Source organism: Coregonus lavaretus (genome assembly GCF_964263955.1).
Source record: "Coregonus lavaretus genome assembly, chromosome: 10".
Taxonomy (NCBI): Eukaryota; Metazoa; Chordata; class Actinopteri; order Salmoniformes; family Salmonidae; genus Coregonus; species Coregonus lavaretus.
Window position 1 is genome coordinate 40096049 of NC_139997.1, and position 144179 is coordinate 40240227.

The 144179-nt window shown below is 41.5% G+C and overlaps 1 protein-coding gene across 1 annotated transcript; it reads right to left on the reverse strand.

Moving 5' to 3' along the window:
- Window positions 1-37290: 37290 nt before the first annotated feature.
- On the reverse strand, window positions 37291-110922 carry LOC311136006 (ephrin-B1-like). The gene is made up of 5 exons (XM_084170065.1): window positions 109810-110922; window positions 75556-75833; window positions 51934-52026; window positions 42546-42680; window positions 37291-38758 (listed from the first exon to the last, which is right to left on the reverse strand). The coding sequence occupies exons 1-5, from the start codon at window positions 109926-109928 to the stop codon at window positions 38367-38369; spliced, it is 1017 nt and encodes a 338-aa protein (XP_084026191.1). The 5' UTR covers window positions 109929-110922; the 3' UTR covers window positions 37291-38366.
- Window positions 110923-144179: the final 33257 nt, after the last annotated feature.

A 144179-nucleotide genomic window follows, 5' to 3' on the forward strand; every position in this document is an offset into this window, starting at 1 on the left:
TCCTATTTCGCAAGAAAGCCTCCTTCACTCATGCTGCCAAACATGCCCTCGTAAAACGGACTATCCTACCGATCCTTGACTTCGGCGATGTCATTTACAAAATAGCCTCCAACACTCTACTCAGCAAATTGGATGTAGTCTATCACAGTGCCATCCGTTTTGTCTCCAAAGCCCCATACACTACCCACCACTGTGACCTGTACGCTCTTGTTGGCTGGTCCTCACTACATGTTCGTCGTCAAACCCACTGCCTCCAGGCCATCTATAAATCACTGCTAGGCAAATCCCTGCCTTATCTTAGCTCATTGGTCACCATAGCAGCACCCACCCGTAGTCTGCGCTCCAGCAGGTATATCTCACTGGTCATCCCCAAAGCCAACACCTCCTTTGGCCGCCATTCCTTCCAGTTCTCTGCTGCCAATGACTGGAACGAATTTCAAAAATCTCTGAAGCTGGAGACTCTTATCTCCCTCACTAACTTTAAGCATCAGTTGTCAGAGCACCTTACCGATCACTGCACCTGTACACAGCCCATCTGAATTTAGCCCACCCAACTACCTCATCCCTATATTGTTATTTATTTCGCTCTTTTGCACCCCAGTATCTTTATTTGCACATAATCTCTTGCACATCTAGCATTCCAGTGTTAATACTTATTTATTGCCTTACCTCCATAACTTGCTACATTTGCACACACTGTATATATATTTTCTGTTGTATTTTTTTTTTGACTTTATGTTTTTTTACCCCATATGTAACTCTGTGTTGTTGTTTTTATCGCACTGCTTTGCTTTATCTTGGCCAGGTCGCAGTTGTAAATGAGAACTTGTTCTCAACTGGCTTACCTGGTTAAATAAAGGTTAAATAATTATTATTTTTAAAGACTGTTGGAAAAGCATTGGTGAAGCTGGTTGAGAGAATGCCAAGAGTGTGCAAAGCTGTCATCAAGGCAAAGGGTGGCTATTTGAAGAATCTCAAATCTCAAATATATTTTGATTTGTTTAACACTTTTTTGGTTACTACATGATTCCATATGTGTTATTTCATAGTTTTGATGTCTGTAATTCCAGAATGTAGAACATAGTAAAAAAAGAAAGAAAAACAAACCCTTGAATGAGTAGGTGTTCTAAAACTTTTGACCGGTGTTGTATATAATTTATTTGTTTACCATATTAAATGATCATTGTAATTTTCACATAAAAACCCACAAAACCTACCACGGTAGTTATTTTTTGGCTAGTTATGATGCCTACATAAGAGTGTCAAAACACACAAAACCTACCACACAAGGCAAAACATTCCATTACACCATAGCCTACGTGTCAACAGTATGTTTATGTTTGTTTTTTAGTGATCATATTAAATCATTGTAATTGCGCTCACATTGATGTAAGACATGCAGCTTCCCAAATACTCTGTTGCTGATGACTGGGATGAATGCAGGAGCAGATTTCAGGAGCAGGACAAGACACCCTCTTTGTGACTGATGACTGATATAAGTGCATGTGCGTGATAGGCCTATCTGGCTTATATGATTATGATGGTCATAATGCTTCTTGACAGTTTCATAAAGTGTATTTTCTTAGTCCAAGTAAAGTGACACAGGATGGTCATAATGCTTCATGACAATGTCATAAAATGTATTTTCTACAAGTGATTTCAAATATGAGGGAAAAAACATGACTGTAAAGAATTCATTACAACAACAACGAAGGATTTAAGAAACAAACTTTCAAATGAAAGGACACTTATTGGCAAGGATATTTTTTAAATGTTGAATAAATGTGGGTTTTGACAGTCTTATGTAGGTGTCAGAACCAGCCATATAATAACGCAATATATGTCACAACAGGTGTAAATATATTGATCATGACAATGTTATGACCATGTTATGACAGGTTATGACACTGGGTGTCAAGTAAAGTGTTACCCACTTTTCTTATAATATTTATAGATGTCTCATACAATTAATATATTTTGTCTCATATATGTTAACCATTTCTATGTAGGAAAATCACCACAATCATGTATTAAATTGTGTTTGTCACGTAAGGCATATAAGTTAACACATATACAAATACACCACTGACAAGTTTTAATGTCACGTGCACAAGCTCCAAAACCAACTATACAGTAATCAATATCAATGTAGCACTAAAAATGACATAAGGTAGAACAAAAACACACAAGAAATAAAAATAAGAAGAACACGAGAAAATAAGAAGCTATATACAGGGTCAGTTCCAATACCATATTTACAATGTGCAGGGATACTGGAGTGATAGAGGTAGATATGTATAGTGGTAAGGTGACTAGGCATCAAGATATATGATAAACAGAGTAGCAGCAGCGTAAATTATGATTGTATGTGAGCATGCATGTGTAGAGTCAGTATAAATGTGTGTGTTGATGTGTCAGTGTGCGTGCAAAAATAATTATGAAATATAAAGGTCAACTCAGATAGTCCGTGTAGCCATTCTCTTTTCTATTTATCAATCTTCTGGCTTGTGGATAGAAGCTGTTCAGGAGCCTGTTTGTACCGGTACCGCTTGCTGTGCGGAAGCAGAGAGAACAGTCTATGGCTTGGGTGGCTGGAGTCTTTAACGATTTTCCGGGCCTTCCTTTCACACAGCCTGATATAGAGGTGCTGGATGGAAGGGAGCTCGGCTCCAGCAATGTACTGGGCTGTCTGCACCACCCTCTGTAGCACCATGCCAAGCAGTGATGCAGCCAGTCAAGATGCTTTCAATGGTGCAGCTATATAACCTTTGGAGGATTTGAGGGCCCATGACAAACTTTTTCAACCTCCTGAGGGGGAAGAGGCACTGTTGCGCCTTTTCACGACTATGTGCGTGTGAGTGGACCATTTTAAGTTCTTAGTGAGTTGGACACCGAGGAACTTGAAGCTCTCAACCAACTCCACTGCAGCCCAGTCGATGTGGATATTGGTGTGCTCGCTACCCCCCCTCCGTTTCCTGTAGTCCACGATCAGCTCCTTGGTCTTACTGACGTTGAGGGAGAGGTTGTTGTCCCTATAGGCTGTCTCAACGTCGCTGGTGATCAGGCCTACCACCATCGTGTTGTCAGCAAACTTGATGATGGTGTTGGAGTCTTTGAACAGGGAGTACAGGAGGGGACTAAGCACACACCCCTGTGGGGCCCCCGTCATATATAAGGCAAAACATACAACATTTTACCAGATATTTATTAGATTACTTATTATACTTTTGTACAAATAATCTTCTTCTGCCATACAAGATTCTTATTCGATTTGAATTATTATTTTCCATATGGGCACTCTTGCTTTGACCACCAGACATCAGAAAGAGAAAGAAAACAGTTATGAGCTGAACTGTATGCCGGAGGACAGTAGCAGGTGATCCAACTGAGGTTTGTGACTACTATGATTTCCCATTGTAGCCAATTCAATTGCAGAAATTCCATTACCAATTTTTCAGAAATTCTGTTACCGATTTGGCAACAGTATCTCGAGTTTTCATCACTTAATAATTCATAAACAAAATTGATATAGATAAAAACACAATAACTAATTGATAGGTGTACCTCTATTTGTTACTTCAGTGAACTTTCATTATCCTCCCTCCTCAAGAGGGAGAGAAATGTGAAAATATCTTAAAGTTATGTGGGTTTTTGGTAACGGAATTTCACATTGACATGTTGCTGCTCATGAGTCCTTTTACATGGAAATGACCTCATAAACAATACGTAAATTGCACATGGATGTCAATTTGATGATAACATACAGGAAATGTATCTTGATATTCTTTGATGGTCTTGATTACTCCTTCATATGACTTCCGTAACCATTCTTTCATAACATTATATCGAAAGCGTTAAAAGCCAAGTCACATTGGGCTTAGCTCTGGGGGAAGAAGAATGCCATCTCAGCTTGGCTGCACTCCTCTGCCAACTGGGCTAAACTATCACTGGCCTGCTGTTTCTGAGGAGGTCCTCTCCCCTCCACAGCCTAACAAACTCTGACGTGTCTTTGGCTCTTTGATTTATGAACTTATATTAGGCATGTCAAAGCACCCACAACACACATCAAACACTTATCCCCAGATTCCTCTGAACTCCTCCGCAAGCGCGGAGACAGGGGTGTTTGTAACCTCTCGCAAAGTTTTCAGCTCTGCATGGGGTGGGCAAGGTGAAGAGGGATCGGTGTGCGTGAGTGTGTGTGTGTGTGTGTGTGTGTGTGTGTGTGTGTGTGTGTGTGTGTGTGTGTGTGTGTGTGTGTGTGTGTGTGTGTGTGTGTGTGTGTGTGTGTGTGTGTGTGTGTGTGTGTGTGTGTGTGTGCATGCGCACCAGGCCATGTGTGTGTGTGTGTGTGTAAAGAATGACAGTAAGATTCCAGATAAAGATCAGTAAAATGAAGACACACATTTGACATTACTGTCAAAGCTACTCCTAATCTTTATAATATCTCTGTCTGAGGAGAACCCCCGAACACTTTGTTGTTTGACATAGAAAAGTGCACATGATCAGTCTTCCCTGTCTCTGTCTCTCCACCACACATCAATGCAGCTAGGATGAAGGACACACAGAGGAGAACAGCAAGAGTGTTTTTCTTTTCTTCACTGAAACAGAGGAACCTCATTGATAAGCATCACTCAATCATACCTGTCATCCACTTAAAAGCTTTGCAGGGGGCCATCACCAAACTTCAAAGCTTAGTGAAAACCAGTCTTCCCTTTGAAAAGACAAAAGCAGGACATCAGCCTGCTAATGATCACTCTATTTCTCCTGCCTTATCTTCAGCAGGGTAATGACATTTCTGTTCACTTGATGGATACCACTTTTCATATGTGCCTATGGCTCCAATTATGAAGGGGGAGTCCAGCTGTTTGCCAGTGCATTTAATGAAACATTTTTGTCCCTTTATTTGGAGCAGTGACACTGAATCTGGAAGCTGGCAATCAACAGTCGACTGGTCTTTTGAAGCGCTATGCCAGCTCTAAAACCCTTACATATGCCCTGGGCTTCTATTACTGTATAGCAAGTGATGGTAAATAATATAAATATGCCACAGTTGTGCATTCTGCAGCCATCATATGAATTCATAAGAATATCTCTCTGAATTCAGAAAAACGCCTGCTTACTATTATCCTCAAGAGGAAAAAGCATTTTAAGGACATTAAGATGCTTGGGATTGTCTTGATATTCCTTTGGGTATTAAAGAGGAAAAGCCAGCTTATAGAAATGTTTCTTGTTCTATTCAAAGTAGTGGCGGTGAGTGCTGTTTAAGATGAGAGAGGATGATACATTTTTTTATGAACATGGTCTTATTTCTACTACAGCATATTGGATGACTGTCATTCATATTCCATTCACCCAGCTCAATGAAACTTTGATAGGTTTAGCCTACGAAATTTCCCTATACCCATCATGAGGTTGTTACAACCTAGCCTATCAATGAAAGTTTACAACGTAGGTACACAGGTTGAGAGAATTTTGAGTAATCAAGGTGACAGACAGTGACACATTCAATACTGTGTTGCACACTCTTGCCTGCATCTGCCTGATCTAGGTTGTAATCATTAGTCCAACAGTTGCAAACGAGAGTTTCAATTGGAAAAATTCAGTATGTTTTCCCCATTCCATTCCGTTTGCTTCCGTTTAAGAAATGTTTTTCAACAGAATCGGCGCAATAAATACACCCCTGATCATACTCAAACACAGTTCACTTTCATAGCAGCCACATACAAACAGCTTGTTGTATATATAATTCCTTTTTGTATCTATCTACACGCTCTCTTCCTATCACTTTTCCTTTTGCTTGTGCACTTCAGTGCACAACACATCAGCTGTCTGTGACCGGGCGAAAAAACATTTCCAAGCCACACTTTCATATCATGACCGCTAACTGCTACACACAGCCTACATTATTGTCTACATAATCGTCCTCCCTCATCTTAAACCGACCGCCACCGGAACTAACACATTAGTAAACCCTCTACAATCATTCATTACAGTGTACAGTCAGCAGCAAGCAGTTTAGGAGTTACACCGGTGGGCCCCCGGTGGCAATAAATTAATAAAACCAAAAGCTTACCTTGACTTGGAAAAGTTCCAGTGTTGGGTAGCCATAGTCAGCTACCTCCCCTTCCCCTTCCTCTCTGTTTGAGCCGGGTGTTTGAGTAGGCTAAACTAGCTAGCTGCATTCAATACTAGCTAAGTAAGTGAAAGTGAAAAAAATATACTCCGAAAAATAGCTAGCTCTGTCTCTCTCTCTCTCTCTCGCTCTCTCTCTCTCTCTCTCTCTCTCTCTCTCTCTCTCTCTCTCTCTCTCTCTCTCTCTCTCTCTCACTCTCTCTCTCTCTTGCTTCTCCTTCTTTTTGATGAATGTGTTTAAAACTGTTCAACTACTGTTTTCTCTCTCTTTGAGTCAACAGCTCATCACATTTTATGCACTGCAGTGCTAGCTAGGTGTAGCTTATGCTTTCAGTACTAGATTCATTCTCTGATCCTTTGATTGGGTGGACAACATGTCAGTTCATGCTGCGAGAGCTCTGATAGGTTGGAGGATGTGAGGGGGTGAGAACCATGAGCCTCCTAGGTTTGTATTGAAGTCAATGTACCCAGAGGAGGACAGAAGCTAGCTGTCCTCCGGCTACACCATGGTGCTACTCGACAGAGTGCTGCTGAGGCTACTGTAGACCTTCATTGCAAAACAGTGTGTTTTAATCAATTATTTGGTGACATGTGAATATATTTAGCATAGTTTTATCTAAAAAGGATAACTTTTTTAACGTTTCACTATTTATATTTTTCTGAAATTCACTGAGGAGGATGGTCCTCCCATTCCTCCTCTGAGGAGCCGCCACTGATTCAAAGGTGCCCATGTATGTTAATGTTGTGTGCACAACTGCTGCAGATGCAGTGAAAACATACATTTTAATGGATGACTTGGCAGTTTGTACAGCACCTCTCACATTGGATTCTACCCAAAGTGTTTTGTTATGCGTTATAATTTATATACGGTAGGTCTCTAAATATGAATCTCTTGTAATAAATTATAACTGCAATGTTCAAGTTTTAGAGGTGAACATTTGACCCCGGCAATGTTTGACCATAACGTGAAAGTATCTAACACCATGTTACTATACATTTACCGTAATACAAATGCGTGAGACCAGCAAACATGGCTAGAGTCAAAAGTTGACAGCTTTCACCTTGGATTAGTGGTGTAACTGCAATCAAGTGTGATATCCAGTTGGAGTATCCTCCACTGTGTTTTTGCTTCACAGCTGGGGAAGCCATCGCTCAGTTTCCCTGTGCCTTTTTCTCCATGCAGAACAGATGCTGCAATAAACATCACTTGGGCCACCTATATTCTTTCACAAAGTCACAGATATATAGGGCAGACCCAGGGCAACGTATGGGCATGCAACCCCTGCAGCTCTCGTTATTTTTAGTCTCATAAATGCTTGAGTCAATTTAATTGTCAATTTCATTGCACTTGGTTTAGGGGGAAGGCACATAAAAAGGATAGTATGTATGCAAAGCCTCACCACAGATCTGGTGGTTCATTCATTTTGATCTTGTGCTTTTATGGATCTAAACTCTTGATCTGTGTCAGTGATACAGTGGGGGAAAAAAGTATTTAGTCAGCCACCAATTGTGCAAGTTCTCCCACTTAAAAAGATGAGAGAGGCCTGTAATTTTCATCATAGGTACACGTCAACTATGACAGACAAATTGAGGAAAAGAAATCCAGAAAATCACATTGTAGGATTTTTTATGAATTCATTTGCAAATTATGGTGGAAAATAAGTATTTGGTCACCTACAAACAAGCAAGATTTCTGGCTCTCACAGACCTGTAACTTCTTCTTTAAGAGGCTCCTCTGTCCTCCACTCGTTACCTGTATTAATGGCACCTGTTTGAACTTGTTATCAGTATAAAAGACACCTGTCCACAACCTCAAACAGTCACACTCCAAACTCCACTATGGCCAAGACCAAAGAGCTGTCAAAGGACACCAGAAACAAAATTGTAGACCTGCACCAGGCTGGGAAGACTGAATCTGCAATAGGTAAGCAGCTTGGTTTGAAGAAATCAACTGTGGGAGCAATTATTAGGAAATGGAAGACATACAAGACCACTGATAATCTCCCTCGATCTGGGGCTCCACGCAAGATCTCACCCCGTGGGGTCAAAATTATCACAAGAACGGTGAGCAAAAATCCCAGAACCACACGGGGGGACCTAGTGAATGACCTGCAGAGAGCTGGGACCAAAGTAACAAAGCCTACCATCAGTAACACACTACGCCGCCAGGGACTCAAATCCTGCAGTGCAAGACGTGTCCCCCTGCTTAAGCCAGTACATGTCCAGGCCCGTCTGAAGTTTGCTAGAGTGGATTTGGATGATCCAGAAGAGGATTGGGAGAATGTCATATGGTCAGATGAAACCAAAATATAACTTTTTGGTAAAAACTCAACTCGTCGTGTTTGGAGGACAAAGAATGCTGAGTTGCATCCAAAGAACACCATACCTACTGTGAAGCATGGGGGTGGAAACATCATGCTTTGGGGCTGTTTTTCTGCAAAGGGACCAGGACGACTGATCCGTGTAAAGGAAAGAATGAATGGGGCCATGTATCGTGAGATTTTGAGTGAAAATCTCCTTCCATCAGCAAGGGCATTGAAGATGAAACGTGGCTGGGTCTTTCAGCATGACAATGATCCCAAACACACCGCCCGGGCAACGAAGGAGTGGCTTCGTAAGAAGCATTTCAAGGTCCTGGAGTGGCCTAGCCAGTCTCCAGATCTCAACCCCATAGAAAATCTTTGGAGGGAGTTGAAAGTCCGTGTTGCCCAGCAACAGCCCCAAAACATCACTGCTCTAGAGGAGATCTGCATGGAGGAATGGGCCAAAATACCAGCAACAGTGTGTGAAAACCTTGTGAAGACTTACAGAAAACGTTTGACCTGTGTCATTGCCAACAAAGGGTATATAACAAAGTATTGAGAAACTTTTATTATTGACCAAATACTTATTTTCCACCATAATTTGCAAATAAATTCATAAAAAATCCTACAATGTGATTTTCTGGATTTTTTTTCCTCATTTTGTCTGTCATAGTTGACGTGTACCTATGATGAAAATTACAAGCCTCTCTCATCTTTTTAAGTGGGAGAACTTGCACAATTGGTGGCTGATTAAATACTTTTTTTCCCCACTGTATGTCTTTGCTTTAGTCTAGCAGAACTTCAAGCTTTTTCAAACCTCAATTCGACTTGCTCAACGTATTAGCATGTAAATAAAATGAAATGATGTGTGCAGACTGGCAAACCCAAGAGTGAGACCGATGTGTGTTTGAGGATTTTTTCCCCATTACACCGTAAAAATAACCTTTCTCATCTCCATAAAGCAGAGCAGATGTGAATAGGTCACTGCTTGGATGGCGTACAGTATGTCTGTGTGTCAAAGCAAACACATTAGCAATGCCTTTGGCCACAAACAGTGTGTTCTGACCAGACAAAAACTGTCAGTGTCTGATGCCCAGGACAACCCATACGTAAAATGTATGCATTTTTGACTGGAAGTCACTTTGGATAAAAAAGTCTGCTAAATATATTATATTATATTATTATGCCCAAGTCTGTGAATATAATGGTCTATCCCACTTTCAATCAGAAATTCATGAATCATGCCCAGATTGTGAAGTTGAATGAGAAAACAGGACTTTGTTTGTTGTCTTTCTTATAGCATATCGGATGACATTAATGGTAAAGGCATTGAAAGTAAATCATGTTTTGTTGGTCCTCCGTGTGAACTGAACAAGCAAATCTTCCCCAAATGGCCAGGTATATCAGGGTGCTGTCATCTCTGAAGTAAAACACACTGAGTCACGCTGAGCAATGACAGCTGTCCACTCATCTCCTCATTCACTGACATAAGAAGAGATTAGCAACATATAGTATATTTCAGATGACAATTACCATTTTATGGGGGGAAAACTTGTTTTTGTGGAATTGAGTCAGCGAATAGAGAATTTGAAGTTACCCGGAGCATGAGCACTGGAGCTTTAATTGTTGAATTTTTGTACTGAGAAGACACTAAAAAAAATTATGAGTTTGAGTGGTGCGAGGATCCTCCCAGTGAGGCATTTCCATTGTAAAACACATTAGGCTCGAAAGAAAGACAATGGACATCTAAACATTGCCCTTAGTGTATTAGAAATTAACAGAATAATTAATGACTTTAATGTAACAACATATGCGTGGAGTATGATAAATGATCAATTCACCTTAATTTTTGGGTCTGGCTAAGACCCATACTGTAGAGTATTTTGCACAGTATTATTCTGATCCAATACAACATCTTTCCTGCCAGTGTAGCATCAACATAAACCACCTGAAACAACAGGCTGACAATTATCAGACCAGGAGTCTGAGCAGAAACTCCTCCCACATTGTAATGTATGTGTGTTAGCTAATATCTCATTCTGTGAGCATTTTGTACTTAATCTAATTGGTACTTAATGGTACTTTCAAATATGCATATCAACGACTTGCATAACTGCTTCTTCAACCTCCAGTCACTTGAGCATCCACCATGAATACTATAATGATCATCTAGGCGGTGTTGGCCATTTGCAAACCTATATATCATATACATATATATCACTGTTTATGAGCCTATGATCATCACTTTACTGTGTATTGTTGTGCTACTTTATGCCCCAGGGAGGCACAGGATATTATAAAGGAATGTGCTTATGATGAAATTCTATTCCATAATATCCTCAGTGAGCAAAGGTCTTTTATCTTCTATATCCACAGATATGTCACCCATAAATGCAGGTGTTCTGGTATCCAAAGGCCTCACAGAGATGTAGAAAGCTTTGTAATATTGTCTCATTAAACCCTCAGAGAAATATTTTGCTGTTTATGCAAAGAGCATATTGCAATATCTTCTCCACTTGTGCATACAATTTCAGCAATGCATCATTGTTTTCTCTGTTGTATTTCAGTTTGGACATCCAGAAAATAATCAAGAAATGAGGCGAATATAATACGCACCCTCATTCCCTGAATGGCAATTCTAATTTCATCGCAAATTGTACCAGTTTCCACATAAAAAATGCATAAATGCGGTATTGCACATGCAGGCTGAGGCATTCACATTACATTTTATTGAACCAACACTTTAATCTCTGTATGCTAGATTGAGTCCACCTACGCATATATGCGGTTTTGTGAGCCAACGCAGTCTAGGAAAGCTGCCACCAAGCCATCAGTTATTTAAATGGATTAGACTCATTCCATAAAACAGTCTCTCTCTCTCTCTCTCTCTCTCTCTCTCTCTCTCTCTCTCTCTCTCTCTCTCTCTCTCTCTCACCCTTTCCCTCTCTCTCCCTGGCTCTCTCTCTCTCTCTCTCTCTCTCTCTCTCTCACCCTTTCCCTCTCTCTACCTGGCTCTCTCTCTCACCCTTTCCCTCTCTCTCTCACCCTTTCCCTCTCCCTCTCTCTCTCTCTCTCTCTCTCTCTCTCTCTCTCTCTCTCTCTCTCTCTCTCTCTCTCTCTCTCTCTTTCTCTCTCTCTCTCTCTCTCTCTCTCTCTCTCTCTCTCTCTCTCTCACCCTTTCCCTCTCTCTACCTGGCTCTCTCAAAGAAAACGAGCAGAGTGCCAAAAAAGCTGGGACCAGTCAAGCCGACAGATGCCCTGTAACAGAGTACATAAGCTGTGCCAAACAACTTGGATCTGAACTAACCCCACAATTAGAGGAGGAGGCCCTTATCAGAGAAAAGGAATTGGCATGTTGCACCCTGAAATTAACAACAATAGTGGCAGTAATTTAAAACACTTGTGCACTTTGGGAATAATTTAGTTGTTTATATGCAAAATAAAATTGACCAAGATAATCTTTGATTCAAAGTGGTATTGTTAAAGTGGAGATTAAAATAAGGCCTCCAGGAACTACGAAAAAATGATGTCTTTGACCTTTCTTACAAAGTGAAATGCGTTGAGATGATAGATAGCTTACAGCCTGAAGTGTAATGTATCTTCCATCTGGCGGAATTGCTATGAGCATCAATCAACTGGTATAATTCAATAAAACAGCATCAATTGTATATTTTTGTATTTATAAGGACTTTGGTTGCCTTAAACAGTTCTTTTCCGGCTCAGTTCGTACTCTACCATACTCTTTCTATGTAGGGAGGCCATTTTCCCAACAGAGAAAAGTGTTTGACTGTGATACAGTTTCAAATCCTTCATTAATATACAAGACCTGTTACTGGAGACTCCCAAGTGTAACCAATCATGATCCAGTTGTATGGAATGGGTGCAATTAAATACTGGAGCCTTTCGTCAAAGGTGCCTGCAGGAGTAACCTGATGAAATAATTATTTTGCCAGAGCAACACTGACAACACTGCATATTCCCCTAAGTGTGGACACCCAAAGAGCCAAGAGAACCCCGGCTCTGCTTATTGTTTCCTCCAGTCCTCACCCATGAATGATGATTGGGGGGGATCCGGGGGCATGCATGAGAACATGGAGCCTCTCAAGGTTCCTTTCTAGTATTATCGTGGTCAGATTAGATTTTCCAATAAGGCTGAATGGATGCATTTTGATTGCTCCGCTTTATCCCTGTTGTAAATGCATGAGGTTGAATCCCTTGCATTGTATGCTCTCTTGTCATGACCTTTCCCTACCAACACGGAGAGGGGGAGCTGACACAATTGCCTCTGGGCTCGTTCCATCAGGAATTGTTATTTAATGCACATGCTCTGTTATATCTCTTAGCAGGCTGTTAGGAAAGAATTTAGTCACTGCAGGTTCTATAAAATCCCTACATATGGGATAGTCATTTGTGTCCCATGCATGAGAGTGGGTAGAGCGTTCAGCTAAACGCACGCTGTCCTGGTCCTTCTCTTCCTCACCATAAAAACCCACACTTCCCTCAATATACGTGCTCCTCTACCAGTCACATCTCTCTCCATGAATCTGATGACTTCCATGTGTTGTCCTCCTGAGACACACCATCTCTAAGTCATTGTCTCCGACCGTGTCTACGTGCACTTCATCTTATGGATTCCTGAAAATTCCGTGCCAAGGTTGATTCACCCCGTCTTTCCGCTTGTCCGTGTGGCCATAGCTCATTTTAGATCCACATCTTGATCCGGAGACATGGATCGTTATCCTCTCCTCCACTGGAGGGTTTGGTGTGAAGATGTCAATTTCATATGGCTGTAACGCTATACAGTAAATGTTGTTAATGTATGAGTGTTATGTCATCCTATATCCTAGTTACCCCAGTTTGAGTGTCTACTCTTACCATTTAAGTTAAAACATGAGGCATTTTTGCAGATTTTCTCCCCCTCTTTGCAGCCCGAGTTTTTGGAGACTTTGCAACCTGAGCTTTTGGAGACTTTGCAGACTTGCCTCTGGCCTCCTCCAGACTAGAAAATGTATTTATCACAGTGGCGGTGCCTGCAGGAGCTGCAGAGCTACATTATTTTTAATTAGTAAATCTCCTCCGTAATGTGGGAGATAGGGAGTGTCCATTTCTGTGGGGCAAATTAACACAAAGTGATTTCTTATGAATTTGTGCTGTTGTAACTTGTAAGACCATGAAGACTGTCTGTAGCGTTTAGGATTTAATGAAATGTTGAAGTTACACAGTGCTGTATGTGCAAAGTGTGCAGAGTGCATTATGCATAGGGTCATGGGCCTTTAGGTGTTGTGTTTTGGTAGTGGCGGCAGGTAGCCTAGTGGTTAAGCGCATTGGGGCAGGTTGGGAAAAGTTGCTGGTTCGAATCCCTGAGCCGACTAGGTGAGAAGTCTGATGATGTGCCTTTGAGCAAGACACTTAACCCTAATTGCTCTTGATAAAAGTGTCTGCGAAATGACTCTAATGGTATGGGGAGTTTAAAATATCTACAGTTGATGCAATTTATACTGCAAGCATGTCTGCTCACATGTGTAATTGTGTACACAGCATGTGTGTATTGTAAATATAGCTACTCATTGTATTCACTGATTAACAAATATGAACACAGCATATCAAGCTGATGCAGGATTGTGTGTAATCAAATGATTCATTCTCACGAAGGTGAGGTCATGTCAATTAACATGCTGAAGTAATTGTGGAAAACAAGTCCACACAGACCTTTGGTGTTGCCTCAAAAATGATTCTAATTAAAATAATGACGTCTTTGGTCATAATATGTGTGTACCACAAGCTTGTGGATAGACTCATAATAAATGTTCTTGGCACTTTCATCCACACATTTATTAACTGCCTACTTTATGAAAAAAATATCCCATCTGTTGTTTCAAAGGTGGCAGCATTAAAATGCCTTCCAGTGGTGAGAATAAAATTCCTTCATATTTATCAATTTTAGATGAGGTAAAGCTCACTCTTTAATTTATACCAAGTCAAATGACTGTCCTGTACAAGGAAATCACTCATACAGATACAAGGCTTGTTGATTCATTCATTCAGAGTTGAGGTGCTCATGTTTTCAGTCACATCATGCTTGTTGCATGAAAACGATGAACTCATATTATCTTGAATTAACTTATATTCACTCATATTAAGATGAGTTAAGGCTCCCTTTTTCTTTGAATGGTGAAAAGCAGAGCTCTGCCCCAGTTCAGATGTTATCTCCTGGGTTGTGCTCTGCACCCCTTCTAATGGGAGGGCTGCTAAAGTCATCATGTGTGATAGATGATATCACTTAATCTCATCCACATGTTTTTTAAATTCCACCCCCTACTCTGCACCCCAAGCCTGAGTGCTCTGGGCTTGATGTGTGAGTACTGGGAGTGGCAGAGAACTCTGATATGAAAACTTACACTGTTGGATATGAGAGCAATGCTCCTTATGCCACAGCCATTCTGGTAACATACTGTAATTAATTTATCTTACAGTAATTCATTTATCTTACAGACAGCATTATGAGCAGAGTTTGGGAGGTGAAATGAAACGTCATATCTTCAGATTTGCCTACTGCAGTGATCTAAGAAAAACAGAAAAGTTCCGTAATTTCCACTTCAAGGCTTATTTTCAATGACACGTTCTTGAATTTAGCATCTACATAGAGAACATTATTGAGAGGATAATACTGTACATGGTACAAAAAATATTTATCAGGGTTTATCTAGTGACTAATGACTGAGGAAATACCACATTTTAGGGGGATTGCATGCTTGAGAGACAGTCATAGTCATCCTGATGGAACAGTCGCCAGGAAGCCTCATGGCCAACTATTCAAACTATTCAGTTTTGATTTTGCTGGGCAGCAGAAGGTATAAAAAGAGCTTTGAGAAAAGATGGTGCACCCTGCTGGAACGGATCATGGATCATACCAGGGCTTGATCCAGCAGAGAGAAACACCTGCTTGAGTTTAACCAGGCGCTATAACTCATATTTATTGTAGTGGTTGCATCTTGCTTTTCACAATTTGGAATAAAAAAAAAGAAGGTCATAGATTACTTATGAATGGACTAGTTTGCTTTGATGAGTCATTTCGTGTCCATGTTAAACTGCCTGTGAACTTTAAAACCGAAGTGTCACTTTATACAGTCTCTATGTACTATCTGCTTGAAATTACAAACTGATGGAGTTTCTAAATGATTAGCATATTGTCTCTAACACAAATAAAAATATTGAAGGTTACTACATATGGTAATGCCATCTGTGAGAAGATTTGTATCTGTTACCTCTCGATTGTGATATGTTATATCAACATTACCAAATTGTTAATACATTTCACATGTTTAAAGCCTATCACCCCCAATAATCTGTAATACTCATGCTCCATTTTATCTCTCCAAAGTAAAATAAAGATCTGGTGTGTGTTCTTGGAAGGTTATGCTATATTCTGGTCTCCCATGCTGGTGTATAAAGAGTGGGAAGCTATTTCTGGCTGCTGTATATAGATAGCTAATTTAGAACACATGGTGACAGAAGGGGAGCAATCGTGACAGACCCTACACAAAAGCATCCATCTTGGAGGATGTGTGAATTATGTTCTGCATTATGGGATTTGGTTTACTAAAACACTACCACTGTTTTCAGCCGAGAAACAAGGACAGAAACATGACTCTTCATTGCTCTTCCCTGTAATTACTGAAGACACAAAAAGACACGATAGCCCTATCCAATTACTTGGAGTTATAAGATGCTGAACAACTCCAGGACCATCTCAGAACAACCTATTTGAGAAGTTCTAGTCAGGTTTCCATCTGACCCACAGCACTGAAACAGCCCTACTCAGGATCACCAACGACCTGGAGTAGCAGCTGATGCAGGCTCCCCCTGTCTCCTGGTCCTCCTGGACTTGAGAGCAGTTTTTGACACTCTCGACCACCTTATCCTCCTGGAATGCCTCCGGGACACCATCGGACTGTCTGGACCAGCCCTGAGCTGGTTCCACTCATACCTCTCAGATAGGACTGAGTATGTGTCACTAGGTGGGTCCAGGTCCCAGACCCATCATGTCACCTGCGGTGTCCCACATGGATATTTTCTTGGACCTATCCTGTTTGTCCTGTACATGCTCTCCCTCGGTTATGTCATCAGCCGGCATGGAATCTCATTCCACTGCTATGCTGATGACACCCAGCTGTATGTAAAAACTGCCCCGAGTCCCTCTGATGCATGTGCCCGTCTGAAAACCTGCCTTGAGGAGATAATGGCATGGATGAAGCAAAACTTCCTTCAACTGAACAGCAGCAAAACCGAGGCCTTACTTGTTGGCACCCCCTACCAGGTCCAGTACCAATAACACACCTCGCCATTGTAGGACAGAACATCCCCCCCAGTTTCCAATCTGGGTGTAAAGCTTGATTCCTCCCTGACCTTTGACAGCCACATCAAACAACTGTGTAAAGTGTCCTTCTATCACCTCAAGAACATTGTCAAACTCCGTCCCACCCTCACTCAGCCTGATGTAGAGAAGTTTGTCCATGCCTTTATCTCCTCAAGGCTGGACAACTGCAACACACTCTTAATCGGGATCCCTGGCAGGAGTCTCCAGAAGCTCCAATACAGAACAGCACTGCCAGGATCCTGATGAGAGTGCGAAAACACCATCACATCACCCCCATCCTGGCATCTCTGCACTGGCTCCCCATCTCATTCCGGATTGAATTCAAAACCCTCCTGCTGACTTTCCGGTGTATTCATGGCAATGCCCCTCCTTATCTCAAAGAACTGCTCTCCCTCCATAACCCCACCCGCACCCTCAGGTCAAGCGATAGCCTGCTCCTTCACGCTTCCAGGACCAAGCTCCGCTCCTTCGGCGATCAGGCTTTCAGCTCAACCACCCCCAGCCACTGGAATGCCCTCTCAGTCACCTGAAGGCGCCACAGACTCAGGGCTCCATTAAAACAGGCCTAAAGACCTTGCTCTTTAGGAAGGATTTCTGTTGATAGCTGTGCTCCTTGGTGTCCTTGTCCCGTGTAACATCAGCTGGGTTCCTTGTGTCAGTTGGCCTGTATTTTATTCACTTTGAGATTATTATGTATAATTAAATGCGCTTTACAAATGTACTACATTATTATGAATTATTATTAAGAATTGTTATTATTACTTTATAATAATACTCATTATTATTATTAGTAATAGGATTATTAGTAATAGGATTTATACGCATTTCTAAGTTAAATTACATAAACTGTACAATCATCACACTACATTAAAAGGCTTGTGTACAGGTCATGGTTTTTACATGTGCCATTAACTTGTAATCAATCAAAAGGTGAAAATCTATTATCCTCAATGTACTGTAATTAAAAGGAGAAAATCAATGTCCTTGGTTTTCTGCAGTGCAATAGACTTGAGATGTCATCCTCTGCCTCTGCTTGTGAAAGATCATGAAAGATGCAGTAGCAGCAGGGGACCCCCAAACTTTTTGAAGCCCCATATGGCATGCACTCTGACAAACCATGAAAGACATTATTACCCCTGCTCCTCTCTAACACACACAGACACAATAATGCACATGTGCACTGGGAGAGAGAGAGTGAGAGAGAGAGAGAGAGAGAGAGAGAGAGAGAGAGAGAGAGAGAGAGAGAGAGAGAGAGAGAGAGAGAGAGAGAGAGAGAGAGAGAGAGAGAGAGAGAGAGAGAGAGAGAGAGAGGGAGAGAGAGAGAGACACACACCTGGCACATCCTTCATGCTGGTGTCCTAGCATGTCTGAAAACAGTTTAATTAAGTGTCAGTCTGATCATGTTCACATTCAACTGTGTTGAACCTTTTCTGGCATGTCAACAAAACCATTTACCGCTCTGTATTGATGTGTTGAGGTGAATTCAATGTAGCTCTCCCATCACAACAAATAAAGCCTCTAAGAACATTATCTTCAAGTGCATGTTTTGGTTGTTCGCTATCACGATAATCACTCAGCTAACATCAACCATACTGTCCATCACCTGCACATAAAAGCATAAACATGTTAGAAATACCTCTGAAACAAAGTCTATATTTGTAGGTATGGTTATGTACAAATTGGAAGGTGAAACAATTTGGCTAATTCATGTGGTGGTTGTGGATGAGTCTATAATGCATCATCAGTCAGTCTGCTGCTGCTCACTATCCAGGAGAAAGTTGAAAGCACATTATCATATGTGCAGGCAGAGACCTCGGGAAATGTTTGTGTGATGAACAATACGCTGCAGCAATTTGTGGGCTGTGTCACAGTATTCCACACATGATGTGAATGTCCCAGATAAGCTGCTGATTTTTGTTCAAGCCGGCAAGGCACAGGGTTACAGACGAGAAAGTGTTCATGGATCCTGTTCAATATGATATGAATTGTGAAATGATGTACTGTAGGTGAATAAAATATACCGTAAGAAAGAAAGCTGTGAAAAACTGTGAAAGAATTTCACACTCATGATCACACACACCCACACATGCACATACACGCACAAACACGCCTACTCCACAAGAAAGCAACTTTTCCTGCCCTGCAATTGGGGCTGTAAAAATGTCACGTTTTTCTTGGTCATTTTTCGTTCTTTCTCCTCCATACATAATGTCTCCAAAGCTCCCTGACAGACGTTCTGGTTATTTGTCTTAAGCCAAGGCTATTTGGCTCCTGTCGAGAGTAGGAAGGCAATATTAAACCTGACATTCCCAAACATCCTCCCTCATCACTGGGTGTGTGTGCATGAGTGTGTGTGTGTGTAAATGTGTGTGTGTGTGTCCGTGCGTGTGACAGAGGGAGAGAGAAAAATAAAATGACAACCTACAAACCTCATAATGCAATGGCGAGAAGGCTGTTTGGGCGGCAGGTAGCCTAGTGGTTAAGAGTGTTTGGTCAGTAAACAATAGGTTGTTTGTTTGAATCCCTGAGCCGACTACGTGAAAAATCTGTCAATGTGCCCTTGAGCAAGGCAGTTAGTCCTGTAAGTTGCTCTGGATAAGAGTGTCTGCTAAATGACTTAAATGTAAATACCAGGAGACTAAGACAACAAATGGGATTTTTTTTTCACACACTGGGACTTTTAACGATGTGTGTATGTATGTGTTCAGTAAATGTGTCAAAGCTTGCTAATCGTAACAGGTTTCCAAGAGCCTCAGGCACCTTAGTGTTAGTGTTTCTGTGGGGAAAACTCCAATGAATAAGCTTTTTGAGGTTTGTTTTACTGCAAGGAACAAGTATGGGATATTTAGCTACTTTACATAATTCCAATGAGAAAGCTTATTGAGCGGCTTGGCTATGGGGCCTGGGAATGTCAGAGGTTAAGTCTAATTGTCTGCAGATGTAGTCACGATGCAGGGTTCATAAGCTAAAACCATCTGAATGCCCTTGCTTTTTAGTTGCATTTAAATAATCTAACGCTGCAGGTTCTCTATCAGAGAACCTGCAGTGTTAGTTGTTTATGAGAATCCTAGAGGGAAACATTTGTGGTTTATTTAGGGTCATTCAAGGTTTATTATCTTCTCAAACACTCACACTGTTTCTAATGTAAGACCACACATTATGTAAAGGCTTGAGTAAACCACTACTGTCTTATTTCTCATTGTCTGGTTGACTCACAGAGAAAGCATACTGTTAGGAGTTAGTTGCCGTTTGTTTAAATATTCTGAATAACATGATAGTCAGCCCTCTTGGAAGCGTTGATTTGATTTCTCAGGATGTGTACTTTATTGTCAGGGGATTTATATTGTACCATAAACACTGTCATTCCACTGTCGTCTGCAAAGGACCTCCCATCTGCAATAGCTTTAACACTAGTATTTAAGTTATGAATACAGTACATGGAGATTACTCAGAGCAGAGATTAATAGTATGTGGGATAGCCTTGCTTTCTTTTTCCAACATGAATATTTACTTTATCTTCATTTTTAGGCGGAGTGGAGATGATCCGACAAGGCTGCGTATGGCTACTGTTGCTTGATAGAAAACAAATGGTTTCACAAAAAGGATTACAGTATACGAAGTCTTTATTTCCTCCCTCCCTCACTGCCATGCAAGACACGTGAAAAAAATATTATATGAATTCCCTGTATACCTTTTTTAACAAAAATATACTGTATACCTTGTTGTAAAAAAGAAAAAACACTGGGTCACACTTTATTCAGATAGTCCGGATAGTCCATCCGTAGATGTTCTACAGATGGTCATACTATCAACAAGCTATCTGTTGATAAGCAACTGCTTGCTAAGGTTACGGTTTGGTTTAGAATAAAGGTTAGGTTAAGGGTTAGGCTTAGGCTTAGGGTAAGGGTTAAGTTTAGCATTAAGGTTAGGGTTAGGGCTAGGGTTAGGGTTAGTAGATAGTTAGTTGAAATGTTACTGCAGGTCACAAACACATGCTGTATGCTTTTCACATTGCTATGGTCTTTGATCAAATCGCACCATTTTGTGTATGACTAATAAAGATAGCTGTATTAAGAGCCGTAGAGGCCCCTTGTTCTGGCCCTGGGGTAGAGGCACCATTGAATGGGCAGTGGTCCAGGTCCTAAAGCCATGACTGTGCATGATATTCAAATTACCATTTCCCTCTGCTCTCTCTTAAGATTGTAGGATAGCATTGCTTAGCCTTAACCAAATCAACCCGCCTCCCTTCACAAAATCCCTGACTAAATGATTCCAGTTCTACTGTAGAAAGCATCCCAAAAGTAGATCCCAAATATAGATAATATCATATTAAAGCCAGAGAACGGATTATTTCTCTTTTTGCACAGAGACACTTGAATCATAAGCAATGATTCAAACCACATGAAAATAAACATCTGAAGTAGGATGGACATGTCTATGGTTTCCACTCATTGTCCAACATACTGTACTCATCTTCTATAGAAACCAAGAAAGAGCTGCAAATGTGTTTCCTCTTTACTACATATTTCTAAGTACAAATGAAGGTGTCACAATAGACTTAATAGTGTACCTTTTCCATCTAGACTTGTGTGATGGCCATGAGATATGCAGGTCGGCGTTTATTGAGATGACTCATGTACTGGAGGTCACTAGCTGGCACAGCCACAAAGTCATCAAATCTGATTTTAAACCTAACCCTAACCTTAACCCTAACCTTAACCACGCTGCTAACCCTAATGTTTAACCCTAACCTTAAATTAAGACCAAAAAGCAATTTTTTCTTTTAATAAACTTTTACGATATAGCCCATTTTGACTTTGCATCTGGCCCATCTAGCGGAAACCGCTAAGTTCTGCCTCAACCTGAATCAGATATGGGGGATGTTGCCTTTGTGACAGTGAGTGGGAGTGCTGTAGGTTGGTGGTGTGTTTAGATGGTATTACAGTCTCCTCTGCCCTGCCTCTGCCCCTACACCGCCACTGTCTGCACATGGCTCCTAGATTTAGGTCATGACTCAGATGGCGGGGCTGCCGTTTCACATTTCTCACATGACACAATTGATAGTGATAGAACTGAACTGTACACTATGTACAAGGGTGAGTGGATTTCGGTAACAGTTATGCACTGCTCAGTCTATGAAGTGTAAGACGACCCCTTCAATGGTTGTTTATGTGTTTGGAAATGTTTACTTTACAGCTAAAAATAGTAGTTGACATTTTGCCTTCGGAAAGTGTTCACACCCCTTGACATTTTCCACATTTTGTTGTGTTACAGCCTGAATTTAAAATGGATTACTTTGAGATGTGTCACTGGCCTACACACAATGCCCCATAATGTCAAAGTGGAATTATGTTTTAGAAATATACACTGGAGTTGCTTCCAAGACGCCATTCAATGTTTTTTTTGTGGCCTAGTTAAAGTATTGACTTAAATCGGCTTTAAAATATTTGGCAATACTTGAAAATGGCTGTCTAGTAATGATTAACAACCAACTGAAGAATTTAAAAAACAATAATGTGCAAATATTGAACAATCCAGGTGTGCAAATGTCTTAGAGACTTACGCAGAAAGACTCACAGCTGCCAAAGGGGATTGTAACATGTATTGACTCAGGGGTGTGAATACTCATGTAAAGGAGTTGCTGTATTTCTGTATTTCATTTTGAATACATTTGCAAAAATGTTTAAAAACATGTTTTCCCTTTGTCATTATGGGTAGATGGGTGAGAAAAAAATATATTTAATCCATTTTGAATTCAGGCTGTAACACAACAAAAAGTGGAGTAATTTAAGGGGTGTGAATACCTTCTGAAGGCACTGTAAACACATTTAACCCCCCCCCCCCCCCACAAAAAAAAAAAGATGGGCATATTTTATATCGGTGTTACCATATGATTTGACTCACAATGACAAAATTAATTCAATAAGTATGCCAACAGTGAAAAAATTAGAATCATGTAATCATTGGTATCATGAGACTAGCACTTTGAATAATTTATCATGTGCAATTTGAGATCATGGGACAGGGATTAGAGCACATGTTTGTCCTCACATGTTGTCCTCAAAATGCATTAAATATGTATTTTTAGAATATATCTTTGATCCTGTCCCATCATGATGTAAAGTAATCTAATAGACAAAACTACTAAACCATCTGAATGTTTTATTTCCTTTGAGTATTCAGTATCAGCTGTGTTTTGTCTTGTATTGATATGCTGGTGGAATTTCAGGGATCCCGTTGTCCACCAACAAGGTAATAGTGTAAAACAAACCACAACCTGTCTTCGTCTCCACACTCATAAAAACAATCTAGTGGCTGTTCTAAACGCATATATCAGCCACCCTGTCATGTACCCAGTTATCAGATGGCCGGAGGAGATACGTGTAGCCAGCAAAGATTTGAAACTTGCAGAAAAATTTAATGCTCTCAGCCATGAAGTACTTAAGTAAAAATACTTTAAAAGTACTTCTTAAGTAGAATTTTTGGGTATCTGTACTTTAGTTTACTATTTATATTTTTGACTACTTTTACTTTTATTTCACTACATTCCTAAATAAAATAATGTACTTTTTACTCCATACATTTTCCCTGACACCCAAAAGTACTAGTTACATTTTGAATGCTTAGCAGGACAGGAAGATGGTCCAATTCACGCACTTATCAAGAGAACATCCCTGGCATCTCTACTGCCTCTGATCTGACGGACTCACTAAACACAAATGCTTTGTTTGTAAATGATGTCTGAGTGTTGGAGTATACCCCTGGCTATCCGTTAAAAAAAAGAAAAAAAGAAAATAGTGCCGCCTGGTTTGCTTAATATAAGGAATTTGAAATTATTTATATTTTTACTTTTACTTTTGATACTTAAGTATATTTGAGCAATAACATTTACTTTTGATACTTAAGTATATTTAAAACCAAATACTTTTAGACTTTTACTCAAGTAGTATTTTACTGGATGACTTTCACTTTTACTTGAGTCATTTTCTATTAAGGTATCTTTACTTTTACTCAAGTATGACAATTGGGTACATTTTCCACCACTGAGTACATGCCTGATCATTTCCAAGGTTATAGGAAAATGAGCTGACTCACCTTAATATATTTAGCAGTTTAATCTGCACCACCATATGAATCTTTAACATGAGCATCTCCTGTGTTGGCTAGTATTCACCCCATGCAGTGACAGAGTGTGTGTCAGGATCCGGTCCAGTGCATTACCTAGAATGTGGATTGGTCTGTTGAGGCTTCCAGGGGAAGTGAGCTCATCCGGAGCAGTGAAGCCTCAGATTTGTCTGCAATTGGTTATCTCATCTGTAACGTGACTGGATTCACATTACTTGTCAGTAAATTACAAAAAAAAAAAAAATTGTGTCTCTTGGATATCTATATATCACAAGTATCCAGCACATTAAAAGGTTATATCAACACTTGCAATTTATTGATGTATTAAATTATTGAAATGTTGGTTTAACCAGATTTAAAGGGCAGTAACGCCAATACGGTTTATAAATCTCAAAGTATAATATAATGGGGGTAAATTAGACACATTTCCTAGTGATATCGGCATCAGTAAATGTAATCATTTTATTAAACCAGAAATGATGAATCATGACTGCATCAAATCAAATCAAGCATTGTTTATACAGCACATTTCAGACATGGAATGCAATGCAATGTGCTTTACAGGAAAAAAAACTAATAAAAAACAATGAAAATAAAAGCTGAAATATTTACTACACAACAAACATAAGATTAAAAACAAAAGAATGACATAAACTGAACAACTAAAAAGCACCCTAAGGAAAAGCAAAGCTAAAAATATGTTTTAAGAACTCTTTTAAATATGTCCACAGTTTCAGCCCACCTCAGGTTTTCTGGCAGGCTATTCCAGAGGCTGGGGGCATAATAACTAAAGGCTGCCTCTCCATTCCTCTTGGTCCTAGGCTTTGGGATAGTTAAAAGGCCAGTGCCAGAGGATCTGAGGGACCTACTGGGTGCATAACTTAAAAGCATGTCTGACATGTATTGGCGTGCACAATCGTGGATTGATTGAAAAACCAATAGAAGAATCTTAAAATGAATTCTAAAACTCACAGGCAGTGCAGAGACCTTAAAACTGGTGTAATGTGTGCTCTCCGTCTGGTCTTGGTCAGTACCCGTGCTGCAGCATTCTGTATGTTTTGCAGTTGACCAATGGCTTTCTTGGGTAGACCCCACAGGAGAGCATTATAGTAGTCAAGACTGCTTGCATTAAAAGCATGGATGTGTCTCTCTGTCTCAGACTGAGAGAGAAACGTCCGCACCTTGGCAATGTTCCTCAGGTGGTAAAAAGCTATTTTGGTCACATTCCTAAAGTGTGATTCGAAATTTAGTTCAGAATTGAAAATAACACCTAGGTTTTTTACCTGGTGTTTTATCTTTATTGCCCATTAATTAAAATGTACGGCTAGATTCTCTCTCTGTGCTTTGGCTCCAACAATAAGAACCTCGGTCTTGTCTTGATTTAGCTGGAGGAAGTTGTGAGCGTCACCAGAGGATTTTAGCTCCACGAATAAATTATTAGACTGTATTAGTGATTTAAATACTTGGATGGCACAGAAATGTAAATCTGTGTATCGTCTGCGTAGCAGTGAAAATCAATGCTGTGCTTTCTGATAATGCTGCCAAGGGGTAACATATATAAACTGAACAGTACCTGACCCAAAATCCAACCTTGTGGAATGCCACATGTGATATGTATTTTCTCTGAGTTATATTCACCAAGGGTGACAAAAAACTATTGACTGGTTAAATAGGTCCTAAACCAGTTTAGAACTGGATCGGAGAGGCCAACCCAGCTCTCCAGTCTGCCCAGAAGGACATCATGGTCAGCAGTGTCGAATGCAGCACTTAAATAGAAGAGTACAAGGACAGAGAGCTGTTTAGCATCTGTGTTGGCTCTAAGATAATTTACCACTTTAACTAAGGCTGTCTCTGTGCTGTGGTGGGCACGAAAACCAGATTGGCATTTTTCACAAATACATTTGGCACTTAAAAAATCATTTAGCTGTTTGAACACCAATTTCTCCAGAATTTTGCTTAAGAATGGAAGTTTGGAGATTGGCCGAAAGTTGCTAAAAGCTGAAGAATCTAGATTACTTTTCTTCAGAAGGGGTTTCACCAAAGCAGTTTTTAGTGCAGTGGGGAAAGTGCCTGTGAACAGGGAGTGATTAACAATAGCTTGCACTTCAGATACGCAATTAAATATTGTTTTGAAGAAGGTCGTGGGGACTGGATTGAGCAGGTAGAAGGCTTAAATTGTGATATCACTTTCCTGAGCATGTCTGTGTCAACCAGGAAAAATATCCATAGTGCCTTTGCATGTTAGGCTGGGGCACATATCATCAAACTTCTCATGAGGTCTTCCTTGACTGATACCAAGCCTAATGTTGGTTATCTTATCTCTGAAATATGGCACAAACTTATCACATTTAAATGTGGAGGAAAGTTCAGATAGGTTTGCGGGGGTAGGATTTATCAGGCCATCAATGGTCGAGAAGAGCACTCTCAAATTATTCTGATTAATAGTGATCAAGTGTGCGTGTCTGGCATTTCTAATTGCGTAGGAGTGTGCGTTAAGATCACCAATACACTCTTTAAAAAAATATTTCTAAAAGGGTTCTTCGGGTGTCCCCATAGGATAACCCTTTTTGGTTTTAGGTTAAACTATTTTTGGTTCCAGGTAGAACCCTTTTGGGTTCCATGTACAACCCTCTGTGGAAAGGGTTCTACATGGAAACCAAAACGGTTCGACTTGGAACCAAAAGGGTTCCACCTGGAAACAAAAAGGGTTCTTCAAAGGGTTCTCCTATGGGGACAGCCAAAGAACCCATTTAGGTTCTAGATATCACCTTTTTTTATAAGAGTGTAGCATACAGATCGCTGAGTGATGTAATGAGGGGGTGAAGGTTGAGAGTCGGCTGTTTTCATGTCACCGGAAGTGGTTATTTTTTGTTCCAGTCACAGCACAAACATTCATGATATGCATGAGAATGATGGGGGAGATCAAACACTCCGTCATACAGGAGAGAGGGGAGAACTACTTTTCCTCATGACATTAAAATGCACTGCAGAGTGTCTGCAACATAAACTTTGCCCAGAAAAGTAATTTCACTGTGAATTTGAACACCGGTCTGACAGCACAAGCCAGATAATCAGAATTTGTGGGCAGAGTGTTATCTCTGCAGACAGTGTCAGGAAATGTACTGCTGAAAACATTCAGTGGTAATACATTTGTTGCTTATGGTCATTCCTAAAAGAGTGTTTCTCTCTCCTCACTGACCAGATCTCTGTCTCTCCACTTTCATCTTTGATGAGAAAATCAAGCCAAAGAGAGAAATGTCCTCTACACTCTATATTACAGACATGATGAGATACAATCATGAATGCATGGCTTGCAATGTGAAAAGTTGGAGAACTGTATATGAAAGTAATACTGTTTAGATTATTATCATTATAGCTCTTATGATGTTAAAATAATCAATGACTTCTACCGTCTCCATGATGTTAGTTGGGTTTAAACCGTTGCTTATTGATTGTTCCATATATATATATATATATATATATATATATATATATATATATATATATATATATATATATATATATATATATATATATATATATATACAGTACCAGTCGAAAGTTTGGACACACCTACTCATTCCAGGGTTTTTCTTTATTTTTACTATTTTCTACATTGTAGAATAATAGTCAATACATTGGTTTAAGGTCAGGTGATTGTGGAGAACAGGTTATCTGAAGCAGCACTCCATCACTCTCCTTCTTGGTCAAATAGCCCTTACACAGCCTGGAGGTGTGTTGGGTCATTGGCCTGTTGAAAAACAAATGATAGTCCCACTAAGCGCAAACTAGATGGGATGGCGTATCGCTGCAGAATGCTGTGGTACCACACTGGATAAGTGTGCCTTGAATTCTAAATAAATCACAGACAGTGTCACCAGCAAAGCACCCCCACACCATCACACCTCCTCCTCCATGCTTCACCGTGGGAACCACACATGCAGAGATCATCCGTTCACCTACTCTGCGTCTCACAAAGACATGGCGGTTGGAACCAAAAATCTCAAATTTGGACTCCTCAGACCAAAGGACAGTCTAATGTCCATTGCTTGTGTTTCTTGGCCCAAACAAGTCTCTTCTTATTATTGATGTCCTTTAGTAGTGGTTTCTTTGCAGCAATTCGACCAGGAAGGGCTGAGTCACGCAGTCTCCTCTGAACAGTTGATGTTGAGATGTTTCTGTTACTTGAACTGCAATTTCTGAGGCTGGTAACTCTAATGAACTTATCTTCTGCAGCAGAGGTAACTCTGGGTCTTCCTTTCCTGTGGCGGTCCTCATGAGAGCCAGTTTCATCATAGCGCTTGATGGTTTTTGTGACTGCACTTGAAGAAACTTTCAAAGTTCTTGAAATGTTCCGGATTGACTGACCTTCATGTCTTAATGTAATGATGGACTGTCGTTTCTCTTTGCTTATTTGAGCTGTTTGTACAAACTTTTGACTGGTACTGTATATATATAAAGGTTTTTTTCAGATTGGAACACATCGTTGGTTTTCCTGTGAATCCATTGTTTGTTATCTTGTTGAGTCTTTTAAAGTAAAAGTAGAACTGATTCTCTCAAACGCTAGATAATATGTGGTCCTCCTGAGATGTGGCCCTCCTGGATGTGTTTAATAACAACATAGATCTCTTTATTATAATTATCATATTGAAGTGAGGGATCAGAAGAGCTGTAACTCTTTGTCTAATGGTAAGTCTGCTGCCTTACCGGATCACATGGCCCAGCACCGCTCTCTAGCTCTGCTGTTCTGTTATTAGATAAATAAATTGAGGTTGCAAGAAAGAGCGGAAAGTTCCAAAAGTTATCAGCATTAGCATTCACTTTTCACTTGAAGGGGTTGCATGAAACGATTTGTCCCTCCAGACAGTTTTTTTCACTCCATGAAGCAAACACATTTTTTATTTTTATATATATATTCTTGACAAGATATTTGCTGACAGTGGCTCTTATGAAACTTTTGAGATGGCAAAGAAATATGTGTAGAATATTCACAAACTTAGTGTTAGAAAGAGTTGAGGATGAAACATGTTTTGGGGTGTGCCTTTGCTGCCAACCAGTACCCCTGGTACATCTGTTTAAGAGGTGATTCAATGCCTCGTACAAACATCTAGCAAACCATATGAGAGACAGGACACTGTACAATTCAGGTCATATTGTGAAAAGGAGGGAGGAACACTTTTTCTTATTTTTCATTCCAATTAATACCATCAAAAATGTGTTTGATTGGATTTCCATTTGAAGTGATTGTGTTTGAGATTAAAATAATCAGCAATATCTAAATAAATGGTAACCTTGGAGAGTTGCATTTTTTGAAATGCTACAGTATACAGTTCAAATACTTGTTGTGGGCACTGAGGACTTCAGGGAGATAATAGGGATCACTGCAACAACACATGATTTGTTAATTTGGATCAATCTGCAGTTTGGTTGTCAAAAAGCCAGGATGCCAAATGACAGGATGCCTCAGCAGCATAGCTATACATAGTTAGCGACCAACATGCAAATACACGTTCATTACAAGACCTCCTGTACTAGGTCCAGCCACAAGAACAACATTTGCTCATCACATGTGTATTGTGCGCTGAGGCTCAGAACAAATGGATAGCATCAACAAAGCAGTCAGTGGAGAGGAAATGTACAATTAAACTCTCTTTCTCTTTCTGTCTCTCTTCCTCATCGGCCCTGCGATCTGTGCTGGCTGGAATTGCGTGGAGTACCAGCGTTAGCCTACGTATGCCGCCCAAAGTTCAAAAAGGTTGGAGTATTGGAGAGGACAGTGTTTCGCTATCACAGGTGCGTGATCTTTTAAATCAACAACAAGATGTCTACAAGCAATTGTAACAATAACAGGAAAATAGCTTCAAAAGCTTTGTCCAAATACTGGTGGACTCAACTAACAAAAGAATGGACGATCTAACCAGAGAAGGCCAAGACCTTAAGAACAGTTTGCAGTTCTCCCAGGGAAAGGTGGATGTCATGAAAGAGACTTGCAGCAAGATGACAACAAACTGTAAGTCTACATGAGATGACAATAGCACTGTCTATGAATCATTATTAGAGATGACTTGTAAAACAGACTAGAGCCCTCAAACTCAACTCTGGACCTCGAAGCCAGTTCCACTGCATTTTTTCATTGTTCCCTTCTAAAGGCGTCAGCATGCTTTCGTTCGGCTGGTCGGCTAGGCGAACATAATGAGTGTTCTCACATACTCCCTTCACCTGAAAAACGAGAAGAAAGCGGCAATATTATTGTTTGTCCATTTTGAGATGCCGTAGCCAATATACACTTCCTCAAAATAGTCAGAATTAATCTAAGATAACTCAAGAAATCTGTCATTCATTTTGACGTTTTTGCCGAGGAGATCTTAGTCGCGCAATTTTACATCTAACTAAGATGTTTGGTGCAGTATTTCTCAATAACAAAAATTGCATGAAAATGAGTCGTCTTTCGTTGACAACAAATACTAGAGTTGACCAATCACGGATAAAGGGACATAGACTTCGGCTCCCAAACTTTGGCTGGCCTAGAGTAAAGATGTGTGCCCGAACAGCCGAAATAAATCCTTACCGAAGTCCGAATTGCGCGTTCATTGTCCACCATCCCTCCCAAAAGCCTGAGAGGACTGAGAGCCAAGCTTCCGGGTCAGTAGCTTCAGCCCAACATCACATATACACACAAACATACACCAACTGACACTCACAAGCACCTGGTTGACTGACTCTATTACTGTAGCTAAATTACTGTAGCTAAACAATGTTTTTATTTTATTTATTTATTTCATATTATGTATATCTCAGATAAGCTACCCAGGAAAGAGCTAAGAATAGCCCATATTAATATATGTAGCCTTATAAATAAGCTTAATGAAATCAGTAACTTGCTAACATCTGAGAACATTCATATACTGGCCATTTCTGAACTCACTTAGATAATTCCTTTGATAATACAGCAGTAGCAATACAAGGATATAACATCTACAGAAAAGACAGGAATGCCTATGGGGGAGGTGTTGCAGTATACAGTGCCTTCACGAGTATTCACACCACTTGACTTTTTCTACATTTTGTTGTGTTACAGCCTGAATTTAAAATGGATTAAATAGAGATTTTGTGTCACTAGCCTACACACAATACCCCATAATGTCAAAGTGGAATTATGTTTTTAGAATGTTTTGAAATTAATAACAAATAAAAAGCTGAAATGTCTTCAGTTATTAAGTATTCATCCCCTTTCTTATGGCAAGCCTAAATAAGTTTAGGAGTAAAACGATTCGTAAACAAGTCACACAATATGTTGCATGGACTCACTATGTGTGTAATAATAGTGTTTAACATGATTTTTTAATGACTACCTCATCTCTGTCTAGCAGTGAATTTCAGATACAGATTCAACCACAAAGACCAGGGAGAATTTCCAAGTTGCCTCAGTTGCCGGAGAGGAAGGAAACCACGCAGGGATTTCACCATGAGGCCAATGGTGACTTTAAAACAGTTACAGAGTTTAATGGCTGTGATAGAAGAAAACTGAGGAAGGATCAACAATATTGTAGTTACTCCACAATACTAACCTAAATGACAGAGTGAAAAGAAGGAAGCCTTTACAGAATACAAATATTCCAATCAGTTTGCTGTTTTCAAAAATATTGCCATGGCCTTTTTCTTTATTAAAACAGAATTCACTAGAACATGTTTTCTAGCCAACCCAATTCATTTAAATGTTTAAATAATAGTTTAAGTGCACTTATCAGATGATAAAAAACATCTTTAAAAACGAGTCATTGGCTAGCTAAAAGTTTACTGAAAAGCTAGCTAACTAGCTGTTTAGCTGGCTAGCACACCCACAAACTCATTTTAAACATAATAACCAGCTAGCTAGCCCATTATCTTGTACACTATTAAATGAGTTGCAAGCCAGCTACAAGTGATGTCAAATAACAAGATATAATGTCTTCTACAGTGGGACTTGCACTGCAACATGCAGAATGCAAACGGCGCCGTGCTGAAAATGAACAACAAACGTTGAGGGTGATTTTCTCTAAACAGCTCATCAGAGAGACCTCCATTGTAACTAGCTAGCTGCGCTCAATTTTAACAGTTAATACACAAATTATACATCATTTTGAAGCTATGAATCTCCTCTTTCCAGTAGTGTATATAACTTCAAATGTGTTTAGGGGTCAATGTGACTGATTATGATTTGCCACTGGTCTTACACAAAGCTAGAATGACTATGTATGCGGATGACTCCACAATCTACATGTCAGCACCCAAAGCCAGTGAGCTCACTGAAATTCTAAATCAGGGAGTTACAGTCAATATCAGAATGGGTGATTAATAATAAACTGGTCTAAAACTAAAAGCATTGTATATGGTTCAAAACATTCTCTAACACCTAAACCTCAACAGGAGTTCTGTATAAAGGGTTGAGCAAGTTGAGGAAGTGAAACTCCTAGGTATAACACTGGATGGTCAATTATCATGTTCAAATCATATTGATAAAGTTGTTGTGAAGATGGGGAGGGGTATGTCTATTATTAAAATATGTTTTGTGTTTTTTACACACAAATCAACTGTACTCGTTGTTCAGGCTCTGGTCTTGTTCCATCTTGATTACTGTCCGGTAATATGGTCAAGTGCAGCAAAGAAAGACCTAGGAAAGCTACAGCTGGCTCAAAACAGAGCAGCACGCCTTGCCCTTAACTGCACATACAGAACTAACATCAACAACATGCATGCCAGTCTTTCCTGGTTGAGGGTTGAGGAGAGATTAACTGCTTCTGATCTACTTTTTATGAGAAGCATTACTGTAATGAAAATTCCAGATTGTCTGCATAATCAAAGAACATTCAGCTCAGACAACCACACATATCCCACAAGACATGCCACCAGGGGTCTCTTCACAGTCCCCAAGTCCAAAACGAATTCATGGCAACGCACAGTATTATACAGAGCCATGATCGCATGGAACTCCCTTCCATCTCCAATTACTCAAGCAAACTTCAAAATTACCTTTAAAAAAAGATCAAACAACATCTCATGGAACGGCAGGGACTGTGAGGGGTCACACAAACACACGCACACACAAACACACTCTAACACACACATACTTTTTTGTTGTTGTATTGTTTGATTATTATTATTTATTTATATTTGTATTGTTTTTATATTGCTGTATTTAAAGTTTGTGTGACTGTCCTTGTCTATCAGTGTATCAGTGTTTTGTTACTTGTCATGTTTTGTGTTTTTTGTGGACCCCAGGAAGAATAGATGCTGCCTCTACAAAAGCTAATGGGGATCCAAATAAACAAACAAATAAAGAAACTCTCTCTGGGCTTAATGGCAGATGAGCATATCTTCCCCCAGGCTGTTGCCTATAATGCATTACTCTCAGATAGAGGTTGGGTTGGGAATCTAATTCCAGGCATGCCCTCCAAGTGCCACTCCATGGCTGCAAGTTGTCTGGAGTATCTCTCAGAGAACATCATCAGTTTTTGAATTCCCGGCACAAGGCAAATTACATACCGTATGTGCTTCATATTGGACCCAGTCAAGTATTTACTTAACATTTTGCATGTTAAAGAGGAGAGAAACAGAGAATCTGTGAATCCAGCAGCACTCTCTGAGCCATCTATTTAAAACACAGGCTTCAGATGGAACACCTGTTTTACAGAGACAGATCATCAAAGTTTTGGATGTAAAATAGTGATAAAACAACATTTATTCTGTTCAGCTAAGAAATGTGGCTGTCGAGATATACACTGCGTGTACAAAACATTAGGAACACCTTCCTAATATTGAGTTGCACCCCCTTTTGGACTAAAAGGTGTCGAAAGCGTTCCACAGGGATGCTGGCCCATGTTGACTCCAATGCTTCCCACGGTTGTGTCAAGTTGGCTGGATGTCCTGTGGGTGGTGGACCATTCTTGATACACACAGGAAACTGTTGAGAGTGAAAAACCCAGCGGCATTGCAGTTCTTGACACACTCAAACCGGTGCGCCTGGCACCTATTACCATACCCCATTCAAAGGCACTTAAATAGTTTGTCTTGCCCACACACCCTCTGAATGGCACACATATACAATCCATGTCTCAATTGTCTCAAGGCTTAAAAAATCCTTCTTTAACATGTCTCCTCCTCTTCATCTACACTGATTGAAGTGTATTTTACAAGTGACATCAATAAGGGAGCATAGCTTTCACCTGGATTCACCTGGTCAGTCTGTCATGGAAAGATCAGGTGTTCCTAATGTTTTGTACACTCAGTGTACATTGAATTGCTTTTCAGTGGTGCCTTGCGTAAGACACACATTCTGCTGTGTATGGTCATTGCACCATATGTTATACATTTTTAAATAAAAGACAACACCAGATAAATTCCATAGGAAAAATTTATTTATCAATATGCAATATCAGGATTTCAAACTTGGCTCATGGAATTTCCATTCCATAGTAACTGGTTATGTTGAACACGGGTTGAAGCTGCGTGTGAATGAAAGGCTAAATATATGAACATGGACGCGAAAAAACACAAATGCACTGGGATTGCATACATGTACATTGAAAATGATACTGAATCATGAACAGAAATAAAACGATGACAATAATGACTTACTGAGGGCAGGGAAAGTGAGCAACCAGTCACAATGAACAAGCCACTACTGTTTAAACTGTATTGAGTAGGAAAACTAAACCAAATAATGTAGATATTACTCCCAATAGCATGGAGTTGTCTAAGTTCACACACTTCAGCTATCAGGTTTCTAAGCACTGCTGTAATATTTTTCAACTGTGCGAGTGGCCTGGCCACCATACACAGCACAGCATAGGTTGGCTGAACTTGGCTGTGTGGCTGATAGCTGAGGAAATGTCTGGGGCTTGAGCTGCTTTCTCATTAGAGAGAGCCAGAGATAATATTGTGATAATCTGCAGAGGTCAAGAGAGCGTGTCCATTTCACCTTGAGGGGTGTCGAAGGACTGAGATGTACGCTGGCCTTATTTATTTCCCAAAGTCGCAAGCTCAGCAGAGCTCCTCCGAGCATGATGCTTCCCATTGGACTCTCACGACTAGAGATGGAATTACTGTATCCTTGGTCCGTGAAACCATACAGAGAGTTTAGGGAAACTTGCACGGACCAATGCTCGGAATAATATACTGCCCTCAAGATGTCCAGAATAATGTACTGCCCATCTGACTATTTCTAATCAGCATGGGTAAAACATTTATTTTTTACCTTTGGAGCATTTGATATTACTCAGACTTATCTTGATCAAAACATCAAGGCATCAGGTATTTACTTGGTTGCTCACCCTACCCTGTTTTTAAGTTCACTAACAGTTCCTTCGATTTCAAGAGGTGACAGTGTCACATAGAAAATCTATTAAATGTATAGGAGAGTATCTAGCCCTTCTCTAGACTCCCAATCCAGTCCCCCACCCACCCACAAACAGTCTGTGAAAGCAAGAATGAAACTGAGGGGGAAATAATCTCTCATGTTGAATGTATGTGGTGAACCATGATACAATTTTCTTCTCTCCTTGCAAGGCCTGGCACTTAAACACACGCTCTAAGAGATTGTGTCACCTATTCTTGTCAATTAAAAAAATCAAGATTCATACAAAATGTATTTCCAAAAACACACCTATTTATAAAATTATGCATAAAAAAAGCTAATTTTACGTTCATAAATGGGGCTAAATTAAATGTAACTTTACAATTGTACTTTTTCACATATTTACATTATTTTAGGCCACTTAACTACCAAAACTAAAAACAAAAAACAAACAATAATAAACACGCAGTAAAGAAACATCACATATTACTTCTAGGACTACAGGGTGTTGTGTTACTGTGAATAACTGAAGATCACACAGTGGTGTACACATTATCCTAAACATTGTGAACATGACCATTGTGTAATAAACTATACCTTTACCCAATGACAAACAACACACAACAATAAAACAATGCTTGTTCAATAGCTAAAGAATTAGGATTCTGTTTGTCATCAGTTTGTCATTGACTTAATTTGAGCTTTATTCTTAACACTTTTTGATAAAACGTAGTTACAGTAGAATTGTGTTCAAAACAAACAAAATATGTTTAAAAAATGTCATGGCAAATCATGGTTAGAGTCATTTTTGTATATGTTGTAGACATAATTTATTTCTGTAATGTAGGTGATAATGTACAAGACACTTGGAATACAAAAGTAAATTTTTCAAGGCCGTTTTTGAGCGAAACAATGTTAATTTATCCAAATAAATCCAGACAAAAAGAAAACTAAAAAAAATAATCAAAAGAACAGTCAATCTGCTCTAACCCTCAAACCCTGTCTATAGTCACGTCCATCTAAATAACAGTGAATCTGCGCTCTTATCTGAAACAATGCCAACAAACTGGTGGCACATGTCCTGCTCTCGCTGCTAAACTTCTTAATAACTTAAAATAATCTCAATGTTATCAACATGAAAGTATGCCAGAGTAAATTCTACTGTAAATACATGAGAGTATCTATCTTGTTTCAAAATAAACACACACGACTAGACTATGGGACCCACTTAAGTATATGGAGATAAGATATTGAAACAGAAAACGTGTGATGATTCATGTTGAAAACGATTTGGTACCAGTGTAATCTTGCCTGGTCTTTGAGGATGCCAGGTGATAGGAATGGTAGTTCTCCTCCTGAAGACACCAGAGATGTTTTAGCGCCATCCCGTTGCGGTTGTCACAATGGTCAAACTCTTTAGGAATTTAAAAAGTATTTTTGTGAGTAGGAACAGTTTAAGATAAATATGTCCTGTATTGCAATTACGTTTGTACAACAACTTGTAATGTAGTAGAATCATCACTTACTTTAAGTGTTCAATCTGTACCTCTCTCGTCTGCGCTGTGTTTTTTAAAGGTTTGGTTTTTCCATCATAGCACAGCTGAGGAGAATAGAGCTGGTTGCCAAACTCTTTCCATTGTCATCCATTCTCCTCAAACAAGCTTTTATGGAGATGCACAACACACTTTGGACATTACCTGCATCCACTTCTCATTCTGAGCACCTGACTGATCCAGGCACCATGTCTATGTGACCATGAAGAATTCAGACTCAAACATGAATGTGGCAAACAATAAAACCATCCTTAGCTACATCCCTAGCATTCCACTGTCTCCGGGCGCAGAACTATCACTACAAATGTCATACTGTTCGGTGAACGCAAATCATTCCCTCCGAAGCCATCCAATTCTTCTGAGACCACGTCATTTAGGTGGGAGCAAAAGGCTCTGCTCCTTTGATAACATCTTAATTGCTTCCACACTTTTTTCTGCTCAAATAAATTTGATCTTGTTATTCTTTTTCACAAAGGGGAAAACTCGGAGCAAAAACCCTCAAGGCCGCTCAGACACAAAAGTGACCTGTCATTTTGAAACATAACCTTTTCGTTTTCTTTAAATTGATTTCAGTCATGATGACCTCTCACTGCAATTGAGTATGAGCTATTTGTCTTTCATTAATTCACATCCAGGGTGAGACACATTCGTTGCTAGTTTTTCCCCCCAACAGTTGCATACCTGACTTTGCCTGTTCGGACACGCTTGGAGAAGTATAACAGGAGACACGTACTGAACACAATTATGGGACCTACATATGTAAGTGTTTTTGTTTTTTTATAACAGAAAGAGTGGACAACCTCAAAATAGCCATTAATGACACAGATCCTCCTACATGTGACAAAGTATCAGTAAAGGACACATGAAAATATTAATATTTACCATAATATAGTATGTATTAACTAGATATTCAGTAGAAATATTAATATTTACCATAATATAGTATGTATTAACTAGATATTCAGTAGAAAAGAAACACAACGTTGAAGGAGCAGACACTAGTGAAAAGGAAGCTACTGTAGGTGACTGATAAAAAACAATAGTGCAGGTAAAACACATTGTTGTGAAAGGGAAGTGTGTTTTGCTGTCATCACACTGTGCCTTTTTCTGTCTCTGAGCAAACCATGGAGGTTTCATTACAGGAATGGAGCCCATGAGTGACAGCCCTATTGCAAGGTCCTTTGTTTGTGTAGTACCCTGTTTGCAACTTGTCTCCATTGTCAGAGTGAAGGCTTCTCTACACCATAGGCTTTACCATCTTACAGTCTTCTCAGACACACAGTATAGCAAAACTTGGGTGAATTCAAATTTCTAGCAAGAAGCAGGAAGAGAAGACGACACAAACCCTCCAAAACCTGACTTTGGCCTATCCGGAAACATAAAAAATGTTTCAACCACTGTGTCCATGACAACCTTTTTTTCATTTCTGTTCTTGTGTCACTATTTTGAACATCAAAAGTGTCTTTCAACATCAGATGGACAAGGTAGTAAAAGGTAGGCCAGAATTCTCCCCTACAGCAAACATCCTAGACATAGTCTTTGCCTCAGACCTTGTAGTAGATGTTGGCTGGGCTTTGCGCTGGCATCTCCTGGACTATATAAACCGGATGGCCATAGTCCCCGCTCACCTTCTCGTAATGGGGGCAGTAGTTGTTTTCTGTAGTCCGTAGCGGGATGATGATGTCACTGGGTTCGGAGCCGGCGTTCCCAGAGCACTTGGGGCTGGCCAGCGTGCTGAGTGACAGAGCGGTGGTCCGCTGCTGGGTGTGCTTGCGGTTCCTCTTCTTCAGCTTGATCAGCAGGACGATGAGGATGATGATGATCAGGAGGAAGATGACGCATCCCGCCCCGATGGCTGCAAACAGCGCTGGCTTGGAGGCAAAGATACCCTCCGCTGAGTCAGACGAGTCTGACTTGTTGTCCTGGTTCATGGTGTCTGTTGATGGAAGAAAAAAGGAATCAGTTAGCAGCAGGGAATGAACGAGCAGTGGTCTGCTTGGCAGACTGTCAGACAAAGCTGTACTGTTGCTGATCATGATAGAGGTGGAACCCTGCAAGTGTGCAAATGGGTTCTCAATGAGAAAAACGGCTTCTTCCATTATTTCTCTGAATTGACTGAGTAACTAGGGGCTTCCTGACTGTGTGGCCTTTGTGAGCATGTGGGGGTGTCAGTTTTCCACAGATGATAGCTCATTTCTTCTTGGCATGCATCTTGAGAGCGAGGGGAGGATTAAACTGTGTATGTTTAGCCATATGTTAAAACTCCACATGAGGGGGTAAAGGAAGAGAAACTGTTTAAATGTATATTACCGGCTCGAGGGAAAAGAAAACACCAGTCTCTCATTAGACACAGAGGATGAGGACTGAGTCCAATTAGAGTGGCATGCCTATTTCCTGTGTGGTCCTGAAGCCTCCCTCCCTAACCCTCCCTTCCTTCCTTCACTATTTATACTCCACTGCATCCCAGCTTTGCCTGCCTGCCTGGAAGCACAGCTTCCACCGCTGCCTGCCTGGGAGCATAGCTTCCACTGCTGCCTGCCTGGGAGCACAGCTTCGAGGGCTGTCTGCCTGCCTGCCCTCCCAATGCTGCTGCTGCACAGTCAAACCGGAGGCTGCTAGCTGCGTTTACACTGGGGATGGAGGGATGGATTCCACAGTGAACCAAACCTCAGCTCTTATTATTTGTTATTTTATTTTGCAGGGTAAGATGACCTTGATGAAAGGGGAAGGAAATCCCATTTCAAAGTTGGCAGATGAAAAACAACCAACTATTGATCGTACATGAGCCCAATGTGTGTGTGTGTTGAAGGCAATGGAGGTGATCAGTGTCTGTCGGTCCCCACTGCTTTTATTTTCCTGCTTGACAAAAATATGTTGAGTGAACAAAAGACTAGTTTGTTCTCGCTCACATTAATGAAGTCAAGACCACCTGCCAGTTAATAAGAGGATGTTATCGTGACATGGAACATTAGTTTTCCTCAAGATCGTCTGAATGATTCTGAAACACTAGAATTATTCAAATGACTTCTGGGTGAACACATTTGCACATTTGCACCTAACTGTAGACCCATGCCAACACTTCAGAATGTTCTGAATAATTTATAGAAATCTATTCTGGCTATCTCTCTACCCAGTTTAATTTAGATGTTGAGCATGAATGACTGTACAGTACGTGTTATTTATCATGTGTTTTCCTCACATTCTACGGAGACCGTTTCTGCTTCCAAATAGCTTAATAGCGCAGGGAAAATGTGCATACAAATTAGGTTTAACCTCTTTGTATTACAGAGGCAAAACAACATTTTATATTTCTATCGATTGAATGATTGGCAGAAGGAAGCAGTTTCCCTTGTTAAAAGCATTTTTCTGCTACATTGAGAGTATGCTTAGTCCCCTCCTGTACTCCCTGTTCACCCACGACTGCGAGGCTGCACACGACTCCAACAACATCATTAAGTTTGCTGATGACACGATGGTGCTAGGCCTGATAACCGACGACGATGAGACAGCCTATAGGGCGGAAGTCAATTACCTGGCAGTGTGGTGCCAGGACAACAACCTCTCCCTCAACGTTAGCAAGGCAAAGGAGCTGATTGTGGACTACAGGAAACGGAGGGCAGAGCAAGCCCCCATCCACATCGACGGGGCTGTAGTGGAGCGGGTCGAGAGCTTCAAGTTCCTCAGTGTCACACATCACTATGGAATTAACATGGTCCACACACACCAACACAGTCGTGAATAAGGCATGACAACGCCTCTACCCCCTCAGGAGGCTGAAAAGATTTGACATGGGCCCTCAGACCCTCAAAAAGTTATACAGCTACACCATTTAGAGCATCTTGGCTGGCTGCATCACTGCTTGGTATGGCAACTGCTTGGCATCTGACTGCAAGGCGCTACAGAGGGTGGTGCGGACGGCCCAGTACATCACTGGGGCTGAGCTCCCTGCCATCCAGGACCTCTATACCATGTCAAAGACCCCAGCCACCCAAGCCATAGACTGTTCACTCTGCTACCGAATGGCAAGCGGTACCGGAGCGCCAAGTCTGGAACCAAAAGGCTCCTGAACAGCTTCTACCCTAAGCCATAAGATTACTGAACAGTTAATCAAATGGCTATCCGGACTATTTGCATTGACCCTTTTTTGCACTGACTCTCTTACACCGAATCTATGCACACTCACTGGACTCACACACTCACACATACTTACACTGACACTCCAACACACACACATACTACATACGCTCCCACACACACAAAACACACACACATGCACATTGATGCCACACACACACACACACACTTTCACACTCTTCACATACACTGCTGCTACTCTGTTTATTATCTATCCTGATTGCCTAGTCACTTTTACCCCTACCTATATGTACATATTACCTCAACTACCTCATACCCCTGCACATTGACTCGGTACCGGTACTCCTTGTATATAGCCTCGTTATTGTTATTTATTACATTACTACTTCCAATTTTTTGTTGCAAATGTTCTTACTTTTTAACTCTGCATTGTTGGGAAAGGGCTCGTAAGTAAGCATTTCACGGTGAAGTCTACACCTGTTGTATTTGGTGCATGTGACAAATAAAATTTGATTTGATTTACCGATGGTATCTGTTCTCCTCTGTCAAAGCAGGGCGATGTTTCAACACAACAAAGGCAAAGCATTGTACCGAATATCTCACAATATCTTTTCACTTTATAGCAGAGGGATAAACCTTCCAAAAGTATCCCTAAATGTTTAAATGCTGAAGTATTTGTAAGTTGAAACGTATCATTTTGGTCCTGCTGGCAGCTCTGACAATAAACCCATGCATATTTTGTCTGCTGTCCTGATTGGCTTTGGATCAGTTGTGTGCGTTTGGCCGCGTTCAGCTGTGGAGCTGTGCAGACAGGCATGATAAACCATCGACCTTTATTACATTCCTCTTCACCCGAGGTATGAGAGCTCTCGGGTAAGTCAGACCCAACAGGTTGTTATGGCGGAGCTCTCCTTCCTTCTATGCAGTTAAAGGAATAGGACAGAAACAAAAGTTCAAAGAAACACACATCAAGAAAAATGACTGCCAAACCTTCACATTGAAAGAAAACCCCACTGTGGGAGACTTGGCAGCTGTCCATGATCAGAGGGAAGGCCACTTTTTCCAGAACATCTGATTTTATTTTGTCCTGCAGCAGAGCCAGAACCATTGGGTCCAAATGACTTTCTAAACCTATATAAACTTCTGCATTTTCTGCCTCCCTGTAAAAAAATACCATTCTGGTGACTGAAACCCTAGCAAAATAAATACAAATGGATCTATCCAATGTGCAGAAATCCTGCTCTTTATCTGCGGCTAGATCTCAGCCTAAATTTAAATTTTAAAGGTTTAAAATGTTCATTGCCACACTTGAGCACCGTGTCTATCCACATTACTACTCAGCATAATTAAAAAAAGTGGATCAGTGTAACTTTCTCAAACCAAAAGGGAAAAATATAATATGTTTGTGTGTGTGTGTGTGGCGGATGTTGTGGAGCATTGTACAGAGAAAATGCACTAAGAATGGTTTCACAGTGTGGGATACAGCATTGGAAGCAAAACCATTACCTTTTGGCATTGAACGTTACAGTCAAATCTTGAACACTGATAATAAGGACTAGAGCACAAAACAGGGAAACGGGTCATACTGCGGCAAATACTCATTTTCCCACAAGTCTAAGCATCCTCACCTTTGTTGCCTGGCTCCCCGGCCCCACCACTGCCCCCCTTCTTCTTATTTGGGCTGGTGGTTGTCTCCTTCCCAACTTTTTCCTCTTGGCTGGGCTTCTCTGTTATCACTGGGTCCGGTACAACCGTGTTCGGGTCTGCAATTTGGACGAAGAAAGTCAACAAAGTTAGATTCCAATGTGAATATTGTACATGCTGTTGGTCCTTTTAGTATCATTTTCCAATAATGATTTGAAATGGGGTGAGGAATGGGAGCCATAGTAATCAGTTCCTTTGACCCCAATTTCATGTCATAATTAAAGCCAATTACTATAAAGTTTGAGGCATGACAGTCTGTCCTATACCCTCCCAAATGAAGCTATAAAAAATTATGTAACATCTCCTGCCAAAAAGGCATTAGTCACTTTTTGCGGTAAGACTTTACTTGACACTTAGCGTCATAACACGTTATGACACGGTCATAACCATGTCATAATATGTCATAACAGCTGACATAACTTGTCATAACCTGTTAATTGGTCATAACACTGTCATGCCATATATTTAGACCTGTTGTGACATACAGTATATTGCATTATTTTATGGCTGGTTATAACACCTACATAAGAGTGTAAAAACCCACAAAAACTACCACGGTAGTTATTTGATGGCTAGTTATGATGCCTACATAAGAGTGTCAAAACACACAAAACCTACCACACAAGGCAAAACATTCCATTACACCATAGCCTACGTGTCAACAGTATGTTTATGTTTGTTTTTTAGTGATCATATTAAATCATTGTAATTGCGCACACATTGATGTCAGACATGCACCTACCCAAATACTCTGTTGCTGATGACTGGGATGAATGCAGGAGCAGATTTCAGGAGCAGGACAAGACACCCTCTTTTTGACTGATGACTGATATAAGTGCATGTGCGTGATAGGCCTATCTGGCTTATATGATTATGATGGTCATAATGCTTCTTGACAGTTTCATAAAGTGTATTTTCTTAGTCCCAAGTAAAGTGACACAGGTTGGTCATAATGTTTCTTGACAGTGTCATAAAGTGTATTTTCTTAGTCCCAAGTAAAGTGACACAGGTTGGTCATAATCCTTTATGACAGTGTCAGATTTTCTATAAGTTATTTAAAATATGATGAAAAAAACATGGCTGTAAAGAATTCATTACAACAACAAAGGATTTTAGAAACAAACTTTCAAACGAAAGGAAACTTCTTAACAGGGAAAACAATAATTTGAATAAATGTGGGTTTTGACACTCTTATGTAGGTGTCATAACCAGACATAAAATAATGCAATATAATGTATGTCACAACAGGTGTACATATGGGTCATGACAGTGTTATGACCATATTATGACAGGTTATGTCAAGTTATGTCAGCTGTTGTGACATATTATGACATGGTTATGAGCAGTGTTAAGTAAAGTGTTACCCTTTTTGCATTGTTCCCCTGAGTGCCATCAATGCAAAAGCATAAGGGGAGTAGTCTGAATACACTGGCATTAAGGGAGATTTCATTGACTGGGAAATCATTGAAGTGTACATCAGAGGAGGTTGGTGGTAGGAGCTATAGGAGGACAGGCTCATTGTAATGGCTGGAATGGAATTCATGGAACAGAGTCAATGCAATATATAGAACAGAGTTTCCATATGTTTGATGTGTTTGATACCATTCCATTTATTCCATTCCAGTCTCTACAATGAGACTTTACTCCTCCCACCAGCCTCCTCTGGTGTACATATGCTGTTTTACTGCCCCTCCTCCCAAGATAACTTTGAGATCTTGGAATTATTTGACTATAATAGTTTGTAGAAAAATTTGTAAACTAAATCAAGTAAACAAGTAGAAGTTAAATGTCCAATTGTTCTATTTTTAGAATGGCATTTTTAAGAGCCCAGATGGAGGTTTAGCTGGGCATAAAATAGTATGGAGGTTTAGCTGGGCCTAAAATAGTGTATAAGTGATCATACAAAATATTTTGCTGTGACTCTTATAGTTGAAGTCGGAAGTTTACATACACTTAGGTTGGAGTCATTAAAACTAGTTTTTCAACCACTCCACACATTTCTTGTTAACAAACTACAGTTTTGGCAAGTCGGTTAGAACATCTACTTTGTGCATGACACAAGTCATCTTTCCAACAATTGTTTACAGACAGATTATTTCACTAATAATTCACTGAATCACAATTCCAGTGGATCAGAAGTTTACATACACTAAGTTGACTGTGCCTTTAAAGAGCTTGGAAAATTCCAGAAAATTATGTCATGGCCGCAGAAGCTCCTGATAGGCTAATTGACATCATTTGAGTCAATTGGAGGTGTACCTGTGGATGTATTTCAAGGCCTACCTTCAAACTCAATGCCTCTTTGCTTGACATCATGGGAGAAGTAAAAGAAATCAGCCAAGACCTAATTGTAGACCTCCACAAGTCTGGTTCATCCTTGGGAGAAATTTCCAAATGCCTGAAGGTACCACGTTCATCTGTACAAACAATAGTACGCAAGTATGAACACCATGGGACCACGCAGCCATCATACCGCTCAGGAAGGAGACGCGTTCTATCTCCTAGAGATGAACGTACTTTGGTGCAAAAATTGCAAATCAATCCCAGAACAACAGCAAAGGACCTTGTGAAGATGCTGGAGGAAACAGGTACAAAAGTATCTATATCCACAGTAAAACGAGTCCTATATCGACATAACCTGAAAGGCCGCTCAGCAAGGAAGAAGCCACTGCTCCAAAACCGCCATAAAAAAGCCAGACTACGGTTTACATCTGCACATGGGGACAAAGATCGTACTTTTTGGAGAAATATCCTCTGGTCTAATGAAACAAAAATATAACTGTTTGGCCATAATGACCATCGTTATGTTTGGAGGAAAAAGGGGGTGCTTGCAAGCCGAAGAACACCATCACAACCGTGAAGCGTTTTTTTGTTGTTTTTTTTCTTTTTTTTGTATGGGTGGTCCCGGGTATCGAACCCACTACCTTGGCGTTACAAGCGCCGTGCTCTACCAGCTGAGCTACAGAGGACCACGGATTATGTGGATATATTGAAGCAACATCTCAAGACATCAGTCAGGAGGTTAAAGCTTGGTCGCGAATGGGTCTTCCAAATTGACAATGACCCCAAGCATACTTCCAAAGTTGTGGCAAAATGGCTTAAGGACAACAAAGTCAAGGTATTGGAGTGGCCATCACAAAGCTCTGACCTCAATCCTATCGAAAATTTGTAGGCAGAACTAAAAAAGCGTGTGCGAGCAAGGAGGCCTACAAACCTGACTCAGTTACACCAGCTCTGCCAGGAGGAATGGGACAAAATTCACCCAACTTATTGTGGGAAGCTTGTGGAAGGCTACCTGAAACGTTTGACTCAAGTTAAACAATTTAAAGGCAATGCTACCAAATACTAATTGAGTGTATGTAAACTTCTGACACACTGGGAATGTGATGAAAGAAATAAAAGCTGAAACAAATCATTCTCTCTACTATTATTCTGACATTTCACATTCTTAAAATAAAGTGGTGATCCTAACTGACCTAAGACAGGGAATTTTTACTAGGATTAAATGTCAGGAATTGTGAAAAACTGAGTTTAAATGTATTTGGCTAAGGTGTATGTACATTTCCGACTTCAACTGTATGTGGATTATGTAAAAAAATATTTGTTAGTCTAATGTGATTAATAAGGAGCATCCAAACGCTGCACTTGATACATTTATGAAATTGCTTCTTCCAATTATTGATAAACATGCACCTGTTAAGAAACTGACTGTTAGAACTGTTAAGGCTCCATGGATTGATGAGAAATTGAAAAACTGTATGGTTGAAAGAGATGGGGCAAAAGGAGTCTGGCTGCACACCTGACTGGCTGACTTACTGAATATTGAGAAATTATGTGACTAAACTCAACAAATAGAAGAAGAAACTGTATTATGAAGCCAAGATCAATGATATAAAGAATTATAGAAAAACACTTTGGAGTACTTTAAATGAAATTATGGGCAGAAAGACTAATTCAACTCCATCTTTCATCGAATCAGATGGCTTATTCATCACAAAACCATTTGATGTTGCCAATTATTTTAATGATTACTTCATTGGCAAAGTGGGCAAACTTAGGCAGGAAATGCCAACAACGAACAGTGAGCCATCGTACTCATGCATAAAAAAACGAATAATGAAAGAAAAGCATTGCAAGTTTGAATTTTGTAAAGTTAGTGTGGGAGAGGTGGAAAAATTATTGTTATCGAATCAATAATGACAAACCTCCTGGCATTGGCAACTTATATGGAAAGCTACTGAGGATGGTAGCTGACTCTATAGCCTCTCCTATCTGTCATATCTTTAATCTAAGCCTAGAGGAAAGTCTTTGTACTCAGGCCTGGAGGGAAACCAAAGTCATTCCGCTACCGAAGAGTGGTAAAGCGGCCTTTACTGGTTCTAACAGCAGACCTATCAGCTTACTGCCAGCTCTTGGTAAACTTTTGGAAAAAATTGTGTTTGACCAAATACAATGCTATTTATCTGTAAACAAATTAACAACAGACTTTCAGTATGCTTATAGAGAAGGGCACTCAACATGTACTGCACTGACACAAACGACTGATGAAATTAAGAAGAAGAAGATTATGGGAGCTGTACTGTTAGATTTCAGTGCAGCCTTTGATATTATTGACCATAACCTGTTGTTGAGAAAACTTTTGGCTTTTCAACCCCTGCCATATCGTGGATTCAGAGCTATCTATCTAATAGAACTCAGAGAGTTTTCTTTAATGGAAGCTACTCTAATGTAAAACATGTAAAGTGTGGTGTACCACAGGGCAGCTCTCTAGGCCCTCTACTCTTTTATATTTTTACCAATGACCTGCCACTGGCATTAAACAAAGCATGTGTGTCAATGTATGCTGATGATTCAACCATATACGCACCAGCAACCACAGCTAATGAAGTCACTGAAACCCTTAACAAACAGTTGCAGTCTGTTTTGGAATGGGTGGCCAGTAATAAACTGGTCCTGAACATCTCTAAAACTAAGAGCATTGTATTCGGTACAAATTATTCCCCAAGTTCTAGACCTCAGCTGCATCTGGTAATGAATAGTGTGGCTGTTGAACAAGTTGAGGAGACTAAATTACTTGGTGTTACCATAGATTGTAAACTGTCATGGTCAAAACATATAGATTCAATGGTTGTAAAGATGGGGAGAGGTCTGTCCATAATAAAGAGATGGCCCACTTTTTTGACAACACACTCCACAAAGCAATTCCTGCAGGCTCTAGTTTTATCTTATCTTGATTATTGTCCAGCCATATGGTCAAGTGCTGCAAAGAAATACCTAGTTAAGCTGCAGCTGGCCCAGAAAAGAGTGGCACGTCTTGCTCTTTATTGTAATCAGAGGGCTAATATTAATACTATGCATGCCAGTCTCTCTTGGCTAAAAGTTGAGGAAAGACTGACTGCGTCACTTCTTGTTTTTATAAGAAACATGAATGTGTTGGAAATTACAAATTGTTTGCATAGTCACCTTACATATAGCACTGACACACACACTTACCCCACCAGACATGCCACCAGGGGTCTGTTCACAGTCTCCAGGTCCAAAACAAATTCAAGGAAACGTACAGTACTATACAGAGCCATGAGTGCATGGAACTCCCTTCCATCTTATATAGCGCAAGTGAACAGCAAACCTGGTTTAAAAAAATAAATAAAGCAACACCTCACGGCACAATGCCTCTCCCCCATGTGACCTACTTGTTGTGTGTATGTACTAACATGTATGTGTAATTGATATAATAATATAATATGCCATTTAGCAGACGCTTTTATCCAAAGCGACTTACAGTCATGCGTGCATACATTTTTGTGTATGGGTGGTCCCGGGGATCGAACCCACTACCTTGGCGTTACAAGCGCCGTGCTCTACCAGCTGAGCTACAGAGCGCACACACACACACACACACACACACACACACACACTACATGTTCATGTTTTTAAATGTATGTCAATTGTAAAGTATTTTGTCTCTAATGTCTTTTTCCATTATGTGTCGGACCCCAGTAAGACTAGCTGTCACCATTGGTATCGGCTAATGGGGATCCTAATAAATTTTAACATAAAAAAGTCTATGACCAGAACGTTGTGTGTCTCTTTAGATGTTAACACAATATTTATAATGGCATACTGATATTCATTTTAACAGCTAATTTTAAACCAGCTCATATTGCTGCTACAGTGTGCTATGTATAATTTAAATCAGTGGTTCTCAACTGGCTTTGCCTTGGGACCCAACTTGAACCAGGTTTTCTCAGTCGCAATCCAATACTCGCATCACAATTTCTTTCCCTAAAATGCAATTTGGAAAACTATTTTTTATACTATATTGATAGTAGATGTACCAATTATATGACAAGGGAACAACAGTCCCAAGTTTTTCATTGTCAATAATTCAATTTTGCCCATATTCTTCATGGAGAATGTTAAGCTCTCTGGCTTGAGACCACAAAATCAACCAAATCCGCTAAATAGCGCTGCTAATAACTCTATATTGAAAATACTGTGATTGAAGAAAAATAGTTCAGAGGTTAAATTATCATTTCTACACACGTTCTACCTGATTTTAGTCGCGACCCATTCAAAACCTAATTTGGGTCAAGACCCACCAGCTGAGAATCACTGATCTAAATGGCACCCTCATTTTGTCAGTTTGATTACAGTTAAGAGAACTATTGTGCCAGACGCATTGGTGCTGTGCTGTCTGCTACTGCTGAGTGAGGGTTTCTAATGTGCAGCACAACATATTGGGCTGTCAACAACAACTGAAGAATCTCCACCCCCAAAACAATATCACACATCTTAACATGACAGCTTGTTTAAAAAATAAATTTCACATCCATAGCTATAAATATAAAAGTGGTCAATTCAGCTGAGTTTCAAACATCGATAGGCCTTGCTCTTGCTCATTATACTAACATTGTAAAAGCTTTGGTTGGAAATGAGAGGCCATCAGCCTCCATTTAAACTAACCAGCATACGGTGCCACACCATCTCATTTCATGGGTGAATAGTCATCTGATAATTGCATAAAATTCAATGTTCACACACAAATCAATAAATTAAATATCATAGTGTGCAGTAATCCAAGAGTATGAGGAAGTGCATCAGCTGATTCTGACACAGTCTGTTGTTACATGGCAAAGTCCAACTCTGAAGTCATCCCATTGAAGTTGACATTACAAACTGTTAAGGTAAGGGTTAAGGTTAGGGTTAGGTAAGATATATGGTTAGGGTTAAGGTTAGGTTTATGGTTTAGGGTAGGGACGTCCCAAGGATTCCGGATAGCACTAACCGTTGTTACATATCCAGATATTAGTCATATAATCTTCTCCAATCATTGACATTTTGGTTAACAAATGCATTTTGTTAGAGACAAAGTTCTCTCCATGAAAAAGATGGATATGCATATCATTATTTTTATTTTTACAAAGGGATTAGTACTGTGCTGTATATCATCTTCTAATAATATGTTTGTTCATTGTTTTGTGTGTTGTTTACAATCATCCTTTAGTGACCGTTGTCCTGGATGAGTCAGTGTAATAAAAACAAAGGGACGATACTATTTCCTCATTACTTCATTGTATGTGAACCGTTTCTCTGTGTCCACATTATTTGTGGCAATAGAGTTGCTATGACTCACTGGCTGAAAATAAGACCCAATCCTTCAGCAAACACACAGCTGAATGTACTATGCCCTAGGGTCGGTAACGTCATTGCCCCAAATCATAAAGAAATAAACTGTTGCATTCCAACTGTAACAGCCTGCACGTGACAGCAATGTTAATTACATAGCCTATATAATCTTTTGACTGTTTCCTAGCTCCTATCATAGTGGCGGCAGGTAGCTTCGTGGTTAAGAGCGTTGTACCAGTAACCGAAAGGTCGCTGGTTCTAATCCCCAAGCCGACTAGGTGAAAAATCTGTCGATGTGCCCTTGAGCAAGGCACTTAACCCTAATTGCTCCTGAAAGTCGCTCTGGATAAGAGTGTCTGCTAAATGACCAATTTATTTTTATTTATAGTGGTTACCGTATATTAAACACAGCTTTACGCAAACAAGTCTTGAGAAAGACAAAAGGAATGTCAAGCCAACAATGATTATTATTATCTCAAGTCAGCTATAAAAAATTATCCACAGACTATGTAACAGCCCCTATGTGTAGAATGAGAGTCTTATCGGCCAACCCTCTCTTTGTGGTTTGTTTGTTTTGGATGTGACGGGGACTAGGGCAGGCATTTAGACCGACCCTGACACTCCTTGCATGACGCCAGGCCAAGCAAAGGTATTTTTAGAGACCCAGATGAGTGGGCCAATATACCAGTGAGGGGTTAAGGAGAGGGAGAGTGCATGTGATGATTGATGGTATCTATATGGAGACCTCAGTTTTTTTTCCAGTGGTCTCATCTGTTTTACACGGCTGATGGTGCATGCGGTATACGTCTTTATTCCTTCATCACATTGATTTCTGCTGAAATGGTTTGTGTTGGCCTCGTAATCCACTGTCAACGTGGTAATTTATTGAGACAAATGCGTATACATGTTGCACAGTGTTATTTATCAAGGCTAGTGGGGGCATGCCATGGCAGATTAGACAGCCCACATCACATCAATGTAGAATGCCTGGGAACTCTTGCCCCACTTATCTCAATGCATTCACATTCTGTTAAGGAGCACTTGGAGGCTGCTGCCTCATTTGGATAACAATGTCAACACTTATTTGAGTTTGTGACACTGTGTGAGAGACGAGGTTTAAATACGTTAAAGAGAGTGACAGTGTGTGAGAAACCTGGGCTCTTCAGGCAAAGCAATCTCATTCATCTTAGACCGACAGGCCCTCTAAGTAATAGGACAACAGGTAGCCTGTAACATGCTCTCTGGAATGTCCTGAATATTTTCCACAGCTTTCATTTTTTCATTGTGTGAGTGAGTTATTTTGGTATGTGTGAGAAAGTGTTTCAGTGTGTCTGTCTGTATTTGCACAAGAGCTTTTCTTTGTTTCATCTTTCCCTTCTCAAAAAAGAAAAGTAAAGAATGGAGTGAAATGTGATGTCTGAGGCCCTTATTTTATGAGAGATGAAGTCACTAGACGATTCTCCACACACTGTGAGTAGCGGAGTGGAGTATCCCACTGTAAAAACCCATGCCTGGTTGTCTGGCTATATGAACAATAGCTCATTAAATTCTCCTCGTAATGACAGTTCCCCTAAAAAGCTTTCATTATCACTCATCCATAGTTATATCCTGCCTGGCTCTATTGTGACTGCCTTTTACTGCTTTCTGGCATTCCAGCCAGTCCACATCGAGACGCTTACTTACCCTGGCCCACTTTCATGACGATCTTCATGGAGAGGGTGTTGCAGACCCCTCCTTCCCTGTTCTCCAGGCCCTCCAGGGTCCCATTGGACGTGGCTGTGATGAGAGACAGGAAACAGCATTGGAACATAAATAATAATTACAGCCACTCAGAATTAATGTACGGCTTGATTGTTCATTCATGAAGAGATCTCTATAAATCTCTACATATAGCTATATCACTGGACACTGATGGATGCAATTATTTAAAAGATCATTCAGAAAACTGCACAATGGTTGCTGTCCATGCCTCATAAGATATCATCTAACCACTTGTGCTGAGAAAATAATTTTCTAACCCCCTAATGTAGATACAGGTATATACCTGTTGTTGCTTACAACAGATTTTCATCTTTTAACCGCACATTGGTAATATCCACTCGGGTTGTAGTTTGAGGACCACGTAAATACAAGGCTCTCTATACATTCCTCTTGTGTGTGCTGCTTATATCTAGACACGGGGAATGAAATGGATGATGAAAATGGATGATGAAAAGCCCTTGAGTGGGCTCTCCTCTTACTAAGACATGGCTGTGATAGTAATCTGATCCCAGGGGAATGTGGTGCTTTCAAAACACTGCTGAAATCATACATGTGGAGAGAGGAAGGTGTACACACTGTATAGTCCAACATTTTTATGTGTGGTAATCACATTTTTACCCACCTTCCCACCCTCACTCTCTACCCTCCTCTCCAAAGCTTAAAGAGGTTTTTGTTCTTTCCTTTTTGCTGAAGAAATGTACCAAACATTTGGCAAAGCAAGTTATGCCAGAAGCAATTATGGCGAGCTGCAAATGCCAGGGGCTTAGCTTTCTCTTTCGGCATGTCCTGTAATTAGAGACTGGGTGGCATAGTGGCCTGCAGCCCTTATCTCTGAGGGGTTTTCCTTAAAATCAATTCCCACTGAGGGGAGCTGAGGAGGCTGGGGGACAGGGGAAGCCAATAGGGTCTCTGTCTCCCTGTGTTGCTCCTGTCAGCTCTGCTTCCCAAGGACTTAAGTCACAGAAACGGGGCGCAATTGGCACTCTCTAGGACCAAGGAGTGTGAATATGGATCGGGTTCTAGATAATTCTCTCAGCCCATAGATACGAGGGGGCGGTTTCCATGCCAGTGAAAGCCGGTGCCCCACCCTGCCCCGTTTGATTCTTTTCAGACCTGCTCGTTGGGTATTTTCACCTCCAGAAACCTCCGCTTTTTTCTCCATCTGCTCCATTCTCCTCCTCACAAGGCACTAAAGGAACGGCCACCTTATTAGCTGGTCCAGATTCTCCCCTCATTAAGAGTCATGAATGAGTTGCCATGTAGGAGAGTGTTTGACTAATAAGGTCCCTCTCCAGGAGAATCAAAGCCCCTCTCAGTGGAGCCCAGGCACAATGGCGGTGGGCCGGTGAGAATGGGGCATGTGGCACTGCTCCAGCAGAGGTATCCCACCACACCACTGGCTCAAATCACCAACTGCTCAACAACACAGAATGGGAGGCCTGTGAACCCGATTTCCCTCTTTCTTTCCCACATTTAGTTTTTCATTCTTCAAGGATGCAATTAGAAGACAGAGGACACACAAAACTGAGTTCATTACAAACATTTTGGATTAGCAATTCATTCTTATGGCGTAGCCAGATAGAACAAAAGGAGAATTTGAGTTATTTTGTTTTACAGGCTAAGCTTAAAAGGAGCTTACATTGACGCCAATGTACTAATGAGACCCTGAATATATTGGCAGAAACATTATAATGGAAACGGATTCATTAAGGTAAGGAGCTTGAGAGGTACAGTGAGAAGACAATCTCATTGACTATTGGCCCATGCAGGGATTAAACGTGGAACCTTATCTATCTACAAGCCTTGACCTTAGCTGATTACATTACCTGCCTGTCTCCTTCACATTTCATGCTCTATCATGCAGGGTAATTTCTGTTACTCTCTTTCACTACTACTACCAATTGAGACCTCTCCGTCAGTCGAGAGAGGCCCCAGCAAACTAATGTTGGCTTTAAATAAAAGTGAAAAGCTAACCTTGAATGGTTTGATGGAGCAAGGGAAGAAAACCCCTAGACACAATTCATTAGTATTTTCTGATTGCATTGACCACGAAGTAGACTGAGCATGTTTCTCAGAAACCAACTGTCTCAGACTCAGACATCCTATAGTTGTCCTGTATTCCACAAATAGAACCCTTCACTTGATAGATAAACTTTGAACTAATTTAGTTCAATGGGAATTCTGTCATCAAACATGTGGGATTGTCTTATTAGGTTTAGAGCACTCATGAAGTGAGAATGGATGCGTGAAAAACAATAGCTTACAGCACTTAACCCAAAGAACAAATTGTGTTTTAGTTTTCAGAATGGATCCTTAACACTCTGTTAGTGGAAGGTTGAGGCGGTGAGTGGGAGAGAGCCCTGCTGCCCTGAATGATGTCACAACTATTAAGATGCATAGGCCTGGGAGAGATGCCAGGCTCCGACCGAGTCGTCATGCACAATGTGAGCATGCCACCGTGCCCGCGAGAAGCAGGGCAGAGAGACAGACAGACAACTCTATCCAACAAGGCCTCCAAATATGGCCAAATCTGCTGCCCATCAGAGAAACACTTTGTTAGATTCTAGGAAAGGAAATCACAGCATCACTGAGACAGGATAAGGGAATTATATAACATGCATTGCAGTTGCTATTGTTGTAAACACTGTATACTGTTGTTCACCATTGTAATGAGGAAACTCTTAGTTGGTTCCAGGACTGTCAAGGCCAACCTTTGAACTGGGAAAACATCATTTAACACAGGATATGAAGCAGGGTGTGGGGGCGAGGTCATCAGCAGTCCCATCTCTTCCACAGCTGCTGAAACTGACTTCTGTTTTCAAGTGAACTAGGGGTCACGTTTCACAACTCACGGGGCTCTGAGATGTTGGAAAGATATCTTGCAACAACAATGGTCTCTATCATTCACCTTCAACAAAGGTACTGCACTCGTGCCATGAAACAGAGTCTGGAAAAATAGTAATAGTCATAAAAGAAAATAACAATTCAAGGACAATACTCAAACTATTCCGTTTTGGGGGTACTAGGAAAATGTAGTTTTTTGTCCCTAACTGTACTATAGTGTACCAAAAACATCTTGAGGACATCTTGAGATTTGAACAGATTAGTTTAGGGACTGGGGACACTTCTTGCCTGACAGCCTGTATCGACAAAAAGTTCCCTTCTTATCCAATAGATCAATGATTTAAGTTGATAAAAACACCTCCTGTCCGTTATCTGTAACATTACTAAACTATTGGTATTTTACCACCTCAAATTATCAGGACAAATGTTTATTTATATCCAAAGAATGTGGATCAAATAGTGCATAGTCCAGGTCTGAGAATGATTTACAGTCTACTGCTATAGCTTGTTCAATTCCATTGAGTGAGCTAATGCAAGAGTACAAAAAGTACAGAAAAACCTTTGGTTAGTGCTGCTGAACATTAAAAGTGAAAATAGCATTAGTATGATATCAGAATGTAAATGTATATTTATATGACTGAGATGGGACCCTTTTTTAATATATGGTGCTCAAAATAAAAATGAGTTAGGAGAGGGTGGGGTAAGCTGAGACATTTTTTACATTCAGCATCACTCCATCAAGGGAAATATAGTATACTTTCGAGAAAAAAAAAGATATCTACATATATTTTGGGATGTTGTGTATCCCTTGAAATAATCAGAATTAATGTAAATATTACAGTCTCTTGGCACGACTTACCCCGTGTATGGGGTAAGTTGAGCAGCTGGACAGGGTAAGTTAAGCCACCTACACATTTCTGCACTGAATGAAATATTACCACTACCTTTTTAAAACCATGTCTATCTTTATTTCCAAAACACAATTTTTTTTTTTTACACTTTTAACATAGGCCAGGCCCTGTTGTTACCTCATATCCCAGGCGTAATGCAAGGCATTAGAGAAAACACTTACATTTGCTATTAAACTTTCCATTAGCTCAACCATTGGCTCAACTTACCCCATGGCCATTCGCTCAACTTACCCCAAGGCAAACATTTTGAATACCATAAAACTTCAATTATTACCCCGGGCGTTTATCTGCTTGAATCACTGAACACAACAAGTGCTTATTAGAGACAGGCTTCTATTTGAGCCCTGCGTCTATTTCCTTAATGCACACAGCTTTTGCTCATTTGCATAGTTAATTGTTGAAAACATTTAAATAATTAATTATCATTTACACACTATGTCACTTTTCTTTTGTCTTAGTATGCCTCTATTTTGAAAAAAAAACTACACTTTTCCTTGACAATAATTATTCTCCTCTGACTGAGCATTTTTGTCCATTCTCACTTTTACCACTAGAGGGCGATCTGTTGATTTCTAGGGTTCTGTACTCCTGAAGTTCTTGACTGTTTTTGTGATTGCCAGGTACTGTAGCTAGCAGTCCTCAGCTGTTAGCAACCAATGGCTAGCAGTTTCTTACTGGCGATAGAAACGGATTATTGCAATAATTTTTTCGAGTCATTACTGAATTTGTTTATGTAACAAATCAAACATTAAACCTTGTAAACAGTTCATGGTAATTCATGGTAACCTCGTAACCAAATAATTTAGACCCAACGTTTATTTGAAACAGCCATTTATTTGCTGAAATGTGTGTCGTTGCCCAGCTATTAAAAGTGACAGGCGGCTATTTGAGACTCTGCGTTTAATGGTTTTATTGTATATTAGGCCACACAGCTACAAGGATCCACTTTCATGCTAGGTTTAGGACCTCATATTGAAGCTTATAGAGATCCCAACTGATGTATAAAACAATCTTAAAATGATCTACTTTGGTTTAGATACAAGCATCATGAAACCTCTACCACAATACATTAATTTGACTTGATGAAAATCAGCTTTTTAGACCCAACTTGCTTACCACTTTTTCCATGTGGTTTCTTCCTTCGCAGACCCATGAAATTATGACCTCTTCCCCACTCTCCCCTACTGTATAGCTACCACGAGAAAAGGACACAAGTTATAAAAATCCCCTTCTGTTTGATTCATAGCATTGGTTGTTTGGTTCCTTACCACTGGGGGGAGGGAAGCAACTGGCATTAGCACATAATTAATTTGCCAAGAATATGCTCTATGTGCTTTAGTGTGTTTCTCCGAGGGAGGCTTCTGTCATGACTGTAAAATAAATGGTGTGCCGTTCTAGGTTTTTTCCTTCAGCACCTCTAATTAACTCCAACATGTTTCCTCTTGATTATGGTTTCTGTCTTCGCTCCGAGGACAAAAAGTCCCAGACAAGCATGCATGATCTAGCAGGCTATCATACAGTACTTGTATGTAACTGCAACAGCACAGATACTGTGCTGCTTGTTGGAACATAAGCCAATCTGAAGGGAGACTTATTTACTCATTGTAAGACTGTGGGTGAGGTTATGAAGCAAGACAGTTTGTTATACGGTTGACATTCTCTGTGGTTTGTCCTCATTTAGCCAACAAACAAAATACAGAGAGTATCTCCAAGCTTAACTGTCATTTCAGTTTGTAGGACGCTATGGATGTTCCTCTTTGTGCAGCCAATACCACATCACCACATATACACCAACGCACGCAATCTTTTAAGCAAACACGATTCGTCCAAAAATGGGTCTTCTGTGTGTACTTAGATCAAATAACAAAGACACACTCCAAAAACAAAAAATCATGCAATCCATTTTGAATTCTCAATGTGCTCTGTAGCATGCTTCTATAAAATGCGTAGACAGACACTTCTACACAGTCCTGTACATGTGTTCACTGAGCAATAACATGTACTCATGCATGAATCAACATGTGGCAAGGTCCATCTGTACTGTCATTATTATACATTTGCAAAAATAGCAAAAATTCTTCAATAAATGATGTTTTATTACATTCATTTAGGGTTATTACAGAACTCTCGTGTATACAGGACCACAGGCCCATAATGTTTAGGTTACAACTTCTGTATTCTTTCCTGTAACGTACTGTAACTAATAGTGGCATCTTTGCCCCAAACACCATCTGACATGTTTGAGCTTTGCCCCGTCTGACAGAAACACAGTTAATCTGTTTCAGTGGTGACAGGACCTTCACTAACCCACCACTTTAAAACCTCAGGACAAACGGCCAGGAAAGGCACAGAGAAAACAAAGCAAGCAAACAGTGCAAATCACCTTTAAAAAGCCTTGATGAGTGATAGGCTTAGGGGATAGAATGGGTCGTTGTAAACTCAACTCCCAGATGAGCACTGACAACAGTGTTCCAAGGACTACGCCAGGCAGCCACCCTGACAGAAACTGGAGTGGGATTCAGCATTCTGAGACAAGGACACGGCTACTCTGACCCACATCATACAGACACACAGGGGACACTGGAAACATTGGCAGCTAGCTACTCTGTCCATATAGAAAAACATATGAAAATCTGGAAAAGTAAGAAACTGTGGTATGTTATGCAGATTATAATTATATGCTTGTGAAATGTTGAGAACATTTTGGGCTTACTCTATCTTTAGGGAGAAGCTGGGTTTTGGCCGTGTTTACGGTCAGTAAGATATTAAGATGCAAAAGATTTGGGTTAGGAATGGAAGCAGTTGTTTTAGGGCTTCAATGTGGAGAGTGGCTAAGGCCCAAGGCTGCCCCATCAGATCAGGCACAGTTGACCAGCCTGCTGCCAAATTAAGATGAGGGTCCGGAGGGGAGATTTCAGCGCTGTTGCGAGATTACAGCACACTCAGCTCCGCCAATGATATTAAGGACGACCTTTAAATCCCGGGTGCCAGCTGCACCATGGGAGCTGGGAGTCCCAGACCAGGAAGGGGGAGGAGGGAGGAGATCAGCCCCGCCGCCGCCACCGTCTCCCCGCCTCACATCAGAATGAGACTACAGGCTCACTACTCGACATCAGAACCAAAGCAGGGCTTTGACGGAAATGAAGGGAGACACATTTTTTATTTCTCCCACTGAACCTGTCAGCAGGCTCTGTGAGGGTCCCCATGGCTGCTAAGATGGCTGTAGGTGCATAGAGGGCGCCTGAGAGGGCGCCTGTGTTTGAACAGACATTTAATTGTGGGTTATGAGTGTTGTCTTTCAAGCACATCCGGGAGAGACGTGCTCAATATTTCCACAACAGGGGTTCTGTATGGCTATAAACACTCCAGCGAGGTAACAATAATGAAAAGCCCTCAGATGTGTCTTTTTTTTTATTTTGACAGCAGTCAAGTGAAAATTTAAAAGTCAACATTTACTTCGGTTCCATGTGACTTCATTTATGTATTGGGTAGGTTGTCTGAGCTTGACAGGGACCAGTGAATGACTAGTTTTGCCCAAATCCCCAGTTTAACAGGCATAGCTGTAATTACACACACAGCACAGATCAAAGCTGTAACCCATGTTTAAAGATGATGCACAGGCGCTGTAATTGTTTGCCATTGGTGAGGCGGCGTTTTTGACAGAAATAGTGAGTTGGAGGGACCCCAAAAGACTTGTTCTGGGTAACTCTCTACCACTGTTAACTGAAACCCAAACTCGGGTGCTGCAGAGTGACAGAGGAGACGATGACTCGAAGGCACTTCCTGCAAGCTGGGAGTATTTGATTTCGCTCGAAGGAAACTACAGAGATAATATACAAGCCTTCAAGAGACACCAGAAGGGTTTCATTAGAAAACTACTGAACTCTGGAAACAAACATTTGATACTGCTGAATACAGCTTTCAAAGATCCTTTATTCTCAAGGTCATACTAAAATAGGGATTTACAAGGTTTACAATGGTTGAGAGGGGATGTCATTTTCATTCTTGTCCAAACTGATTCACGTAGTGGGATCAAATAGAATGGGATCAAAACAGTTTCAGAAAGCAATTAAAACAGAAATCTTGATGTGAAATGTTTATTTAACCTATTATTTTCTGTGCACATATTTATCTTTATGCTGCATACTTCCAAACATCATGAAATCCCTCAAATGAAAAATGAAACAACTGATTTTCTTTAAGTAGGCAGAATTTAGGTATGCACAAGAACCTTTGACTTAGGTAGATCTTTCTGTCTTTTGTTTTCCTATAGAAATCTTGGCGCAATGTAGGGATGGAAATGGCATGTTACTTGAATGGTGTAGCCTCACATATCGCTTTTCTTCCAGTCGAGAGAAGCCTGCCAGCATTCCAACACTGGAGCTGAAGCGCTTTAGCGTCTATTCACTCCCCCTCCAATAGGCAGATGTGACATTTAATAAACTGTGGGCCTTTGTAGCTCAGTTTGTAGAGCATGGCGCTTGTAACGCCAGGGTATTGAGTTTGATTCCCGGGACCACCCCTACATAAAATGTATGCACGCATCACTGTAAGTAGCTTTGGATAAAAGTGTCTGCTAAATGCCATATATTATACTGCCAGCTGGATTTTACACTTTCCGAACTCTTTTCCATGGGGACAACTCAAATCCCCCATCCTACTGTATATACAGCATAATTGTAGCACCATGCATCACCACCTCACATCCTGTGAACATACTGCAGTTCATCTTTAGTATAAAAGGTGAGAGTAACATAAAAAAGCCTTCAGATTTGTGTAGCTTTATCATACACCTATATAGCTTGGTACTAACTCGGTCTAGAACACCTACAGTATTTCATCACAAACACACACGTTTGTTTTACTATCCTTATGGAGACCAAACAATTGATTCCCATTAAAAATCCTATTTTCCCTAACCCCTAACCGCTAACCCTAACCTAACCCCTAACACTAACCCTAATTCTAACCCTAGCCCTAAACCTCTAAGCCTAAAATAGCCTTTTTCCTTGTGGAATTTTCCTTGTTTTACTATCGTTGTGAGGACTTCTGGATAGGATAGTAAAAAAAACAAAAAACAAAAAACAAAACAGTGTTAACCACCGATATATGGGTTCTTCAAACATTTGGGTCCTCACTCCTCCTCAGCTACTGTGCTGCAGAGTGTTTGTAATTTGATATTTGAACTCAAGAATTGTCTATGATAGGAAACACATAATAGTGTTATGCGGTCCCCCACCTGGCAGGAGGTTCATTTTTATTTTTCATTTAACTAGGCAAGTCAGTTAAGAACAAATTCTTATTTACAATGACGGCCTACACCGGCGACGCTGGGCCAATTGTGCGCCACCCTATGGGACTCCCAATCACGGCCGGTTGTGATACAGCCTGGAATCCAACCAGGGGGTCTGTAGTGACGCCTCAAGCACTGAGATGCAGTGCCTTAGCCCGAGTGAACCAATAGACTCCACTAATTTCCAAAGACAAATCACAGCCTCCCAGGACTGTGGTCCTGACTATATCCTTATCTTTTATTTATGTTAAAGTGATGGATGTTTAAATGAGAAAAATGGCATCTTAACTTGCTCCCTGTAAAGTCGCACCATCCATTCTGTACAGGATTGACAGCCCTGGGACTAAACAGCCCCCTACAATCCAATTGATGCCAGGAGAATTTATGGATCGGTGCAAACGGTGCAATGAGATAGCAGTGGGACAAACTTTATCAGACCCTTATACACTGACCAAGATGGAGCTGCTCCCAAACTGGTATAAGGAATACATGGTGTAGAACTTAGGACATATTACATGGTTTGGTGGTGTGCATATGTACTTGGTTGTGCTTGTTGGGTGGGCGTGATAGATATGTTTTGTTTCTCTCATTTGGCTTCTCTAATTGTCTTGATGTTTTCTATTTCTAATAAAACTAATTGTCTTTTAAAGGACAAAGTACTTACCACACAAGAGACACTGTAAAAGCAGCTCAACGTGTATTCCCACAGCAGTCTGTACTAGGTCTCTGGAGGCTTCAGAAGTACCACTTAATATTGATTGTCTAACTGTGTGGGTGGTATACAAGCCACTCCTTATCATACAGCCTGAGAAGCCAGGAAACCTGACATGGCTGGTTTTCCAGCACACAGAACACACAAGGAAATTCATGATGAAGCGTATTTTCACAATTATCTCACAGTTATTCTTGTCTGAGTGACTCTGAGGTCTGAGTAAACATATCTCAGCTATCTTCTCCAAGGACATGGTATCATCTACTCTACAGGGATATCTAACACTTTGAATTACTGTTCCAAGTGGGACTCCAGTATATTATGATAACATCAACAGAAACTTCACCTTAAGAAGTTTTACTCATATCAATGATATACAAAACAAATCATGGCTCTTAGCAACATTTCAGCAAAAGTGTTTTCTAAACGACTCTGAGAAGTAGATTGATAGAATGAAAGGCGGAATGCCCACTCAGTGTTTGCTTACAGCTTTATCTCAGATGTCATGAGAAAGGAAGACAAAGACCTGTGGAGAGGCGTTGGACATTTTCAAATTGAGAGCAACTAGCAATATCCATGTTAGCACATCTATTTGTTTTAGAGCATCAATAGAGAGTTTGCTGAGACATCAAAGTCTTGGAGGAAGGCTCGTTAGGAGGATGTTTTGTCTCCACACTCTATTGTTGCTCATAAACAAAGACAAATTACAGTAGATTGGGGCATGCCTGGTTTTCCTCTCTGCGCTCCCTGTCTAAGATGGATCTGACAGTACCAGCACTGACCTTTTCATAGTGCCCTTCTGATTTCATCGACTGAGGCATGGTTAAAGTCAACAGTGACTTGTGAAACCCTAACATATTAAATACTTTCCACAACAACTAATCCTTTGGCCAGGACTGAGATGGATGGTTTAAAAAGAGGAATTTCACATCCAGCTAGAAATCCCATTAGCAGAAACACTTTTCTCTGATTATGATTGCTCTCATTTATCTTAATGATATATAAGTGAACACAACTACTGCAGTAATTTTCAAATTTCAGATCGCAATGAACTGTTATTCAAAATTACATTGGTCCAAAATAGTGAACTGTAGCCTACCATTTATAATCGCGGCACGTGTTCTAAGGCTTCTCCAAGCAATTTTATTTAAATGTTTAAAAATATATATCCAGGTTTGTTGGACAGTTTGATGGAACTCTGCAAGCTTGATCTTACACTGTGAGCTTTCTGAAAGAGCATTGACTTAACTACCCTCTCTCCTCAGCCCCCTGAAAGCAGGAATTGGTGTTAAATTAGCCTTAGTTTCAGCTGTGTATGCACAGGGAGCAGGGGGCGCACTCATTACCCTAAATAACACGCATCATCACTACGTCCCATCATGCCTCACTCTATGGCCCCCAAAGGCCTAGCTGACTACCTTAGGGACATCGCTATGGCAACAGGTAGAGGTTCTGATCCATGCGGGGGCTCAGATGGTTCAGTGTTTTGAAGAAGCAGAGACTGACCAATAACTGAAAAAACAGCTACTCTCTGAAGAAGCAAAGGTCAACTTTAATCATCTCCACAGCTCCACACAGGAATCTCATAAAAAACTAAACAAAGCTAGTTCATTCTCATCTTCACCCCTACACAAGAGAAAGGAGAGAAGAGGGTAAAGGTATTTCTCTAAAACAGTATCTAATCCTCTGAGAACTGCTCTACAGACTAGTAATGTTGAAAGTAGTTTGCTGATTGGGCCCCTTTTAAGAAATTCAAGCTTTCAATGAGGTCAGTTCATTAAAAAAAAATGATCTAAGATTGGATGTATACCATGAAAGCAGAGGCTTCTGGAAACAAAAGGAAAGCTTGGCTTATGATCTCGACAGCACCTATGTTTGCAATTAGATAAAAAATCTAAAGCATATGCTTTGTCGGAACTCCAAAGCCTGCGATCAAATGTGTTGTCTGGAGAGCGAACGATAAATATGCTTCTTGTAACCAAAACGCCCATTACATTCACATCAAGAGAGTAAACATGTCAAAAACAGGGAAGTGGAAACGAAAAAATGCAGATCCGGTAGATATATGTTGCTATTTAACACACTTTTAAACTTTTCACACTATCACACTATTTTATGGGACAACTGACTCCTTTACATTTCATGTGACTGACAACTCTATGACTGATTTCTATTTTCAGTTTAAAAAAAAAAAGGTTATTCACCACACACTGCTTCTGTCTGATATAACTCAAGCCTTTGACACTGTGGGTCACACAGAGATTTAGGAGTTTAGTTACCACCTCACATCATTTGAATAAACATCTGAATAGAATGTTCTCAACACTATAATAGCGACCACTATGGAAAGCCCCTTGGTCCCCACCTCAGGGAAACGTGAACCCCCTCACATGGCAGCCACTGTAAAAGAAAATGAACCCGGTAATTCTCATTCTTCATCTGTGGCATATGAAAAATGTTGTCTCAGGCCAGCTCCAAAAGCTGTGGCTGCATAGCGGTACATCAAAGCCAGGGTTATGTCCTCAAAATCAGAATCATCTGTTCTTTATTCCAAAGTGACCGGCTATTCAACTTCCTTATGCATCCCAGTCAGCTCCGGAAGGGCTCTGATCTCACCCTCAAGGTGCAGTCTAGGCCTGCGATGACTATCAAAAAATAATCAGAGGCTTTTTAGAATAAACCAGGCCCTAGATAATTAAACCCTGAGCAAAAGTCCTACACTCCAGCACCATTGTTGTGACATGTGCAACACAATAAACTAGATAGGCCTTACATTTTTCATAATGCCTTCATTTGGACCTATTCCTGATAAAACAAACCATTAGGCGTTTCCAGGGACCAGTTGAACTAGTGATAAAAAGAGAACCTTTCAACTGTAAATTTCCTGTTCTTCATTTTTCAGTATTTTCCAGCTTTTTAATACTTCTCTAGAGAGCATGACATTAATGTTTCCAGGATCATGCTTTTCACATTATCTTCCCTCTTAGACAATACCAGACCCTTTTTTTCTCTTTTAGTCGCAAACCTCATGCTAATGCATGTCTTTTCTCACATTTCCACTTTCTAAAACTCAAGGCAAAGCCAATTTCATTTGATGCCAAATCACAGTAATTACACTGTTATGTGACATGACAATTAACTCCCAAGTTTCACAAGGACATGCATATTCTTCCATGGCCTACAGCCCACACTGCATACATATGAAGAATATTGGCCCAGTTGTGTATCTCTCGTTGCATCTTTGCCCGTGTGCGATGAGAGACTGTCATTTTAAGGTCTTAAACAGACTGGTAGACGGTGGAGATGTCATGGTGTGTCAGAGGTAAGATGGAGTGCAGCAGATGACATCATTCCTGGGGCTGGGTTGAAGATTAGAGTCAGCTGTCTGAGGGAGCCTCCATGACAAATCTCCCCCTTCCCCTCCTGTATCCACAGTGCTCAGGGGGGAATGGTGCTATATCTGGCCCAATTACACTGCGATTCCCTCTACCTCAGTGACAAGGCTCCTGCAGCTCTCTGGCTGCTTCCTGATTAACCTGATATGAAGGACACCTCCAGAGGGGGTTTACGCCAGGCATGGAAGACCAAGAGGAATCAGGACAATAGACAAGCGGCAACATGGGGAATATATGATCGGACGGATCGGTGCAGTCTGTCATAAAAATTGAGTAATGCCTGAGCAGCTGTTTGGCTGAGTTTGTGTTTCACATCCATTTAAATTGCTAGAGGAAGGCTTTTGAGTCAAGCTCAGTTAGCGAGCTGGACCAGTAACAGAGACCAGTTAACTGGATACACAAGTAACGTGGCCTGGTGATAGAAACCAGTTCGCCAAGCAGCAAGCCACTGAGTCCAATTAACAAGAGACTAGTCAGCCTGTTGAACCAATGACTAAGCATCAGTGATGTTCCGCTTGAATAGCTAATTTCTGTCATCTTTTTCTTGATAGACAGATTTTTGTGTGTAACGCATTCTAATGTTGCGAGTACTATAACATTTTAGAGAAATTATGTCAGCGAGAGATGATGTTAGCGGAACATGATGAAAGAGTTTAATTGTAATCGGGCCCAGGATTGAAGATCTTCAAAGCTACTGTGAATTCTACAGACACAGTGCTTTATGAACTGAATCGAGCAGAGGGAGATTATGGGAGAAGGAAATGCACTACACATGGTGTGGGAGAGCTATGGAAGTAACAGGTCCTGAAAGACGCTGCCTGGGAAGGCTTTGTTGTGTTTTGCTGTAACAGCAGGGGCCATATCAAATGACTCGGGAAACATAATGGGATAACTTTAATGCTGAAAAACATTCAAACGGTTTGTTTGCTTGAAATTGTACTCATTGTTTTATGTAATTGTTCAAATCTATGGTTCTCTGAGGAGCTTCAAGCATTTCTTTCACAATATATCTCATGTAGGTGTACTATAGGGCATAAGGTCTTGTTTTTATTATCTTGTACCATCTCCCTACTCAGCCTTTCTTGCACACATGTCCTCTTCTGCCCCTGCAATGCACTGGATGGAAATTCAGGCTGTGGTGCCAATCAGCTCAGTTTCCAGAGGCATTTAGTAGATTATGGCCATGTCCTGCCAACAGCCCACCATCCCACCCAGTGCACGCACACGCACACACACACACACAAACACACACACTCTCACTCACACACACAATCACATATGCACACACATACGCATGCAGACTCACGTACTGTATGTGCACACCCCCACTCCCACACACACTCACACAAACACAGACAACACCCCCCACATCACGGCCTCTCTTTCTCAAACCAATTCATGGGTCCCCAATCCCCCGCCCCAACTGGAGTGGCAGCTGTCACAATGCGTCACTATCAGCCGTGGAGGGTTACAGGGAATCAGTGTGCAGATGAGAAAATAGGTTCTCCCATCAAAACACCTCCATAGACATACACATTGTTCAAAGCAGGGGATGTGTCGTCTTTTGAAAAGAGCATGAGATGATTAGCATGGAAGAACTCCATGCTAAGATGGATTTTTGTTTGGGGGATTGTTTCTTTCTATCTGGGAGTATAATCACTTCAGTATGTCTGTTTCTTTCTCCTGCAGCCCTGTGGTCTGGCCCTGCTGCCAAATGGTGGTAGGGCTGGAGTTGTCATCAGTGGGTTATCACTGACACCCCTCCTGCTGAGACTCGCTGACCCTCTGCACAGGGGCACATGGGGAAAGACCCACACCACGGGGGCATATGAGAAAGCTATACCAGTTTGCATACAGTCAACAAAGATAATCCTCTCCATGTCTGTGTACACAATGTGAGGGAACTATGCCAAAGACCATATTTTTTAATTCTGAGGAGAGAGGGAGATAAAAAGTTAATGCTAGCCTCCTCCGTGTGCTGCATTCTCCACCCATCACTGGAGCAAATTAGAGGCATTTTCTCTGGTCTGATGATGTTTACAGAGCAGTATAAAACTATGTGATAAAGCATTATGGCTACTCTGCCACAGAGCAATAACAAGTATGTCATAGAGCAACACAGTTATTCTGAGCGACAGAGAGTTAAAGTACACACAGAGCTGGAGCAGCTGGGTCCCATTGCCTCGAGACATTTATATAAAAGAGCCAAGGAAGTTTAATCTTATCAGCAGAGTGATACCTAATAGAAAAATCGTTATCCCAGAGTTAGATTGAGACGTTTTGGCATACCAATTCAATATAGTGCATGATGAATCTGTGCTGTCTGAGGAGTTTTCATGGTCAGCTGTTTTGAGTCAAAGGAAACAAAGATCTGACCTCAATAGGGAAACTCTTCAAGGTACTTTATTTTCCCTAACGTCATAAGAACTACTTGGGCCCATAAAACAGCTTTATACGCCCTTGGTACAGTCTAAATGTAACCCCTAAGATCTCTCTCAATTTTCTGGAGAAAGAAAATGCAGATATTTTTCACATTTTTGACAATGGTATTTGACAGTATTTTATGCTTTTAAATAATACAAGTTTTCAATATGCATTATGAGTAGTAAATGACCCTAGGGTGGCAACACATACATTATAAGTGATTTCAATGGGGCTTTCTCTATTCTGACTGTTCTATACTGTTCAATCCAACTTCATTTTCAGCATTTTCATAAATGTCTGCATTTCCTGCACTTTTGTTATCATTTCCAAACGGTGCCACGCAGGGCTGCATGATACTGGCAAAAAAAGAGAAAATAGCCTAATTAATGAAAAAAAGCATCTAATCAACAATATTATTATTTTCTATAAACTCTACAACTCTTCCAAATATTGACTTTTCTTCACAACTGCCACCAGTTTGATGCTAAAACATTGACCAAAAATACATATTGACATAGAAAAAAAAATGATAAAGAATATTTTATGCTGAAACCCTCATATTAAACATCAATTGTAATCACTAAATTGATGGTTTATATTTAGGATAATGTTTTACAGCTTTGTCATTCAATATAACTCGTATGTCTAAACTTTATTAATGATGTTAGGTACAGTGGAACTTTTTGCAAAAAGGCTTTATAAATGAAAACATAGCAATGTATTAACCTACTTGACATCAAAGAGGGCCAACAAACTTTTTGGTATAGAATGCAGTGATGAGTACTAAAATTGTCACCGTAATAAAGCGCAATGTGCTATGATAAACTGCATCTAACGGCTTTAATGAAGTGGCAGCTGCGATCATATACAGTAGATGATGTCGCCTTAGTCTAGGAACGTAAACTGCATAATCTGCTTTCTACTATTTAGCGAGAGGCAGGACCTTTTTCTATAGAAGAAGCCCATTTTTATTCTCAGCTTCTTAACTAACTCATCAATACGCTTTTTAAAAGACAGCTTTTCATCTATCCAGATGCCCAGATATTTGTAAGCAGGGACACGATCAATATGGACACCATCCAAAGTACATATGCTTAAATAATCAGACTTATATTTATGTGCTCTAGAGGACAACATATGCTTAGGTTTACCTGCATTCAGTACTAATTTCAGGTCAATAAAGTTTTTTTATTATCTTAATCGGTGTAAGGTCAACATCGAAGTAAGCATATGCCAATTAAAACACCTGGTTTTCTGAGCAATCTTTCAAATGATTAGGACATGTAAACAGCTTAATCAGCGTTCAAGCTGTGTATTTGATCTGTGCATGTGCTAGCACCGGTAGCGCAAGCCTCTCTCTTATGCGCGAGTGAAGTGAGTTCGGATAAACTGAAAGTATGCGTCTTCGAAATAGTTTTCACATACAAACTTTATATGTCCGAACATAGAATCAAATAGGCTTTGCAAAAATAACATGGTCACTGTGGTAGAACGTTTATTTTGATTGCTGATTTTCTGCATTGATTTAAGTCCCATCAGGTAGCCTGATTTCAGATGTGTCCATGTAAACAGGATTATTAGGAAAATCGTTCTTCTCGCAAAGCATGCAAACGTTTTAAAATAACCATTATATTAATCTGACTATCCACAATAATCATATTGTTGTGTGCATGTAACCGGGCTCATTGTCGTTTGACATGACAACGAACAAATACGGAGGAATTATTGACAGGGTAGGAACCAAAGTTGTTGGTCAGTGTTTCCAGGTGAGTGTAATTAGATGTTACAATACATGTTTTCTTACCTCATGTAGCTAACTGACATATACATGCTTCGCCTATTCCTCTCTGATTTAGAAGATACCGCCACAGATAGAACAATGAGCCAGATTTTTCTGGTTGATGTTTCCACTCACTACCAAACATGGTGATGAGAGGAAGCCCAGTGGCCGCCAGTGGGAGAAGATGGAGCGAGATGAATTCTGTCCGACATTTTTCTAATTTTCTCATCGATTAAACATTTGATCTCCATACAGTTTTCTGTTTCCAAAACTAAAATATGTAACAAACAGAGTGGACTGCGTTCTGTAGACTTGACCCTTAGCCAAAGTTTCAAAAAATTGCGTTGTTTAGAAGGAGTGCAAGGGCGAATTGAGTTATTGCACACGCGCACTTCACAGAGTAGGTGTTCCCTAACAGAAATATGCAAATAAATGCTAGAACACGCCAATAGGATCTCACTAGCTCATGCTTGGCTCTGCCCCCATCCTTGCATGTTTTGCCCACTATGATTAATTTGCTCCCATTGGAAATGGCAGGCTCTGGTCTATCTTGGGTTAGTTATAAAAATCTTTGATACCGTTGCACAAACAACATGCCTAGCTACGTTTGCTCTGACTCTTAGTACATTTAGCAAGCTAGCTAGCCAGCTTACTAGCAATTAGCATTAGCGGCTAACAAGGTTTATTTGAGCCACAACATGCTATGAAAAGACAAACTAGCAGACAGTAGTTTGCAGACAGTAAGATACACAAACTAATAGTGAAAAGCAGCATGTCACCAACATCTTGTTGCATCTATCTGACCATGCAGGCTGCAGAATGAACAGCAAGACAGTGCTCGTGACTGTGATCGAGCAACTGCTCTCTCCTTGAGGGGCAGGGCTTGGTGTGGGAAGTGGCATGCACCAGGAGGATAGGGAGAAAGACGATTCAAGTAGCAAACGTAAACTACAAAAACGGACATTACACGCACCTTTGCGTTTCACATTTAACAAACCAAACATTGAAATACCGTTATAGAGGGTAAAGTAAAAACCCAAACCGGTCCGTGCATCGAAACCGGTATATAGTAAAATACGGTATACCGCCCAGCCCTAGTTTCAATACACTGAGAAGTAAACTAATTACATATGTTCTAAAAATTGACATATAACAGATTATATTTTCAATGGCTTATGAACATATATTTTTCTCTTGTCTTTTAAAAGTAAAATGAGGAAAACATGCTCCTCCAACAATGTGTCTGGCATATACACTCAGCAGATGTTGACTGCTATTGATCAGGGTTTCCCAAACTCGGTCCTGGGACCACCCGGGGTGCACGTTTTGGTTTTCACCCTAGCACTACACAGCTGATTCAAATAATAAACTCATCATCAAGCTTTGATTATTTGAATCAGCTGTGTAGTGTTAGGGCAAAAACCAAAACGTGCACCCAGGACCGAGTTTGGGAAACCCTGGATTAGGGGATCAAAGACAAAGTCAGTCAGATCTCAGAGAGATACTCTCACAGGCAGCAGCATTCTTGGCAATGGACGTCGTGCGTTTTATCAAACCTCACTTTGATTTACGAAGAAACAAGTGAATACGCAGTGTAGAGTGCACTCTGCCTCACCTCTCATCTTCATCACTAATCCACCACTACTCAGAGAGCTGCAGAGTTCACTAATTAAACAAGCACTTGAGCTCATTTCCCCTTTATCAAGGGTGTTCCAACAAAAAAAAGAGGCACTGTTTATCAAATGATGTCAAAAGAATACTGGATACCTTATCCAACATTCTGTGCGTGTGTGGCTGGCACTGCTGCAGTGTGCACACATGTTTTGATAAATGTGGCCCATTTACTCCTGCAACCACATCATTAAAAAAAAAAAAAAAAAAAATTTGTTCTTTTTGGAACTGGACTAAAGAACATGAGGAAAATATACTGACTACTTTCAAGGACAATCAGAAATGTAATCAGTTTGTGGCAAAGACACAATATGTTTGCTTTCCTAATAGAGAAGTATCAATGTTGGAAGAGCTTTTTCATGCTTCACCAGTCATTTAGTGTGTTTTTATGGGCCATCCACGTTGGTTTGGAAGACCGGTTATCAGTGAGACTGGACATTATGGTGTCATTGATGTTCTGATGCTAGATCTGTGAAAGGATAGGACAATAGCAGAGCTCCTTCCCCAGCCAGCCACCAGTGATGATCTAAAGACATACCATGTGGATCAAAGGGTTAAAGAAAAGCAGCCATGGGCCTGTGGACCTGTGGAGTCGGGTGAAGTCGATTATGTGCTGGTGTTACGGTGTCAGAGCCAATGGACTCGGCTCAGCGATGTGTAACAGAACAAATCAGGCCTGCTTGACTGGAGCTGACCCCTCTGCCAGAGTTGAAGTGTTTTTGCAACTGACCGGATCTGACAGAAACAATTTCGCCTCAGAAAATTCAGAGACCCCTCTGCGCTTAGAGTTGCGCTGAGCAGGGAGAACTAGGCTAGTAGTGGCTGCACTTAAAAACAACGGGTCAAAAGATACTCAAGGCCACTCAGGCATTCCCGACCAAGGACTACCTGATAAGATTTTAATTCAACATACATTATAGTCAGACGACCTTAAGAAAATGTTTATGTTGTGCTGAGGGAGGTTAATGTGACCTGTAACGATTTCAGGCTCAGCAGAAGGATAATCAATTCAGTTGTACTAGACAGGTCTCTTTCAGAAACCTTGTATTCGAAGAAAAAGAGCCAGCATCTACAGTTGAAGTCGGAAGTTTACATACACCTTAGCCAAATAAATTTAAACTAAGTTTTTCACAATTCCTGACATTTAATCCTAGTAAAAATTCCCTGTCTTAGGTCAGTTAGGATCACCACTTTATTTTAAGAATGTGAAATGTCAGAATAATAGTAGAGAGAATGATTTATTTCAGCTTTTATTTATTTCATCACATTCCCAGTGGGTCAGAAGTTTACATACACTCAATTAGTATTTGGTAGCATTGACTTTAAATTGTTTAACTTGGGTCAAACGTTTCAGGTAGCCTTCCACAAGCTTCCCACAATATGTTGGGTGAATTTTGTCCCATTCCTCCTGACAGAGCTGGTGTAACTGAGTCAGGTTTGTAGGCCTCCTTGCTCGCACACACTTTTTTAGTTCTGCCTACAAATGTTCTATAGGATTGAGGTCAGGGCATTGTGATGGCCACTCCAATACCTTGACTTTGTTGTCCTTAAGCCAGTTTGCCACAACTTTGGAAGTATGCTTGGTGTCATTGTCCATTTGGAAGACCCATTCGCGACCAAGCTTTAACTTCCTGACTGATGTCTTTAGATGTTGCTTCAATATATCCACATAATTTTCCTTCCTCATGATGCCATCTATTTTGTGAAGTGCACCAGTCCCTCCTGCAGCAAAGCACCCCCACAGCATGATGCTGCCACCCCCCATGCTTCACGGTTGTGATGGTGTTATTCGGCTTGCAAGCGCCCCCTTTTTCCTCCAAACATAACAATGGTTATTATGGCCAAACAGTTATATTTTTGTTTCATTAGACCAGAGGACATTTCTCCAAAAAGTACGATCTCTGTCCCCATGTGCAGATGCAAACCATAGTATGGCTTTTTAATGGCGGTTTTGGAGCAGTGGCTTCTTCCTTGCTGAGCGGCCTTTCAGGTTATGTCGATATAGGACTCGTTTTACTGTGGATATAGATACTTTTGTACCTGTTTCCTCCAGCATCTTCACAAGGTCCTTTGCTGATGTTCTGGGATTGATTTCCAATTTTCGCACCAAAGTACGTTCATCTCTAGGAGATAGAACGCGTCTCCTTCCTGAGCGGTATGATGGCTGCGTGGTCCCATGGTGTTTATACTTGCGTACTATTGTTTGTACAGATGAATGTGGTACCTTCAGGCGTTTGGAAATTTCTCCCAAGGATGAACCAGACTTGTGGAGGCCTACAATTATTTTTCCGAGGTCTTGGCTGATTTCTTTTGATTCTCCCATCTCCCATGATATCAAGCAAAGAGGCATTGAGTTTGAAGGTAGGCCTTGAAATACATCCACAGGTACACCTCCAATTGACTCGAATGATGTCAATTAGCCTATCAGAAGCTTCTACAGCCATGACATCATTTTCTGGAATTTTCCAAGCTGTTTAAAGGCACAGTCAACTTAGTGTATGTAAACTTCTGACCCACTGGAATTGCGATACAGTGAATTATTAGTGAAATAATCTGTCTGTAAACAATTGTTGGAAAGATGACTTGTGTCATGCAAAAGTAGATGTCCTAACCAACTTGACAAAACTATAGTTTCTTAACAAGAAATGTGTGGAGTGGTTGAAAAACAAGTTTTAATGACTCCAACCTAAGTGTATGTAAACTTCCGACTTCAACTGTGTATGTGACATACAAAGGAACATTAAAGGGATACTTAAGGATTTTGGCAATGAAGCCCTTTATCTACTTCCCCAGAGTCAGATGAACTCATGGATACCATTTTTATGTCTCTGCATCCAGTATGAAGGAAGTTAAGAGGTACAGTGCCTTGCAAAAGTATTCATCCCCCTTGGCGTTTTTCCTATTTTGTTGCATTACAACCTGTAATTTAAATTGATTTTTATTTGGATTTCATGTAATGGACATACACAAAATAGTCCAAATTGGTGAAGTGAAATTAAAAAAATAACTTGTTTAAAAAAAGTATAAAAAATAAATAATGGAAAAGTGGTGCGTGCATACGTATTCACCCTCTTTGCTATGATTTCCTTAAATAAGATCTGGTGCAACCAATTACCTTCAGAAGTCACATTAATTAATTAATATGCCATTTAGCAGACGCTTTTATCCAAAGCGACTTACAGTCATGCGTGCATACATTTTTTTTTTTTGTGTATGGGTGGTCCCGGGGATCGAACCCACTACCTTAGCGTTAGAAGCGCCGTGCTCTACCAGCTGAGCTACAGAGGACCACATAATTTGTTAAATAAAGTCCACCTGTGTGCAATCTAAGTGTCACATGATCTGTCACATGATCTCAGTATATATACACTGTTCTGAAAGACCCCAGAGTCAGCAACACCACTAAGCAAGGGTCACCACCAAGCAAGCGGCACCATGAAGACCAAGGGACTCACCAAACAGGTCAGGGACAAAGTTGTGGAGAAGTACAGATGAGGGTTGGGTTATAAAAAAATATCAGAAACTTTGAACATCCCACGGAACACCATTAAATCCATTATTAAATAATGGAAAGAATATGCACCACAACAAACCTGCCAAGAGAGGGCCGCCCACCAAAACTCACGGACCAGGCAAGGAGGGCATTAATCAGAGAGGCAACAAAGAGACCAAAGATAACCCTGAAGGAGCTGCAAAGCTCCACAGCGGAGATTGGAGTATCTGTCCATAGGACCACTTTAAGCCGTACACTCCACAGAGCTGGGCTTTACGGAAGAGTGGCCAGAAAAAAAGCCATTGCTTAAAGAAAAAATAAGCAAACACGTTTGGTGAATAGTTATGCACACTGAAGTTTTCTGTTTTTTTGTCTTATTTCTTGTTTGTTTCACAAGACAAATTTTTTTTTGCATCTTCAAAGTGGTAGGCATGTTGTGTAAATCAAATGATTAAAACACCCCAAAAAATCCATTTTAATTCCAGGTTGTAAGGCAACAAAATAGGAAAACTGCCAAGGGGGGTGAATACTTTCGCAAGCCACTGTAGTTTCACAAGCCAATGCTAACTAGCGTTAGCATAATAGCTGGAAGTCTATGGCATCTACTAGCAGCTAGCAGTTACCATAGACTTCCAGTCATTGCACTAATGCTAGTTAGCAATTGCGCTAACTGTAGTTAGCAACTTCCTTCAAACTGCACGCAGAGACATAAAAATGGTATCCCACGAGTTCATCTTACTCTGGAGAAGTAGATAAAGGGCTTCATTGCCAAAATCAGGAAGTATCCCTTTAAGCCCATGGAAAATACAATTGTTTGATCTTATCGCAGCACTGCAATACCCGTTTCTAAATTGTAGATTAAGGAAAAGCCTTGTGAATTGTTTGCAATTCTATTCCATGTCGGGACCGTATTTAGATATGAATAATCTAGGAACAATCGTGTTGTAATTTCTAAGCAACAATACAACGTCTATAGATGTAAAATAAGATGCATCAGTGTGGTTAAATGTCAGATACTCACATGTGATGTAGTAATTTCTGTTCTTTTTGAACTCCAGGCCCATGTAGTTTGGACTGAACTCCTGAAACTTGATGGTGAATTTGATGTCCTTCTCAGGCTTGTTGCAGTTGACCAACACATTGGGGTCCATGACTGTTCTGCATTGGTCTGCCTGGTTCTTCTTCACCAGGTATAGTTTGTAAAACTCATACGGCCGCCCCATATCTGCCTTTGGGCAGATAATGTCCAGCTTGTCTCCTATCTCTGGGTACATCACCAAGCCCTTCCCATACTGAAATCTGAAACAGACAAAATATGACAGAGAAAGGTAAGAATATTTCAAATACTCTAATAATAGCAATACATACAAGGTCTGGACATCACATTCATTGCATAACAGCGTGTTATAACTCTCTGTAAAATGCCATTCTTCTCTACCAAATACACCAGTGTTGTCTGTGTCTGGCTGGCAGTTGCTTGAGCAACAGTGACTAATTTAAAGTAAATCGTTTGTCATTTCACTTCACTTAAAGCCGGTGCAAAACAAATCATGAGTGAATTCATTGTAAGGAACAGGTTAAGGGAAGTGGGGGCGGGTGTTTACAACGCCACATAAACATGGCCGACTGTCGAGGACAGCTATGGGACACGCTTTTACATCTGGGGTTGATAACATCAAATATACAGATAACAACCGAGAGCCCAAGCTGTTATAATGTAAACACATGCATTCATTTACATTAATGCCCATTGATTTAAAACACTGTAAACAAAGCAGACATCCCTATCTTTAGCTTAGCAAACATACAGCACAATACCAGGGCAGATGTCAATAGGAAATCAGTATGACAGAGGGCTGCCCGGGTCCTGATTGAGCTTAATCTGCGCCAAGTGAGGAGAGAGTACAGATAAACACAAAGCGCTGATGGACAGATGGCATGCAAGCCTTATCTAGATGCTCCACACCTTATCTTTCACAAATTCATTTTGATATCTTCCCTCTCTAACTCAAAGCAACAGGCCCAGCTGAATTCTATTTGAGGATTTAGAGCCGCTGATTGCCTTTGATGAGTCATACTTCTCAAGTGGTTTCTTTTTTCTTTTTCTTGATAAGAACCCTTAGGTCTGCTGACATGCTTAATCCAATATGAGAGAAGAGCTGATGTAGGCAGTTTTTGATCTGGTCCTGTAGAAGTCAAACAAATCGGTGTTGTGTTGAATGTGTTTTTGTTCAGCTTAAAGTCTAAACAACCTTGTCCTAGTTACCAGAGAGATGCTGCTCAGTTTGATGATGATGATGTGTTTGGTTGTGATGGAGACGGAATGGGACAATCTGATCCTTATTTACATTTGATTTGCATACACACTGTTCCCAACCAATTTCAACATGGTTTAATTGCCAAGAAAACAGCTTTCATGATTCATTCATTTTAAGGCCCTGGTGGATAGAAGGAGGCTGACTAATTCTCCCAACACTAAAATTAATCAACAGTAAGCAATGTCTGTCTGTATGGCAGTCAGTCTGCCTGTCTGTGGCAAACCTTAGTTATGCTTTGCTAGTATGATATCTTAGACAAAAATATGGGCCCTGGTTCCACTATGTCAATCCGCCACGGCTCGTTTAGTATCCAGTCTGCAACGACCCTGTTTCTCTACTTGCTGTATTCACTAGTAATTAGAGTCTCTCCTTCTCTCAATCTTTAATTCTCTCGTTCCTTCGTTATCTCGTTCTATGTGGGATTACAGCTCTTTGCCATGCATGATGGGACTCATGATTTGTAAAATAAAAAGGGTCCCTTGCGTTCGCTAACAGCTGAGGAGATGTGATGATGCATTATTATTCCCTATATACTGAAGCGGAACTGTACGACCGCATACTATTACTGTACATAAAGACGAAGCAGAGTGCAAAGCCTGGAGTGAGCACAGCTTGCCTGGCCCTGCGGTTAGATTGGTGTTGTCTTTGTCTCTCAGACACTGGGTCCTCTGTTTGGCTTCTCAAACCTGTTTGATTGGCCCTTATCCTCAGGCTTCTTCAGAGACTGATCAGGTGTCTGGCTTTAGTTTCTGTATTGTCTCCAAAGTGTTTCTGAGCCAATGGAAATGCATTCTTCAAAGTGTGTATATAATGTAGCTCTGTTAGCAAACTTTTTCAAACTAACACTCAACCTCCACAAAGCAGCAATGAACTCTCTGTTATAATCCTCTGTATTTACGGTCATGGGATCCTCGGAGGATAAGGTAAACGGCCAGGGGCCAGTATAAAGTAATGCACCTAACAAAGGGTTCACAGCATTTGAGGTAGCCACGACTAGCGGTATATAGAAAAGAAACCAAATTTGAAACTAAAGTGAGCAACACATAACTCAATGCTGTCTGCAACACCGACACTGACTGTCTCATTCTGTAGTCTCTCAGTAGCCCCCTCTTCAGTTCACAGTTATGGTCTGACACAAGCACCTCAAAATGGAGTACATCAATAGAACAATATGACAAAAAACATGTTAAGCATTTCTCTATAAACTGTGTCAGAGCAACTTTTGTTGATGGTTGCCTGAAGTAGGTTGCGTGGTCCAACAAAAATAGAGAATAATACACCTACAAAAACACAACCCTGACTAAATGCACAACAACAATAATTGAGTAGCTATAGATGTCAGAGAAGGATATAAGTCAAGGATACCTTTAAAAACCACACAATACCCTGTCTGCTGCTCCTCTGTGCTGATTAGGATGTCTCATGTTTTGTAAAGCTTTGACTGCCTATTACTACTCCATCTACCAATTTCACAAGGGGATGCCCAAACAGATCCTCCATTCCCTTTGTGCTGATCAAACAGGACTGCTGCTCTGAAGAGCTAAGAGGCTGAGCAAAGATAGTGTTCAGATTCCAGACTGAACACTGGAAATTACAGGTCATCTTCACGATTAGGGCTTTGAGCTCTGAATATCCTCCCACCACTTTCCATAGGAAATGTGGTTTAAAGAGTGACAATTTGACATGGCAGGCAAGAGTTTTTTCGTTTTCATCACTATTATTTTCGGGGACAGAAATCAGCAGACACAGTGGGGTATTATGTGAGTTTTAAAGCGTAATGAATATTAATGAGATGGATTAGCATATTCATCAGGGGTGCTCAATGATTGCCATTTCATTCAGTTTGCCATCTTACAAATCCTTTCAATGGTCATTTTTCATCAGAGAAAGAATGGTATTATTACTGCTTTCTCCACGGTCAGTAGGGTTTTAAAGTGATGTTACATGCAGCTAGCACACCAGGATATTTTTGTAATACATAAACATTCAGTTTAGGATGCATGGTGATCCTCAAATAAAATGCATTATATATCATATGGTTACAAGCATGTCCGAATCCCCATAACTCATTGTTACAACAAGTAACCTGCATCTACATAATTAACTATCAAAGACAATAGTCGGGAAAAACAGTGAGTGGTCAGTCCTTTACTGGATAGTGATACAATGATGGCGAGCACAATAACTAGCAAGTACAATATCTGCAACTATTGACTGGAAATTCAATTGTCAGGGTCTTCCAGGGCAGGGACAAATCGCAATATTGCACTGAGTGCATTTGTGAAAACAGATCAAAAATAAGATTGGATTTGATTTCAATATTGAGCTAATCCTCCATAACCATGTTGCCTCATCTCCTGCCGTACGTTGCCACCCTGGGCCTGACAGGCCTCATGCTGCCTCCACTCTCGAGACCCCTGGGATCCTGTTTAACATAATTAGGTACCAGGCCAACACCTTATCTCAGCCTCACATGCAAAATAAAATTCACTGGGGTCCAGCAGAGACACAGTCCCAAAGACATATGGTGACTGCTGCTCTCAATCTCAAGACACAGCCCCTCAAAGTCAATCATCTAGTAAACATTAGAAAAATACCCTTTTAAGCCGTGGGGAATGATTACTTATAGATAAGGGGCTGTCGGATTAATCCAGCTTCTGTTATCGTTTTAGAGCATTGTTATCTTAATGTTTCATCATTATAAAAACATTGAGTGAGTGATAAACCAAATTAACCAACCTTTAAGGGCTTATTTTGCTATCCTTGCTTTGAAATCAAAACATTAAATTAAGTCAATATTTTATTTGAATCTTAAATTGATGGCTTAGGAGTCAACATATTTGCATTAAAATCAACTTCCTAAGGTTACATCCTCTGGCAGACGTTTGGCTCCATATTACCAGGAAACTAACATGGTCAAACACTGAATCACAGACATTCATTCAGCCTGTGAATGAAGACATCAACTTCTGTGAACCGTCACTGATGCACGCCTTTGCTTGAACAAACCAAGTAGACATAAAAATAAAATAAAATGCAAATGTACCAGTATCTTTCCCACTGCTAGGAAAACGACAATCAAATATGTGTCAAATATACCAGGTGCAAGGGGACAAGCTCAAGCAATATGGGCAAACTTGAAGAAGCAAACTCATCTCCATTGTCTGCACTGCTCATTATCAAACTGGGAAAGACTGAAAAAATAGCCCTCCTTTGTTCTTCACTCATTTGGGCCTCCTACACACTTAAAGCCTGGGCAGTTCCATTCATGCTTTGGAGGAGACAAGGCCTCATTCTCTTGCCAATCGGATTTACAAGATGCACCAGTCGGGTATAAACAAGTTGCCATAGAAACGTTATGATTTCGGCGCAATTTTTCCCTCTTCCTCTCTCTCTTTCCCGCATTCTCTCCCTCCCCCCATCATCTCTAATTGAAAATGATGAAATAGTCTACAGGGAGGGGAGAGAAAATATGTTCTAATCTTATTCAAAATGAAGGTAAAGACTGACATACTTTTTTTCTGTGACTTAAACTAAAGTCAATTTATTAAAAGCCAGGAAAATAATATAAAGTGTAGGTTTTAAGTTGCATTTGTTCTTGATTATATTTATGAATCAACAGCACCATAATTAATGTGATTGAATGGAACACCCCCCATCCCCACCCATAGAGTGAGCTCAGAATCCCCCCTCCCTAAGGCGTGCTCAGACGAAAGACAAACTTCACAGAGCATCATTATCACAGCGTTCTGCTTTTCTCATTTTAACATTAAGCACATGGCTTAAACTCTCTCCCTCTCTCTCTCTGCCTGCCTCACTCTCTCTCACACACACACAAACACACACACACACACACACATTTTTAAACAACTGAACACAGACTTAAGAGTGGCTTGAATGCAACCAATTAAAGAGCTGCAATACGTAGTCCATGCAAATGAAGGTTATTCATTCACATGCTCTCACAATGCTACTGAGATCTTCACACAGCCAAGGGGGAAAAGATCTCTCATGAGTGGCATGGCCACACTCTCCCCACCCCACCTCCCCTTCACACATTCCAAGAGGGAATTCAAGCACATGACTTGGCAGACCCTTCCATCCCACAATGCCCCTTTGCTGGAGGATTTAGGCTATCCAATGGAATATCAGAGAGGGGTGCAACTAGTCTGGGACTCTAAAGCCGTCACCATTCATACAACTCCATCAATAGGCCTCAGGCTAGCTAGAGGGCAGGATACACTCTAAACATTCAAACGTGCACTTTGAATACTTAGTTATTGAACATTTATAATTATCAGTTAATTCCAGTTGAAGACGAAATTGACAAATGCAAACATGCTAGAGTAATTTTTTGCAGTTGAAGGATCTTGGGCTCTCTGAAAAATATTTGTTGTTTATTTCACAATAAGTAATTTTCCTGTTGTCCTAGTTTTTAAAGTTGGATAAAAATGCAGATTGGCAGGTATTATTTTCCTTCAAGCCTGCAAATCATTAACTAACAGAAAAACATCTTCTTGCTCTGACAGTAATTTGAGGGTAAGGGAACCGCAACCCAAATGAGCTGTTATGCAGTGAGGGAAGAAAAACAAACGCCTCAAAAAAGAAAATCAACATGCTCTAAACATTGCATCCAATCTTTAAAACTTTTCCTACAAGTCTGTGATTGTGTTAAAATACAATATTTAAGATGTCATGAGCCTCTCACTCCACCGGGTTACCACCTTAATTTTCTTCCACTCTGCTCACCACTCTCTCTACTCAGCCTAACTAGCTCCACCTGTCCCTGCTCTGCTCTGCTCTAATTACTCTGCCAGCTGCGCTGCATTACCCACTACCTCTCCCAGTATTTAAGGCCCTGTCTTTCAGCTCTCCGGGGTCAGATCGTCTGCAAAGCTCACACCCGGAACCTGTTTGCTCGCGCTTCTGGCTCACCCTGGTTTTGTGACCCCGGACCTGCCTGATTTTTGGATACTCTTCTGCCCCAGGAGATCCAGACCTGCTTCTGCCATAACGACTCCTGACTACTCTGCAATCCCGGACTTCTGGACCACCCACCACCGGCTTCATAGGACGCATCGCTGCCACTGGGGGGGGCACAGACCCAGCACATTGGACGGGATCCCTGTTACCCCTGGAGCCTTCATTCACTCCCTACTTCCCTTTTCCCTTAAGTTTTAATAAACTTTCTGGTGTGACGCAATTGTGGTCCTCTGGTCGTCTGTCTGAACCGTGACAGTACGATCTGACCATTATGGACTCAGCGCACACTTTCCCCGACATGGAAACCGATGAGCATGAGCAGCAGTTCCAGCAGCAGCAACAACAACTCGCCATGATCATTCAACTCCTCACCAACCTTACCCCAGCCAGTCTGCCCACCAGCCCTGCCCCCGAGTTACCTGCCCCGGTCATTGCAGCTGCTGCTCCGGAACCCAAGATTGGAAACCCCGAGCGGTTCAACGGCGATTCAACCCAGGTCCGGCCATTCCTGACTAGCTGCCGACTTCAGTTCTCCTTGCAGCCAAGGACCTTCGCCACGGAGGGGGCTAAAGTTGGGTATGCCATCACTCACCTGACGGGCCGAGCTCGACTCTGGGGAACAGCAGAGTTCGAACGTCAAACCCCCGCATGTGCAACCTTCGACCTGTTTGCTGAGGAGATGCTGAAGGTGTTTGACCTGGATTCACCAACCGCAGAGGCGTCTCGTGAACTGTTCAGTATTCGACAAGGCAGACGTACAGTCGCAGACCATTCCATCGACTTCCGAACCCTGGCTAGACGAAGTTCTTGGAACACACCATCGTTGGTGGACGCGTTCTTCCATAGTTTGGCTGACTATATCAAGGACGAGTTGGTCTCCCATGAACTGCCTTCCACTCTTGATGAAGCCATCGCACTGACTGTCAGGATCGACAGAAGGATACAGACCCGTCGTCGTGAGAGGGGGCGCCAAGGTCCACCTACTACCGGCATTCGGAGAGATCCGACTGGGCTCCTGTCATCTACTGCCACTCACCCAGGTCAGCTTGATCAGTCTGAGCCTATGGAGATTGGGCGAGCCTCTCTCACTCCTGCAGAGCGCCAGCGCCGCTTCACCTCAAACCTCTGCCTCTATTGTGGAGGTGATGGACATCGTGTGGTAACCTGCCCTTTAAAGGGCCGGAGCTCACCGGGCATAGAGGGAGTCCGGTTGAGTTCAATGACCATCCAGTCCTCCGACCGCAAACCCCTGCTGCAAGTTCACCTCCGCCTCTCTGACTCAACTCACACCCTGGCTGCTCTGGTGGATTCTGGCGCCGAAGCCAACATAATGGACATCAAGCTGGCACGCCAACTGGGACTGGAGAACCTCCGTTTGACACCTCCTATTCCTGCCCGGGCACTGGACGGACACTTACTCGGATCGGTCACTCATGTCACGGCCCCGGTCTCGATGGGTCTGTCCGGAAACCATCAAGAAACTATCCAGTTTCACCTGCTCCCCTCTCCAGGCCAACCCCTCATCCTGGGTTACCCATGGCTCCGCCGGCACAACCCTCAGCTCGACTGGGTGACCGGGGTGATCAGGGAGTGGGGAGAGGACTGCCACCGAACCTGCCTGCTTGCTGCCGCACTACCCCCTCGGCCAGTACCTACTAACTCCGCTCCTGACCTCTCCAATGTCCCAGAATGCTACCATGGTCTCAGAGAGGTGTTTAACAAAGCAAGAGCCACATCTCTGCCCCCTCACCGGCCGTACGACTGTGCCATCGACCTCCTCCCTGGAACAGCCCCTCCAAAGGGTCGTCTTTATTCGTTGTCTGCTCCTGAAAGAAAGTCCATGGAGGACTACATCAATGGCTCTCTGTCCGCAGGATTAATCCGTTCATCTTCATCTCCTGCTGGTGCTGGCTTCTTCTTTGTGGGGAAGAAGGACGGATCCCTTCGCCCCTGCATCGACTACAGGGGACTCAACGACATCACAGTGAAGAACCGTTACCCTCTGCCTCTGCTCACCTCTGCTTTTGAGTTGCTCCAGGGAGCCACTGTTTTTACCAAGTTGGATCTCAGAAACGCTTACCACCTAGTGCGGATCCGGGAGGGAGATGAATGGAAAACCGCATTCAATACACCAACAGGCCACTACGAGTATCTGGTTATGCCTTTTGGCCTCACCAATGCTCCTGCTGTGTTCCAGGCTCTAGTGAATGATGTACTGCGAGACATGTTAAACAAGTTTGTCTTCGTTTACCTGGATGACATCTTAATCTACTCCAGAAACCTGTCTGAACACACCCGCCATGTCCAGCAAGTCCTTCATCGTCTTCTGGAGAATTCCCTCTACGCCAAGGCAGAGAAATGTGAGTTTCACGTCAAGACAGTGGCCTTCCTGGGGTACATAGTGGCAGAGGGAAGTATCCAAATGGATCCTGCCAAAGTATCAGCAGTCACTTCATGGCCAGTTCCGGAGAACAGAAAGAAGCTGCAACAGTTTCTGGGATTTGCTAACTTCTATAGAAAGTTTATCCGGAACTACAGTACCGTTGCTGCCCCTCTCACTGCTCTAACCAGCACCAAGCAACCCTTCACCTGGACCCCAGCAGCCGACAAAGCCTTCAGTACCCTCAAGGTGAGGTTCACCTCCGCTCCCATCCTCCAGATGCCTGATGTGGACCGGCAATTCATTGTGGAGGTGGACGCCTCGGATGTGGGAGTTGGTGCTGTGATTTCTCAGTGGGCTGCGGAGGATAGGAAGCTCCATCCCTGTGCCTTTTTCTCACGTCGGTTGTCCCCCTCTGAGTGCAATTACGACATAGGGAACCGTGAGCTGCTGGCTGTGAAGCTTGCCTTGGAGGAGTGGCGTCACTGGCTGGAGGGGTCCACCATTCCATTTCTCGTTTGGACCGATCATAAGAACTTGGAGTACATCCGCACGGCCAAACGGTTGAACTCCAGGCAGTCCCGCTGGGCCCTGTTCTTCACCAGGTTTAATTTCACTCTGTCATACCGGCCTGGATCACGCAACACCAAGCCAGACGCCCTCTCCCGTCAATTCCAGAAGGATGACACCCCCTCCAAGGACCCTGTGTCGATTCTGCCAAGTCCCTGCATCGTTGCAGCTCTGACCTGGGCTGTTGAGGAACAGGTGCTGGAGGCTCTCCGTAACCAGCCAGGTCCCAGCACTTGCCCAGCTGACCGCCTTTTTGTCCCCGAAGACCTGAGGTCCCAGGTCGTTCAGTGGGGACATGACTCCCGCCTAGCTTGTCACCCTGGCTCCACCCGCACTTACAACCTGCTCGCCCAGAGGTTCTGGTGGCCCTCTCTGAGAAAGGATGTACGGGAATTCGTCCAAGCCTGCCCCATCTGCAACCAACACAAGTCGTCCTGCCAGCCCCCAGCCGGATTGCTGCAGCCCCTGCCTGTGCCCAGACGTCCCTGGTCTCACATCGCCCTTGACTTTGTCACGGGGCTGCCCCCTTCAAGTGGCATGACCGTCATTCTCACCATAGTGGACCGTTTCAGCAAGATGGCACACTTCATTCCCCTCCCCAAGCTCCCAACCGCCAAGGAGACCGCCCAGGTGGTCCTGGAACACGTCTTCCGGATCCACGGACTGCCAAAGGACGTAGTTTCTGACCGTGGTCCACAATTCTCCTCCGCTTTTTGGAAGGAGTTCTGTCACCTGCTGGGAGCCACAGTCAGTCTGACTTCCGGATTCCATCCCCAATCCAATGGGCAGTCAGAACGGGCTAATCAGGAGCTCGAGAAGGCACTGCGATGCATGACTTCACGCAACCCCCACTCCTGGTCGCAGCAATTGACATGGGTGGAGTACGCACACAATTCTCTGACCTGCTCTGCCATCGGTATGTCCCCTTTCCAATGTGTTTATGGATACCAGCCTCCTCTATTTGCCAGCCAGGAAGAGGAGGTTACTTGCCCATCTGCACTTGCTTTTGCCCGTCGATGTCGCCGCACCTGGTCACAAGCCCGAGCCACACTCCTCAGATCCGTTGCCAGCTACACTACCGGGGCCAACCGTCGGAGAGTTCCTGCTCCCACCTACCATGTTGGTCAAAGGGTGTGGTTGTCATCGAAGAACCTGCCACTCAGGGTGGAGTCGCAGAAGCTGGCACCTCGGTTCATTGGCCCATTCCCTATCATAAGAGTGATTAGCCCAACTGCTGTCCGGCTCCAACTGCCTAATTCCCTGAGGGTGCACCCCACTTTCCATGTGTCTAAGATTAAGCCCATCCATGAGAGTCCGCTGGTCCCTGCTGCGCCTTGTCCTCCTCCTCCACGGCTCGTCGATGGTGGTCTGGTTTACACCGTCCGCCGCCTGCTTCGGTCCAGACGGAGGGGTAGGGGTCTCCAGTACCTCATTGACTGGGAGGGCTATGGACCTGAGGAAAGGACCTGGGTGCCAGCTAGTCGGATTGTGGATAGGACTCTCATCACCGCTTTCCACCAACGGCATCCTGATCAACCTGCAATCCGTAGGGGCCGCCCCAGAGGGGTCCCTAACCGTCCTGCCCGCTCGGCTTCCTGTCCTGTGCCTGATCCTGTCTCGGGACCTGTCCCATCTCCCGACCACGGCCCTCCGGCTTCCTCCGAGGATGAGGACGTTCACTCGGACCGTTCGGAGGAGTTCTAGCCCTCCTCCGGCTCCCCTCCTCCCGCCCGGCGTGGTGTTGCTCTTGGGACTTCTGGGGCCGTCCCTTGGGGGGGGGGTTCTGTCATGAGCCTCTCACTCCACCGGGTTACCACCTTAATTTTCTTCCACTCTGCTCACCACTCTCTCTACTCAGCCTAACTAGCTCCACCTGTCCCTGCTCTGCTCTGCTCTAATTACTCTGCCAGCTGCGCTGCATTACCCACTACCTCTCCCAGTATTTAAGGCCCTGTCTTTCAGCTCTCCGGGGTCAGATCGTCTGCAAAGCTCACACCCGGAACCTGTTTGCTCGCGCTTCTGGCTCACCCTGGTTTTGTGACCCCGGACCTGCCTGATTTTTGGATACTCTTCTGCCCCAGGAGATCCAGACCTGCTTCTGCCATAACGACTCCTGACTACTCTGCAATCCCGGACTTCTGGACCACCCACCACCGGCTTCATAGGACGCATCGCTGCCACTGGGGGGGGCACAGACCCAGCACATTGGACGGGATCCCTGTTACCCCTGGAGCCTTCATTCACTCCCTACTTCCCTTTTCCCTTAAGTTTTAATAAACTTTCTGGTGTGACGCAATTGTGGTCCTCTGGTCGTCTGTCTGAACCGTGACATAAGATATGGATGTTGTATCCCTGTCCAAAAGACAGGCAACTGCAGCTGAAACAGTTGGTACTGGTCAATAAATTATTACTGTAGCGTTATAAAACGATTGCAATATTGTACACACTTTTTCTTTTTTTTCAGGTTGATTGTGTTTGATTGTGTTTGTACTTCATATAAATGCTAAAAATAACATAACTTTTTTGTGTCCTTAACAGCAAATACACATTAACACGGGTAAATGTACGACCATTAATGGGGTACAGTATAAAAAGGCTTGTGATACCATTCACCCCTAAACCAATTCCTTGGTTAAGGTTGCTCAAATACAGACTGGTCATTGTTTAGTGAGTTCAGTGTGGAATAATGGCTTTTGTGTCAATGGTCTACAGTCTGGTTTACAGAGGCACTCATGGCACGTGCATCACAGTGCTCTGCCATAAGTATCACAGCAATTTCAACATACACATACATTTTTCCTTCAACCCGGCTTTGTAAAGCAGATGGGCAGTTAGTGTCTGGTAGTTCGTAGGCAGAGGATCAGGCACACTTAAACAGTTAGAAGGCTGGTAATGTGTTATCTTAAAGTTGCCATACCCTCACAGAAATGCTCAATTACATATCGAAGGAGAAACAGAGACCTGGCGAGCACGGGGGCAAAAGCGACAGATGCCCCCTACAGGCATAGAGAGATAATCACCGTCCTTACAAAATCCATTACATCTGCTTTTCTTTGACGTCTATTTTGGTCTCCAGTGCATGGAGCTGCCTGAGATTACCAGGGATACAGTAATTGGCAACATGGCTGTGACTCCTCCAGATCAAGAGCCCAGTTTGGAGTATATCAGTTCTCAGTTCTCGTGGGCTGGAGACTGCAGCCCAGGGCTGGCTGTGTGAATTATCTAATTATCCCAATTACCTTCAAACAGGCTGAGGATTCTGCTAAAGGCCAGTGGCAGTATGAAGAGTTGTGTCACTGTGACTGGGGTTTGATTCACTGTAGCAACATTTTCCTATATATTGAACAGTGACCAATGGCTTAACCTAATAATTCACTGGATAATCGTGTCACATCATAGAATTGCACTGCAGACTCTAGTTGAATACGGAGAAATTATATCATAGTCTACTACACAGTGCGTACAAACTAATAAACTTGCAACTACTGTATCTGCAGCATGACTATTTTAGACACTCCCTTTTCAACTGAAAATCTTCCACACATCCTTCCCGCTGCCTGTATGACTAAATATGTCTCAGCCTATGCTGTAAAATACCAACAAGACTGCTAAATTATAAATTCTGCCTAGGAATGAGGGTGGGATTTATCACAAAATAATGTACCACCGTAAAAATGCAACTTGACAAGCAAGGCAAGCATGAACATCAATGGACTGAGTGGTGACAACTCTTAACTATGCCACTCTGACCACAAAGACCTCATACTGAACATTTTGTTTGAATATTTTTTTCTGAGATGTGGAAATACTGACTGTTATCTACACTCCTCAATTTAGATGTACAAATTTGTACCGTAAATCAATCAAATCTAGGTCCATTCTAAGCTGGCTGGAGACAGAGACAGACCAGGGTCACTGTGGTTCTGAGAGACAGGTTTCCAGTCCTGGAGGAAGCCCAACCGCAGATGGACTCTGATCTGCTGAGGAAACCCACTACAGGCTGTAGACCCAGGGGGCCTAGTGGCAGCCCAGCCAGCCCAGCCGACCAGGCCTGATCTGAACGGTGGCCAAAACACACCAAGTGATAGAAGAGCGCTCCATACCAGGAGGTCCTCAGGGAAGGATGCTCCTTAAATGGGTTTCATTTAGGCGTCTGCCTCTGACTGTAATACTGAATGTGCTTCTAATGAGGATATATCAGTGTGGCCTCGTGGATACGGGGATGACATGATGAGACATGCTGTGTTATAAGGTGCAGAAGAAAGCAGGCTATTACCTGCGATTGGAGATGAAGGTGTGGATGGGGGGTGTAAATGAAGACTAGTGCTATATTTATCTGACATCTCCTGCTACTCAATAAGAGGGGGAGATATTCTGTTCAATATCAACAGGGCTTTAACAACATTTCTTTGCAATGTTTCCGAGGCAGGTGCCCTGAAGTACGTACCAGGAATATACAGTGGGGAAAATTATTTAGTCAGCCACCAATTGTGCAAGTTCTCCCACTTAAAAAGATGAGAGAGGCCTGTAATTTTCATCATAGGTACACATCAACTATGACAGACAAATCCAGAAAATCACATTGTAGGATTTTTTATGAATTTATTTGCAAATTATGGTGGAAAATAAGTATTTGGTCACCTACAAACAAGCAAGATTTCTGGCTCTCACAGACCTGTAACTTCTTCTTTAGGAGGCTCCTCTGTCCTCCACTCGTTACCTGTATTAATGGCACCTGTTTGAACTTGTTATCAGTATAAAAGACACCTGTCCACAACCTCAAAATGTCAGAATAATAGTAGAGAGAATGATTTATTTCAGCTTTTATTTCTTTCATCACATTCCCAGTGGGTCAGAAGTTTACATACACTCAATTAGTATTTGGTAGCATTGCCTTTAAATTGCTTAACTTGGGTCAAACGTTTCGGGTAGCCTTCCACAAGCTTCCCACAATAAGTTGGGTGAATTTTGGCCCATTCCTCCTGACAGAGCTGGTGTAACTGAGTCAGGTTTGCAGGCCTCCTTGCTCGCACATACTTTTGAACGTGGTACCATTGCCAACAAAGGGTATATAACAAAGTATTGAGAAACTTTTGTTATTGACCAAATACTTATTTTCCACCATAATTTGCAAATAAATTCATTAAAAATCCTACAATGTGATTTTCTGAAATTTTTTTCCTCATTTTGTCTGTCATAGTTGACGTGTACCTATGATGAAAATTACAGGCCTCTCTCATCTTTTTAATTAGGAGAACTTGCACAATTGGTGGCTGACTAAATAATTTTTTTCCCCACTGTATTTGGCTGCATAGCACATGGAAATAAATGTATCACAAATTTACCACAGGAAACGACTAGCTAGCACTAGCTATGGACAGAAATTTGAATCAGGGGTGTTTCCAATATAAGAAACGTTCAACCACTCAGTGTTCATTGTTTGGGTTTTATGTATCTGTGATACCAAAGAGGGCAAAAGAAAGACGACCTAATGTTTTCACTATACTCCTACACAGTGGCTGCCATTCATCAGAAATGCTCAACTAAAACCACCATAAAGATGTTCTGATTGTGTCTCTTCTGCTGTTACATCCCTTCAAGGCAACTAGGAAAAAACGCATTGAAAAAAATCGATTCAAATCAATGGTACATATAAGAGACACAACTTTGTTTTTCTTTTACTAGACTTCTTTTTAAAAGTCGCCTTCTCTGCTTCTTTCCCAGTTTTGCCTTGGTTTGGGGAAGATCATTAGCTACTTTGACTCCAGCAAGGCAGCATCATTTGTCCCACGCCCGGCAGCACAGAAACATGTCCTTGCCGGTAATAAGTCTAAAGAACACATATGACCTTAGGAAGGTTCCCATATGCAAAATCATGGCAACAGTAACTCAGGACAAAACCTGACAGAGAGACAAGATTTATGATCCAACTGAACAAACTATGAGAGGTATAATGGTTTTTATTTATTCTCTACCCCCTTGTAACAGTATTCAATATTTATCGTTCTTTGTTAGGAAATGAACCATCACAACTATTGTTCAAGACTCAATTGGACAAGCGGAGCATTCCTGGGGCAGGTTACCCAGATACGTCCATGACTTCTGCCCACATTCCCATCGCTTTGGTTAGGAGGAGAGAATGCCACAGGTCAGAGGAATGAGACGATGAGGCTGGCTCCTTCCTTTCCCCTTTAGCTTTGACATGGAATGCGTGATTGGCAGCTCTCTTTATGTTTCTGACTGGGGGGAAAGTCTCTCAATAATACAATCTGACTCTGCCCAGTCCACTGGCAACAGGTTACATACTCCTATAAACTCCTATAACCTTGAGACTCATAAGAACATTTTCTAAATTATTTTGAGGTAATACATTAGCAATGTGAATACTGCTTTAAGCTGAATTTGTCAACAATAAAATATTATTCATGATATTTCTAAATGTTATACTCTATATTTCCTATCTGAGCGATTGCAGTCTCGCTCGAGGGGAAAACAAACCTTTCAGTGAATGCAGAATATTGTTCACTGACATTCTCAGGCAGAATTTGATGTGATTGATGGTGATCTGAATTCAGTGGGAATTCCCATAGACTGTACTGTTACAGGAAGGACTTAATGAGGATCTGGCACCGCGTTGATGTCGCTGATCAGGTTACACACTGAGAACTGATTACCCTCTGCCCAACAACAGCAAATAAACAGGTTTTACTCTGCAAACTGGAAGAATCACAACCTGAGTAGCCTGAGAGACCCATGTCAAAAACTGTAATATAACTTCCATTAACGTAAATAAAAAACTGCCCCAAAAAAGTCAGTTGCCTTGGATTTAAAACAGACGGAAAATGTGATAAGTTGATTCGCTCAGTGGGCTGCATTGGCATGAATGGTGTCTTCTATCCTATAAGTGGAATCAGTAGCACTAATTCACCATTACAGTAGACATAACTAATTAATCTGGTCTAGTCTGCCTAGCTAACACCTCTCCCAGGAAAAAAGCCTTGTATGCTCACAAAATACCTGGCTCAGAGCAAGTTCAAACATCTATGACACAACAACCATTTGATTGTCAAGACTTGTCCCAGGAGCATAGGAAGACTGCATTAATCAAAAACAGATCATTTTCTTGAGGAGCATTACACCACTTCACACGTTGAGCCCTGCACAACCAAAAGGTAATTTCTAATGGGTTCAACCAAAACCCACTAAACGCACACATAAATCAAAATAAGTGCATGTCTTGGCCTGACCAGATTTGCATCTGACTGTCCCCTACTCCCTTTTATTAACTACCACACCAAAGAGACTCCTTTCAGAGTCAAGCCAGGGATGAGAAAAGAACATGGGGTAATAGTAGACGAGGGGAACAAAAAGGACCGAATGACAGCCTGTCATTGGGAAAGACAACTCAATCTCGTATTGTTTACTTGAGAGTAACACAACGTAACAATTCCACTGCTGGTGATCACAGTCAACTTACATATGTATTTCTGATTAGAGGGCATAGCCTGTGATGTATCATATCAACATCTGAAATTGACCCTATTTGTATCACACTGCTGGTCTGTCTTGAAAAACCTGGTGACCGCAACTATGATGGTTAACAAGACAGATAGAGCCAGCCCCATCTATATAAATGCAAATAGAATCTCCGCCCAACACATGATGGGAACCTTCTGTTTACTGTCAAGAGGAAACAAGGATAAAACAACTTATTGAACTTTGACCTTTTCAGCACTTGTCATGCTGGTTGTGAACTAGTTAGGCCCCAAAGCAATAAAATGCACTTTCCATCTATTTGCCTATTAGCAGTGAAATAGGAGAGACTTCACAGAAACGTCCGACCACAGAACAATATTAAGTAAGGGTGAATAATCCCCTCAATATTAACAACTCACTCAAAGGAAAGGTCAACCAGAAAACTAAAATATACACTGAGTGTACAAAACATTAAGAACACCTGGTCTTTCCATGATACAGACTGACCAGGTGAATCCAGGTGAAAGCTATGATCACTTACTGATGTCACTTGTTAAATCCACTTCAATCAGTGTAGATGAAGGGGAGGAGAAATGTTAAAGAAGGATTTTTAAGCCTTGAGACAATTGATACATTGTGTATGTGTCATTCAGAGGTTGAATGGGCAAGACAAAATATTTAAGTGCCTTTGAACGGGGTATGGTAGTAGGTGCCAGGCGCACCGGTTTGTGTCAAGAACTGCAACGCTGCTGGGTTTTACACACTCAACAGTTTCCTGTGTGTATCAAGAATGGTCCACCACCCAAAGGACATCCAGCCAACTTGACACAACTGTGGGAAGCATTGGAGTCAACATGGGCCAGCATCCCTGTGGAACGCGTTTGACACCTTGTAGAGTCCATGCCCCGACAAATTGAGGCTGTTCTGAAGGCAAAAGGGGGGGTGCAACTCAATATTATGTTTTGTACACTCAGTGTAGGTTCAAACTAGACTACACATACAGACAGTTTGTCTATTTGTATGGAACATACTAAACTTGCTACTGCATCATTTCATTTGAATAGCTAATTACAAAAAGGCAAATCTCTCTCTTGTGAAACCAGAGTTTCAACAACAGTTGACAGGAGCAACAAGAAACAGGAGCAGTCCAAACAAAGCTGTTGTGATAAGGTTGGAACAGGTCTGCTTTAGTGCCTGGGGCCTGTATTACAGCTCTTGTCTGACAAGACAGAAAGTTGACAATCCAGTTCTTTAGTTTTTGTTTCATTAGGGTTATTTCCTTTTTAATTATAGTCTTCTCAAGACACCATTTGGTTTTGCTTTTGAGAAACAGCTGGCTAATAGCTTAAGACAGCAGGGGGAAAGACACGCTATTAGGGAAGCTATATTATAACCATTACTACCATCTGCAACAGATACTTGCCCTTAATCTCACTGAGTTTGGCCACGCTGACACCAGAGCCTCCCTCTACCCAACAAGTCTTCCCTTTTGTGGAGACAGCTGCAACCTTGCCTTGCAATGTGACTGTGGACACACACTGTTCATCTAGCACTTGACCAGAACACAGATACAAAGTGGTTACTGTGCTTGAGCAGACACAATGCTAAATGCAGAAGACCACCACAGACATATTGTCCGATCACAGCAAGTTTCCTCTTTGGCAACTTTTTCTTCCCACGAAAAGTCTTAATGGAATATTGCATAAGACTAGTTCATTCTTTTTATTGGGATTTAGAAATTAAACTATTCTAACCATATGTGATATTTTCTACATTTGATTCTTGATGATTTGATTCTTCCCTGGTTCTGCTTCCTTCCCACAGAGAATAAGAAATACATTAAAAATCCTGAATAGACTTTCTGGGTGCTAAGCCAGGCTATTTTTCAAACCTCGCTCTGAGGGGATAAATGCTGACACACTATAATAGCACTTGTCACGCAGCTAGCAACCTTAATGCCAACACAATGCATCAGAGGACTGCTGTTTTCAGAGCTTCCTCCTACCTCTTCTTTCAGCAGATTATTCAGTCTGACTAAATTTGGGAACACTGGAATCATCTGAATCGAGCACAGCAGCTCCCCTAATATGTCAGAGAGAAGTCTAATGCTTGGATATTGTTGCATGTATTAAATAACTATTAGGATTTGGGCATTGCGTGTTGGGTGCTTTAGTTTGGCAGATGTTGAGCTGACGGAGCTGTTTGAAGTGTCAACTACTCCAACTCCCCCCTCTCTTCAAAAACACAGTAGTCAACCATGAAAATATTGTTCCTTTGTGTAAGGAGTCCATCGAGCTCCTTGCCTTTGCCTTAGCTTTACAATACATCTGTTAGTTTACATAATCACGTTTAATTTCCCCTACAGCTACGTATGTATGAAAAATGTATGCACTCACTAACTGTAAGTCGCTCTGTATAAGAGCATCTGCTAAATGACTAAAATGTAAAATGTATGTGCACCAGCCTGCACTCATGACAAATGCTCCAAGACTAATTGCTTTAAGACAGTTTTAGTGTGGAGAAAATTCAAACTCAAATATTAGTTTAATCAGTCACTGGAGTATACATTTCATTACACAAAATCTAAACTCAGTAAATCAGTGTCCCACTATTCCTATAATATTTTATGGCCCTCTTAACAATGGTTGTCAAACGATCAAGTTCCAGCCAATACAGTCACACGATAACAACGACCACCGTATTTAAAGAATTGCTTGAAAACTCTGAATCAATGCATTTGTCTCTTATTACTCTTTTAGTAAGAAGCATTACTGAGGCAAGATGATAACAGGTGCATATATTTTGCTGCTATTATGGAAAACAAGCTTCAGAGATGCATAGCCTGGGGTTTCTCAGTCCTATTTTACTTCAGAGTGCCTTTAAAGGTTTTAAGCTGCCAGATCCATGAAGGCCATTCCATTGGGAAGAAGCGGTGGCTTGTGTCACAACCTGATCATCAGTCAGAGCCTCAGCGCGGTGACCTGTGGCCAAACTGTAACCTCACTGCAGGCAGACAATAGCCCAGTCCCCCGGAGGAGTACCTGGTCTCCAGACAATGTCATTTATTTTAATGTGAAAGGCCACACTGGGAGGAATTTCAATTTGGCTTTGTGTGGACTTCATTGTCCTCTTTTCTCTCTGAAACTTTAACCTGACAGCTCACCGCCTCTTCTCAAAACAAATGCTTTTGTTTGCAGGATTAATACTCTATTGGTATGCCTGCATTGTCTTCAATATTCTCCATATCCCTGACTGTCAGGTAAAATAATTACATAAGGGTCATAAAAAGAGAAAATTTGCACGAAATCCGTGACTATCTGACTTAATCCGTCAAACCAGCAATCAAAACAATGCATTAATAGACCTAAAATCCCACTTGCTTTAAGCCACTAAGGATTTAACTGCAGCCTAACAGAAGGTGTATAAAGCTCAAAACCACTATTCTCAGAACCTCTAAAAAGAAAATCAAGAAGAACGATGTATTTTTATATTTAGATATAAATCCACATGGTCAAAAGTTATATGCACTACAAATCATCTACTATGGGCTGTCTATCGTTTGCCTAAACTCGGTCAGAAACGGGAGAAAAGGGGGTTGTTTTTTCCTGTCTGTGTATGCGCAGATTCCTTAGCAGCCTCCTGTAAAGAGCGGGAGAGAATGCTTCCCGGCGTGGGGCTTTTGAGCTGGCCTCTCCAGCTGCCAGGGCACTCGGCGGTTTGAGGGTCCGCCAATCCTTGGGAGCTGTGCCGTTAACAGCGTGACTTTTAATCCAACCCCCCCCCCCCCCCCCCCCCATCCCAAACTCTGTGCCGTGGACTAGGGAATCCTTTCATGCTGGTCATTCACATAGCAACGCCTCGAGAGGGCCTTCAAGGAGCCCCAGTAGAATGGGTTAAAGGTGGCATGGAGAAAACCCGGGCTTACAGACACATTGGATCACTAGCCTTCATAGAGCTGCACGGCCAGACAAAGGAGAGAGGAAAACCTCAGCAAACCTCAAGGTGGCTCCCATCTGACGTGCACCCTCAGAGAGGGAGAAAAATCATGTTTATGAAATTTGAAAGGTGGCTGTTATCTATTTGTCACTGTCAGGGTCTATAGTTATAATCACTATGTCTCTGTTATGCCATTTCTGCTGTGTGATTTCTTTCATGACGCACAGTGCAAATTAAAGGGTCGTTTTCATCATTAATAATAAAATGTATTCTAGCAAAGAGTCTGGCGCAGTAACACACTTACGGAAGACTAGGCCTATCAGGCTCACGGCATCCGCCATTTAGTTAAATCTATTCTGAAACGCCAGTTCTAATGGGCTTTGGAATGGCTGTCACATCCATCCGTTCCAGAGCCAGGGACTTGACTTGGAATGCAGAGAGACACAAGGGTTTCCCTACTGTTGTCCTCTCCATGAAGAAGATCAAACCACTTGCTTCCCTGTTTGGGATCCTGCTCAATACATAGGTGTAACTAATGGAGTCAGATCCGATCAGTCTCAGTGTGTGTGTGTGTGTGTGTGTGTGTGTGTGTGTGTGTGTGTGTGTGTGTGTGTGTGTGTGTGTGTGTGAGAGAGAGAGAGAGAGAGAGATAGGATATAACAACATTGATTCTACGATACAAGATAACACAAGAAGAGACATAGCATGTCTATACATGACCATACCTTTAGCCGTCCTTACCATTAAAACAAAACGATTCAAAACAAGTTTTAAGAAAACCTGTGCATACTATTAACACAGACCACCGTAAGTAAAATAAGTTCTGCTACAAACTGTGAATGCAAAAACTAGTATATTGTTGAAGCACTCAGAAACAGAGAGCACATTGTTAGGGGAGCCATATGCATTTGTGGAAAGCAATATCTGTATCCAAATCTCACAGTTGGTTGGGGCGATGTGTGTGCTGAATTTCAAGGTGAGAGTGTTTGGTGGAATACCCCTTTGTGTGATCTGTGCCTCTGATATCTAACATCTGTTCCTCACTCCTTGTGCTACACAATCCCCATTCTGTACAGTAACCTCTCCTCCATGCTGGTGCAAGCATGAGCTAGGCATGTAGAACTGATACCCCCAACAGCATTATCCCAAGCCCTTGATTGTTTAGTAGAGTTCAATGAATGTTGTAGTTGACTTAGGAATGGTCATGGATCGAGTGTGCCAAACAATGCCGTTCTTGTGGCGCTCAACAATGACTCAGCCTACTCTGCCAATAAATATGAACTCAATGGCTTTCAGTCAACTGTATGTAACTGCTGTGTCGAGAGATGGAAAAACACATGCATCCATTTTCTCATGCAACTTTATACAAAATGTCGGTAATGAAAATATAACCTTTCCGAACCACACACCACTGGCTATTTTATTTTAATTTTCAATAGGACTATCACTAATGTACTATGCTTCTGAATGTGCCTTTCAAATATGTCCAGAAACTTGAAATAACTGATTTCTGCTTCTCAGCTTCCTTTGTCTACATATGAGAGCCTTTGTAATGGTAACTGCTTTGGGGTCCAATATAATGATGCATGTTCAACAATCAGACATTAACAGACAACATTAATTATTAGTTGTCCCTTAAGCATTTGGGTATCTTTCATTGCATTAGAGAGCTCAGTATTTCATTTAGAGGGCTGTGAATGCATGAGTCAGTGCTAAGGAACTTTACAGCCAGACTGTCGACAGATTCATAAAAGGTTCTGCACATACTAGTCGTCACATGAAAAAAATTCTAACAGCTAGAAAATACATATTTTACTGCAAGAGATTTGGGTCGTCCATTAACAGTGCATTTGGGTGGAAAGTTCACTCCCCAGAGTAGCCCTGAGAAAACATGCTGTAAAACATTCCCCTGAATATTCCCTTTTTATGTATTGATTTAAATAAGTAACGAGAAGGGAAAAGGCCACTTAGAGCGACCTGATCAGTCAGCTATAGAGGACTCAGATAGGAGAATGTGGCCCACATGAGAATGGAGAAACGTTAATGTTCTCATAGACATAAGATGAGGTAACAGTTCTCATGTTGTCACGATCGTCATAAAGATTGGACCAAGGCGCAGCGTGATATGCGTACATCTTTTTAATAGTGTACTGGCAACACGATACAAAATACAAAACAACCAAACAAAACGTGAAGTCCTCGGTTAACAACACAAACCAACACGGAACAAGATCCCACAAAACACAAGTGCACAACAGGCTGCCTAAGTATGGTTCCCAATCAGAGACAACAAGCAACAGCTGATTCTCGTTGCCTCTGATTGAGAACCACCCCGGCCAACATAGAACCCCATAACCTAGAACAGAACGCAGAAAACGAAACATAGACACTACACAAAGAAACTAACACCCTGGCTCAACATACAAGAGTCCCCAGAGCCAGGGCGTGACACATGTCTTCATCTCAAAATGTCTAATCTCTCGTGGACAGACGACGTACACATAAATGGCACTGTAGACATAGAATTAGGAAATAGAAAACTAGAATGGACATGAGCCTTCTTATGATGGGATAAAGGTCAGCCACTTTGGTCAGGGAGTTGGTCAATCATGTTTTTCCAGTTATGTGATAAGATATTAGGTAAAATAATGAATTTGAAGACTTTATCTGCACTGTATGTTTGTTAGTTAGCTAGCCAGACAGTTTTAGAGGAATGATTCCATTCATTATTTCAATTAAAGCTGCAATATGTAACTTTTTGGGCGACCTGACCAAATTCATATAGAAATGTGAGTTATAGATCTGTCATTCTTATTGAAAGCAAGTCTAAGAAGCGGTAGATCTGTTTTATGTGTGCTATTTCTATGCTTCCCGTTCTTGAAGATGCACTATGTAGATATAGCTCCTCCATTTCCTGTTTGCTAAAATTCTTATAGTTCGCCTAATTTCAGTTTATGTGACAAAACAAGCAAATATAGTGTAGAGAATTGTTGTATTATCTAAACCGCTGTAAAAATATATTTTCTATAACCCAAAATATGAAGCTGGTGTACAAAACCGAAAGTAAAAGATGCAAAAACTATAATTGAAAACGGGAAGCATAGAAATAGCGCACATTGAACATATCTAACATTCTTAGACTTGCTTTCAATGAGAATGACAGACCTCACATTTCTATGTGAATTTTGTCGGCTCTCCCAAAAAGTTACATTTTGCAGCTTTATGTTTCGTTTTTGCTTCTTTTACTTTCGGTTTTGTACACCAGCTGAAAATACAATACAGCTATTTCACAGCGGTTTAGATGGCACAATGATTCTCTACACTGTACTTGCTTGTTTTGTCACATAAACTGAAACTAGTGAACTATTATAATTTTTGCAACCAGGAAATGGCGGAGCGATTTCTGCATAGTGCACCTTTAACTGCCAATATGCCAACATTACATTCAGACAATAGTCCCAATCGGTATTAAATAGAATACCCGCCTGTGGGGAAAACAACCTGTGGTTACCTAGGTTACCCCATTGGCTCACAGCAAATACTTGACCCTTTTCAAACACAATTTTCTTGTTGTCTGCTTGTTTTAGTCAATTACAAAACTACATTTAACAAAAGTACAGCATGTCTAAAGATTATTTTTCAACATTGCCTATCCAGAGAGTTCTCACTACATACAAAAACGTAATATTGTAGGGCTTCCCTCATGCCCCTTTTCATGACGGTGCTAGGAGCCACGTGAGTGAATGTTAGCTAACTACCGACCGACCGGAACATTAAGCTAGCCAAGACCAACAACACAAACAAATGGACTATACAGCTACAAGTAGTGAGTGGCGTTACAAATTGACTATACTAAACAAGTTAAATGTCTTACCTGTGATGAAATGTTTTCCACACACAGAGTAACGTGTAGCCTACTTGGACACCGAGCCCCACATATCCCACTCTCCCACGGCAAATAACCTGAAACCACAGGGCTCTTCTCGCAGGCTAAATTTTTTCCTACATGGGAGCATTGCGATCCGTAGGTCAGGATTTTTGACCTGGTTACATGTACATTGAACAACACAGCAGCTTTTCAGCATGTTTAGTTATTTCTGTATAACTGAAACTCTATGATGAAGTTGGCTCTTTTACAATGGATATTCTGGGAAATAATGTTTGTTTTCCCCAATTTGTGGGCGTCGTTGAGGGGAATTCCTTCTTATGACGTGAATATTGACTCAGCATATAGTGGCTGTCATTTTCAGCCTATTCTGGAAGTTTGAAGGTTTATGACATAGGCCTTCTAGTAATTTAATAGGATCACTATGACCGTAGATCTGTCATGATACAACGGGATGTGTGAGATGAGCAGCATTAGTTCCGGGTTGTGTTTACCGTCACTAGTTATTAGGACAAATCACAATTTCACAGGTGTTAGCATCTTTCGAATTTCGGAAGGGGAGGGGACTTTTGGCCCATAGACTTGCCCGTAACTTGCAAAGAGAGAGAGTGGCGCTCTTTATTCCAGTTCCGATCTTCATTCTATCTTCTCTTAACTCCTATCTACCGAGAACTTAATCGAGTATCTAACCAATTCCGCAAGACATTAGTTCTGGGTTAACCGAGATTACAAAATGTCTAAAACCATGCCTTCTATATCTAACAATGGTATGTACGTACAATGGCTTTCCTCAGGTGCTCAGTTGATCCGAATCAAAGCCATTAATGGCTGCAAAAGTTGGACTCAGACAACTGTCTGGACTAGTAGCTCCACTGCTTTCTAAAAGTGGAATATTAGAGTGCCTAATGACACAATGACTGCTTTTACTTTCCTTTCATTTTTGTACTAAGCCGTCCTGAGGTGGCTCTAAGTCTCTCCTCTTTGTGATGGGGTCTGGGTTTCTGTGAAACGTTATCAGAACCAGCATGAAGGGATGAGGGCAGGAAGAGAACAAAACCACTCCTGTGACACTTCTCAAAGGAATCTCTTTCTTGTGTAAACTACGGCTGAAACCTAGGGAGCTGGGGCATGGGTGGGTTTATTAAAGGCTGGAGGGTTGGCACAGCCTATTTAAAGAGTGACAAAGTTAATCTCTAGACTGTCACTTTTAATCACAGGAGCATTGATCATGATGGCACAGTCAGACAAAGCTTGAGCTACTCCACTTGGCTCTAATATATTAAACACACAGGCCACTCGATATTTTCTCCATTTATCATACGCTGCTGAATCTCCCGACCAAGCTATATCCGTAAATGTCTATATGTGACTTTGTGAGAATAATTAAAACACAAATCAAAAGCAATGTTTTCTCCTGTTTTACAACATCATGTCGAACTGTTGACATAACCATAGACCAGTCACTGAAGACAGCTAGTCTCTCATATTGGTCTTCACAGAGTGAGATTTCAGAGGTTTCAGTCCCTAATTGATAACTTCAATACATTAACTGGATAGTTAAAACATTAACCTTTGGTGTCTCCTTTCTCTTTTTGACTTGTTTTTCATTGAGGATTTAATAAGGGATTTGTTAAATTACCTAGTTAAAGGGTCTGATTTCAAGACAGCGCACTGAACACAGACGAAAATAATACTCGCTGGCTTTAACAGGCAAAGATCATTTCTGAATCATTGACTACAGTATAATTATGGTATGAAGTGTACCATCAAACGGAATGATACTGCGTTCAATTTAACAGCCAGTCTCCTGTTGTCCTATCATAACCTCTGTGAGGAGACCTTAAACATATTATGAAACTATTATTGTTAGTGTGTAAATGCAAGTTGTCTAAAAGCTTGCCATTGCCTGTACTTCACATGCGCCAATGGTTAAAAACAGCAAATCTAGTCTCTTGAAGACATACAGTTGGTCTAACTGGCCACCACCTGCTTGGGTCTGTCTGACACATAACCCATAATCTTGGGAAATACAGGACAGGATTACGTTGCTATTGTTCTCACAAGGGAGAGAGATGGCAGGGTGAATTTATGAGGTTTAGCAGTGATGGGTGTCAACAGCAGATACAGCATCCTACACGTAGTACAGTGCATATCATATGTATTAATAATAATAGTATTCACCCCCCTTGGATTTCTTCCCATTTTATTGTGTTACAAAGTTGGATTAAATTGGATTTAATTTTTACAAAATTGTCAATGATCACATCTATACTGACCACATCTACAGTATATAGACAAACTGACATGGTACGTCTATGGAATAGACTGATAAATATGCCAGAACACAGAATCACAACACAACAAAAAAATTGACTGTGACCTTACTCATAACTATCCGTGGGCTAGACAATTATCCATGTTTTGTGAAACTGAAAAGCAGTTTCACCAAAAATATTGTAATTTCAGGAACAAATTACCCGGTGGTGTTAACCAAATCAAGAACAAGCCTTTTCTGATCCTAAAGGAAAATTGGGCAGCTGATATTTGGTTTAAGCCTAAACTTTGAATGTACACTCTCATCAAAGAGAACTACACCACTGAACCATATGTCCACCTGAACCTAACAAAAAGCCAAAGGTCAGTTTGTGCACAACTCAGATCCGGCACCCTCCCCCTCTGGCTATAGAGACGTGTAGATTTAACAGAGTGCCTGAAGAGGAGAGAATTTGCCTACTGTGTGATCTTGGGGAAATCAAAAACAAAAATCCATTTAGTGTTTTATGACGATCTGAGACTTTCTTTTTTGCTTTAAAAAAAATGTGGTGATAACCCTGAAGTATTCTGGTTACGTGACGAGCAGAGGCTTGAATTTTGTTTCAGACAGGGCGTGTTTGAGATTTCTCAGTTTGTTCACAATGCCTGGAGGAGAAGGAGAAATGTACTGTTTGTGTAGTGTGGCTAGATGGTAGCTGTACTGGCCATGATAATTGTATGCATATAATTTGTAAAATGTTATTTTGTTTTGAGTACAAGGAAAATGGTACTGTGTTTAGTAGTGTCTTTTCAGCCCATGTGGGCTGGGCACCGGTAGGTGTATGACACTTAAATAAATCATATCAATCACTCAATCAACAACAACAAAAGAAGATCTACACAAAATACTATGTATTGTCAGGGGAAGAAAAATTATAGATTTTTTAAATATTAATGAAAAATAAAACACATTGATTAGATACAGTAAGTATTCACCCCTGTTAGTCTTATTAGGTAAGTCTCTAAAAACATTGCACACCTGGATTGTGCAATATTTGCCCATTATTTTTTCGGTCAAGGTGTTAGGGATCATGGCTAGACAGCCATTTTCAAGCAGATTTAAGTCATAACTGTAACTCGGCCACTCAGGAACATTCAATGTCTTCCAGGTAAGCAACTCCAGTGTAGATTTGACCTTGTGTTGTAGATTATTGTCCTGCTGAAAAGTGAATTCCTCTCCCAGTGTCTGGTGTAAAGCAGACTGAACCAGGTTTTCCTCTAGGATTTTGCCTGTGCTTAGCTCCATCCCGTTTCTTTTTATCCTGAAAACCTCCCCAGTCATTGCCGGTGTCAAGCGTACCCATACCATGATGCAGCCACCACCATGCTTGAAAATAAGGAGGCAGTTACTCAGTGACATGTGGTGTTGAATTCGTCCCAAACATAAGGCTTTGCATTTAGGCCAAAAAGAGTAATCCTTTGCCGTGTTTAAAAAAATTATAATGTAGTATTACTTTAGTGCAGAATATTTGTATTCTTCTTTTCACTCTGTCATTTAGGTCATTATTGTGGAGTCACTACAATGTTATTGATCCATCCTTAGTTATCTCCCATCACAGCCATGAACTCTGTTCTAAAATAATGGCCTCATGGTGACATCCCTGAGCCGTTTCCTACCTGTCCTGCAGCTCAGTACAGAAGGATGACTGTATCTTTGATGTGTCTGGTTGGTTTAATACATAATCCACAGCATAATTATTAACTTGACCATGCTTAAAGAGATATTCAATGTCTGATTTGTTGTTGTTACCCATCTACCAATCACTGCCATTCTTTATGAGGCTTTCGAAAAGCTTGGTCTTTGTAGTTGAATCTGTGCTTGAAATTCAATAAAGTGAGGGACAAAAGTATTTGATCCCCTGCTGATTTTGTACGTTTGCCCACTGACAAAGACATGATCAGTCTATAATTTTAATGGTAGGTTTATTTGAACAGTGAGAGACAGAATAACAACAAATAAATCCAGAAAAACGCATGTCAAAAATGTTATAAATTGATTTGCATATTAATGAGGGAAAAAAGTATTGGATCCCTCTGCAAAACATGACTTAGTACTTGGTGGCAAAACCCTTGTTGGCAATCACAGAGGACAGACGTTTCTTGTAGTTGGCCACCAGGTTTGCACACATCTCAGGAGGGATTTTGTTCCACTCCTCTTTGCAGATCTTCTCCAAGTCATTAACGTTTCGAGGCTGACGTTTGGCAACTCAAACCTTCAGCTCCCTCCACAGATTTTCTATGGGATTAAGGTCTGGAGACTGGCTAGGCCACTCCAGGACCTTAATGTGCTTCTTCTTGAGCCACTCCTTTGTTGCCTTGGCCGTGTGTTTTGGATCATTGTCATGCTGGAATACCCATCCACGACCCATTTTCAATGCTCTGGCTGAGGGAAGGAGGTTCTCACCCAAGATTTGACGGTGCATGGCCCCGTCCATCATCCCTTTGATGCGGTGAAGTTGTCCTGTCCCCTTAGCAGAAAAACACCCCCAAAGCATAATGTTTCCACCTCCATGTTTGATGGTGTTCTTGAGGTCATAGGCAGCATTCCTCCTCCTCCAAACACAGCGAGTTGAGTTGATGCCAAAGAGCTCCATTTTGGTCTCATCTGACCACAACACCTTCACCCAGTTCTCCTCTGAATCATTCAGATGTTCATTGGCAAACTTCAGACGGCCCTGTATATGTGCTTTCTTGAGCAGGGGGACCTTGCGGGCGCTGCAGGATTTCAGTCCTTCACGGCGTAATGTGTTACCAATTGTTTTCTTGGTAACTATGGTCCCAGCTGCCTTGAGATCATTGACAAGATCCTCCCGTGTAGTTCTGGGCTGATACCTCACCGTTCTCATGATCATTGCAACTCCACGAGGTGAGATCTTGCATGGAGCCCCAGGCCGAGGGAGATTGACAGTTATTTTGTGTTTCTTCCATTTGTGAATAATCGCACCATCTGTTGTCACCTTCTCACCAAGCTGCTTGGCGATGGTCTTGTAGCCCATTCCAGCCTTGTGTAGGTCTACAATCTTGTCCCTGACATCCTTGGAGTGCTCTTTGGTCTTGGCAATGGTGGAGAGTTTGGAATCTGATTGATTGATTTCTTCTGTGGACAGGTGTCTTTTATACAGGTAACAAACTGAGATTAGGAGCACTCCCTTTAAGAGTGTGCTCCTAATCTCAGCTCGTTACCTGTATAAAAGACACCTGGGAGCCAGAAATCTTTCTGATTGAGAGGGGGTCAAATACTTATTTCCCTCATTAAAATGCAAATCAATTTATAATATTTCTGAAATGCGTTTTTCTGAATTTTTTTGTTGTTATTCTGTCTCTCACTGTTCAAATAAACCTACCATTAAAATTATAGACTGATCATTTCTTTGCCAGTGGGCAAACGTACATAATCAGCAGGGGATCAAATACTTTTTTCCCTCACTGTACTTGACTGAGGGATATTACAGATGCTGTATGTTTGGGGGACAGAAGAAGAGGTAGTCATTCAAAAAATCATGTCAACCCCTATAATTTCACCCAGAGTGAGTCCATGTAACTTATTACGTGATTTGTTAAGCCATATTTTACTCCTAAATTAATTTAGGCTTGCCTAAACAAAGGGGGTAAATACTTATGCAACGACTACATTTTAGTTATTGAATTTGCATTAATTTGTAAAAATATATAGAATTTATTTTCACTTTGACATTTTTTGTAGATCAGTGACAAAAAAAGCACAATTAAATCTATTTCAATCCCACTTTGTAATGCAACAAAATGTGAAAAACACGTATGATACCCACTGTCAATCTAGGTGACAAACTACTATATTCTTTCTCAATGTTTGTGTGAGATATCAGTGACCCCAACATGGAAATTGCTACACCACACTACATTTTAAGATGACAAATATTACATCAAGTATTTTTCTACGGCTAGAACAAGATGCTCATATAACAAAATAAATACAGGTTTGTCATAATATATTTGATTGTACTTTGAACAAAATATTCTCCCTCCTTTTCATGGTAGATCTACAGTATAGTAAATGCAGGTAAATCTATCTTAAGTTGCTAGTGAGCTCACTTCTCTGAGGAACTTAGAGAAATCTCCTTTGTTAATGAAAGACAGATTTTCAATTACCTCCTCATTTTATTCCCTCCTGAGAAATTAGAAAGAAACAGGTTTGTTCAATATCAATAAATCCAATTACCAACTATTTCCCCTTCTTTCTCTTAGGTAGAAAAAAAGTAATTGTAAAATATGATCTATGCTTATCTATCCCTCTTGTAGAAAAAAATAAATAAAATACTACTATATCACAGAAAAAAATACTAATCTACTGGTTGTAATAGTAAGTATTTGTAAATATATGCCTGAAATAGAATTTGTGATATCTTCATCTATTATGGATTTGAACGTTTAAATTAGAAGAAGTCTGCAAGAAATAACTTTTCCAAAACATTAACAATATCTTAAAATGTTGGCTTATGATCAAAGAACAACTGCTTTTATGTGCATTAATCTTTGTATTGTGTCTAGTGTTTACACTCTTAAGCATTCTGTGAAGTTCCCTGGTCTACCACAAGCTGTTCCTCATGTACCCAATCACTAGATCTGCTTTTCTATGCTGTACCACAGTAGGCCTATCTATGTGTTAGAGTGTGACTTCATGTGATTACATAAATGGAGTGCTTTCCTAAAGTGTATAGCTGTAAAATTAGTGTGGGCTATCCAAGGCAGTGGTCTGGTACTGGGGAGGAATCAGCAGAAAGTGTGTCTGAAATGCATAAGACTCGATGTGGTAGGCCGGCTACATAACTTTAATAAGGGAAAATAATAAAGAGCGGAGAAGGGAATAGTAGCAACCCTAAAGCTTTCCTCACAAGAGTAGAGTCTGTTACTCTGAACAAGTAACAGAAATACTGAGTGCCAAAATAAAAGTCCCAAAATACAGTACGTCTCAGCTAAGTTTAGTGTTGATCCATCAATATTGGCTATGTGTCCTATTTGATACTGTATGCAGACAATTTGAGTCAACATTGACAGAGACGTCAAGTATCCTATTGAGAAAAATTTGGAAATCATAGAATCATAAATGATAATTAACACGTAATAAGAAGTGCTGTCGAACATGCACAACTAACAGCCAATAAATGGTATACCAGGGGCCTTTGCGTAAATGTGTCTTTAAAAAATTGGTGAGTCAATCTGCCTGGAATTACTGTGGAAAGCCCCGTAAGCTGCTTTACAGAGTGATTTACCAGCGCTAGCATGGGGGTAGTGTTATTCCATATGTCTGTTTCCGAGTTAGACATCTATTACGCCTCTTGCTGGGCCATCACCCCAAGTCCTAAAATCATTACAGCCAACAAGAACTCAAACAATGTTTATTTAGCTTCCCTGAAAATACTTGCTTTGGCCTGTTTTGTTATTAGGCAATATAAAACACTTCAGACAATGTCTCTTCTAAATACATTACTTATGTTTACATTTTGGGTGGCTCTGATCATTTGAGAACTGAAGTTTGAGTTTACATCCACACTGAACACACAATGAAACTCATCCGAACTACTGACAACTTTGTTTGACATACAATGTCTTGATACAAAATGGCTGCTGCATTCCAATTCAAAAACCACAGATGCAGTTGGAGCAAACTTAGTCTGCACCAATTCAGCAAAATAAACAAAATAAACGTGCCTCAGCTCTGAATAAAATGAACAGTTTTAGTTCATACATTGGAAAGAAAATCTATCTATTATGTTTTGAAGTTAGCTTCTCTGGAGGTGCAATCCTGTATATTTTTTGCGTGAATTCAATTTATAACATAGCAATTATCTTATTTTCATGCCTGTATGAACATCATCAAGTCTTCATGTCCTCATGTCCCAATAGATCTGTAATCAGCTTTTAAGTGGCTGGCTGCACTCTGGACGACCTAAGCAATACCACTCGGTGGATAAGTAAACAAACATTAACTTACTTGAGAAAACAGTCACCAACTGTTGTAAAACAACACAGCCTTTTTTTTTAACAACTGCTCAACGGCAATTAAAGACTTGTCTCTGTCAGCACTTTTACGTTGTTCCGTGTCATGACTTCTTTAAAACTGTGTAGTGTTGAGTGAACAAGGCCAGGACTAGGCCACTTCACTTGACTCCATCCACGGCTGGTGTTTAAATCCTGAATACTGAGGCCCTCAGTTACTGCTTTCAAGAATAATAGAGATTTTTAGGTTAATCATAAAAAGGTGTGATTCACCTTATCAGCCTAATTGGATGCTTGGATAATATAATTAATATATTATTATTTTTTATATTCAAGAGACAACACTCTCTGCTACCTTGTTGTACCACTTAAATGTGTTCCATTATATTACTTTAATTTTTACTGATTGAAGGGATTTTGCCCAAGGGTTATATGTATTGTTATTTTATATGCTATAGCATTATTGAAGACAGACCTCAACAGCCAGAAACTACTCATAGAATCTATTTGAGATTTGATATTGCAGGATCATGAATAATTCCAGGGATAACTTGGATTGAAATACATATGAAACATATAGAAGTTTGATATAACTAAATCTAGATCAAAAAACAAAATAGCATTAAAGGCCTACATATTCTAAAAGCAAAGTCCCTGTTACGCTCTGAGGACTGAAGTGTGTTGAGTGGGGATGTTATACTAGGCAATGTATCTACCCTCAAAGCCAGAAAGATATGGATTAAACTTGGAAAACACATTTATAAATGTGTCAATCCATCCAGAGGAGAGCACCTGAAAACACACACACACACACACACACACACACACACACACACACACACACACACACACCAGGAGCAGTTGCTTCTCACTTGATTGTAGAGACCACTCTGCTGCAGGAGAGATGTAGGCTACCCTAACAGTAAATGATGGGGCCTGGATGATTCTAGGTGAATTTGGCACCTCAAAAATGTTGGTTGGAAGTTGATTAATGACAGACACGAGTTAATTAATCCTATCAAAATAACGTATATAGCTTGAATGAAAGACATTTACCATAATATCTAGAAATCCATTAATGACTCACTAGGCAGAACTGAATTACGCTTATTATTGATGGTTTAAAATATGGCCTTTATGATGTATAGGCTATCAAACCATGTCTGCCTTTTTCCCATGACTCCCCTTCATATTGTTTTACAGTAAGCCTATGCTTTTCCATTCAATACTGTGTGAGGCATCAGAGCCAGCACATCACAGAACCCTGAATGTCATTCAGCGCAAATAGTAGTTGGAAACATGTCCAGGTGCCTATGCATATTTATTGAACATTAGCAAGCTTTACGCATGCTAATAGAATAGCATGAGTGTTGTGTTTTATTCAATGCATGGTAATACAGATATAATATATTCTAGATTAGCACATTTAACACTTACTTTGGGTTTTGTGAGTTCCAAACCACCGATTCCAACGTTTTGGCCACGGGCAACAGCGACCTGCACAAGACTGTCAAAAACCAAAGGTAGTACTTCCAATTGGAACCGGAGCCTGCCATTTCCACGCTTATTTAGTGAGGCAAATTAATCAACTGCACGATGAAATCATAAAAAAAAGATGGATACAGTGTAAATCTTGCACGATTCTAGATCCCATTCGCTAGTGTCGCATGTAGATCATGCGTAAAACCACCTTTAAGATGGCAAATGATAACCATCACTGAATAGATATCATGGAATCCTGTTTTCCTCTGTTCCGTGCAGGCTATGCAAGCAGAACAAGAGTATATTGCAGGTAAAACAATGTTCTGGATTCTTTATCTCATCACCTTACCAGTGTCGAATAGATTTGTTTAAACTCATTGATAGAACAAGTTTCAAAATGTCACTGGTCAGAAAATAATGTTGAGCAGGTTAACAAGTGGAGTCTTCGCCCACGAACCCGTGCGCTGGAGTGCGTTTTACAGTTGTTGATTTACATTTCACAAACCGATACTGTAAATGTGACCTCTTTGTCCTTGCTTCAGGAAATATCTATTTTGCCCAGTTGTCACGTCTGTTTTCTTATACTCTTCTTTGTATGGTGAAACCGTTGTCTATAGATAAGTCCATTTCATTTGATCGATTATAATAACGCTCTAACAGAAAACGTTTTGCTTATCTCCAAAATAGCCTACTCCATCTGTGTAGTAGCAGACTCCAAAACACTCGCGATAAAACGCGCAAAATCCTTATTTCAGGTGTAAATTAATCTCCGGTGCATTGAAATTCCAATCCACTTGAGATGTTACAGTCTGCCTGTATATTGAAGACACCAACTCATGTTCGAAGTCCGTTCTGAACTGCTTCATCCAAAGTGCATGAATCACGACATTGATAGGCTACAAGTGAATAATCCAGTTTAGAATCAATAAAAAAAGAAAATAGCTGGTAAATAAAGTTCAATCTTGTGCCTATTTCACTTGAACTCGCAATTAGTTTTTCCAGTGATAGTTCCAGTGTACAGTGCACACTCCAAACTGGCCTACGATTCTCCTTCTTCGCACACACTGCTGCGTACGTAATGCAATGCTTGGATAGCCCTGGCCTCCCAACCAATCAAGGCAGCTTGGCGGGGTCCTCTCATTATTCAGTAGTTCATCATTCCCTTGATGGAAGAGACTCGGCATAGTACAGTCTGGGCCTTTTACAGTGAATAAATGGCAATTAAGAGATAATTATCATTTTCAACATATGTGCGGACTATTTTGTTTAAATATTCGTTGATTAGACATGGTTAATATGGTAGCCTGCACCGGGAATGTCTCCACAATCAACAGAGGTAATATATTTTGCATTCGTAAGGTTTAACATAGCAGTGCATGGTACATTTATTATCGGATGTTGCTCACTAAATGGGCTACTTATAAGGTGTTTTGATAGAGTCAAAAACATACATTTTAGATGAGTCTCACATTAATGAAAAATGGTAGCCTGTGACTCTTGTAGGTCTAATATGGCTCGTATTACTATTGACAATGTTGCCCTCTATCGGAATGGGTGGAAACGTTGTGGGAAAACAGAAAGCATTATCACGAGTGGATCTTGCTGCATCTATTCTTATTTTATTATATTATATTCTAAGCTATTATCTTCTATCCTAAAACGTTTCTCTGCTTGTAATATATGTGATGCATTTGAAGTCATGATGTATATTATCAAAGTTATGGCAGCCCATTGCAAAGCCATTATTGGTCAGGCTTGCTCTTACAAAACAGATGTTTCCAAGTTTGTTGCCTTTTATTTATTTATTCGTTATTGATTCATATCTCGATATGGTTCAAATGTAAACATTTTCTTCTTATCTCTAATTTCAACACAAGCCTGAATACTCATAAAAAAAAACAATACTACTGGATGTCTTTTGCACACCATCATTTATGATGGAGATACGTTTAAAAAAACAAAAAAACATTAGCATTAAAAGTAGGCTATTATGGAGATAAACATGAATATAAATGCATTGATCATTTCCTGCTTTAAATGAAATCACAGATAAAACTCTCTTCCTTTGGCCCTTGGCCTTCCTTGGTCCCTTGGGATCTCTTCATGAACATGTCAATGTAGGGGCGGACTGGGACCAGAAATTGTCCCTGGCATTTCTAACACACCGGCCCATTGTTTTCCTTGAGGCCCCCACACCTGCCCATTTCTTTCCTTGAGGCCCCCACATCAGCCCATTGTTTTCCTTGAGGCCTTAAAAACCCAAGTTAGACAGGCCCACTGGGCAAAAAATTTACCAGCCCGAAATGCCAGATGGCCAATCCTCCCCTGCTTGAATGACAGTAAAGTGCTGAACTATTTCTGTATATAGCCAAGCATAATATTGAAAAATAAATGTATTTCCTTTTCCCTTTGCCTCTTAACCAAAGCTACCTAGTAAGATTGTGCTTATACACCAAAAAACAAACTAATACAAACAATTGTGAGTTAGTGCACAGCTGTTTTCATAGTTGTGTTTTATGCCATGGTTGGCATTCAATGCATCTCTGCAAAGTCAGGAATATGTGACCTTTTCATATTGCTGTAGCTTCATCCAAGGAAGGTCTCTAAAAATAGCTCATCACTCTAAACTAGATGTTTGATTTATTTGTGACCTACTTAGGAAAGACACATAATAGCAACTTTACATTGCAGTTTGCTTATTTGATCTAACCTGATATCATATTGTGACAGTAGACTATGTAGAATATTCTCTAACCTCCTTAACAAGGCATGTATGTCAACATTTGGAATAAGGGAGGAAAATACAAAAAGGTCTTCATTTGAATATGACACTCATTGAAAATACCATTCAGGCATATAGTGAAATGCTCAGGGGATCCAGTGGTAAAATGGAGTAGCAATGGAGGATGGGCATGTGGCCAGAGGGTGTGCAGGTTTAATTCCCAGGTGTGGACACTGCTGTTTTGCCCTTGAGAAAGGCAAGGTTTCACTGAATATAATCAGCTGTATAATTCTGTGTCAAGTGGAAAATGTGGAGTTACTCTTAGATTGCAATTGCCATCACATAACCAGACACATATTGTAAATTATTGTTTGTATGCTCAACCATTCAAGCCATTTTTGCCATCCAGTAAGGTAGATGGATACAGCAGACAGCACTGGCAACATGGAATGGATTGGCTGTAAATTAGTTTGGTGCTAAAGGATGGACTATTTTCAGTTACTAAGAAGCCATTTTTAGACAGTCCTATCTTACAGCTGACTGTTTAGACTGACAGTTCCAAATCCATATCCAATGAAAGGCAGCCACTGTGACTAGATATTTTCATTTAGATTATTCTTGGCTGTAGATTTCCCCTTCATTTTAGCTGGTTATGGATGCACAGCCAGATGACCCCAACAACTGGCTGAGGTGGTAGATGAATACTGTAATAAATGGTCTCATAGAAAACATAGTTTCTGAGCATTTTAACCATTTGTGTGGCAACCCTGTAACTGCTGGTGTTATACTGTACCCTTTCTGCAACGGTACAGTATGACATCGGCATCACATTCTTACATTCCCCTAAAAGGCCCCTTACAATGCTGCCTCGCTGTACCAATTTAGACTATGAAAAAAGTGTTGTTGATGTTAGAAAGGATAGTGTGTGAATTAGCGTTAAAATGGGTTCTCTATCTATAGTTAATTGTCTATCTAAAGTTGCTGTGGGAAGGAATTAAAAATATAGCCATTTTCTTTCACCATATCAGCAGATGGTATATTGATTATGAAATGGTTGCATATGTTTGGCCTCATAACTCAGTTATGAAACTGAATGGCTCCCACTCGGTTTTAGAATGTGGTGGTGAGACTACTGGAAAGATATCACAAGTTGTTGTTTTCCCTCAGAATGTGAGCCAGTGAGTTTAGTCAAAACACAAACCTGTCCAAATATAAGCAGTGACCGCATTTGCCAAACACTCAGAGAGATGGAGAGAGGGAGAGAGAGAGAGAGAGCTAAAGTAACATCACACGGGTGACTTATGGCCCTGATGTTAGCAGCTCTTTAGAGACACTGAAAGCCATGGATGTGCCTCTGATGTCATTAGAGAACTCTCCTATTGGAATGTAGCCTTTGGTGCAGTCAACTCTGATGAATAATTTATGATATAATCTACAACTTAGATAACTGAAAGAGAATGCAGAGATATAATTTGTGTCTACAGCTTTCATTTAGTTTTAATTCATTGAGTGGTTTTGTGTCCATCCAAATTAATAAGGGGTTCTATCTGGGAAAAGATATGATTCCAAAGAGCAATCGTAAAGCACATTACTCAAGAAGAGAACATAACTCAGTGTGTGTCTAAGCAAAGGAAAGAGTGGTGCTGTTTTGGATAGGAGTTTAAGTGGGTAAAACTAAAGGGCTTACTGCAGTGTGTCGTTCCAGCCCAGGGCCTGTGTAATTATAGGGTCTAAAATGTGTCATCAATTATTTATGAAACTGTAAGAATTATCAATTTGCTTGTCGTCCAATATCTAAAATGTTGCTTCAAAGGGAGCCATTGTGTCCCACTAATGCTTGGCTTTCAGGAAGATTGAACAATACCACGACAACGGCATTATAGAATCAATGACGGGATGTTTTAATGGGATTTCTATGGAACTAGAGGCACAATTATGGTTGCTTTTGTGTTTATCTGCTATGACAGTAAAGGCGAGCACTTCTCTCAAAGAGAGAGCTTATTGCTGAATATGCATAACCCACAATAGGAGGGAGGACAAGAGGACTCCCTCCCTCCTGAGTGCTCTCAGGGCTGTGAGAATGGAACAATAATAACTTAAGAAAGCTTCATTTAAACTACTCTCCAGAAACTACTCTGCCTTGAAATATCATAAATCAGCCATGGCTAGATGAGACAGGGGAAACGGCTATCGACTCACAGGAGAGAATAAGTCAATTTAATTAAGACTGTTGCACCATGAGAAATATAGTGTTTTTCTAGTCCATAAGGGCAGGTTTCCTCTAACCTTTTGTAAGGCAATTTCCTTGCCATTTTGACTTGCCTCAGCAGAGGTTTGATTTTCCTGCTAAAGTAAAGTTGCAGGAGTTGATAATATGATTATATCTAGGTCACACACTTCTAGGAATGTATTTAGATGATTCTTTGAGATTATCCGTCATTGCGTTCAGCTACCTTTGCGTGGTCTGACTCTGATCTCTGATTAACACTTATCATTTCATGATATGCCAGACACATTCTGGGGGGATTCAGCAAGCTTGTAAAAACCTCCAATAAAAAGCAGCTGCTCCTGGTGCAGTTGCTGCATGAGGGATGTGGACATGTGGATTGCTGCAACCTGGTCTCAGAACATTTCGTATTATTCTGTACGTACAACCGTGATACCCCATTTAGTATGATATGTTACATTTGGTATCGTATGTATTACTTTGTGGATGTCCATCTCCCATTTCACATGATATGTTATGAATTACAATTCGTATAATATGTTACGAATTGGCAAAACGTACAATATGTTATGAATTTTCCAAACATACAAAATGTTATGAATTTGCAGGTGGCTAATGTTAGCTAGCTGGCTAACATTAGCTAGGCTAGGGATTAGGTTTAGGGGTTAAGGTTAGGGTTAGGGCTAAGTTTAGGAGTTAGGTTAAAGGGTTAAGGTTAGGGTTAGGGGAAGGGTTGGCTAACATGCTAAGTAGTTGCAAAGTAACTCAAAAGTTATAAGTAGTTGAAAAGTAGCTAATTAGCTAAAATGCTAAAGTTGTCCATGATTAGATTCAAACTCGCAGTTGCTAGACGTTCGCGTTATACACCCACCCATCCACCCCACTTTCGCTTCTGGCTTAAGTAACCATCTGTCTTATGTAACCATACCAAATGTAACATATCATACTAATTTGAGTGTCCCGGATTTACGTTTACCATGTTACTTCCAGTCTATGAGACCAGGCTGGTGGATCGCATGACCCTCATGAATTTCATATGCAGTACATAGGTTACAGTACAGTATGATTTCTATGGGAAAGCAGTAAAGCTGATGGAGGATCAGACAAGGGCATGTGAGCATGGACAGCACTTTTCTCTACCGCAAAAAAAAGCAGCAAAACAATGCCACGTATTGCATAGTGCTGACCAAAGTCGATTTAAAAGTTTAACACCCTTAACATGAACTAATCAGTGCCAGCAACTACCATACCTTCATACCTGTCATGCATACAGAAACTGATCAGCCACAGCGATAAAGACTAGGTTACATCAAGTTATGTTTGTATCAAACCCATAATGCGGTTCCGTAGCCTCATGTCCCAGAATGTGCACTATAATGTTAATCCACAGTGGATTAGATTGCACATTAGCTAGTTAGAGAATTATCCACTCAACATGGCTTAATCTTTACCTAACACTCCTCATTATCATGTGACCAAGGGCTAAGAAACAATCAAGGTACATCAAGGTATTTTTTGTAATTACATAAGCACTCCCCTTATTAGCAGACTTGCCCTGACATGAATATCTCTCAGATATATAGTCATTCTATCAGTTGAATATCTCAATCTGTTGCTTGTAGCTTTCACATTATCTCCTCCTAGTTAAGCTAAACTAGCTATTAGCCTCAATGCATTGTTGCTTCAACTTCTCGATTGATACTAATTCTGAGTTTCAATCTCTTTGTTTATTTCAATTCCAAATCTCACATGGATGTAGCATCTTTTCTCAGATGAGTACAGTATCTCAAATGAGTTCAGTGTATCCTTAAAGCACCTCTTCAATACCTTTTGACAGACTAGCAGAACATAACAGGGATTCAGACTATGGCTCATGTGATTCAGTGTGAGCTTATAACTCACTGTCGAGTGGTGGTTTAAAAATATAGAATAAGAGGACGCCCTCTGACATTTATCTTCACCTTGCAGGCCCTTACATCAGTTTGCCTTCCGTATGTGTAATTGCAAGCCCACGACCCCTGCACTGGTGTGCCGGTGTGTAACAATGCTTTCAAGTTTCCTCTATGATTAGACACTTCCCGTTTGTGTTGAGGTTGGGCATGGTCCAACATGGGCAAAAGCCATCCAACAATTCAGACCTAAAATAGCGAATTGTGGTATACATGTAAAGAGATAACTTTTGGGAAAGGGCTAAACCATTGAGCAAGAAGACTTGAGTCGTAAGAGACTGTGTTTAATTAACATGTTTATTCTCTGTGATGTGTTGTTTATTTAATCTGCTACCCAGTAATTATCCCAGGGAATTTACAGTCCATTGAGGCCATTGTCAAGGCGGTGGATCCCATGAAGAATGACTTATTCATAGTTTGTGAAGCGGAAAAACATCAAAGCACGAGAGCCTTTTGTGTTTAGTGTTAGTTTATTCTATCACAAATATGTGTTCCCTGATTGTGAGTTTTATTTTATTTAATTTTTTTACATAAAAGTCCTCATATACTTACAAAAAAAAAGGTATCTGGTGAAAACTTTGTGTCTGAAATGCCTACATCTCAGCACTTCAGACTTTGTTTAATGATGGAGAGCAGGTCATCTAGTATTAATAGACTTTGAAAAGTTGAAATCACTTCCTTTCTCAGGACACCTCTCTGGGCTGTGAGGAGGACAGCTTTGGGATGAAGGGTGACACAGGGGTATTTATGGTTAATGGACACATTTCACACCTCCACCTTTAAGACCCATTAAGAGCTTAACCCCTTTCCTCTGAGAGTTTTTTTTTTTGTGGCGAACATGAATAAGAATCCCCAAAGCCCCAGCAGTGAATGCCCTGAAAAACATCATTGAGAAGGGAGTGCTGAGCACCTTAGCCCCCGCTCCACATGAAGGACTCTTTCTTCCTCTTTCTCTCTCGCTCTCTTTGTCACTTCAGTCCCACTGCTTCTCAGTGGAAAGACAGGAGACACACAGAAGTGAGCTGCTGCTGCTGCTGCTATTGGGGAGTTTGAGATGTGTTTCTCATATAGTTGACGGACTAATAGAGAGCACACATCCATTACAAAAAGTACAAGAAAAATAGTATGAAGTAAAATGTGACTATTTTGCCTAATTACAGTGTTTCACAACTCCTCGAGTACCCCAAACAGTACACATTTTGATTGTAGCCACAGACAAGCACACCTGATTCAACTTGTCAACTAATCACCAAGCCCTTGATGAGTTGAATGAAGCATGTTTGTCCGGGGTTACAACGGAAATGTGTACTGTTGGGGGTACTTGAGGACCAGAGTTGGGAATCACTGGCCTAATAGACCGAAGCATCTCCGTCACCCAAAAACAGGGTTGCCCAACCCTGTTCCTGGAGAGCTACCCTCCTGTAGGTTTTCGCTCCAACCCCAGTTGTTACTAACCTGATTCATCTTATCAACCTGCTAATTATTATAAGCAGGTGTGCTACATTAGGCTTGGAGCAAAAACCTACAGGACGGTAGCTCTCCAGGAACAGGGTTGGGAAGTCCTGCCCAAGAAGATACAGACACGACTCCACGAAATACAGAATTAGTTCAGCTGGAGCATCAGCCATGTCAGCTCACGCAGCGAGAGGGACCCTCTTCGACGTCGCTCTGCATGTTATATTCCCAGACTTATTTCAGCTCTTGTCCTGGGATCATGCTTCCTTTTTGAAGATAAGCATGCATTTCCCCTGGGCATGCAGCGGGAGTGCAACCACGAGCGAATCATCCTTTTCCACTGTGAAATGGGGACTCAGGAGAGAATTAGGATCTTTGTTGTCAGCCCAAGCGGTGGCTGATGGTGATGTGGGATGACGGGGGTCCAGTACAGTATCCAGCCCTTATGTTGATAGATGATGTTTCACTGTCATGTCATCATAGTTATGTAATAGCTCTACAATACAGCATGAAGTGAAAAGGGACTAGACACTGAAACCTGGTGTAAAAAGCTTTCCTCAGCGATACAGTATTTGATTTAACAATTAGCACTGACATATGGATGTTCAAACAACTAATTAGGTGTAATGTTGCGCTAAAGTGCAGTCCCCTGCCAGAATTGTTATTGCTGTCCTTTCAATGACTGGCGATTTACGCTCTGACAATTTAAATCAAGGCTCTTAGGCCAGCATGTATTCATTGCTCGTAGCAATTCAATGTGCACAAAAAGTTACCAACGTCTATATTGATTTAACGTTGTCAGTCAACACCTCCAATATAGCATGAACAAATCTGAGAGAAATTGCATTGCAGACATTTTTATGCACTATCATTGAACTCTGGCCTCATTGTGTAACCATGAGCATGAGTTGATGAAGTTGGATAAGCATAGTTCATGAACAGTCGTCAAGAAAGATTTGTTGGAAGCAGCTGATAGATATTTTGAAAGAAAACAAAAACATACAATGTGATGAATACAGTGTCAAACACTGAGAATGCTAAACAAACAGACAAGGGATATAGCAATATTGAAAGTTTATTTTTCTGGGTTCTCGCTGGGTTATTATTAATGCAATTAGTTATTGTTATCAATTAAGTACAGTATATTTTTACTTGATCCAAGAGGTGAATATGTGTACTTTTCAAGTTTCATTCCCATGAGAAGCAATTGCCTATTTGCCCCATGTAAATAAAAGTTGCTATTTTTAACACTTCTTTTGAATGGGAAGTGATTAGTATTTTGTGAGGGTTAAGTGTGATTGGCAGAGTGATTGACAGAGGAGGGCTGACAGTCCAGAGTATGGGGACTGAGAACAGGAAGGATAAGGATGTTGCCTTTACAGTGCATGAGTGGTGACTGAAGTGTTTAACTGGTGGCAAGGGACAAGGGAGATGGAATGACCCTTTAGTTCAGTGATCATATGTATTTGTATGGCAGACTACAGGGAGGAGATGAGAGCCCTGGCGGAGTGGTGCCAGGAAAATAACCTCTCCCTCAACGTCAACAAAACAAAGGAGCTGATCGTAGACTACAGAAGACAGCAGAGAGAGCACGCCCCCAACCACATCGACGGGCCGCAGTTGAGAAGTCAAAAGCTTCAAGTTCCTTGGTGTACATATGACTGACGGCCTGAAATGGTCCCTTCACACAAACAGTGTGGTGAAGAAGGCACAACAGCGCCTCTTCAACCTCAGGAGGCTGAAGAAATTCGTCTTGGCCCTTAAGACCCTCACAAACTTCCCTTAGATGCACCATTGAGAGCATCCTGTTGAGCTCTATCACCGCCTGGTATGGCAATTGCACCATCCGCAACTGCAGGGCTCTCCAGAGGGTGATGCGGTCAGCCCAACGCATCACCGGGGCCACACTGCCTGCCCTCCAGGACATCTACAGCACCCAGTGTCACAGGAAGGCCAAGAAGATCATCAAGGACCTCAGCCACGCGAGCCGTGACGGCCTGTTCACCCCGCTACCATCTAGAAGGCGGAGACAGTACAGGTGCATCAAACCTGGGACCCAGAGACTGAGAAACAGCTTCTATCTCCAGGCCATCAGACTGTTAAACAGTCACCACTAGCCGGCCTCTGCTCAGTACCCTGCCCTGAACCTTAGTCAATGTTACTAGCCGGCTACCACCCGATACTCTACCCTGCATTTTAGAGACTGATGCCCTATGTACATTGAGTAATTTAACACTGGTCACTTTAATAATGTTTACATGTTGTTTTACTCACTTTATATGTATAAACTGTATTCTAGTCATGGCTCATCCTATATAAATACAGATGTACACACCTTTTCTATTCCTATACTGTCCATACTGTCTTTACACACCATTATATGTGTATATACACTCAGTGGCCAGTTTATTAGGACACCCATCTAGTACCGGTACTAACGTTGGCAGTCAACATCTCCAATATAGCATGAACAAATCTGAGAGAAATTGCATTGCAGACAATTTTAAGCGCTATCATTGAACTCTGGCCTCAATGTGTAACCATGAGCATGAGTTGATGAAGCTGGATAAGCATAGTTCAGGAACAGTCGTCAAGAAAGATTTGTTGGAAGCAGCTGATAGATATTTTGAAAGAAAACAAAAACATACAATGTGATGAATACAGTGTCAAACACTGAGAATGTTAAACAAACAGACAAGGAATATAGCAATATTGAAAGTTTATTTTTTCTTGGTTCTCAGTGGGTTATTATTACTGCAATTAGTTATTGTTGGCAATGAAGTACAGCATATTTTTACTTGATCCAAGAGCTGAATATGTGTACTTTTCAAGTGTCATTCCCATTATTTTACTTTTAGATTTGTGTGTATTGTTGTGAATTGTTAGATACTTGTCACACCCTGGCTCTGGGACTCATTATGTTGAGCCAGGGTGTGTTCATTCTATGTGTTCTGTTTCTATGTTGGGTGTTCTAGTTCGTCATTTTCTATGTGTGACTGAGTGACTCCCAATCAGAGGCAACGAGTGTCAGCTGTTTGCTGGTTGTCTCTGATTGGGAGCCATATTTAACTGTCTGTGTTTCACTTTGGGTTTGTGGGTTTTTGTTCCGTGTCGGTATTGTTAACCGTGGACTTCACGAGTCGTGTTTTGTTAGTACTTTAATTAAATAAAGTCATGTTTGTTTCACACGCTGCGCCTTGGTCTACTCACTCCTACGACGATCGTGACAGAAAAACCCACCATACCAAGACCAAGCAGCGTGTCCAGGAGCAGGCAGCCTGGACGTGGGAGCAGATCTTGGTCGGGCAGGGGTCCTGGACCTGGGAGGAAATCCTGGCCGGGATGGATCGCCGGCCATGGAGTGAGACGGTGGAGGCGCGCCGTAGAGAGGAGCTACGGCGTGATCAGGGTCGTCGTCGGACGGTCGTGAGGCAACCCCAGAAAATTTTTAGGGGGGGGCACACGGCATGGACGACGGGGCTGACGGAGGAGAAAAGGGGGCGGATCCAGAAGGCCACCAGGCCAGGGGTACACCGCCCTGTACGTCCTGTGCGGATGCCTCACACAGAGTGTGTGAGGGTAGGCATTCAGCCAGGACGGGTGGTGGCCGCTATTCACTCCAGGCCTCCTATCCGTCTCCACAGCCCGGTTCGGCCTGTCCCTGCTCCACGCACCAAGCCTACGGTGTGCGTCGCCAGCCCAGTCCGGCCTGTCCCTGCTCCACGCACCAAGCCTACGGTGTGCGTCGCCAGCCCGGTCCGGCCTGTCCCTGCTCCACGCACCAAGCCTACGGTGTGCGTCGACAGCCCAGCCCGGCCTGTCCCTGCTCCACGCACCAAGCCTACGGTGTGCGTCGCCAGCCCGGTCCGGCCTGTCCCTGCTCCACGCACCAAGCCTACGGTGTGCGTCGACAGCCCAGCCCGGCCTGTTCCTGCCACCCGCACCAAGCCTACGGTGTGCGTCGACAGCCCAGCCCGGCCTGTCCCTGCTCCACGCACCAAGCCTACGGTGTGCGTCGACAGCCCAGCCCGGCCTGTCCCTGCTCCACGCACTAAACCTACGGTGCGCGTCGCCAGCCCGGTCCGGCCTGTTCCTGCCACCCGCACCAAGTCTACGGTGCGCGTCGCCAGCCCGACCCGGCCTGTTCCTGCCACCCGCACCAAGTCTACGGTGCGCGTCGCCAGCCCGACCCGGCCTGTTCCTGCCACCCGCACCAAGTCTACGGTGCGCGTCGCCAGCCCGACCCGGCCTGTTCCTGCCACTCGCACCAAACCTACGGTGCGCGTCGCCAGCCCGGTCCGGCCTGTTCCTGCCACTCGCACTAAGCCAGGGGTGCGAGAAGTCAGCCTGGTAAGGCCCGTTCCTCCTCCACGCACCAAGCCAGGGGTGCGAGTCATCAGCCTGGTAAGGCCCGTTCCTCCTCCACGCACAAAGCCAGGGGTGCGCGTCGTCAGCCTGGTAAGGCCCGTCCCTCCTCCACGCACCAAGCCAGGGGTGCGAGTCGACAGACTGGACCAGGGGCACTATGGGGGGTGTATTGGAGGGTGGTGGTCAAGGCCGGAGCCAGAACCGCCGCCGAGGAGGTATGCCCGCCCAGCCCTCCCCTGTTTTGTTTAGTTGAGGCGCGGTCGCAGTCCGCGCCTTTAGGGGGGGGTACTGTCACACCCTGGCTCTGGGACTCATTATGTTGAGCCAGGGTGTGTTCATTCTATGTGTTCTGTTTCTATGTTGGGTGTTCTAGTTCGTCATTTTCTATGTGTGACTGAGTGACTCCCAATCAGAGGCAACGAGTGTCAGCTGTTTGCTGGTTGTCTCTGATTGGGAGCCATATTTAACTGTCTGTGTTTCACTTTGGGTTTGTGGGTTTTTGTTCCGTGTCGGTATTGTTAACCGTGGACTTCACGAGTCGTGTTTTGTTAGTACTTTAATTAAATAAAGTCATGTTTGTTTCACACGCTGCGCCTTGGTCTACTCACTCCTACGACGATCGTGACAATACTACTGCACTGTTGGAGCTAGGAACACAAGCATTTCGCTACACCCGCAATAACATCTGCTAAATATGTGTATGTGACCAATGACATTTTATTTTATTGTATTTTATTTGATGAGAAGCAAATGCCTATTTGCCATGTAAATAAAAGTTGTTATTTTTAACACTTCTTTTGAATGGGAAGTGACAAAGTGATTAGTATTTTGTGAGGGTTAAGTGTGATTGGCAGAGTGATTGACAGAGGAGGGCTGACAGTCCAGAGTATGGGAACTGAGAACAGGAAGGATAAGGATGTTGCCTTTACAGTTCATGAGTGGTGACTGAAGTGTTTAACTGGTGGCAAGGAACAAGGGAGATGGAATGACTCCATATGTATTTGTATGGCAGACTACAGGGAGGAGATGAGAGCCCTGGCGGAGTGGTGCCAGGAAAATAACCTCTCCCTCAACGTCAACAAAACAAAGGAGCTGATCATGGACTACAGAAGACAGCAGAGATAGCACGCTCGCATCCACATCGACGGGGCCGCAGTGGAGAGTGTCAAAAGCTTCAAGTTCCTTGGCGTGCACATGACTGACAACCTGAAATGGTCCCTTCACACAAACAGTGTGGTGAAGAAGGCGCAATAGCGCCTCTTCAACCTCAGGAGGCTGAAGAAATTTGTCTTGGCCCCTAAGACCCTCACGAGCTTCTACAGATGCACCATTGAGAGCATCCTGTCGGGCTGTATCACCGCCTGGTATGGCAATTGCACCGTCCGCAACCGCAGGGCTCTCCTGAGGGTGGTGCGGTCAGCCCAACGCATCACCGGGAGCACACTGCCTGCCCTCCAAGACATCTACAGCACCCGGTGTCACAGGAAGGCCAAGAAGATCATCAAGGACCTCAGCCACGCGGGCCAAGGCCTGTTCACCCTGCTACCATCTAGAAGGGGAAGACAATACAGGTGCATCAAAGCTGAGACCAAGAGACTGAGAAACAGCTTCTATCTCCAGGCCATCAGACTGTTAAACAGTCACCAGTAGCCGGCCTCTGCTCAGTACCCTGCCCTGAACCTTAGTCACTGTTACTATTGAACACTGGTCACTTTAATAATGTTTACATGCTTTTTTATTCACTTTATATGTACTGTGTATACTGTATTCTAGTCATGGCTCATCCGATATAACTTCTGCTGTACACACCTTTTCTATTCATATACTGTCCATACTGTCTATACACACCATTATGTGTATATTACATGTGTATTTTACGGGCTCCTAACCAACTGTGCTATTTTGTTAGTTTTTTCGCATTGTTTGTAACTCATTTTGTACATAATGTTGCTGCTACCGTCTCTTACGACCGAAAAGAGCTTCTGGACATCAGAACAGCGATTACTCACCTTGAACTCGACGAAGATGTTTTCTTTAATGAGTCCGACGCGAAGGATATACTGCTTTGTCGAGACCAGGCCCAAATCCCTGTCATCCGCATGAAGAAAAGATGAAGGAAAAGTGGGAGGAGGGCGGGGTGCCTTGTAAGAATTTGCCGGCGAATAGGTAAACCACCACTACCCTCCGTATTATTGGCCATCATGCAATCATTGGAAAACAAACTGGACGATCTACGATTAAGACTATCCTACCAACGGAACAAAACCTCTACTGGATCGGTGTCCCTTTAACGGGACAGTTGCTGCTCAATATGCGATATGTGACAAGAATGGCGTTGTAAACAACAGCCAACTTTCCGGGACATAGACATGTCTTTTATGGGCAGAAAGCTTATGTTCTTGTTAATCTAACTGCAGGGTCCAATTTACAGTAGCTATTACAGAAAAAAAAATACCATGCTATTGTTTGAGGGTAATGCACAACAACAAAACACTTTTATCACGGCAACTGATTTGATACATTCACCTCTGAAGGTAAACAATGTACTTACATTCAGTAATCTTGCTCTGATTTGTCCCAGAGATAAAATGTAGTGTAGTTTTATTTGAAAAATCCATTTTTATATTCAAATGTAGGAACTGGGTTCTACAGTTTGACCCCACTGCTGTCTCTGGCTCCACACCCACCCCTGCTCGGCAATCTAGAGGTGTGAAGGTTAGTGCGTTCGTTTCCCACGGGGGGCCAGTATGAAAAATGTATGCACTCACTAACTGTAAGTCGCTCTGGATAAGAGCGTCTGCTAAATGACTTAAATGTAAAATTATGTATGACATTCCTGGGAGTGTGTCCATTTTAATTTGTTATTACCATAGCATTTTTGTATGTTCTCTATAGTTATGTACATGAAAATGTATACATTTACCAATTCGGAACATTTGGGAAAACTCCTGGCAGACTTGATACAAAATATTGTGTAGTGATGTAATTCTTCACTGGATTTGCACACACACTGCTGCCATCTTGTGGGCAACATCTAAATTACACATAGAATCCTACATCACTGTCTGGCCTTTTTCTTGCATTTCAAAGATGAAAATGTTTTTTTGTTTATATTATCTTTTACCAGATCTAATGTGTTATATGCTCCTACATTAATTTCACATTCACACACTTCAAAGTGTTTCCTTTCAAATTATATCATGAATATGCGTATCCTTGCTTCAGGTCCTGAGCTACAGGCAGTTAGATTTGGGTATGTAATTTTAGGCCAAAGATGAAAAAAAGGGTCAGATCCTTAAGAGGTTTTAAGGAAAATAAATCCCACTATGCCCTCAGACAAACCATCAAACAGGCAAAGCGTCAATACAGGACTAAGACTGAATCCTACTACACTGGCTTTGACACTCGTCGGATGTGGCATGGCTTGAAAACTATTACGGACTACAAAGAGAAACCCAGCCGCGACCTGCACAGTGACGCGAGCCCACCAGACGAGCTAAATGCCTTTTATGCTTGCTTTGAGGCAAGCAACACTGAAGCATGCATGAGAGCACCAGCTGTTCCAGATGACTGTGTGATCATGCCCTCCGTAACCGATGTGAGCAAGACCTTTAAACAGGTCAACATTCACAAAGCCGTGGGGCCAGATGGTTTACGAGGACGTTTATTCAGAGTATGCGCTGACCAACTGGCAAGTGTCTTCACTGACATTTTCAACCTCTCCCTGACCGAGTCTGGAATACCTACATGTTTCAAACAGACCACCATAGTCCCTGTGTCCAAGAAAGTGAAGGTAACCTGCCTAAACGATTACCGCCCCGTAGCACTCATGTCGGTAGCCATGAAGTGCTTTGAAAGGCTGGTCATGGCTAACATCAACACCATCATGCCGAAACCCTAGACCCACTCTAATTCCCATACCGCCCCAACAGATCCACAGATGACGCAATCTCAATCGCACTCCACACTGCCCTTTCCCACCTGGACAAAAGGAACACCTATGTGAGAATGCTGTTCATTGACTACAGCTCAGCGTTCAACACCATAGTGCCCACAAAGCTCATCACTAAGCTAAAGACCCTGGGACTAAACACCTCCCTCTGCAACTGTATCCTGAACTTCCAGATGGGCCGCCCCCAGTTGGTAAGGATAGGCAACAACACATCTGCCACGCTGATCCTCAACACTGGGGCCCCTCAGGGGTGCATACTTAGTCCCCTCCTGTATTCCCTGTTCACCCACGACTGCGTGGCCAAGCACGACTCCAACACCATCATTAAGTTTGCTGACGACACAACAGTGGTAGGCCTGACCACAGACAACGATGAGACAGCCTATAGGAAGGAGGTCAGAGACCTGGCAACAACCTCTCCCTCAATGTGAGCAAGACAAAGGAGCTGATCGTGGACTATAGGAAAAGGAGGCCCGAACAGGCCCCCATTAGCATCAACAGGGCTGTAGTGGAGCGGGTCCAGAGTTTCAAGTTCCTTGGTGTCCACATCAGTGCTTGAGGCGTCACTACAGACCCCCTGGTTCGATTCCAGGCTGTATCACAACCGGCCGTGATTGGGAGTCCCATAGGGTGGCGCACAATTGGCCCAGCATCGTCCGGGTTTGGCTGGTGTAGGCCGTCATTGTAAATAAGAATTTATTCTTAACTGACTTGCCTAGTTAAATAAAGGTAAAATACAAATAAAAATAAAAATAAATACAATTTAGTAAATATTTTCTTAACTCTATTTCTTGAACTGCATTGTTGGTTTAGGAATTGTAAGTAAGTATTTCATGGTAAGGTTGTTGTACCTGTTGTATTCGGCGCATGTGACAAATAAAACTGTATTTTATTTTATTTGAACAATTTGCGGCAAATTGGCTAAAGGTTTACCACAACGGTTCGCTAGAAGCCTGTTTTTTTCGGTAAGGGAGGTATTATTGCACTGTTGGAGCTGGAAACACAAGCATTTCGCTACACCTGTGATAACATCTGCAAATCTGTGTAAGCGACCAATAAACTTTGATTTGATTTGATGTTGTTCTGTGAACAATAGGCCTACATCAAATGAATGTCTATTTTACCGTAAATTCTGATGTTCTAAATTGTTGTCTCTGTGTTGCCTAATGTTGCTTCTGTCTCTATGCCTCATGTAATAGTTGAATTGCTATAGGCCTACTTATTTTTCTTGAAGAAAAAGGTCTGTATTCAAACATGTATTCATTGGAAGTTATATCCAAATTCCAGACCCCTTACAGTTAACAGTAAGAGAAGTGGAAACCTTCCCTATTTAGTTACCACCAGCTGTGTTAGAAAACACACAGAAACTTGAAAACATCTCATACTACATTCTGCATCCTGTCTTCATCCTCATTTATATGGTCCATCATAAAGTAACACAGTAATAGATACTGCAAGGCCTGGGATGCTTGTTCTGTATATTGACTACCTGTATATTCCTCAAATTAAAGATTTTCCTATTCTTCTACTTGGCACGAAAGATGGAGCTCTCGCCTCACTGGGAATTGAGAGGAATTTTTCTCCTGTGGGGCGAAAAAAGGCTCCATTGTATGTTGTCCTGCAGAACACACTTCAATGAATTGTTAGTAGCCCTGCTTTTTGTCATTATAACTGGAAAAATAACCACTTTAGTCACAGTCAGCTGAGACTTACTCAGCCTGGTTTTGGAATCGTCTACTTTCCATTATGGAATGGCAAACTAATTATAGAAACATTGTTGAAAGTTATACCAGACATACCATAAAGGGCTAAACAAATGTCATAAAGCTTAGCCGTTGAAGTTAACTCTTTGCTAGGTGAGCATCCATCTTACTCTGGCACATAGAAAGCGCTTTCAGTACTCTGTAAATTTGAACTTTCCGCAGGGACCACCAGTCATTTGATACTCTCCTGGCTGTAATGTCAATAAAAGTGCAGGCGATGCCTTCAGAGTCACTGCATGACTAGGTAGGCAGCCTACTGTATAATCACCACAAACTCCCTGTTGAGTGTCTATACGTCTGAACAAGAACCGTTTGAGAGGCCTCTCTGGCTCTCTCCGCCTGCAGCAACATTTTGTCTATGTTCAAACTGGAACTCCCTCTAGCCTAGCCCATTCTAAGAAAATACCACTGAGAAGTCTTTTTATAGATGTAGCTTGCCGTTATGTGCCTGCTTAGTGCTTTCTATGTGAGAATGCAGTGCTCTCCCTGTAGAGGCACAAGAGTTGAAATATTTATATCAGAAGTGCCTCTTTGATATCTCTGTCACTTTAAAGTTATTTTGTTCCATTCAGCATGTATGGTAGAAAACAACTTCTGTTTTCTGTTGTTTGTTTCACTGACAAATAAACAATTACCACAGGTTATCTGCATGTAGACCGTCAAGCACAATGATTCTTCTTCTTCCCAATACAGTATGACTGTCAGCCAATGATAGCCAATGTATTTTCAATGACAGAGTCACAGCTAATCATCAAATGCGTGTGGGGTTGTCTGGGTGTCTGTAGCATTCCTACTGGAACACACTGGGGTGCAGTAACTCTTTAACCGTCCCTGACCAGTGCAGGTGCTTCAGAAATGCCCCTGGTCTGTAACCTGAACTGACTGACAGTCACATTTGTTCAGCAGCTGTCACTCAAACAGGACTTGGTTGAGTAATGTGAACCTGTCAGCTCTGCAAACCCTTAAAATCAACTGTCCAAACACTGATGACTTACAGGATAGTGTATAAGTCACATAGCATGTAAAAACACTGTCACATTCCTCACTCAACACTCAATCACAATCGTGCAAAGCAATCTGTAAAATGTCAGCACTTGACCCAATACATAATAGTATTATGGATAAAATATTGTACAGCAAAGTATGTACGGTCTGTTTTGATTGTGCGGTTGTTAAGTTTATTTTGGCACTCTTTGTTGTCATAAAGACAAAAAAATTTAAGCATGTAACATTTAAATGCTGTAACAACATTTCCTCAAATAGTATCTTTTTGACATACCTTAGAGAGACTCCATTCAGCCTCTTGCATGTTTCTAGTATTTACGTAAGTTCTGAGAATAGTCTAGAGGGGACTAAGTCTTCATTAACCTACTTCGAAGTTCATTTTGGCATGTATTGACCCACTTCTAAGTGATGGTGATATGAGTAAATGACAATAGACAGACTGTAGGCCAGACTCCAAGTTCTGTTAGTAGAGACGCAGTCCAATAATTGGCTCGCTGGCTAGCTGTATCTGAACTGTAGAGGGATGCTTCCAAGGAGAAATGTGAATGTGCTGAAAAGGATACCATTTACCAGACACAAGCAAGCAGCACAATAGAAGTTTGAGAATTAACAGAATGCTCTCACAGTCTTCCAGGGAAACATGGCTGAGGGCTTGAATCAGTCTGAAGATGATGGGGTGTCCTAACCCCTGTGTTCATGTATAGTCTCAATCATGAGAGATATGTTGAGCGTATTCCAGAGCATTAATACAGTGATTTATTTAACATGTTGCTGTTTCTCTGAATAACTGCAGGGCAGATGTCACTGAGTCTCCAGACTAGCACGACATCCCCCGGCACACCCGGCGTTTCCCCTCTGCTATCAAAAACCAGGGAGTGGAGTATTGGAGTGGAGTGGTTCTGCACTCATCAATCATCCTGAGGGGAGTGGAGTGACGGCAGAGGGCGGGGCCACCATTGTCTACACTTGTAATGTCACTGGTAGGACATAGCAAGACCATTATACAGATAAAGACACTTTTATCTTGCCTGGCTGGCCTGGCATGTCCAGAGGTGGGGGAAGGAGGGCTAAAACATTACTTACTCCCCGCAAAGTTTCAACTAGAGTCATTACACTCATAAGATTGGGGTCTAACATTTCTATATCTGCTCTATTCCCTCCTCTCTCTTTACATAATTTATGAGAAGACACATTTGTTTCAGGATTTCTTGCCCTACATTCCAGGTTAATGTTGTAGATTATTTATCTGCATGGACTCAAGTGTGCTTCTTAGCACAAAGCACTGTACAGTTGCTTAACAAGGTCCACCTCCATTTCTGAGAGAACAGCTCATGTATAAGAGCAGCAGTTTAATTATTTGGAGACATAGAACGCATTATATACTCTGTTAACTATAGATGGATGAGATAAAGTAGCTTAAGACAGAGAGTGGTCATGCTCCAGGGGGCAGAGAGGAACAGTCTAATGCGTACAGTGTTCTGTGTGAGGAGGACAGTGTAATTACCAGGCCTTTATTATCCCTGCATGCAGACACTTGTTTCCCAGGCCTCCCCTAGACTTGAGTGCACTGGAGTGCAACAGCATATGGCCAACGACAGCATAAGTGATCTGTAGCTATGTTCAATTAGACCCCTATCACCACTGGCTCTGACTCTAGGGAAGAGAGAGCGGCCACTTTTGAGTGTGCAGAGCCCACTTCAGTCTCTCATCCATGCTTTATATCTACCGCATTCACTATCCCAGCTAGCCAAGTGCTGCTGGGGCATATCAACTTTTACAACTTATAGGAACGGACCCATAATTCTCCGTACAATAATGTTATCCAACCAACAGGTTGAGTTTGGCGGAAAATGGGGGGTGAATGTAGGAAAATGGGGAGTGAACGGACGTTGACTTTAGAAATAGAGTTGATGTTTCTCTGGGCCATGACACTGTAATGCCTCAGAGCACACCAAGGACGGGTTTCTGTTGGGAGGAAAAAGACAAGGAGAGAGGAGGACTTAGGAGGGACGGGGCGGTCATGCGGAAATTATTGCCTTCAGGATAGCAAAAGTAATTTCATGCAATGAACATTTTGTGACCTTCGAAATCAAAGCTATCATCACCTATTTTTTTATGTGAATTAATATGTCTGCAATTTGGATAGGAACCATTTTGGATTACTTGTCACATACCTGTGCAGTGTGCTAACAAGGACAAAATTACCAATGACAGAAGAGTGTTGCAGACAACCATTTTGGATTACTCATCACATACTGTACCTGTCAGAATCAGAATGAGAATCACCTTTACAGATGTAGGATCTTAATTTGATCACTCTTTTGTTGCTGATAATTTTCCTACACAGCAGGAAATGCTAATGAGTTTTAAAAAGGCTTCTAAAGTTTGTAATTTCCACTTGATTTCCAGACTTGGAAATGTAAAAAAAAATGTATCAACCCCTACAAAAATGTCCATTAATTATAATCCACATAATAGTTCACATTTTCTGCTGCTGCAAGATTATTTTCCTGCTGTAGCAAACTGGCTCAAATTAAAGATCCTACGTCTGTATTCACCATGTACTTTTACACATACCCAGAATATGATTTAGTGAAGTGGTGCTGCTCGCAATAGACAATATACAGACAGAATTACACATAGTTTACACATAATCTACTTACAATAAATACAAATTGATATAATAAACATAGAACAATTACACATGAAGGAGAGTATGGCAAATATACGGTTGAAAATATACTGAGAAATACTGAATATACAATTTACAATGTACAGTGGAAATATACACTATTCATATTGCAGTGGGAGTGCCGTCAATAGGTGTGCAGTTAAAATTCAGTTCAAGTCTGCAGTTCAGTTCAAGTTCACACTGTGTATGCTATGACAGAAGATGTGAAACATGGAAGGGAGTGTAGCAAACAACTATTTTGGATTACTCTTCACATACCGCTTAAGTGTGCTAACAAGGAAAACATTTCTAATAAGTGTAGCAGCTTTGAGAAGTATATCATATTTCTCATGTAAATTGAAGTTAATATACTTTTTCCCAGAACATGAATTCCACAACTGAATGGTGCTGTATAGCCAATAGCTGGAGGTTTATGTGATGGGTAGTAAGAGAGGCTTTAGTTTGACTCATGGTCCTTATAATTGTAACCATACTATTTTTCTTGCACCTAGGATTGTCCCCCTGTGGTGCATTGGTTAAGTTATTTCTCAGGAATGTCTCATGACTGACATTATGATTTGATTTTGCAAGCATCAGTGGTGAAAGAACCTCAATTTCTTCCTCTGGCGTTTTAAAGATTAAGTGGTAAACATAAAAACAGACATTCTTATCTTTATTTTTATCATGTACTAGTTATGCTTGTAATCTCAAAACTTGCTAAAACTGAAAATACCAGAATGAGTCATAAAGCGACCAAAGATTTCAGATAAAGTCAATAAAGAGAAGTAATAGAGAAACACCATACATGGGGCTGTTTGCGTAAAATAGATGGACTTTTTGATCAACTCTTTATCTCTGCCTCACCTAGACATACAGGCTCCCTTCCTCATCATTGCTTTGTTATAAAAGCACATCCCAGCGACATTCCAGCGGTGTCTCACCTCTTTGAGATCTTGGGAAGGTCGAGGAAGGGACAAGTACAATACTAGGAAGGCAAGGTAAATGGACAGAATCGATCAGAGGACAGAATGTGCTTCCTTTACAGACTTTTAGGAAATCAACACTGTTGGTTTGATTTGTATTGCTTTTACTGTGAACTGTGTGGAATGTAGACAGGTGATTATCACAGACAGCAGATGAGGACAGCGGTGGAGTTAGCTATCTGAAGGGGAGCAGCATCTGTGTGTGACATGAATAAAAGAGGAGGAGCTGAGTGCCTCTCACACTGAGACTCTGTGCCTGCCGTTATGATCCATCTGAAACTGCCTTAATCAAATCTGCAGGATCTGAAATTGCGCAGAGCTGACTCTGGTTTGGGAACAGCCCTTGTGACTTCTAGTCCTGAGTCACTTACGGGACAAATGTATAACCAAATCAACTTTGTTAGATTATGATTTCATGCAGCTGTTAAGACGGATTGTGTTAACAGTCCTCATTGCAGCTGCCAGCACATATCACTGGAGGGGTCAGTCCCAAGAGAATTAGACACACTGGTATTCAGAACATTCATTACAATCAGTCATACTATATGTCTGGTTGTTTTTAGCTGATGTTTTGCACTGAGACACTTGACATAATATAAGCTACTGTATCAGTAGGATCAGTGTGTGAAAATTAAGGAATTTACTGTGACATTTGTCTGGGACTTTGGCTCTCCCATAAGCTTCCATCACCTGAGTTCCTACTTGTGGACAGAGGATGGTGGACTACACAACGTTTGTATCGCATGAGTGGTCAACTTGTCTATCAATACACGCGGTCAGCTTAATATGCCATTTAGCTTGTCTGTCAAACGTGCAAATAGCCACTTCTCTCTCACTAAAAGCACAGGTCTCTTCTCTTTCAGGCCAGGACAAGGCCCATCTGAAAGGGGGGATTAAAACCCAACAGAAATTCAAACCTTAATCCTGTTAATTACAGATCCATTTGTTTAATGGCTGATTGACAGCGTCCATGCAAATACAGCCTCTCTTGACGACCACGCCGGTCTTTGTGTGAATGCTAACTAGAGCGCTGCTTAAGAGCAGTAGCCCTGTAGTTGCAGAGAGCACAATAACACCCGGGTGAGGAGGAAGAGAATGTCTTCACACTCCTGGAGGGAGGCGTTATCACTATAGTGGGGGAGCCGTGAATGGACGGGCCTTCAATGGCCTCTGAGAGCATTCCTTTTGATGAGAGCAGGAGGAACCTAGCTAGCCCCACAGCCAGCCCCACCATTCAACAGGGCCATCCCAGCATCGTCTGGCTCACTAGTCGTGCCACTAATGAAGAGTCATAAATAAAATAACTCAACCTGTCAACTATGTCCAGATGATGTCATTACTGATTTGTTTTAAACTTTGACATTCTTTAGTCTTGAATGTTTGCGAAGATTTAGCAATTTGACATGTTTTACTTTAAAAGAAAAATAAGATAGCATAACTTTAGCGATAAAAGCTGAATTCAGGACAGCTGACATGTTGGTTGATGTATCTCCAGTTATCTCTAGATTACCATCAACTTTTACAGCCCTTCTTATATATTGAGCAGGTAGATTCCTGATTTTTAAATTCACATTAGTTAGTGGCTCAGAGCCAATGGAAATGCCTGCTGAGAAAAGGTGGAAGTGATGACTTGATATTCAACATCATCCTGTATCCTGCTTAGAACAGAGATCTGGAAAAGCCATCACTGATGATGCTGGTGGTACTGTGCATCCCTCTGTAAAAGCCCACTCACTGTTGCTTCAGTGTACATAAGGACACGAGGTAATGTTAATATCAGAAAGACAATCACCAAGCCCAGACTTCCACCTCATTCAGTAGCCATGCTCTGCGTCATCAGTGATGATGACTCTTCCAAACAGAGAGGATTGCTTCCAGTCTGTTATGTCTGGCACAGGTTGGCTGGCTCTCTAATCGAGTCCACCATCTGCAGTGACAGATCGCTCATTTCTCCCATTATTTATTTATACAGTGGATGATAGAGTAGACTAAATAGTGTACAAGCTGGAAATTTTTTGTATGGAAGGGTCCGAATGGTTTAAATGATCTGGTATAAATTCTAACTAAACTGTTTGTCTTGTCCCATTTGTGATGGCAAGCATTAATTGTACTGCATTTGTAAAACAACTACAGTATAATGGAATGAGATAACATACCTTGTGAACAGTGCCTGGTTTGTGGAGAGGAAGGATGAGGTCCAAGTCTGGCGCTGTGTCAAAGATTTGTTACTGTGTTATTCTTGTCCTATTGTAACTTGTAGCTAGCATTCATATGAAAACGAAATATTTAGCTGTATGCTTGAGGAGTCGTAAATTGCTTTGTTGCTGAGCTTGTCCCGCTTCCAGGGCTCTTCCTCTTATTGGTTGTAGTATTTATTGTTGTGAAAATAGTGTCACTCTCATACTGCCCCCAATAAGTCAGGTAAAACATAACTTTGACCCATGTAAATCCATAGATTTCTCTTCATTTTACACTTTAAATCAGGGAAAGCTAGTCTGGCAGAATCTGGCAGATATGTCATTCTGCAAATATTTTTGGTATCTCAGATTGTTCTGGCAATTATCACATAGAAATTTCATTGGGAGAAAGGATGTTTGTATGCTTTTTACATTTGTATCACAAAACATTTAGGAGAAAATCATGATGAAAGTGGCCATTTCAGAACCTTTTTAGACCTATACATGCCTCCTGTAAGACCCTGTGATCCGTGAATTGCACTTGATAAAGACAACATCTTGGTGTCATTATACGATGCAGAGTAAAAAAATTAAAATACATACAAAGAAAATAGTAACACAAGAGGAATAAAATACACAAGGATGAAGCTATAGAGCAGATTGACGTTTATTAAGGTTAAGGTTAAGGTCATGGTTAGGTTTAAAATCAGATGACTTTTTGGCTGTGCCAGCTAGTGACCACTCCTCAGAGCTGCCTCCAGAACAAGATTCATGACAAAAAATGCTAACCTGCGCTATATACAGGGAGTACCAGTACCAGATCAACATGCAGGGGTTAGAGGTATTTGAGGTAGATATGTACATAAAGGCAGGGTAAAATGAATAGGCATCAGGATAGATAATATTACAAGTAAAATTAAGAACAGAGTAGCAGCAGCATATGACATACACACACACTTTTACACTCATCATATGCTGTTGCTACTTTATTTTCCTCTTTTTATTATCTATCCTGATGCCTAGTCATTTTACCCTGTCTTTATGTACATATCTACCTAAAATACCTTGTACCGCTGCACATTGATCTAGTGCTGGTACTTCCTGTATATAGCTCCATTCTTGTGTTTATTCCTCTTGTGTTACTATTTTTATTTTTTTATTTTTTTTACTCTGCATCGTTGGGAAAAGCTCGTAAGCAAGCATTTCACGGTAAAGTCTACACCCGTTGTATTCGGCACATGTGACAGATACAATTTTATTTTATTTTATTTGACTCCTTATAGGGTGCTCTAAAGTATGGAGTATGTTTAGATTCTGAAATAAAAATGTTCACACAAATTTATTCGACATTACCAGTATGAATGTGAATATCTCAAAAGTACCCTTTTTGATGTAGCTTATTTTTAGACATATTGTTTGGAACAATGTACTCTTCAAACACGTCAAATTTACAGAGTGGGTGCTATGTAACTTTTGAAGATATGACCCATGTTATACATAAAAAAGGACATTATAGGTCATTAACCAATCACATTCAGCAAAGCACCAGCAGAGGGAGTTCCCTTTGAATCCATTTTCCCATTCACTGTGTAGATGGTGCTCATAAAATTGATCATAACTTCAAAAGTAGCAGAGCACCCGCTCTGGAAATAAAATGTACGTGTAGAGTATATAGTTTAAAACAAATGTCTATAAATGAACAAAATCAAAAAGGGTACTTTTGAGATATTCATATTAATCTTTTTTTTATGTTTAAGAAATAAATGTGAAATGTGTATTTCAGAATCTAAACATACTCCATATTTTAGAGCACACTATAAGGAATATGATGACACCAAGATGTTGTCTGTATAATGTACGGTTCACAAATCATAGGGTCTTACAGGAGGGCCTAAAATGGCCACTTTCACCATGATTTTCAAAATAATGGTTTGTGATACAAATGTAAATAGCATATCAAATATCCTTCCTCCCATTGAAGTTTCTATGTGAGAATTGCCAGAAAAATCTGAGATACCAAATATATTTTCGGGCATCCTAGCGGGGAATCGCCCATATCAAGAATTTAATGAGGAACTTTTAAACAAGATCAAACTCACAATTTCAGTGATGATTGCACGGGAATAATCATTGTCGGGCAAAAATATTACCTGTCCTAAGGAATTCGATAATTGCACCTCCTAAATCGGTTCTCTTCAAAGAGATACTGTATTATTGATCTTGCTACAGTAGTCCATTACTGTCAAGCGCAGATGTAGCTGTTGACAGTTTTAGCAGCCTTTGAATACAGAAAGCAGGTGGCTTCTTTCCCTGGGACAATAGACTTGTATGCCGTGTGACAGTAGAGGCTCCCAGTGTTATTTTAAGGCCTCATTAGAGGGATTCTTGTTTTAGCTTCTCAGCTGTATTTACCACCTGGTATGGGACTGATTTATGACATAAGGAACCCTGTCTGAAAACCAGCTGAAACCGGCTGCGCTTTAGAACTCTCTTATATTTATCTTGGAGGTTTTATCTCAAACAATGTGCACACTTCAAAGCCAACTCACAGGAAAAAACATTCCTCAGACCCACTGCTTAAAGATTGTCCAGTTTCCTGTGTAGGTTTGGACTGAGGTTTCTCAGACGGTAAAATTGAGGGATACACTGGAGGTTATCTCGATGACCAGCCACAGATATACATTCGGCACCCGACAAAGATTCCTACTAAATGACAGAAATAGAAAACCGTTTGTAAAGTACATTTCTCTCAGGAAACCAAACATTTGGACTTAAGCTATGGCCAGTTTTATAGGAAGCCTCCCAAGGTGGTTTGTGTCCCTGTTTCTGTGTCACAGACCAATATTTGTGGCTAGTAGGACAGTGCTTATGAATTCCTAGACTGTACCTCTACTCTTAAGGTATTAAGGTGAGCCTTATAATGCAGCAGGTGTGATGATGTGCCACACAAAGTTCATCCAAGATCTGAACAGCACAACTCGGCAAAGCTACATTAGTTTTAACGGCTAGAGGGTAAGTGTCAGAAAGCAGGTTTCTTAATCCTGCTATGACATCTTTAGCACCTTATAGAGTGAGCCTGAGAAGGAGGTGGGCATTGATGTGGCTGTGAGTGACAGTCCCTGCTGGATCCGGGGACACTGTGTGTGACAAGACAGCACTCTATTAACCCAGCAGCTGTCCTCACAGGGGTCCATGTCATTCTGGGTGTATAGGGGTGAGGTCTCTGCCCTCCCCAGCATCCCCTCAATGACAATCTGATACTCTGACTGCCTGCCTGACTGCCACACAAGGACATAAATCAATAACACAATCATGCAAACTACATACAAAGGCATATTGTAAGAAAGGGACACCCCCTGTGATGTTGAATATCAGAGACCTCACATCTGTATTAGTTAATCTGGTAGTCAGCAGAAATCTCAGGCAGGTCATCCGTGATACAAGTCAGTATTCGACTTCCATCCATGTCTGAGGACATCGGGAGATGAATTGGAAACCGGCCACTAGGGGCAACAGTGAGTGCTGTTATCTTTAAGTAGGTTTCGGTTTTGCTATGGCGTTGAGGATGGGGATGGCGGATGGTTTCCAAATGTTGCATGTTCAAATACAGCAATAGAAAGTTGTTTTTGATATTTTTGTTTTAAGCCTACCTCAAACCTTAACCCTTACCTTAACCATTCGGAGTTAATGCCTAACCTTAAGAATTTAGAGTTAATGCCTAAACTGAACCCTAACCTTAAAAATTCAGAGTTAATGCTAAACTTAGCCTTAAACACTTCGAAATGAGATGTTTGGAACAACTTATACATTTGACATTTGAGAAACATGGATGAATGTCTAATTCTGACATGAGACTGTGAGAACTTGTAGGAAATCTTGTCTGTATGAGTCTTTTATTGGGCAAAGTTGTTTCATGCTTATACAACCTGGTTGTAAAATGTATGGATCAAAACTATTTTCCGATACAGTAACCAGGCCCCATGGCATTTTGTTATGGTGTTATGTTCCATAAATACATAATACTTTAGTAAAGTTCCTGAGTGTTAAATTGCATATGTGCCATGCTCACACTCTGGGTCATACCTCCCTGCCATGCTAGTGCTTCTCTCTGTTGACATACCAGCTGTCAATCGTCACAAAGATCAGTGCCTCTGTCTGTCACCCCCTCCTGTTGCACTCCTCCCCTTGGTGAGTCCTGGACTCCTCCCAGCACCCAGCATCCTTTGGGGGCTCCTTTTCTGTTCTCCTCTTATTTCTTCCTTCTTCCTATTCATGTGAGCAGAGATGTTCTTTACTGCTTTTGTTTGGAGAAGCTGGGCTGACCTGTTGTGGTGGAGGACCACCTGCCGCCACACATTCTCATGTTTCCAGAGCTCCCAGTGACGAGGGGAGGGGGCCAGGGAGGGGCAGAGGAGGGGTGGAGGACAGACCTGTCCCAGGGTGCCCCCCCCCCCCCCCCCCCCCACATCCATCACTCTGACGGCCAGAGCTGTTATTCCTCCTTTACCCCCATGTAGTACATCAGCCTGGTTTCATCCTCAGCTCATTTTTCACACCCCACGGAGCTGGGGAGGTGCTGGGGAGGTGTGGGCGCTGAGTTTGTGAATGGAGTGCCTTCACTGGATGAGTGGCTGTCGTCAGCTGCTCCTGGCCAGAGGTCGCTTCCTCGGCCTCATTTCTGAGTGGCTGACTGATCTTTACTTGAGGAGTAACAAAGAGAGGCTGCCTTTAATGAACTCTCAGACATGGCCTCCCAAAGGCATGAGGTCAGTGGAAACATCAAAGCCCCTCTAATAGGCTTCAGAACCACCACTGGAACATACACCATGAGAGTCAGTCAGTCCATGATTATCTACAGTTGACTTTAGTCATGGTTCAATATTTTAAACTGTTATGAATTCTGTGACAGAACTAAATGATGAGGAAAATATATATTTTTCTTCCATAAAAGCAATTCACTTTGAGTAGCTCAGAAACTCTTCTTGTCCATGGATACTAAAGGCTTAAAGGCATTGCATTGCACAGGTCATGGATTTTGCCGGAATGTATTTTATTGCCAATGTCTCTATCCTTCACCCAGTAATCCAAGTTTGATATGATTTAATCCACTGCACTGTATGTGACAATCAATTGTAATTCATGTTTTAACTATCAAAGCCTGCATTTATGGAGGATGAAATATCCATTGGATGAAAGATTAATTAATCAAATTGTATGGATCAAAGAACTGTCTGCCATGTGTGAAAAACAGTTTCACGCTGAATAAAACATCACATTTGGATTTAAGTGTTCTCTCCAGCTATTGAAAATGACAGTGCCATAGTAAAGCACACACACAACCAAAAACCCCTTGCTAAAGCCTTTAAGCACCAACAATTTTAATAAAGTAGAGGGTTGTCAATAGACTGCCTCCTTTTTGGGATATATGAACGGACAAACATCTGGGTCTTATTATGGTCCCGAAGAGCAAGCCTCGCCACAGTGCCGAGTTGGGGAGTTTTCATACAGTATATCACCAGGCTATCTCCACTCAGCTCTCCTCTGCACAAACCAAACAGGCCTCTCAACCACACAGATTTATTACTCATTTTTGCCGTGTGTGGGGAGTGGAGCTGTAGATGGTGCTCACCAGTTAACAAATGGCCCGAATGAAGAATGGGCACTTGACACCAGCCTCAGTGTATTAGTCAGCCCGGCTAATTGTGCCAGCCTCCTGCCACCCAAGACTGTCTCCATCTGGTCTCTAACATTCCTCACTCTATCGGAGTCTACCCTGCCTTGGCTGGCTGTATCTCCTTAACTATTACACCCTCTACCTTGGCCTGAGAAATGCTCACTCCTTTCTTCGCTCTCTCATGAAGCTTAACTGGTCACTTCTATCTCCATCTGTGTCTCATCTCTCATCTAACCCAATGGGTTTGGCTTACCCTTCCCCACCTTTCTGATTCTAGCACTGGCTAGTTCCGTCTCCAACTGATGGAGGAGGACATGCATCATTAAATACCTGAAGAATAGTATTGATTTATATATGATATAAAAATAATAATGAAAACTTGAATGTTGATGAAAGGAGTTCCTGGATGTGAATGAGGGACACAATGTCTTTGTTGAGTCAAAACTCAAACAGTATGTCGCCCAAACTAAAAATAAAATATGTGTTGGGAGGAATATTTTGCAAACCTTAATTTTCAAGTTTCATGTTGAAACTCATTCATAAACTATACGTTACCTTCATCTCTGTTCAGGCAGGTTCAGTCCGATCCTGACTCCCCTAACGTAACTCCTGCCATTGGAATTGTAATTCAAACACACACACACACTCAGCTCCACACTCACCTCAGCTATTCTATTCAATCATTGGACATTTTCATTAGATTTAAAGTAAATCATTTTTTTTGCACACACTGGGCTTGGTTATCTGGTTGAAGACTATACTAGGAGGAGTGGTTATCTGGTGGAAGACTATATGGGAAAGAGTGGGAATCTGGAGAAGTTCTGCCCCCAGATATACACAAGTTTTTGAGCCGTTTTCGCTCTACTTCCTGAACTCCTCCCGTCGATGCAATCCACTTCCGTTCTGCCGGGCTGGGTTTGTTTTGCTAGCTAGCTCCGTTGTGCCGACAAAGCACTGATATCGCAGTGACAAAGAGGATATAAAAATTACAATTACAACATGAAGAAAAGTGGTTCGGGAACGACGTGTGCGGTAGTTGGTTGCAAAAACTCGAGAAAGCACCTGAACGAGTGGTTAGATAGAGAGTGCTACGACCACAAACCAGCTACGAAGAGGCAATGTCCATGCGCTCCATTGTTTACATTTTTTCGCAAGCCTGATACCGACTCGGAATCAAGGACCTGGCTGAAGGCATTGAATCTAAAGAAACCACCCCTCAACGTTTTTGTTTGTTCCTATCACTTTGTTGACCAAAAACCTACCAAGGATAATCCTTTCCCAGAGTTGTGGTTGGGATACAATCGCCCTCCCCAGCCAAAGAGGCGTCAACTCACCCAGCGGACCACTGCCTCCCCCCAGAGAAAGAAACGCAGACTTGAATCTGAGGGTAAGTTCAGCAACTTTAGCTATGAAGCTGACAATACTGTTAATTATGAAGAAGTTGTCATACATTAACATTGCTACCGGTATTTTGCTAAGGCAGTTGATTGTTTTGGAGATGGGACAAACAATGCCCACGATAGCTACATCATTAATTGTGTGTGTGTGTGTGTGTGTGTGTGTGTGTGTGTGTGTGTGTGTGTGCCTGCCTGCGTGTGCCTTAGTCTACATCATAAATGCTGCTATAGCATAACAGTGCTCATCATGGTTTAGGAGATGGAGGTGTGGACATGGTGTTGGCTCGGTGATGGAGGAGGTATTAGCATTAAAGCAGAGCTGCAGGAGGCTATTCCCAGGGCAATTGAAAAGTGCTGCCATTGGTGAGGCAAGTGCGTTCTTCCTCCACTCTTCATGAGTCCTAAAGAGTGTCACCTCCTGTGCCGGTTCTGGAGTGGTAGAGGATGGCGGTGAAGTTGGTGGCGGCTGGTAGAGATCCTTCCTGTTGTGTCGTTTGAAGCGGACATACTTCATCTTCCTCTGACCAGCATTTCTTTTAGACCCAGCATTCCACTGGTTTTGTCCGTCTGTGCAGGCACGCCCGGTTTTCCCCTGTCTCACAGCATTTTCTACCTAGAGAGATATAGTAAAAACAGTGCATAGATATTATAATGGTTTCACTGCACACATGTCATATGATGTAACACGAATATGAAGAAAATGCGTTATTATCATAATTCAATTCAATTATGAGCGCGCTTATCTAAACGGCACCTAAAAGCTGTCTCAAAGAACCAGCAAAAGTAATGATTATGAATATGTAAAATATTGCAATGAGACATTTTAATTGTTTATTCATAAACAAGTGTTCGGTTCATGCATAAGCTCCAGTTCAGGCCGGAGCCTTATGTTGTCATTATCTATTGTCTGTCTGCTATATTTATTTTTTATTTATTAAATCCAGGAATTTGGTTAATGAAAAATTTATTAAAATTAAGATACAATTAATACAAAACGAAATTCGCTTTAAAGGCTTTGTTCTTTCTGTTTTGAGGTGTCTGTTAAAGTTTGAAAGTCTTTAGTGCCGCTTTCAGAGCGCTCACGTCCGTAATGGAGAAGTGTCGTAGGCCTAACATTGTTTTTTCCTCATAAATGCAAACACGAAAATTAAAACACAAAAGATAATTACCTTCCACAGGATCGCAGCTGAGTGGGAACAAGATCTCCCTGGTCCAGCAACACACGTACATCCCGCAGTTTTGACTTCTCCAGCTTCAGTTACCAGCACCCAAGCATTATGCCATGCATTGTTCAAACACTGGCTAGGCTCTACATTTGCTTTCAGATAAACAAAACGATCATGTTTGTATGACATGACACAACCGACTTTGTTGCTGTGCAGATATTGATATGCCTCGGAGGCTTTCAGATTGTCCATTGCTTTTCCATCTATTGCCATGGATTGCACGAAGTAGGAGCAAATCTTGCTGTACGTTATGTTGGGCCACGTCGTCATGTTATCCTCCCAGTTCTGCACTGAATTCGGGTGGAGGAGAGTAGCGCCATCTCCAGTCAAAGTAGTAGAACCATGTTCCCAAGCTAGCGTCGACATCGCTGTGTTTACACCGGCAGACGTTGTGCAAACAACTTCCGGCGGAAATGAAATGCATTTGTGTAGAGTTATGGCGCCACCCGGGATACAGCGCGTAAACTTGTGTATAGAGCTTACTGTAGCACCCAGCTGTCACAGCTCAAAGGTGATTCTTGCCTGATGCACCAAAAACGGACATATTTTAGAGAGAAATGACCTAGTGTTAGCCTAGCCCTGTTTCACTGTAGATTTTCTATGATTGATCAAAATATCTCGCTCTCACTATTGTGACAGCGTAGCTAGCACAGTGCTCTGTGTTATTTTGTGCTTAATGTAATGTTTATTTATACCGTCTCCCACGCTGAGCTCTGCTATTCATGTGAAGGCCAGATTGAATGTATTCATTGTGCT

Coding starts and splice junctions, on each gene's coding strand:
- LOC311136006 (XM_084170065.1), bottom strand. CDS start 109,928: ATGGCAGGCTCCGGTTCCAATTGGAAGTACTACCTTTGGTTTTTGACA. Junction 42,681..51,933: donor CGTCATGAAAGTGGGCCAGG/GTAAGTAAGCGT, acceptor TCCAAATTGCAG/ACCCGAACACGGTTGTACCG. Junction 38,759..42,545: donor CGGGGAGCCAGGCAACAAAG/GTGAGGATGCTT, acceptor TTCCATCAACAG/ACACCATGAACCAGGACAAC.